Source organism: Cyphomyrmex costatus, unplaced genomic scaffold, assembly GCF_001594065.2.
Source record: "Cyphomyrmex costatus isolate MS0001 unplaced genomic scaffold, Ccosl1.0 scaffold160, whole genome shotgun sequence".
NCBI classification, from domain to species: domain Eukaryota; kingdom Metazoa; phylum Arthropoda; class Insecta; order Hymenoptera; family Formicidae; genus Cyphomyrmex; species Cyphomyrmex costatus.
Window position 1 is genome coordinate 7685 of NW_017275610.1, and position 129059 is coordinate 136743.

Genomic DNA, 129059 nt, shown 5'->3' on the forward strand with positions numbered 1-129059 from the left:
CATTTTCTTAAATTCACTTACTATTTATGTGATAATAATAATTAAAAAATACACTTAGAAAAACTGAAGATTTTTAAGCAGTAACTGTTATTAATAGCATAATTGATAATATTTGATTGGTTAAAATATATAGTTGTTTCAAAAAATGACATGGTAATTTTCCTCTTTTAGTGTAAGTTTTTTTTAAAAAAGAAAAAATCTGCTGTTCAATTTGACAGAAAGTTATTGATTATTCACAAACAACAATACTTTTTTAAAAATCCTTTTAAATTATGCAATTTTTTATTTTAAGTTATAGTTCACTTTTAATTATTGATAGAGTAATGTTTATTTAATTTATTCATGGTAAGAACTTGAAAATCACGTTGTTTGAGCTGTCATTGTTGAAATAATAGAACAATATTTGTAAAAGTTCACTTAAATTAATTTTCCAAACTACGTCAAATTAGTGTTCTATCGAAGTAATTAAATCAACTTTCTAAACAACTATCTTGTTAACTGGATTTTAAAATTCGTACTAAACTTCACAATTTGACGTTAGCCGTAGGGAATAACTAGTTGTTATTTCTTCAATTTGCGGGACGACAAGCGTTTCGCTATGAAGATCGTTAATTATAGTTTCTTTCCGTGATGATAAGCCAAAACACCTTTTCTAAAGGCTAACTACCTTTAAGGAGAGCGTTATCACATAGATGTTACGTCATCGCGTGAGTGAGCCCGTCTTTATCAAGCTGAAATTAATTATACAGACTGCCTGTGGCTCGACTGACTGTCACTGATAAGTAATACGTTTGCATGTATATTTGTATGCGTACACATACACACGAGTCCATGTTTATTATGTATGCACATGAGTCAGTTGATTTCATGATTTATTCATCAAATGAAAAGTCAAGGAGGTTAGTAAGTAGATTTAGACTTTTTTGCTTTTGACAATTATCTCGTCAGATAAACATTGTTCAATGGGAACAAATATGTGGATTCAAGGTTTTCATCCAAATAGATTTCACGTCAACAGTCGAGTAGGCATAGATTCTAATCAATATTTCTAATCAATATTCTCCTATCAGTTTCCTTATAATATCCACGCGGATATATATAAGAATTGAATCCAGTATATAGATATATGTAATATTATTGAATTGATATATTTTGTGTTATGTAATTTTAAAGAATATTAATTTCTAAATTAATTTTTATTTAGAACTAGAACCGAACAAAATTGTATTGTCATCTCATTTTGGATCCAATTTTGGAGATCCGTCATCAAGAAATCGCTTCATTAGGATATGGATAAAAAATCTTTTCAGTAAAATTAATCGACTGAAAGTAATATAACAATGTTATAATTTCACACTCAATAATGTAACTGTACATCCAACATGCGTTACATTACATTTATTGTTCAGTGTGGAAATATAATTAATGTTATGTTACTCTTTATAGTTCCTGGTTGTTTACTGGGTTATAATGTTGCGAAAATATAGAACTCCGTTGTATTGCTCACGGATGAACGACTTTAGTTCAGCAATTCTACGTGGACATCTGTTAAAATCTATATATAGAAGTATCCACGTAGAATTCACATTAAAATTTAAGGAAAATTTATTTTAATTTGACAATAAAATCGTTATATTTATATAGAAATTATGTAGATACCATGTCGATAAATTTTTGTCCACCTAGTTCACGTAAAATACGTAAATTCAACCTTGAACACCACATACTTGATCTCATCAAGCAATTGCATATGGACACTTATCTCATTTCTGCTATTTTATTTTGAGTCTTACAATATTTTTGCAATAATTTTGCAGAATGCTTTGCAACGCCTGAATTAAGTACCAGAAAAATGAGATTTTATCGTATCGCACATATTTTTATATGGATTATTAAATACTCCGAAACATTCTGTCAGAAATCTCTGCATTAGCACATGTAATTATTTTGGATCTACCAATATATTAGCTATGTTTTGACGACTCAAAAGGTTTCATGAGAAAAATTGCAAATGTGATGAAGCATGTAGTTTGTCAAATTTTTATATTTAGTATAATACAAAAAGGTATATAGACTAGGGGATGATTTTGTATTTAGTACAAAATATAAAGAAACAAAGTAAAAATAATTATACAGCAATTAATTTTTATAATTGATGTAACGATATATTAATTAATACGACAATGTGATTATATTCACATACAAAATTCATACAAAAAGTTTACGTTCTCCTTTTACTTGTACTTATATGGAATAATGTAACAATTCAATGTAAAACCGCTAAATGCTTGTCAATCTTATTTGTTATAATAAACAAATTAACTACGGATAGAAAAAATATAATTCTTTTTCAATCTGCAGTTACTTTATTTATTTGTTAGTTCGTTACGTAGTGACAAGGGGTAGCGATTCACTTCCGCTGTGAAATTAGAAATTTAAATCATCCCCTAGTGTACGATTATTTGTTCCTTTATAGTTTATACCGCTTACAGCATTTATTGATACGGACGTTCATGACTAAGGCATTCGATTTTCTACTTTGCAGCCCACGTGGCGTTTATGGGGCGAGGAAAGAGGCGACGGTGTCATATATACAGTATATCTAAAGAAGGTCCGATATCATCGGCCCACGAGAAGTCTTTCAGCATCGGTGAGCATGATCGAAATATTTTTAGTCAAGATTTTTAGCGTTTAATAATTTTTACTAGTTTAACTTAGTCTTTTCTTTTAGATTTTTAGCATTTAGTGCGGTAACTTTTACTCGTTTAATTCGTCCTTTCTTTTTTTAAATCGAAATCTTAATAATTTTTATTTATTTATATATATAAAATTTAATAAATTTAAGAGTTCAAATTATAATTTAATCTTTATTATAATTAATATTTAGGGTCTAGTAATATTTATCAACTTAATTTAACTTTTTCTTACTGCGGTTGAATAGAAATCTGCTTGTAATCAATGTCTTCCACAATTTTTTAATTCGAGAAAGATTCATGGTCTTCCTCGCTAAAAATTTAGAAATTTCAAAGAGTAAGTTTTCATATTTTATTCATGTATCTTTTTATTTAAAGATCTTTAAACAATCCTAGAATGCCATCGCATGTAAATTTCACATGTAAGTGAGATCATTGAGTGCTAAGCTGTGTCTTCAATGGTTAGCATGAGAGTCCAAATCTGCTAGGCTAAAAGCCTAATTGAGCACCATTCTGGTGCCATTCACCAGAACGGGGACAAGCTTTTAAAAAGTCCATTATGTATCAATTTGGATCTTTTGGTAGTCAGTTGGGTCTTTTGATTTATGTGTCATAATAATAATACTGTATCATCAATATCGATAAGTGTTCTTGAGTAAAAGATTATTATTTAAAGGAATCTAGCACAAAAGCATGGTAAAATTACGAAATAAATAATAATAATAATAATTGTAATTCCATCACATGACATAAAAGCGTTCATACAGCACATTCTGGCAACGTTGCAGTAACATTGCAACGTTGCTAAAATGCTCTGCGATGTATGTCGTATGTTTATTTTCAGTTAGTAGCTTCAACATTCAACTAATGTACTCGTTACGATTCTCCAGGATTCTGACGACGAGATTTCGCATTTGGAATGGGAGACGGTGCGAGTGCGTTTCTTGAAGGCCGGCACGGTGCAGCGGCTGGTCGAAAGTCTGGCGAACGACGACGGCGAGTTGGAGTCCACTTACATAAACATCTTCCTGGCGACATACCGGGCGTTCACCAGCCCGCGTGAAGTTCTCGAGCTATTGCTCGCGCGATATGACGCCCTGGACGGGACCGCCGGCTGCGAGCAGCACCGCAAGACTCTCGTCCAGGCCCTGCACGTCTGGCTGGACGCTTACTTAAGCGATTGGAAATCACCCCCGAGCCATCCCCTGCTAACCAGGTTGCTCGAATTCACGCAGCAGCGTCTCATCGGCTCTGAGCTCGAACTTAAAGCTAAGCACCGACTACACCGATTTCAGCGGGAAGATCAGATAGGTAATGTTATTTCACCGGCTCGGTGAGTCATGCAGTTTCATCCGCGTGAACTTTAAACACAATGAATCGTATAATTGATAAGGCACCGTGAGAAGCTCAAATACGAAGAATGATAATGCGGAGCGACACTTCCTATGAACTAATCGGTTATGGTTAAACTGTGAAAGAAACGGGCATTATAACGCTACTTTGTTGTAATCAAAATGATGTATTTAGTGTGAAATTCATCAATTTTTTTTATTTTCATATTTCAAAAACGTTTCTATATTTTTATGAATTAATTTTAGTACGATATACAACCATCTATTTGAAATATAATTATACAAATAATAAACGTTTATTTAATTAAATCAAAATAAATGATCCAAAATTAAATTATCTTGTGATAATTATATGTATTTTGTGACATATCTTAGATCATTTATTCTAGAATTTCCTTAAATAAAAATTATTTGATAAAATTATTATTTAAAAACCATACTTTAAATTAAATAATTTTTAACTGCATTTATATTTAATAAAATTGGTGGTATATGCTTCAAAATTGTTATAAAATAATTATTGTAAGAATTCTAGATTATGTATTCTGATTCCATTGAATAAAAGTTTAATATTTTAAAATCTGCATCAAATAAATGGTCATACAATATGTTATTAAAATAAACGTATAAAAATATAGATATGTTTTTGAAATATTAGAAAAGTTTTTAATCCGCGTTGTATTAAAATAAAGTTCAAATTTATAAAAGTATCCGGTGATTTTCAAAAAATTAATAGCATGTTTTTAATTAATAGCACTTAGCAAAAATTTTTAATTAATAGCACATTTGTGTGTATTCAGTATTCAAAAAACTATAAAAAATTACTACTCGTTTCAGTGCAAAAAAAGATATTTTTGTCAAATAGTGTAGTAATATATATAATTATCAACTAAATATCAAATATGAATATTTATCGGTTAAATATAGTTTTTTGTATTAATATGTAGCGCACACAATTACGCTGCCGATTTTAGCTCTAATCTTCTCATTTTAAGTTATTAAATATATAAGAAATCCAAATTGCTCTTAAATTGTCAATAATAATATTATACATTTTTACTTATGCATTTTGAATGTAACAAGTAACAACTCATACAGCAACCTGCTTCGTATTTACAGAGAATTCGTTGAACCGCGATAAGCGAACAAAACATCCGCTTAAATATTACGTTTCAAATGCATTGTCTAAGGAAGAAGATAAAACATTATCGTGCGTAATCTTCATAGAAATTCCAAATTACGAAACTATCTTCTCAAACTTGAATACACAAAAGAAAAATACGTATATAACAGATGAAGTAACAGGGCAGGACTTTATATATCTAAGTTTCGCACTGCGTTTCGACATATCTCGCGAGTTTCTAAAATACAGAAAAAGTTAAACGGTATATTTTACTGCAGTGCGAACAGCATTACGAAAGAATCGTTCTATCAGCAGTTTGAAACTCAGAAAGATAGTCTGATTGCTAGTGACGGTGAAAGGCCAATCAGGCTACTCGAGCTCGCACAAAGGCGTCTGCTTCCCGTGTATAAATTGAGGGTCCATAGGTTCTATTATACTGCCACGACCGGGACAGGGCTCACCTTTCACTCAAGGTTCGCCGGATGGAGAACTCGATCCGGTTGTGATATTTCCAAAATAGAAATGGTTTTATTTAAAGTAATGAACGAGAGAGAAAGAAAGAATATTTTGAAAAAAGACTTCGCAAAAGAAAAAGTTTTTGGCACGATATATGTATAATTGAGACTTATTCTGGATAGGAGTTAGAATGTACTATTCTGAACATTTTCAAAAACATTTTAATAAAATTTATTTACTTCAGAATTATTAAAATTTAATATAAATTTTTAATCTTATTATATTAGAATATAAAAGTTGAAATTAATTTAAATTATTCTTTTGTATTAATTTAATTTTATGAAATAATGTATGAAATAAAGGATTTTTACATAAAGACGTCGATTATGAAAATTAATATTTTATCCAACTTCATATTAATTTAATTAAATTTTATATTAGAATAATTTAAGCTCGCAAGCTTTTGGATGTTTTTAAAGTTCTAAAAAAAATCTAACTTATAACAGAATTAACTATTAAAACTTAATACAAATTTTTAATCTCTTTAAAATATTAAAGCCACAAAAATTGATTTAATTGATTATTCTTGTAATTTACAATAAATTATTTAAAAAATCGTATCGTATAAAATAAAAATAACTTTTATAAAAAAAACCGATTATGAAAAAGTAAACATTTCATCACATAATTCAAGATTAATTTTCTGGTTTAATAAGATTAAATCAAATTAATTATAACTCGGTTTTCTTTTTCCTTTAGATTGTATGGTGTACGATAATGGTCGACTACCTTCGCGCGATTCCCCGGATCCGATGGCGGATCATTGGGGAAACTACATCTTCCCCGAGGTGCCCCACCGTCACTTCGCCGAGCAGCTAACCCGGATGGATGCCGAAGTATTTAAAAAGCTGGTCGCCCATCAATGTCTTGGTGCCGTGTGGTCCAGGAAGGATCGTTCCAGGAGCCACGAAGCCGCCACGGTGGTGGCGACTGTGAACCAATTCAACGCCGTCTCCCTACGTGTGATCTCGACGATTCTGACGGACACGACGCTCAAGTCTCAGGAGCGCGCCAGGATCCTCGAGACGTGGATCGACGTCGCGCAGGAGTTGCGGGTACTCAAGAATTTCAGTAGCTTGAAAGCGATTGTCTCCGGCCTCCAAAGCAATCCGGTGTATCGATTGGAAAAGTGTTGGCAATGCATGCCTCGGGAGAAACACGAACTCTTTCGCGAGCTCGAGAGGATATTCTCGGAGGAAAACAATGCCTGGACGCAGAGGGAGTTGCTCATCAAGGAGGGCACTGCCAAGTTTGCTGACACTGCCGGCAGAAGCGATAGGCATCTGCAGAAGCTCTTTCAAAAACAAAATACTCACGCGGGCGTAAGTGCGATAACACATTGTTAAGATCATATAGATGCTTAATCCTACTATTCAAATTTAATATTATTAAGGTCAATATGATTAAAAAGCTAAAAAATAAAAAAATTTTCACTGTAAAAAGATCTTACATTCATAGACAAATTTATCATATACCAGAAAAAAAAGTTTTTAAATATTAGTAAAGGATGTATACCTTTGAATCAAATAAACGCGAATAAAACAGTAAGATTAAAATATTACGAAATTTTAAATTGTAAATGTTTTCCACATCAATAATATCTAAATTAAAAAATGGTTTTAATAATTAACGAGTCTAGAATTTTGATTATGAAAGTAGTAAGTACATATATAACTAAATTTTAGTTTCGATATAAAATTTATAGTTACATACATATTCTTTTTCTCTTAAACTTGCAGTATTCGTGAATTTTTCTAAAATTTGGTTTCAGAATATTAGTTACGGCACGATACCGTATCTAGGTACCTTCTTGACTGATCTCACCATGATCGACACGGCAATTCCTGACACAATAGCCGATGGTCTCATCAATTTCGATAAAAGACGGAAGGAGTTCGAGGTGCTCGCCAGGATAAGACTTCTACAAGGCGCGGCGAACGCATATAACTTTAGCATGGATCCCGTGTTCGATCGTTGGTTCCACTCGGTGGTGGTGCTGGACGATCGGGAAGCGTACAAACTCAGCTGCCAGATCGAGCCACCACCAGGGAACACTCTTAACAACCGCGGCAAGAAGAAACAGGTCATCATTTTTTGTCTGATAAGAAATACAGTCTTGGCTCAAAGTACGAAGCACCTTTAGTTTATTGTATTTTCTTGGAAAAGACGATAATAAAATCCAAAAGAAAACTAACAAAAAATATTAAAATTGGTAATATTATTTTTCAATAAAATTGTTTTTAATTCATTTTTTATTAAATATACATTTATTCGCCTATTATATACGCCTATTCTACAATGTGCTTTTTGTTTGGTATTTCTTACATCTTGTTTTTTTTCTTCTTATTCCGTTTTTCGTTTTCTATCGTCCAAGATAAAAGATAATTAACGAACTTCGGAAGAAAACAAGAAATATGTAGCAAGAAATATAATTTCAGAAAATCAATAAAACGATTGCAAAGAGGGAAGAAAGCAGAGGTAAAAAACAAGAAACAAGAAACAAAGAGCACATTGTAGAATAGACTTTACATCAATTTGTGAAAATGTTTTATACTTTTAACCAAGGCTGTCCTAAGTTTCTCTCTATACATGTATATATGTATGTATACGAATATCAGGAAATTTTCCAAAATTATCTAATCTGAGTGCCGAAATTTCTTCACTCAAAGTCACACAAAACAACTACGTGAAGCAATAGTATTAATGGTAATGATATCTTATTTCAAATATTTTTAAAATATAGTAAGCCATATATTTTGTTTAAAAAATCTGTCTTAGATTATCAATAGAGATTTAATCGTGGAATTTATCTTACAGGGTCATCAAGGTCACCGAAAAAATGATTCTATCGCTTCAACGTCCAGTTCGAGCAGTTCGCAGTTTTACTGCGATCTCGATTCTCTCCCGAGCTCGCCTCATAACTCGCTAGACCGGCGAACGTCACCGTCACAAATGTCCAGTTCGTCTTCAAGCTCATCTCTACCGTCGCTGGACGTGTCCCTGAGTTCCGGTGGAGGTGGTAGTCATCAAACTCGTCTGGCACCCCCAGCCGGTGCTGTGGCAGCCAACGGTAGCACCCCGAATCTCGCCGGACTATCTAGTCCCAGTCATTCGCACAAGAGCTCGCCAGATTTCTATATTATCAAAGTCACCATGGAAACGGATAACGTGGAGACACAGGGCGTGGTGCTGTACAAGTCGATAATGTTATCGAACAACGAGCGGACGCCGCAAGTTATCCGAAACGCCATGCTGAAACTCGGCCTTGAAGGCAGTCCCGATCAGTACACCCTGGCCCAGGTGCTACCCGATCGGGAGATGGTACTGCCTCATTCGGCTAACGTCTACTACGCCGTAAATACCGCACACAATCTCAACTTTATTCTGAGACAAAGAAGAGAGCCTAATGATGCGATTTCGGACAGTCCTAGGAGCAAAGGTAGCGGTCACAATCACAAAAGGTAGTCCTAAAACCGCCGCTGAATGCCAAGAACAAGAGGATCTCTGAAGTTTCCCGATGACGTAAACGGGAAACAGTTCTTGGACAGTTACATGAACTTTGGACGCAAAGTTTAGAGTGTTAATGGATTCTCGGTGAAGGAGAGCAAATTGAAGTCGATCAATATAATTGCGATAAAAGACAAATGCGATGTTGTCAGCGTACGTTAGTGAACAAATCTTAAGCTGTAATATCACGCAAAATTAATTAACATTTGGTATTACAATGATGTGAGTAGCATCTTTCCAGCATAAAAGCTTGTAGCAATGTTGCTGCAACGCTTGCAAGGTTACTACAATATTGCTGAGATGATTTGTGCTGCATGGATTAATTGACACCCACCAATAATACATAATTGGTAATGTTAATGTTACTAATTAACGTTATTAACAGTAATGTTAACATTGCTAATTAAATAATATAGCAACAATACATATCAGAGTATTACAGCTTAATATCCGGTTCGCCATTAAGATATTCCATTATAATTTAAAAACGATGATTTATTTAATAGTTATACAACGTGAAGAAGCGACGATCATAATACCAAGCATCACAATTACCGCAATCGATCGCGCATCCTCGTTCGTTCTCTGTCGCAAATCGAAGTTGAAAGAGAGCGAATCTCGCCGTACTCGCGTTAATTAATTTGTTTATTAAGATTTACCATGACAACCCGGCCGCTTCGCCTTTTTGAATGCGACGCAAACGATCGAGCGGCAAAGTCCGAGGTATGATTAAGCGCGGTCACTCGTACAACCGGAAGTGCGTGGACCAACGCATGTATCGCATAAACGCACGCACGAACGCACATACGAACGCACGCACGCACACACGCACGCACGTACATATATATGATACACACGATTCGTACAGTATTGAAAAGACAGAGAGCTCGGCATAGTTGCGCAACCGAGCAAGCTGTTCTAGCATTATTCTAGGCGCGCGTTTAGCGTGAGTCACACACGCGAGGTTCTTATCGACGCCGCCGTGACGCAATCCCGTATTCCTGCCACTTAGAGCATCTACAATGTTAAACGCGTACTCTCATTTGCTTAATCCGTTCTGTAAAAAGACGTAGAGATCGTTAATATGATCATACGATAATTACAAATTTACGAACGTCGCTCCCTTTTTTTGTGTAACGTGAGAAACACGGTGACTACGTTCAGCGATAAATACGGCCGGTTGAACGATATCTGTCTGACGATATTATAAGAAATAATAGTACTAATTCTACAAAATATAGCTGTAGAATTAATTAACACCATGAGTGTTAATTATGATTTTCACCGTGTTAAATACACGTAATATGTTTATATCAATACTATTAAAATCCACACTCATATTTTTAGAGTGCATTCAGAATCAAGTGGAACTAAGATTTTTACTTTTTCTTGCTTATTACGAGGGAGGAGTATATTTAGAGTGTGCTCTCTCATTCGCGATTAATATTTGTCCAGTAATGAGTTCAATGTTACGAAGTGATAATCATGTCGAAATAACACGCAGAGATTTCTCAGTTCGTTGCGAGGCAGATGTGCGGTAGTAAAATTACGGGTGCGTCTACGACGGCCATACATCCTCGCGTGTGCGTGTATGTACAATAAATAATACACGTGTTTCGTGGAACGTTAACGAGATTATAGAGAAATAGCGGAACAAGCGACTCAAGCCGTAAGGGTCGATTGTGATTTTGTAAATACTTGTAATTGCGTAGCGCGGTAACTCGACCAAACGGGAAGGGAGGGGAGCCCCCTCGCGCAAAGGGGGCAGGGTGCCCCATCGGAAACCTGTCAATTATTGTCGCCGTTCCCTCTCGCATATTCTAGAAAACGGAATCCGAGATTTAGAACTGCCCCTCATTTAATATTCTACAAAACAAACAAATTCACGAATTTGTCCAATTAATCGTTGCGAAGGTAAAGAAAAAAGTTCTGTGATATAAAAAGGAATCTCTCCCATTTTTTTCTTCTCTCGAGACTCACTATAAAGCAGAGAATGAATTTCGGTTTGCAATAATCGGACAAGCCCACTTTTTTCCGATCTCATTATATATGTACCATATAAGAGGCTAGGGGAAAATTTTTAAGAAGGTTTATTAGAAAATGTATTCGTCCAGTAAATATTAACCGAGACACTACCGTGTCTTCAGATTAACAATAACATAACTTCAATAATGTTACACACTCGACAATGCAATTGTTATGCATAACATCAATTATATTGAAATATTTTATTAAATTTATATTTTTTGGAATGTGAAATTATAACACGATGTTATATTATTGTTAATTGTTGTTTACTGGGTAATTTTATCGCGCCGGTGGGACAGAAATCGATGGCTTGACTGCTAATGATCAGACAAGTCTATACTTTTCTGTTGTTATGGAAAAATCAGGAAAATATGTGGAAGATACCACAAGATATTTCGTTTAGACTGGGCGTTCACCGAGTAGAGACGAAACTGTGAAACGGATCTGGTAGATCCAATCGTGATATTCAAGAAAATCCATTTTTCTTCGCTACTATTGCAAAATCTCAGAAACACATAACAAGGTTATATATTTTAATATTATTTAATAGAGGAATAATTAAATTATCAATTATTTTAACTTAGGAATTTGGCATAAGCGTGAAGAAATATTAATGTGTTTCTTGTATAATTGTAACATACAGAATTAGTATCGAAATTATTTTTTTTTAAATGTGTTAAAAATAATTGGCTTTCTTAGTATATATGTATATGTAAAATAAGAATGAATTATTTAAAAAAAAATTTAAGATAGAGACTCTCGATTGCTCGGTATTCTTAAAAATTAAATTTAGTTGAATGTATTTTTAATTAATTAACTATTGAACATTCGAAAAAACGTTTGAACTCTGCAAATATATATGTTTAGGAAAAGTATCACAATTATTTTAACGGAACGATTAATATTCAATTATCGAATTAAGTAACTTTATTCAATATGGCCTATTTGCTTATAGAAAATTAAATGAATAGTTAAATCTTTATCGTCTTTGTATGAATACTGAAAATAACTGTCTTATGTCTTCAATTAATCAATAATAAGTTTAACTAAACTATAATGTAAATATTACAAATATAGAAAAAGCGCCAAATTAAAAGGTCGGAAAGCTCTTGGCGTTTATATAATAATATTTCTATGCAATATTTTCAAGTACAAAACATTAAAAAATGTTTTTTTTTTTCAGGCAGAAAAAATCATGATTTTATATCAAAATGATGTTAAAATGAATTAATCTGTTCTCATAACTGATTGAAAAGTAACTTTTAGAGTCATTATTTTGAAACCATTTCGATATCATTGTTTGGTTTGAATTATTTTGAATCTAGCCATTAATTTGCACTATTCGACTAAACGAAAATTGCAATTCTTAGATAGTACATATTGAGTATAGTTATCTTAATTAAATCAGAAAACGTAAAAATCATGTATTATCCGACTTGCTCTGAGAATGAATAGTTCCGGCAACTAAATACCGGAAATTCGAAAGAAGTGGATCAAGTTTTTCACTCAGTCGCGTGCCTGGGAGGGGATTCTCGGTGTCAATCGATATTCCATTAGTGAAATGAGTGCTAAATAATAGACGGTTCATTCGTCGTGAGAAAAAATGGGTTTGCCCGGTTTTTTGTGAGCGAATCGCGATCGTCGGAATCGAAACCCGCGTTGCTAATCAACTAGCCGAGAGGCAGTCCAACCCCGCACATTCGGCCGCTCGGTTTTTTCACGTTGATACATTTTTTTAGAGAAGCTTCGCAACACTCGACAAATTCCCGCGCGGCCGAAAGGAAAGAAGGAAAAAGAGCGAAAAGAAAACCCATGGTCGAGCATCCCGACAATTATTGTTTAGATTTCGAATAAGGTTTCCCCCGAGAAAGATATTAGATCTTACACAATTTTTGTACTTACCTTCCCGTCGATTTTTTCCTTCTCCTCTCTTTCCCTTTCCCAGAAACTCTCAGAGAAAAACATAGTAATAGTAGCTATAAAAGTGACTATACAGTTTTATATGTAGAATGAATGTTGTACATAGTTGAATAAATTGATGGATATAGTTGAATAGACTATCTTATAATTGCAATAACGCTATAAAGTAGTTTATTCAGCTATAAAACTTATGAAATATCATTTTGTTTTATTGAATTAATTCATTGCCAGTAGATATTCATGTGACGTAACTACTTTTGACACAAGTGTGTTAACCATAGGTCGGCGTTTTTTTGGATTTAAAGAACAAATGTAATTTACAAAAAACAGAAAAAAGAAATATAATTGTGATTATGGAAAAGGAGAGAAGATGTGGAATACCACCAAAGTATGTAGTATATAGTATTTATATGTTACATACACAAGCATACGTTTCGTTACCAAATTCAGTTCCATTACCTATACTATTATACCATTTGAAAGACATATTCAAGGCCTCCGAGCTATAGACTGAAGTTATAAAATCAATACTAACGTACTTTTTAAAATTACAAAAAAGGTACACACCTGTAAAATAGAAATGCAATTTTAACAACAACGCAATAAATACTAATGACCTCACTAAACGAATTTTTGGTTGAAAATAAACGAACCAACATATTCTGATAATCATATAATTAACCAGAATTTTGATCGTTATAACTTGATTATCTCGATTAGAATTCTAACAGATTTAACTAGAAAATTTTGATTTATCCATTTTTCATTAGAATCCCAATTAATGCAGTCAAATTCTCTTCCCATGCGTAAACTATACAAGATATCGTATTCCACAACCCCCCACCTATTCCGTAATCACCTTCTTCCCTCTACATTAATTTTATCTATAAAATTTCCACAGCTGTTACTTTTTATTGCTACTACAATACTATGTCTTTTTCTCTGAGTGCATCTCTCCAATTCGTTTGTTTAACTAGCTGTGTATTCTCCTCACGTGTAGACGGCCTTGGAAAAATAGTGAGACCGCCGACGAGAAACGAATTGTATGTGTAGTACGACCTGACAAAAGTGAGAATAGATGGCCTACACTTTTACGCGTCGTGTAACGTTTTTATCTTCTTCTACCTCGACAATCCTTCACGGTCGTAAAGCCATCATGATTTGTCGACGCCCTGTCGATTTCTGCCCTCTCCTACTCCTTTTTTATGAATCTTTTACACAGGTAAAGCTAGAATTTCTCTCTTTATTTTTATTCGTAAAATAATACTTTTGAGATCCTTTTTAAAGATTGAGATATGCAGAAAAAAAGATGCGTTTCAAGAACCAATAAATACAGTCACACGTTTAAAGAGCTGAAGAGAGGAAGTTTAAAGATTCTTATCGCGTGAATCGTCTGTTATCTTAAATCGTGTGAATCGTTTGTTACCTTAAATCGCGATAATGACCCTAAAATAGAGAGAGAAAGGGGTGGAAAATTCGCCGTGAGTCTTATGCGAGTCTTTCATTGGGTGAAAGGTCGAACCGATCGGTATCACGCAGAACGATTTCACGTGGCTGACGAGTGGACTTCCGCCGTGTGTCGGCACATCCGGCACGCGAACCTGTTGATCTTCCTCGCAAGGAACTCGAATATTCGGTCTGCAGGTAAGTAAGACTCTATCCCAAACTAAACAGAGCTAATGGTTTCGTTTGGTGGTTCAACGAAGACCGCCGTTTCGTCCTGACAGGAAGTATTTGTACCAAGTCATCCCAATAGTTCCTGCGATATTCAAGGACGTGATTGAGTGGGAAATGAAGTGGAAGGCACATAGTCGAATTGCTGTCGTTCCAGCTTGACAAAGATTTATCGAGGTATAGCCATCAGCCGTTTCAAGAGTCTAACAATATTCCCTGAGTAAAGTAGAGCAGCGAGAGATCCCAGTAGATAATCGTGTTCTTGTTTAATGAGAAATCAAGTTGGGAAAACGAAGAATTATAAAATAAATTATAAAATAAATATCGAAATTAAATTTATATCTATTTTCGACTCTAAAAGACCCGTATTTCTATATTTACACTTTTTATATATGTATAATCAGGACGATCAATTTTATAAATTTCTTTCAATTAATTTTTTCTTTGATACCTCGAATTTTTTCAATAGTAATCATATAGACGGATAAAATGTAAACGTCTCTGATGAAAATTTTGTTCAGAATTTTTCAGAATTTCTCTATACAAATTTTATAAATTTTTCAAAAACTTCTCAAATTTTTGCACACAAATTAGAACTCTTTAGAAATGCTAAGAAAATATATATCTTTCTCTAGAAATTTTTATATATATGTAAATTTTATAATATTTTATAAGGTTTGCAAAGAATTTTTTTAATCTAAAAGAGTACAAGATAATCCTTCAAAAATTTTCATAAATTAAAGAAATAAAAAATTCTTAAAAGTATACACGACATAAGAATTATTTCACCAGAAATCTTATGAACGTATTTGCTGACCTCACTTAAATATGTTTATGTAAGATAGAAAAAAGAGAAGCATAAGGAGAAAAATTTTATTTTTTTGCTTTCTCGAAAACTCAACTCAACTACCACATTTCGTATTAAAATTCTAACAAATTTGGAAAAGTTTTGGCAACAATTCTAACAGTCTTCGAAAATACCTCTTCTAATACTTCACATATACATATATATCACGCTCAGAGAACGTAATGGTAGCAACTGTAAAAATGGCAACTATACAAATTTCTAGAATTAATTATAGTTGCAATAATTGAAAAATAATTTATTTGTATACATTAATTCTACATATAAAACCTGCATAGGTGCTACAATTGTTTTTCTCTGAGTGAACAAGCTTCAAATATTTAAGTGACTTTGGTTCAAAATACATATAAACTGAAACAACCTATCTTTAGCCACAGATAATTTAAATCCACTTCTTTCTGTCCTTCGACTAAGCGTGTCTCGACACATTGCCTTAACCGTGGAAAGAGTCACACAGATACCGAGATTGTTCCGTGCGATGCCGCGTCTCGCGATTGGTTTTGCGCGAAGTGGTTCAAGGCCGCGTCGACGACGTCAGCGGTCAGAAGTGGCGAACCGGAGGAATTTGGATAGGTATATGCATTCTGGTGGTGGGCTTAATTGATATCGAAAATGAATTCCCGTTCGCCCTGTTGTTCGGCACGTGTGCCAGATATTTGCTACTTCGCCGTAATGAATGTGCCATTACGTTTTCAATTAAATCAGCGCCCTACGGTCCTCCGTATTTCATTATCCTTACAACATCATATTCAGTAGACCAACGATATCGATCGATATTTATATAAGAAATTTTACTACTTTTTAATTGATAAAAAATATGAATGATTATTAATATTAATAATAAACACAAAGATGAAATACAGAAATAAATACGTAAAATAAAGATAAACATAAATTTCATTTTTAATGTTTGTTAATTTTATTAAGAAATAATATTGAATAATGCAATAATATTTTGTTAAAGAGTAACTTTTTATTTTTAATAATATTCCAGAATTGAAATAATATACTGTGAAACGACGATTATTTCAGAATATTATTTCAATCCTGAAACTCTACGTATTATATATTAAAAAACAATTTGAGTTGAAGAACTCAAGATATAATCTCTTAGAGTTCCAGAATTAGAAATGATAATGTACTTTCTAGGAAAAAGGGATATTGAAACTTGATAGCAAAATAAATGCGAAATATAGAACGAAGTTTGAAAAGAGTTCGAAAACACGTTGATTACGTGGTGCCGCGGTTCCCCTCTTTAAAAAGGACCATCACATAAGGAACCATCGAGTTACCAATGCCGCACCGGTATCGAAACAACATAAACCCCTCGCAACCCCTTCACTAACAGAATGGCCACCAATCAAGCGTTGCCCTGTGCGCGCTTGCTCGGGGGTGGCTTCCCGCGGACGCCGACAGGCGTCGCGGCATCCGTTGCACCCCCGATTCACCCCCAATCTCCGCTACCCTCACCTCACCTCCTCGACAAGCCGGTGAACTTCAAGCCAACCCCCGGCTGGCGCTCGCTCGCTCGCAACGAGCCAGTCGTGAGCTTCGTGCCGTGGTTGCTGGGGCGATGCGCCTGGCGCATCGACCGTCGTGCGCGACTGCAGCAGCAACAGTAACAGCAGCAGCAACGAGTAGTGCATTACGCGTCGCACTAACGTGCCTATTATCCGTCATCGTCGTCGTCGTCGTTGGCGCCGGACTCGCTGGAACGACGACGCTCGCACGTGAGCACGTCGCCGCGGCCGCGAGATGAGAGACGTGAGTCCCTTCGATCGGTCCACCTTCTTTCTCACTCATTCTCGTTCTCTTTCTCTCTCTTTCTCATGCGTTCTCTCTTTCTTTATCTCTCTCTCTCTCTCTCTCTCTCTCTCGCTCTCTCTTTTTCTATCTGTGTTTCTACCCGCTTCGAGCTTCCGTGTGTGTTGCGGCAGAGGAATACAACGCAAAGAACTGGCCATCTTTGAACTGGCTGCTCGCGAACTGCGTACTCGCGATACGCGCTCGTGGCATTACGGAGATGTCGTGCCGATCAGACGTCGAAATGGCACCCCCGCGTAGTCCGTCTCGTTTGGTTCCCATTCTCTCTCTCTCCCGCACTCACCCTCTTTCCGTCGTGGACGCTCGGCAAATCGAGCGCTAGTCGCGGCGCCTATTCTCTTCCGAAGAGCGCGAGATTATGATATCTCAATTCGGTGAAAATGAGAAACACGCGAATTGTCGCATTTTGCATTTGGTTTCGCGCTTGTTGCCGAGGACGGGGTCGCGAGCAGCAGGTGTTGCCTTGAAAAATATTGCCCCCTCCCCCTAATATAAGCCACCTTACTTCCTTCCCTCAGCTTACTAGGATAAGATTAGTCCTGACCCTGGAAAAAATATGAAAGTGAAATCGCGTAATCTGAGAGTGTTCGCGACGTTGAAGTAACCGTGGTATCGAGAGATTTGCGCAGTAATCTATAGAGGAAAATCAATGAGGCTTGACGGAGCAATTTTTTTTTAATGGCAAAGGTGAGAGACCTTTAGAAAAATTGTAGAGATTAAATTTCTTTCTGGTGTAGAGAATGAGTCCTTACTGTTGGGGTGCCCGATAATAGAAACATACTGGAGTCAGGCTTATGCAGTAATTGGCTTGAGCTAGCATCAGGTGTTACCTTGAAAAATATTGTCATTGGCAATAATCGCCTCTAGAAGCTGGGATTGTGACACTCTGTCTCTAGAAACGTATATAGAGCTAATCGGAGTAGATGTGTCGCGCTATCCTTTGACGAAAGATTTTCGTAATTGTTTCAAAGATAAGCTGCTTTTAAAGAATATGATTGTCAAATTTCAATTCTGTAAATATAGATCTGTCTAAAAAAAGTCATTAAAAATGTAAAAAAAGCGCTAAATATTTTTATCTTAATGGTATTCTACAGTAAATGTCTATGCAAAAATTATTATTATGTCTTCAATGAAATTTCTAAAAAGGATTATTGTTAAAATTCAATTTTGTAAATATAGATTCAATATCGGATTAATACAGCTTTAAAAAAAATTCTAAAGTTTGTCTACGTCAAAATCAAATTCGCTTATAGAAATCTAATTTAGTACTAGCCAATTTAATACTAACAGACGGCGATTAATTACATACTGACGTGCTTTTAATACTTAATCAAAATAAGTAATTTATTATACATATGTATGTATATATATATATATCTTCCAGTATAATTCAAAAACAGCACATTTATTCAAGAGACATTCCGAAAACATTCTTAGAATATTCAAAGAATACGAGGACGTCCTCTGAAGGTCTTTGGAAAGTCCCTCAGAGGTCTGTACCAATTTAATACTAACAAGTAGTGATTAATTACCTAATTTAAGTATTAAAAGCACTAAACAACATGATTTTAATACACAAAATGAGTAATTCATTATTATATCTTTCAATATAACTCACATATATATAACACACATAATTCAAGAAAATATCCTTAAAATATTCAAAGATGATGACGTCCTCTGGAGATCTTTAGGATCTTTAGAATTTCTTGGATGTCTATTCAATATAGAAAAATTCTATAAGACTTGCTTAATGAAATCCTTGAAGAAAAATTCTGATTATTATGCTTTAATTTATTTTCATTTATTTTAAAAGTAAGCCAGACTTACACCATTAAGAAATTATGGTTAACTCACACATAAAAATACTGTAAGGTCGCATAGCCCATTGTCACCAAACTTTTATCAATCTTAATGCCAAGATTCGAAGAGCAGATTGCCTTGAAAAACATTGCGTCAGCTCTGACGCCACTAATAACCTATTCCAAGGGGCAAGATTATTCTACTCTCTGAAGACGTAATACCAGCTCATGCAATACCCAAGCTTTAAAAGTAGTTAAAACAAACACCCACACAAACACACCCACGCAAGAATGCCCGAAAGATGACACGTAACGTCTGAGAAACAATATAAAAGCATCGGACATTTGACAGTTTTTCGGATATCTTTCCGATATATATTACTTTACTTATTTACAAAGTGTCTATTGTTCCCCTGTTTCTTCTCCTAATCGATCCCGCCATTCGGTCGATCTTCGGAAAAGCCGTCGACATGAGTCGGCGGTCCGTTAAAAATTTGATAGGGTTAAGGGCGGTTCCTCGGCTCGGCCTCGACCAAGAAGAAGAAGGTAGTGCCTGTGCACAACCCCTCTTCCCCTCTTTGCCGCCCCTGCTCTTCTCTCTCTTTCTCTCTTTCTCGTAACACTTTTCAGCCCTCGACCTCGTGGCCGAAGATCGATCCCTGGTGGTGACGTGCTGCGTGAGCACACCCTCGTGGAAAAAAGCGGTCGCTCGGTCGCGTTAATAACTAATAACGACGACGGCCGCGGCGTATGCACGTATATGCGGAGGCCGACACGCGACGGCACCTTCTTTTACTTATCCGGGGCGTCGCGACGCTTGCTTATTTGCTCGCTCGCTCGCTCGTTCTCCACAAGCGTACATATGAGCACGTGCCACGTGAACGTAAACGAGAAAACGACGTAAGATATTAGAGCGCGTCACTGAAAGTGGAATATAGAGAGATAAAGAAAAAAAGGAGAGACAAAGAAAGAGTAATCGTTGACACTGTAAAAGAATGTCGGTGTGGATTTAACATGCGGTGTTTATATAATCCTCATTGTGTTGATTAATATTAACACCAACACGACGTAAGTTAATACCGTAGATTTTAAATCCACATCATGATATTGATATAAACACCAGGGGTTATAAATCCACACTATACTGATGAACATCGATGGATTAACACCATGCAATATCTATACATATATAATTCTTACTGTATTAATATTAACACCAATATGCTGTGGATTTACAATCCTTAGTGTTTCTATCAACATCATCATAAAATTCATTATCGTTAAATCCACGTCATATTAGTGTTAATAACACCAACAGTAAGAATACAAAAGTAGTGTTAAACCGCGTAGTGTTAAACCCACACTAGTATTTTTTAGAGTGAACGAATAACAAAGTGGCGGAAGCGTTTGTCCTGGAGGTGATTTTCCTCGTTGAAGACAAAAATAGCTTTCCATTAACGAAAACGTCGCGGTGCTCAAGTAGTGCTTGACCTACGTGAACGATTAAGGGAAAAAGAGCTTCTGCTCGGCCAGTCGCACGCCCCGAGGATCGATGAGAAAAGTTTATCCCACACTTAATTAGCAAGTGGTCTTCGCTCTTGTAGAATCTTCATTCGAAGCGAGTAACTTGGATTACCAAGATATCTGATTCTCAGCTTTGAAGAAGATGACTAGCTCCGCGTAGTTTTTATATCGTTCTGTGTGTGCGTATGTGTCTATCAAACGCGCCACTGTTTCTAATCATCCTAATTACAGTGTTAAATTCGTGATGTCAAACTATACTCAATTTAAATAATTACAATAGGTATACTCATTGCTTCTATTCAATACGTCGTTAATTTGACTAAAATGATAAAGTAAAATAATTTAACTAAAATACTATATCAAATTTTTTTTTTCACTTAAATTTAGTTATTTATTTACTAGATACATATATAAAAGTAGCTTATTTTGAAAATAAGTAATTCAACCACAAAAATAGATCGATTAGTTGTAGTTGTTTTTTAATCACATGTATTGTGTTATTGTAAAATAATAAATTTTGATACGTATATAACATAAAATTAACAAAATAATGTTTAATTTAAAGAATTTATTTAAATTCGATTTTTTAATATTTAACGATGTAGAAAGAGAGCTCGAATATGCTGTAAATAGTTCAACATAAATTACAGTAAACCACATACTTACAGAACAAGATCATTTATTTGACGTTTGATTAAGATATTACGCGAATGACATGCTAAAGTTTCTTTCAAGCATTTGGTAAGAAAATGGCTGGGCTTAGCAGAGAAAACTAATCAGTTAGCGCTTAATGATTCTGTAATATGATTGATTCTTGCCTTTTAGCTCTTTGCTGGATCTAAATGTAGGGACTAATCATATTAAAGAATCACTACGCACTAACTGATTGGTTTTCTCTACTGAACTTTAAGAGCAAAAATTAATAATTTTTTATATCCTAAGATATGTAAAAAAAACGTAAACAAAAAAATTTATATTGGAAATAAAAAATTATGTAAGAAAATTATCATAAAAATAATTTTGTTAAATGTCATTATTCAATCAATTAGATGTCATTTAATAGCTCATTTTCTTCTCTTTATTATATCCCTTTTGTCGTATACCATGTGTATGAGAAAATATTTATATAAACTTTTTTATAAAAAAATTGTAATTGTGTGGGTAGCGTCATACTAGACTGTAACTTTGGATATAGCTCAGAAACTTTCCTGATGGAAGCACAAAAGACCTCACAAAACAGATTATTTGTTTGACGTATCATTATTAAGATTATAAGCGGATGATATGCTGGAACGCTCTTCAAGCATTTGATAACAGACTGAACTTTAAGAGCAAGGATCAGCGATTCTTTTTATGTGCCATGATACGTAAAAAGTGAACAAATATAAAAAAAATTATATTAAAGATATATCAGCAAAGAAAAGAGATTCTAAAATAATTTTTTTCAATTATAATCGTCATTATTAGTTCTTTCTTAATAAATAGCTTCTTTAATAAATTATTCCATCAAATTATTGATTCCAAAGATACACGATGTTACTCTTCTCTACTTCAAAAGCGTTTTAAAAAATGTGATTTTTGAGTTTATTACATTATTTATTATATTATTTTATCCATAATTTTCTGTCAAATTGAAAATCGGTTTTTTATTTTTCTTCTTTATAAGAAATTTAATTTTTTGAACTGTAACTCATTTTGAAATAAATAAAAAGAATAACATATATTTTCGAATTTAAAATAATTGAGAAATTCTCTTTATTGTACGTCACGTATATGATAAAATGTTCATACAAATTGTTCATAATTAAAAAATGTAATTCAGCGGCATGCTAAACTATATAACGCTTCGAAAATCGCTTTAAAAACTCTCCTGCAAGTGTGACAGATACTTTACATCAATCATTTAAGAGGCATGCGCTCTTAGAGTTGTATACATCTCACACATGCGACAAGTGCAACAAACTCAACGATGCCCTCGTTTTTCTCCATCACTTTATCAGTTTCTTTCTCACTCTCTCTCTTTCTTTCTCTCTCACACGGAATGCATTAAAGGGCTCACGAATACACGTTCGTTGGGCCGAATATCGGGTTTACATGGCGCACGTGGCACGTGCGTAAACGCTATAAATGTAACTTGGACAGTCCGGCCCTGTCCCGCGTTCGATCGTACAGTAAATTCTGAATACACGCGTGACAGTCACGCTAACCGTCACGGGAAATTGGATTCAATCTCCGTGTCATCCCCGCTCGATTCTCGCCCCTGCAATGAAATGACTTCGATCGTTTTCCATGTATATTTCCAATAATTAAAACAAAAATAATTTCTCTACTCAAATAGACTGTTCTTGTACATAAAAAACAAAATAACAATGAAAGAATGGAATTTAAGAACGTGTTCACTCTGTCAAATTTTGAAAAAAAAAATTTTTAAGTGATCTTGATATAATATAATTTTAAGCTCATTTTCTATTATAATTTTCTTATGTAATAGACGAAAAATATCAAAGCACACTTTATATATATATTTCTATGATATGTATTATATGATATAAAGGAATAAGTACCTTTTGTGTGTGTGAGTAATACATATGTAAGTACTTTAAAATACACATAAATTATTATCATTTATACAACATTACAAATAGGAATAAATAAATTAATAAATGCACGTTACCTACTTTGTAAATATTGTATATTAACTGAAACGTATATATGGAATAAATAAACATAAATTAAATATGCAAATATTATGTATTCGAGATTAAAACGCTAATATAATAGTAAATATATACAAAATTATCTATAATTTACAAAAGATTTTGACTTTTAGACGTGACACAAAATTTTCAAAATTAAAAATTGCACATAAAAGGCAGTATTAATCTATTATTATTGTCATTTCTACAAAATGTGTATTACGTAAGCAGTCGCAATTATAGATTTAAATCATAATTAAATCTAATTTCCCATTTTGATGGTACTGGAACATTGATAAAAAGTTTTTAATAATAATAATAATGTGTTATTTTAGTCTCACATAAAAATCCTATTTCCACACACTCTGCAACGATAATCTTACACTGAAAAAAAATATTTATTTGACTAAATTAATTTAGTCCATTTTTATTTTTGCATTGCAGAAAGTAAAGTCAAATAATACGTTTGACTTAAATATGTACATTCTCTTCATCGAAAAAAATAGACGAACAGAATTAATTTAATCAAATAAACGATTCTTTTCCTCAGTGTTATGTTCGAAGAATGAATTAGTCTACATCTGCGTAAATTCGAATATTTTCTCAAGCTGACGAATTGCCTAAATTTTTATTTATTCCTTTTTTCTACCAACGCTAACATTATCGCGCCATTTTTATCCGGTTTTCTGAAAGAGTCCCTTCGTCATCCTTCGTGAATCCGAGAGCGAAGGGTCGACAGCGCGTGACGCAAAAATAAGTCATTGTGGACGACGGCATCATTGATCGAGCACTGCTTATAAATGTCTCTCTCCGTATTATTAATAGATAGATTCGTCAGCCGTTTATACTCGCGATTATCGAATGTATGACTCGTGCGGGCCACACCGGGTGATTTCAGACAATTTCCGCCCGAATCTACCACGAGTGCGCGTATTTCTGATATATCCCGCATATCCATCAGACAATCTGTCATTTACTCGATTAAAAGATTCGAGTTTATTCTTGCACGCAATTAAATGAATTATCATCAACGTCGCCATGCCGCTTCACACTAACAATGAGAGAAAAATATTTGGTATTTGTGATTATATTTGCATAGTAAAACAATTACGATTAGGATTTCTTTGTATATAAAATTATAAATATAATTACACTGGCCGACAATGATTTTGTTAAATGAGTAATTTTGATCTTATGCATTTTTTGATGCTGTTTTGAAAATAAGATTGCAATTTTTAATCTAGTTTTTGTAACGTCTCTTTTTAAGAGATGTTATTAACTTATACATTTCGCTAATGTTTGTTACATGGGGCTTTTTTCTTAATTAAACTGGTTTATATTAAGATCAGAATAAGACCGCTTACATAAATACATTAACTAAGTGAAAGAAATGTCAATTACGATCAAAGTTATTGCATAATAGATGTTGTAAGAAGTAACTCATCGATGCATTATAAGTAATACTTATTACTTTTTTCAATAAGTAGCACTACTACATTATTTTCAATAAATAATATAATGGTGACGAATTACTTTTCAAAGTTACTTTCAAAGTGACTTTCCTAACTGCGCAACCCCAGCGTTTAGTTATTCCATGCAGGGTTGTCAGTAAGTTACAATGAAACCAGTGCTTAATCAATGCTACGATTGTCAACTGACGGCCAAGGTTCTATCAATCAGTACTGGGCCATCATCGGCAAATTTACTGGCTAAAATGATTGAATCAGTACTATCTACAAATACTACGCTCAAGTTATCATTCAGTACTAGCCAGTACTAGACCAGTGGTTTATCAGTACTATGCCAGCAGTACTGGCTCAGTATTGAATCGACTGCAAAACCTCTTATATCATGGATAGTTATTAGTCATAAAAAGTGCACTGTCATTATCAAATTGTTATTATAGAAAGTGACGGCATAGTAACTCTTCTATGAATTAACTGTGAGTTGTGGAAATGGGTCCTAAACGTGCGAACCTCCGTATTCGCGCGAGTTTAAATACGGCTAGTTCCATAATAAACACGCGCCGGCGATCGTGATCGCGATATCGTGATCGAAATAAATTACTAGATGCTTTCGGGTTAAGTGCGATTCAGGGTGGGAGGAATTACTTAACGTCGCGAACACACGTTTCGTGAATATTCAACATTGCGACGTGCGCCGCCACGCAATGCAGTAGTAATTCACGACGTTAGCGCGCTAACGAAAGAACCGGAGAGAAAGGGGGTATGAGGCGATGTAAGGGCTCGCGTGGAAAGACGCTGACTGTTTTTCCTGAGTAACCTACGGTAAGCGTCGCTTTTTACGACTGGCGTGACGCGAAATTGGAAAAGTTAACGATTGCCATGCTAATGGAGAAGATTGCATTTAGTTTAAACGTTATTGGCGTGTGTGTGTGTGTGTGTTGCTTGTCTAACAATTTTGCAGCCTCGCAGGCTCAAATTTCTTTTCCACGATCCCAATTTTAGATAAACGAAATTAATGATCAGTGTATCAACAACCGAACCAATCTGCATCAATTTGAAATGTTTTGTATAAGCATAAGAGCCATTTAATAGTGAGTTACAAAATTTACCGTGCCTTCACACACACACACACACATTATTTTAAAAAATCACGTATGTTACCTATATTTATAATATTTTAATTTTTAAATTATACTGCAGAACAAATTTTGATCAACATTTTGTTTCTCAACAAGTAGTAGACATTTTTGTAGGGCTTTGTTCTACTAAAAAAGAATATGTTTTTGAAAAAATATCTATTACTTTTCAATTTTTAGTAACACTGTTTTGAATTTCTTATGTAATAATGGAAATTCATAATGTATGAAATATACCCATGTACATATATCTATAAGAAATTTAAATGTTTTTTACAATATAAGAAAATAAACTTGATGGTATGCAATGCATCTTTTATTGTTTATGTACAATTTTAAGTAATATACATATACAAATAATAAAAATCAGTCAAATCAGAGAATTATACTGATTTACAAAGTTTCTGTTTCTAACACCTGAATAGTGATTCTTATGTATTTTACTTCGTAAAGTAAAAAAATTGTAAATTGTTTCAATTTGTAAATTTTTATAAATCATTTACCTCCCAATAGTGCTAACTGTATTTACTAAACATAAAGATATATTTATTTAGTACAAGAATCACACTAATTTGACTATCATTTCTTATTATTGAGTAAAGATTTATTTACTGTAACTAAATGCTTAGTTGACACTATTCAAACAAATATTTATTAAAGTTTAAATATTTTTTTCAATATATGAAAATCATTCAGATTGTGTCGAGAAATATTATAGAAACTTTGTGAGTGTTGTTACTATTTATGTATTGGTATTCATTTTGTTATTAATTTCATTATTAATATATTTTATTATCTTGTTAACGTCAATCCCATCCATTGATCACACCTACTCTTACACCTTTTATCTCTCAATAATGAGTCGTATTGAATAATTAACAGAGCGTAAAGGAAAAAGAATTATATTGAATTCATATCTGGTTCATGAACAGCTTTCCACGCCGTTTAAATTTTACGTTAATTTCCTTTGGACCACGATTTCGGTGTATTTGTTCTGTGGATCCGTCTGTCGAGATAGTGGCAACATGGTAGCAAATTCGATTAAGAGAACAGCGAAAAACGACGAAGCGTATCGAAACATATTCATAAGCTGGCCGACGCGATAGCCATTTATTTCCGCGGAGCAGGTGTTCCTTTTGCCCGCGCCAGATACCGATCTCGGTTCGTGACCAATTCGCTTTTCACACCTCATCGAGCTCGTTACTCGGAAATGCCGCCGAATATCGCTCGGAAAGCTAGTCGCACGGAACTATGGAAAACAACGTTGTTTTCAATAAACACGATCATACATGAAATTTTATCCGAACTGTACCATATGTACAATTTTTTTACAAAACATTTAAAAAACTGTTAAAAAATGGTAAAAATAAATATATATGATTTTAAAGTTCAATAAATTAAAAAAAAAGCAAAAAAATGAGTGAAGCTAGATTTTTGTGCTAAAAATTATATTTCAGATGTAATCATACCGAAAAAATTCCTGATTGAAACTGAATGAACCAGAAGACTGATTATATCAATAAGAATTCTGGTTCTCTCAATTAGAATATAATAGATCCAATTAAAAATTCTGATTTGTTAAGTTTTCATTAGAATTTCTCAATCAGACTTTTTCAGCGTACATTGAGAAAATTTTCTAGATGGAACTGACCCAGAAGACACTCTGTTGATTATATCAATTAGAATTCTGATTAAAGGTATACCTCAACTAGAATTATAATAGAATCAATAAAAAATTTTGATCTGTCCATTTTTAATCAGAATTCTAATTAATGCAACCAGACTCTTTTTTCGGTATAAATAAAAAACCTTCCAAAGTAAGAGCCTAAAGAAAAATGTTGAAGCTCAAATGCGATATGTACTCTCTTGTGAAAGAAACCCGCAGGCCGAGGAATCCAGCAAATCATCCCCTTCGAGTGGTGCCCTTGGCTGGTCGGCGTTCGTGACTATGTGTTAGAACGCACGTGCACGCTCTGGTTATTGCACGAAACGCGGAAGGCTGGTCTGCCGCGCCGCGACGGGTTCGTGTACATTGCACAATCGCGCAATGCCAGGGCGACCCGGGTTCGATAGGACGACCTGGTGTATTTATAGGCGACGTGTATACGTACTGGCCACCGGCCGTGCATACCCCGCGCACAATTTGCACATATTAAGCTGATCACATGTTTCGGTCGAGTGATCCGTGAATTCTGTCCCGATTGCATCACCGATGCGCTATTCAATTCCGGTGTATTCCGACTTAATCGCGAGCTGTGCTTTACAATAATATTGATCGATTGAATTAGCGTGTCGCGACTGCTTGATAATTTAACGTGATATATAAACTCGAGGCTTCAGGTGATGAAAGAGAAGAAACTTATCGTGAAAATATTTATTACTTGCGGGACTATTAATAGTTTGCCTAAAGTGATTTGTGCCTATAAAATAAAATTGTTTTAGTTCGAAGATTATGACATCTTTATCAATCTTTTTGTGAAAAATCCAATAAAGAAGAGAATCTTTGCAAAGAATAATATTCACGTCCAACGCTAAAATAACCATAAAATATTTTTATTTTTGATAACTAGCGAAACAATATTTTCATAAAGAAATGAGCTAATAATAAAATAATTAATTAATAAAAAGGCGAATGACAAAATTAGTAATAATAAATAACAACAAATAACAATAAGCACTTCTTATTAGAAATATTTAATGTCTCAATTCTTACTTCTATTAATTAATAAATTTAACATTTGTATTTAACCAACAAATTCATCAATTAATAAAATTAATAAGAATAATAAATAGATATTTATTTGACATTGGGAGTCTCAAATTCACATAAAAAAAACGTAACTTTAATTTTTAACAAATATTCGATAAATAATAAGCCTTTGAAATTACACATGCTCATATAAATTCGTATACATTCAAAATTTAAATTCTGTAATACATCGACCTATCATTATGTAAACATTCCAGAATTTGATTTATAATAATTATTAAACACACGATCGATAGCAAGGTCAGTTAACAGGGATATCGGTCAAATGTCGTTTGTTGCGGCGCTGAAACGTTCGCAGAATAATTTTACCTAAAATAACTTGTGTCTATAAAATAATAGTGCATCGGTCAAAACATCATGATATTAGTTTTTTCACGTGAGTTCGTATTTCTCTTGAAATACGAACTCACGTGCGAGAAGAATAAATTTGAAAGCACACGACGAAGCATTCAAAACGTTGGAACATTTATATTTTTAATAATTAATGAAAGAGTCTACTATTTACTAATAAATTAATCAACTAATGACAAAGTTAATAATAATAAATATTATAATAATAGACAATTTCTCCTAGAAATATTTAACGTCCGAGTAAAGAATACTATCTGAATTCTCATCTAGTGCTTTATGTATAAAGGAACAGTCTTTATAATTTAACATTGTTGTATAAATTCATACATAAAGATTTTAATACAAATTAAGTAAAGAAGGTCATATTTTATCAAAATAGATCTTGATGCTTAATATTTTTGTATAAATTTTTATAATTTTTCAAGCAAACGGCACATCGATTAATTGTCCGTTTTCAAATACAATCCTAAACTGAAAAATTGAAGTAATATTATCTCGAATATTACAAATAGAATTGACAAGCAATTTAATATTACTGATGCCAATAATAAGTATTTTTAAAACACTACATATAGAGAATTAAATTGTGAATTTAATTTGTTAAATCCTGGCAGAGGCAATATCTTTTCCAATAAATTATGTGTACAGAATTTGCAACAATAAAATTAAACATATCGATTTAATTTGTGATAAGGTAGAGCAGAGCTATTCAGTTTCAATTTTAAAGTGATATAAAAATTTACGATGGCAAACAATATCTCTTTGCAGTGACATGCTTACAACTACATTATAAAATCATGATTGCTCCTTGAAAACACTAACACAACCTTTAAATATTCAATATGTGGTATTCAACATTTTTGCGGAAAATGAACAAAAAAGTACCGTTCTATTCTATTATTCCAACTTCGGTTTAGAACTGTGTTTCAAGACTGACAAATAATTAGCGCGCTATTGTTTGAACTGGAAACTATATACAAAATATTATATTATAGACACAAAGAACCATCTTGATCGAATATGACGTTTTCCATTCATGTGTGTTAATTTAATTTAATTTGTGATATTATAATACGTACTCCAATTTCAGTTTAGGAATGTTTCAGAACCAGCAAATAATTTACTTGAACTAAAACTGATAAAAATACAAACAAAAATATTATTAAACACCAAAATTTGCTTTGATCAAATATAGTCCCCTTCACTTGTTGTGTTAAATATTTCTCAGTCAATTTTCACTTAACACATCGTTAAGATTTTAAATCCTATATCATCCTATTATTATTACAAACTCAGTTTGTAATAATTATTAAACAAACGATGACAAGTACAGTTGACAGGAATATCGGTCAAAGTGTCGTGTCCCGTTGCGACGCTGCAGCGTCTGTAGCTGCAATATTTCACAGTAGAGGACTGAAGAGAAGGACGGGTGAAAACGCCCCCGACCTAACAGTGTACTCGCGGTATTATGCACCGGCAGGAGTGCATACGTGTGACGAGGATCAGGTGTACAAGCGAACAGGCACGCATACGCGCGATCGCGTTGCGCCACGCCACTCCGGTTTCCGCGGAAACTTCCGCGGAAAATTCATGTCGTTCCACACGTCGGAACATGCAGGCCGCTCGCCGCCTCCCTATCGAATGCAATATCCGCCGAATGGCTTTCGGAATTACTCCTTCTCGACGTGCGCTCGGAGTGTTACGTTTAATATCGGCGAACACTTGCGGGAAGAATGCGCCTGCCGCGTTCAACTGCAGTTCCGGGGCGAATCGACAGTCGGATCACATATCCTCGTCGCTCACGATTGAATCCACCTTTTAATTTAGCTTCCGCAAAACGCAGTTTAACTATCTTCTGGTTTCGCTTTTTTAAAAAAATTTATGTTGTATTAACAGCAGGCTAATTGAAAATAATCTTGTTAATTCAATAACAGTTTTAACGGAACAAACACGTCATCATGTTCTTGTTTAAAAAAACGTTGATTGTTTTGTTTACTTCCCTTATTATTTGCGTGGGGTGTCTAAAACACCCCCGTCTTATATAAATTCGCTAAATGGGTAAATGCTATTTATACACATTATTATTTTTAGCATGAATTGTTTTATGATATTTAAAAAGAAATGTTCATTTATCTTCATTTAAAGGGTGTGTATAGAATATTATTAATCTTTATTTAATTGTAAAAATTATCAAAGAAAACACAATAAAAACTGTGATATAATGTTGAAATGTTAGAAATATCTCACGCTGGTAATTATGTAATTAAAAACAAACTACACACGAGTAGGATTAATACTGTTATTTACTAAACAAGATTATTTTCAATTAGACTGTTGTTGGCTAATGCTAATAGAACATCGTTTTTTTCTTTTTTTGTAGAAAGATATTATTTGTTTTAAACAGTACGTTAATGAAAATTGTGTTATTTTTTTATAAAAATAATAATAAAAATTATTTATATAAAAAATTATAATTATAATTTGAAATAGACACTAATAAAAATAAAACTAATTAAATAATAACCTAATAATCTAATTAAATAATACATAGAAAAATTCTATTTCTTCTGTTTCCGGAAAAACGGCTGAGACAATATTTAAAAATTCTCATTAACGTCAGATTATTAATTAATATTTTTATAAAGATTACTATAAAGGAATATTATAATTAATATTCTTACAAAGATTATAAGGACAATGTGACATAGTAAATTGAGAAGCTATTTAATAATTTTTCATGCTTCTTCTCAATTTACTGTATGATATTATACTACTCTGATTATAGCGTTTCAAAACCGAAAAAAATTTCGGCACGCGGTTTGTAGAATCAGCTTTGTCTATAAATTCGCATAGTAATATTTAAGCACTAAGCTTCAAAAACTAAGATTGCTGTTATTTAATTACACATTTGTATAAATTTCTTTATATAAATTTTTATGAAAATATAAATTCATCCAAATAAAAATGTATATCCAGAGAGATGTCTCAACTTGAATTATGTAGGAAGAATGCCCCCCCCCCCAGTTACAAATTTTTATGATACAAACTAAATCTTCAAAAAATTTAATTAAAATCAATTTATTGTAAAAAAAATTTATCTTTTAAATATCTTGAGAAAATTTATTAAATTTATTTAATATTAATTAATTCCTTTCGCAATCAGTCTTAGAATTGTTTTGAGTTTCTCAAAGAAGTTACGTTATGTCGCACTAAGTTTCGCAATATATCCTACCGCTTTATATATTTTAAATAAAAAATATATTTGCGTTGAATATCTCATTCGAGTCCTTCGAACTTAATCAGCAACGCCCGCGTTAATTCCGTATTCCACGTTGCAATTAAGGCTGCGCGCCTTAATGCGTGAACCTAACTGTATCCGATCAACTTCTTTATCGGAGACGGTGAGACTATGAACCGGGATTATTTTTAGAACAACCGGTATATACGGTCAATAGAGCCGATGACGGCCGTGCTCGACGTGACGTAGCGAAGTGTGGATAAAAAAATTGTTAATTAACTCAAACAAGTTACGAATTACAGCGCGAACAACAAGCTTCGTTTCTACGAGGTTCGACAGACACGGCAACAGATTTTTCCGGAAGAAAAATTCGCTAATTATCTTCAGAATTATTCAGATTATAAGAGATGAAAAATATTGAATGTGTATTTTAAGAATAAAGATTAGATAAAATACATAAGCAACGTAATTTTTTCTTGTTATTTAAAATAATTATAGATTTGCTTTTTGTTGCGGTACAAGAATTTTCCTTTTTGTGCTTTCATTAAATTGCAAATACCCATCTATATTTAAAAAGACAAGCTAAATGGCTACGAGTCAAGCAAGATCTTTAATAAATAATGATAACTCTAAAACGTACGTTACAACCTCGATCGGCTGATTCTTAAAATACATATCTATTTCACTGTTAAGTACAGGAAGAATATACTATTAGATCAACGCAAAAGTTCATGTTCGATTCCAAAAAAAATTTCATGTAAGTTCAAGACGTAATATTTTTACCCAAATTGGCAATTATATTATTCATTAACAAAGTTTCAATTTTAAGAATTTGTTTTTTTAATTACGATACGAAGACTTTTAATAGTTATAAGTAATCAAAGTGAAAATGTCCTTTTTATTTATTTTAATAACTCAGCAATAAAAAATTTTGGAAACATTTTTATAAAATGATTTTATAAGGAAAGCTTTAAACTTTCACATTAGAAAGTTAAAAATTTTCACAGATTTTTTTGGGTATGTGTGACAAGCCTACAAGTAAGAAAAAAATTTCTTATTTTGTCGAGTTTTCGCGCGTAGTTTCCTAAACATAAAAGTTACTAAACTCACAGAACTCAAAAACCATAGTGACCTTTCAACTTCAAATTTCGTTTATTTTTAACAAAGTTGCAGTTGCTCGAATTTTAAATAATAAATTACGAATTTTTGCATTCATCATTTCTATATGTAATAATTAGATATAAAAAACAGACCTAATACTATAAATATCACTATAATAGAACTCAGTAAATAAAATAGAAGTTATATATTTAAAAAGTTTGAATTATTGAGGAAGGATTTACAATATTCTCATTAAAAAAGAAAGTAACATAGATTTAATAATTTTTCTGATGTTCAAGAAGTAAAAATAAGGGAAGAGTAAAAGAAATAAAAGAAATAAGTAAAAAGGCGCCGCAGAATTTTATGGTTAAATAGCTAAGACCTGAATGAAAGAATTTAATAGGTATATAGAACCGTCACCGCAGTCCTTTTTTATTATATCTTCCTTCAATAAGAAAGAGAGATAGAGAGAGACACAAAGAGAAAGAGAGAAAATCTGCCACCGCACTCCTGCGGAATATTATCTGAGAATCAACGTTCTTATTTCGCCCGGTCGCCTCCGCGCGGTTCTGAAAAGTCGAGAATAGCGCGCTCTCCGTGAAAGGATTAGCTGCAATCACAACGCAACCGGGCGATGCGGTGACGTGACGGGAATGTAACGCAATTATACGGAAGCGAGCGCGAATTCGAGATTCCGGAGACCGTGCGGAGTATCCGACGCAGCACGCTCGCAATTCACGTCCCGTTCGTCGTGGCGCCACGGGCTTTTTCGCCGTTAACAATGCGGCCGCGATAAATAAGTCCTCGCGAACCGTGAAACGTTTAACAAGCCACCGAAAGAACAACGGGAATATTCGGGACGCGAAGCTTTCCGAATAATAGATATATACGAAACTGCAGCTATTCTTTCGGTGCGATTTTTGCTATCAAAGAACATCACGACGAATTTTAAGAGCGCTCTCTCTCTCTCTCTCTCTCTCTCTCTCTCTCTCTCTCTCTTTCTCTACCGATTATTTACAATTAAATAAAAATTGATAATATCCTTTAGATAAAGATAAATTTTAAATAAACGAATTTTTTGGATTTATCTTGCGCTAAACACATATATAATAATGTAGATAAACAGCATTCAATGAATTTGTAAGGTGAATGAATTCGCAGCGGATGCACTTTACGTGAGCAACAAAGGGTTAAACATTAATTTATATATTCTAAATAGAATAGAGATCTAATAAAGTATTAATTTATGTTCTATAAAATTAAAGGAATGGGAGAGACAGAGAGATAAATGTAGGTATAGCGCGTTACTCTCCCGTGTCGGATAGGATAATTTTATTCTGTCGCTCTAGATATATGTATAACTTCATTTTGAGGAAATTTCCATTTCTTTGGGCACGCCCGACGGATACAGCGAGATTTGCATAAAGCGCAACGCGGCCACGGAACTCTCTTTTGCGGAACATTATAAATGGTCTCCGTCACTCGGTCGGCCCGCTCGACGAAATGTAAATTTTTACGATTTATCGACGCGCCGGCCAACCGTCGTCGAATGTCTTTCGCGTCGCGGCCCCTCGTGTAATCGATACATACGATACATATCGTATATTGGCCGCGGGGATGAGGATATGTACTGAAAAATCGCCCTTTTATATCGTTCACGCGCGCGCATGGCCGCGCAACTTTAAAAGGAAATGGGACGACGACGACGCGCAAAATGTATTGCATCACCTTTCACCTTTTGTCGAGACACTTTTAGTTATTGTCCACCACCGCCGTCAAAATTATCCATTGGGAGGGGGATGGAATCTCGGAGGAGGAGGAAATCTCGATAAATTCATTTCGCGTACACGCCGACCGAATTCTAAACACGCGCGTCTAACGTTAATGCTTAAGTTTGTACATACGAACGGCGCATATGACGCTATACGGAAAGCGACGGTCCAATTTTAATACGTGTCTTAACTCTGAACGTGTTTGACATGAATTGGATTTAGGAGGTCCAATTTATCTTGAGAGATCATCACGTATATGCTTTATCTTATATTTGTCCCAGCAAATTGACATGTGTCTCTTATCTCGTAGATTTTATCAAGCAATTCCGAAAGTTGCTGTTTTAAATTTTAAATTTTACATGAGTAGAGACCCAATTCCTTTTTATTTTTATTTCTTTTTCTTGTTTCCACTTTTTCATCTTATCGTTATTTGTCATTAGAATTTTAGTACAAATTTCTAGTTTTCTATTTAATTGGTTCTTTTATAATTAATGTTGATTTATATTACATTTCAATATAAATACGCTAGTTGGCGCACATTCTTTTATTACGTACGTTGAGAGAAAAATTTTTAGTATTTGGAACTGTATGAATTGTTTGATAAAATAATAGAGTTAATAATAGATTAGGAGCTCCATTATATTATAATTATTGCTGCTATAAATACATTTATTTATTAAATCATTAATGACGTATACATATATTTACAAAAAAAACATACTCTAATGTGCTAGTTATATTATATTAAATTTCAAGAAATATATATAATTAACATTTAAAATGGCCACTTTTAGCTTTGGTAGAAGCTTCAAGGCTCTTTTGGAACGCATCAACAACGTCTCTGCATATTTTCATGGATAAATTCTCTCATGTCAATAGCGGTCTTCAAATTCATCAACTAATAAAAATCTTTTGATGCAGAGTTTTTATGGTGTTTTAGAGAGTTAAGAATGTCACTAATATTCCAGAGTTTGTTTTTATATATTATGTATATGTTACAGAGATGTAAATTGATCTTATTTATCATCATTTTAACAGTAATAACAGTCACTTTGATGTCAAAATGATGACGAATAATGTTACAAAATAATAATTTCATAAACATACGAAACTTTGTGGTTCGACTTTTTTGCCACCTTGTAATAAAAGTAATAATAATTATACTTATACTTTCTTTATTATTTATTATAAATAATATTTTTATATCTTTAAAATGATTTAATTTATATTATATTTAGTGTATTTTTAAATATAATTAATGTAAAATTTTTGATTTTTACCTAAATTTTACGTATTATTTTTATAAAAACCATATAGGTAGTATCGAAAATGATTAGATTAATTTATGGTAATTGCAACCGTTTTTCTCTCTCACAATCAGTACCTTACACGAGACATAAATCTCAAAATCTCTTTCAAAGGTAAAAAATGAGTCCACCTTGGCATCCATCGAACCAGCATAAGCTCTGCTATAATCGCATTGCTCTACTGCAGTTTCTAATCGCGGCTCTTGCGGGAGGCACGTAGGTGAATTATAATCGCTGAGTGTAGCAAAGTTCCATCGGTCCCGACAAAGAGGGATGAAACGGAGGTGTCGACTAAATGAAGTCGGCTTCAGGTGTTCAGTTGCAGTATTGATCGGCCCACCCTCGTACATGACGGAACACACGACACACAACCCTCACCGCGGAGTCCACCCCTTCACCGTGCGGTTCCTCCAGTATGACCCCCGCAGGAGCGTCCGCTAAAGGCGACTTCAATCTCCTCCCTTTTCACCACCCTCCGGCGGCAAACAAACCCTTTTCAGTGTCAAGGTTGGCTCGGGGCTTGCTTCACAATAGACGAAACTGTCTTGATTGTCAGCGCGAAGTGATGACGATATTAGGAGATATTGTTGCGATATCAAATGCTAAGCCTACTGCGCGACCTTTACGTCTCCGTAGAGGACGGCTTAATCTGTCCCTTGTATTACTGTGCGACGAAGAGAAGAATGACGGAAATTTAATTCCAAGGCAAATGCTGGGAATAACACGATCGTTATCATTCCTATTTTGCAAAAAAGTATAATACTTATGGTTATAAAATGGATCGTAATATGAAAATAATGTTTTTGGACAATTTTTGGAAATAATATGAAGATAATGTAAAATTATTTATAGGGAAATTTATTTAAATATATTTGCTTTAATTATATTATAATAAAATCGCAATAATTTATAAATAAACGCTGCTCTGCTATTTTATTATGAAATTAATGTAAAATACGGTACAAAGTTGCATGTTTCGAAATACTTTGTGTTATAATTGCATGATTAAGCAAAACGCGAGCCATATAATTTTACGAGAAAATAATTTTATTTTTTCATGAAAATTAATACCTAAATGCACTAGAATATTATAAATAAATTCAATACTTTATTTAATCCTGTTATTCATGTTTATTTGAAAACTAAAATGACCTAAAATTCATTTTATTAAAAAAATTTTCTCTTTAGTTTGACAACTTTGTTTATTAATGCAAGATTTTTTCCGAAAATCGTGTATTTCTTACTTTGTAGAACTTCTGATCATATTGATCCAAACAATGATCGTGTAGTAAATTTGACAGAAAAGCGGAAGAATTAAAGTTTTATTTTAATATTTGAAAAAGATATGCTCTTGAGGAAACTATAATACTTAGATTAAGTTTAAGATTAAAAAAATATATTTAACTTTTCTTTAAATCTTTTAAAAAATTTAACTATCTTTTCACTATCCAGAATTTTACAGTTTATCCATTCAATATATATCGTCGCCACCTATTTCAACATTAATTTGCGATAAAAAGACCTGCTAAATGCTAAATATCGACCTTTCTAAATCGATCGAAAAATTCTCGAGAAAAAAGCAGCTCGGTTGAACATTCTCGTATATAGCTGTCGGCTTATCAGCGATTATCTCTAGGACCAACCGAACTTTCTTCCAACGATAACGAAAGACTTCCTGCATGAGGCCATTAAGGGAGTTACAGCGGGTTTGTCCCAGAAAATGATGTCATTACTGTGGCCACGGCGCGGCGCGACGGCGGGCCACGTTAAAGATCCTATCTAAAATCACTAGACAGTCACGACAAGGAAGTTTCTCTTCGCGACGGATTTAATTGTCCCCTGCCTTACAGGAATCGATAACGTAATCGGTTCGCGTCACGGCAGCCCGATGATAATAATGGAAAAAACTACGATCGATCGCAGTGTAAAAATAAATCGCGAATATTTGCGGATGCGTTCGTGGAGGACGCTTCAATAAACGGCCAAGACGCGTCTGAAAAAAAAAAACGGATTTAAATTATTCGGAGGCATCTTCAGTGTAGTTTGGATATTAATCTGTAAATTCCACGTACCTACGCGCGTACGTTTTTGTGGGCACTGTACAATACATAGGTATTATACAATACCCACAAATAACAGACACGTGATTAATGGCCTAGCGACGTAAATACGTTTGATTGCCGCGATTTCACATTATGGTAATTAATTAATCATTACAACTTCAATGAGTTCGAATTAGAGCGATTGCCGTGATTTAGTCATGTTTGTATAGTAAAAAAATACTTCGCTGCTTTACAGAGGAATATTTGAGAACAAAGAGTGAGAGAGAGAGAGAGAGAGAGACATTTTTGGTAAATTTTTACATGAGCTTAGATTTTAGCACAAAAATCTATAAACAAGCGTTTTAGCGTACCTATGTAGCTTTATTCTTAGAAAATTTTATTTTACACCAGGAGAAAAGTTTTTAGTGTATGATTATATTAAAATTATACGATACCATAATTATCATTATTACTGTTATAACTATTAATAATATTAAATTTATAATAACTATAGTTATAATTGTATTTTAAAAAATATATATATATTTAACACCGAGAGAAAAGATAAATATAATAATTTCGAATTTATTTTATTACATAAAATATGGTTGGTCCAAATAAAACTATAAATTCTATTTGAATTATGTGGTAATTGCAATTTTTATAGTAATAATAACAATATTTAGTATAATCATTTTGATGCTAATTATAATATATTATAGATATATATATTTTTTATAGAATTATGAATATTATATAATTTTTTTGTTACCGTGCATTGTAGGAATAATAGCCATAATTATAATACCATGTAAATTACAGTTACAAATATTAAAAGTATTGCAGAGAGAAGACGCATCAAAGTTTGTACTCGATTGTCGCGCTTGAAATTCTTGCGTTGTTATTTCCGATGGGGACACGATTTCTGAGAAAGGCCTCCCTAATAAAATTTTCAGTTGTGTTAATGCGGCATTTGAATGTCGAGGCAGTTTCTTTGCAAACACGAAAATGTCTCCCGGGAACTCGTGGTGTCTCCTGACTTATTTACGAGAATTGCGATCGATCTGGCTGACATCCCTGAAATTCAGGCCGTGGCTTTTACGTTTAAACCGCTTCGGGTGTTCGAGTCAAGGATTGCCGTTGCTTAACCTCACATAATATATTAATATAAAAGCGTATACACAAGTTTTTCAAAAAATCGCTAAATATTCTTGAACAAAGCAGCTTGTCTTACATTTTTGATATCCCAAAGTTCCGATGTCACTAATTTTCATGTAAATTTTGCCTGGGATTTTTTTATTATTAACCTTTTGCGGATCGGTGATTCCAATTAGGTCACACCCCCATTTATTTTGTAAAATGCTCGGTTTATTTTTATAAAACTTGACCTATGAAATAGTTTTTAATAATTTTTTTCAAATTTAAGGTCGAAAATAAAAAATTCAAAATGCTGAATTCAATATAATGGATTTTTTTTAAATAATCTGATACACACACAGAATACAAAACTTAATTTTAGGGAATTCCAAATTGTGAATCAAAATAAAAAGTTTCCAATCTTGCTTTATTTAAAGTTCATTACTGCTATACAAACAGACAGTAGTAAAACTGATTTTCAAATTTTGAATATGGACCTTGTAACATTAAATTTTCCTTCAAGGAAATTATTTTTTTTTAATATGACATTTTCAGATTACGTTCAAATTTATATTCAAAAACCTCTAAAATCAAAATTTTAAATGATCAGATTTCTTAAAATTTAAATTTTAGAATTCTATTGCCAGAATCAAATTCAACCATCAAAAATGTCTAGAAAACAAGATATTTAATAAGTTACTTTGTTAGAAAACTCCGATCCTCAAAAGATTAAATGCCTGTGTTGTCTATTAATATATAAAAAGTTTATATTTTACTATTGTCTTCTTATGTTGCTATTAATTATTGCAGTATAAACATACACACAAAAAAGAAAAAAAAGGAACATTTTAGAATTTAGTTATAAAAATATACCAGTTGATTGAAATATAAAATGAACACAAACAGAAAAAAACAAAAATTCTTAAAATAAATATTATAAATAAAATAAATTGCCAAATAAAAAGTTATACATTTTACTTCAAGCAAAACCAATTAAAAAAATATAAAAAAAATGTAAGCTTTCTCGAGAGTCAAGTAATTTAATTAGATTAGATATAATTTACAGTCTCTTTTCCCTTTCTCTCCCCCTTCTTTCACTCTCTCTCTCTCTCTCTCTCTTTTCCAATTAAAATAATCTAAATTAAAATTTTCCCATTACTGAAATGCAACGTGTTGCGGTTTGCCTGCAACTCAAACCAATCAAGCTTTCCGCCAATCTGTCCGCGTGTCCTTCTGTCATGATGATCGATCCCGCGCTGACCGTAATTGCGTGCTCGTTTGTTGTCCAGCAGGTGTGACCAAGGCGGAGCCGATCGCCAGCCGAGGCATGGCCAGCAGCACGGAGGACTACGGTTCCGAGCTGCAGGAGCTGCAGTGGGGCGGGGGTACCACCGGGACGCACTTCCTGCGTGGTGCCGGCGGCGGTTCTCACTACCTGCGTAGCGGTACCGGTGGCTGCTACGAAGCTGAGGACCTCGAGCCCGTCACCACGAGTCGGCATCATGCCGGCCAGCACCGTGGCTACTATAGTCCGCCTGGCACCAGCTACACCATCGTCGAGAGGCCGCCCAGCGCGCCCCATCATCACTCCTCGCATGCAACCCCCTACAGATCGCACCGGGGTCATGGAACCACCGGCGGCACCGGTGCCATCTCCCCAGAACAGGTGCTCAGGTATGACATCCCTCCAGCAACGCCAATGAAAGATTTGAAAATATGATTGCAGCACGTTCGATATGAATCAAAATCGAATTACGCAAATCACTCCCGGAGATTTGTGTGTATCCGATACAACACCTTTTTTTCCATTGATGCGTAATTTGTTTTTAGTACTTGCGGCTTATTTCGTATAAACTCCATATCTTGCGGATCATTCGTTCTCCGTAAATACGTCTGATACGATTGATGTTGACTTTGGCTCTGCAGATTAATTTGAAGATTCATAGTATCAACAATAATCTGACGAATATAAAAGTTTGCTACGAGATTAATTATTAATGTAACAGAATTATGTAACGTAATGTAATTATTAAAATAATGTATGTATATAAAATATGATCTAGGAATATTCATTTGGAGAGTTTCTATATACTCCAGCAGCGAACGAATGATTGTTGTAACATATTATTTTGTATAACATATTTTCTTTCTTTTTTAATAACTCTTTACGAACCTTTATATTCGATTTCATCGAAAACCCATAATAAAAAAAGCGTTATATCTATTAAATAATATCTTTATTTTTTTGGAAATAAGATATGTATATTTAATGTGCTCCTATTCCGTTTTTAATATTTGTTTGGTTTTTACTCTTCTTTTTTAGGAAACTTATATTCTGTTGTATCCTTTTTGAAGTAAGCGATATAAATACGATTAGTGACAATTAAATGTTTTATTTTCTCCAGGCTGTTTGGTAACAGTGTCGCGGAACGACGGCAGGCCGATCGCAAATCGCCGGCATCGAGTCCAGCGAGCGTGACGACGGTCCGCGGCACGCCGATCGCGTCCGGTGGCTCGCAGCAACAACAGCAACAGCAGCAAACGCAACAGTCGCAGCAGCAGCAACAGCAACAGCAGCAACAGCAGGCCGGGAATACCGGGAATCCGCCCACGTCGCCGATCTCGCAGCCTCTGAGTCTTCAGGAGCTCACCGTAAGGACAATCACCATGACGAGAGATCCGCCGGACTCTCACCATGGCTTTGGCATCTGCGTGAAGGGTGGCAAGGACGCAGGTGAGATCCGAAGTACCTTCAGGCTACCCCCGTCGCCGTACTTCGTGCCTCGAGAACGAGGTACTTTCTTCCCAGGAGCGGTTTTAACATTACTTCAAGTTCTCTTAGTTCTCCGCACTCCTTAAAGTCAAATTTTCAAGCCTCACGTCCGGCGTCCGTACGCCGCACCGCGTGGCGTACGGCGCCGCTGAATGCTCTGCGAGTCGTCTGGCCGCCGCGTCGCGAGTATCTCCTTCGGGTCGTCTAACTGTAAAGAACTCGACTGGCTGCCGCCGCCACTGGGGATTTTTCTCCGGCTCAGTAGAAATTCGTTCTACCGAGAAATCACCCGAGAATATGAGCTACGATAAACTCGAAGATACATCTCTCTGGCATCGTACGGGTAAACCGCAACTTGTTGGTGGTTCAACTTGGTATCTATTGGGGTTTGAACCTTGAACTACTAAATTGGTAACGTCGCATTCGGAATTTTTATTTATGTTGCCTTTTATCTTTAACATTTTAAAGTCTAAATGATCCATGTATGTGTGCCATCTTTAAAAAATTATATATTTAGTAAATACTAAACTATTCAGTCCAATTAAAGCTTGTTTTAAAGAAAATGTTTAGATTTATTTAAATGAAAAATACAATCATAACATTATAGAAAAGTATTTACCTTTACGATAAGAAAATTCTCGGAAACTATGAAAGGTTAGACATGATGTTCAATATTATTTTCATATGGCGATTACTCAAATATAAATAACTAATAGTATAGATTTTTTATGACATTTGTACTATACATAATTTACTATGCATAATGTATATAACGTAATTTTCAAGCCTTTCGTATTTCGAATACATATGATAGGAAAAATACTTACTAATGGAGAAACGATATTGATTAATGCCATTTATTTATAGATACGAGGAAATATCTTTTAAATCTTTCATAGCTCTTATATGCTTCTATTATCAATGAATACTCGATTTTATTAATGAAACATTTATAATATTATATTTAGCAATATATTATGTATAAAACTAAATACCACATTTTTCTTATTTTATTATATATGGCATTTTACATCTGATCGTATTGAATAATATTTCTTTCAAAACCACATAATAAACAATTTCATTACAATTTAATAACATTTTATTTCTTGGATCTACCATTAAAAATTTTTATGTTTTGACTTTATTTTTATATTCAATGATAACCTTCAAAAATAACTTAAGACCATATAAATGTCTCACATCTCCAAAAAGTTAGATCTTAAAGGATTAAAAAGATAAATTATGACCATTCGTGTGTGTGATAACATAAATCTATAAGATTTAGAATATCTTGAATAAACTTTGATTACTGACTCGATACCATCTTACTGTCATAAATCACTTTTCAACTTTATGACACCATTTCTGTATAAACGCCTATCACTTCGATAGAAATCCTTAGACAAAGATTCTAGACAAGCAGAAGTTTTCTGATTTCAATAAGCTGTACTATTTAAGAAGCCATCCGTCGATACGATTAACTAAGAATAAACTCAATCAACAGTTAACATAGTTTCTCGACCTATCATTAGCCTGACTAACATGTAATCTAATCTTAAATCCTCTGTATTTGCAATTTCGTGTTTCTATGAAGCGATCGGTTTGCCAGATGACTCGCTTGTCACTTATCGTTTGCCAACTCGTTTCTTTGATTACTGTCTTTTTCTCGTGCTGCGTGCCTAAGTCACCTCGGCTGGCACTCATACCGTGGTCTCGACACCTTGCGCTTGTACGTGCTTCAGCATAAATCGGCGAATCGTCCTTGCGCATCCGTCTTGTCCTCGCGACGAAACATATTGATATTAAAAATGTTCCTTGCTACTCCAAATATCCAACGAGATACATAAAATCTATATTTCCATTTAAAATTGCCAAATATATCGTTGCTTTTCACATGCAGAAATTGTGTCATTAAACTGTTTGTATTAAGTAATTTAATTATATTGAAATTACGAAAACAAATAATTAGTTGATTTTCTAATTAATATTAAATTAATTATACAAGGTGGTATTTTAAAGGATTTTAAAGGGTCATTTCTCACATTAATTGAAGACAAAAATTTATATAAACAAAAATGATTTTTTTCAAAGGTTTTGGAAACTACTCGGGTTATTTTGATAAAACCTTGTGTATGTTTCAAAGACATCAAAATGGCACAAGGTGATCGAAACTTCTACAAGAAATGAAATTTTTTCTTTAACTGCAACACCCTGTAACTTTGAAAGCTGGTTCAAACATGTGGTTATATAAAGTTTTTTGTCTTGAATTAATATATGAGAAACCTCATTTCAAAACCTTTTAGAATACTTAAAAACTACCATGTATATTCTCTTCATAAAATCGCAGAATATTCAGAATTTTTACGCAAAATGGTTAAATTTACAAATATATTAATTAAATTCGAAAAATAAACTGCATAATTTTGATCCTAAAATAATTACTCTCTCTTTTTTCTCTTTCTCTCTGTTTTGCAATTAAATTACTTCAAATGTGCTCGTTTATATTCATAATACGTGCGGATTCTAATCGATTTTGACAACCACAGTGGAAAATGAATTCTCTCATCGCGAGGACGATACTCGAAAGCGGGGGGAGACATTTTCACGATCGTTAAGCATCGTTTTCCGCTGCAGTGACGATTGTTTGCACGCGAATTCGGTAGAGAAGGAACGAGCGCGTTTTGCACAGACTCTCCCCGTTCCTCTCACCCTTTTTTTTCTCCCCTTCCCCTTCATGAGGGTGAAACTCCGGTCGGTTTGCCGTTCGATGGTCGACGCGATAACGAGGTATCGATCCATCGAAATGCGATTGCGCCGGAAATCCAGCGACCGGGGTTCGTCGTTTCGCTTAATCTTTCTGGAGAATTCGTTTGTCGAAAAAAATCAAAGCCTCACGCGTTAATTGACAAACATTACTTTAGTTCGTCGATTAATTGTTAGCTCTTCTTTATATAAAATCTATTTCTTTTTTAATCTGGCATAATTGATAATTTATTTGTAACATTAAGTTGATTCTTTATGTTGCAATAAATAGAATTAATTGTTACAAACAGCAAAATGCTTTAAACTTTTACAATGGAATACAAAAAAGAATTAACTGTCTATAAAAATCGTTATTTAAAAAAAAAATTACATTTTGTTCTCTTTTTCTGACACTTTCGCAAAGATTTTAATATTTTTTAAAATATATTCAAAACACGTTCTCCGTTTCATGCGTTTTCCAGAGAGATTCTGCGACTGATACACAAGAAAAATCTCGGATCCGCGTGACGAGGCAAGAATGCACGAGAGAGCCGCCTTAAAGTCGTTAAAGTGACAAAAGCGACAAGATCCGGTTTCACGGTCTCCAGTCTCTTAATCCTCGCAGTCTCAAAAATAGATCAAGACTGTCTTGCGAGATGTAGTAATATTATAGATACTGATTTAAGAATATTAAATTGGCTCGCATATAACAAATTCCCTTTGATGCAAATTTGAAAAGGAATTCTCCTGATTTTCTCGTAGAAATAATTTACGTTCATCTCACACAATTGATTTCTTTCAAAACTATTATATGTATAAAGTTATGTATAGTAAGATTTAGAATACAATTAACATTGTGAGATTTAAAGAAGTTTAGTAATTGAAAAAATACAGTCTTTATAGAAGAAAGCAAAATCAAATGCGATGATTCGGCGACTCCGTCCATTATAATGATGTTCCTGGCGAGACTGCGGGCGTTAAATCTCACGCTTAATCACGCACGCGAAGCTGCACACACGCGCGCTGATACCATCGCTTGACGAGCTTTATCATCGCCGAGAATTCGAGCGTGAAACCTCAAATCCGAAAAGGCGGCCCTCTTGAGAGACTCCGACTCGCCTTGCCGCGTGGATCGCGCCATTGAAAATCCGTTTCATACGATGCTGAAACTCCCAGGGAAGTCAGAGAAAAATGCGCTCGCTCGTGTCACCAATTTCTCTTTCGTGTCGCACTATCGGCTCTTTATACCTCAAGTGCAAAAGGTTTCTATCATCGATATTTTTCAATCCTGCTCCGAAATATCTAATAAATATTTTTCGTGCAAAATGTATGAGAATTTTGAGAGAACTTCTTCATGACGTAAAAGCTGCTAAAATTTGTTTAGAATGTTATCGGATTATATATACACACTTAGAGTTTTTGGTATTTATGATTATAATTACATGCCATATGATGGTTATTACTACTATATGTTGTATATTATTGTTAATAATAACTATGTGTACCATGCAATCAAATTTGACTCGGAAAATATAACTAAATTATAATTATTATCATAAAAATAATTTTAATTATTATAAATTAACTATAATTAACATAAATAATTATAATTTATAGCCATTTTTGGGACAATCATAAAAAATATAATATATAGCATTAATAAAACTGTGGAGGAGAAGATAGTATCACGCGCGTGGCATATTATACATATTTAAAATTTATAATCAATATTTAAAATGAAAGCTGAACTGTTACATTTGTCAGTATATTACTCAATCAATTCCAAGCTTAAAATTACGAAACATTTCTTATTTAGAACACTATAAATGTATCAAAATGTAAAAAATGAACTGTATAAAAATGTGGTGACAATGGTGCGAAGAGAAACAGGATTGGTAATATAGTTTTGCCTAAAAATAGATTTAAAAAATTGGTTTTGTGTAAAAAACAGTATTTGATTACAAAATTAATAAAAAAAAAAAAACAGGATACTCAAATAAACAAATATTCGTGTGATAATACACAAGTTTAAGAAGAATGGGGTGGTATATGTAATTAAATACTGAAATAAACCTTAAAACGTTAGAAAACGCTTGAAGGTGAAATACGATATAATGAGGGTCAGTTATAGTATAATTTATAATACGATGTGAGCATTATGATGTAACGACGAGCTAACAAATAATTCTATAGGCTTGAATTCATCAATTAATAGCGAAAATATTAAAAGGGGCCATTATATCTACAGTTGTCATAATACCATATTCTTCTCTATGTATACCTACTTGAAATTCACTACGTGTATAGTGAAAAATGACTATAAATCACAATTATTATTACAACATTTTATATATAACTGCTTAAAGAAATAACTATAAATTGTAGTTAAATTATAATTATTGCAAGCATTTTTATAATAACAACTAAGAATAATTTATAATCAATGCTAAATATATATAATATTTGTTGACAGAACTACACATATAGTTATTATTACTATCAATGTATAATAGTTATGATAAATAATTATAGTCACAAATACCAAAAACTTTTCCTCAATGCATTTATTTTTATTAATTTATATGTATTTATTGATATGTCGGCTTGTGCGACTATTGTCGTGAAATACAGTCCACAAGATAGTGCAGGCTTCATTTCGAGTCTTTAGTAAAATGTTTTTATACCGTTATATCGTATTATCTCGTGTTGAAAAGGAAGCTTGTTGAACTCGACGCGAGCTTCCTGGGGATTTCGTCATCGTTCGCGATCGACTGGCTGAGATCGAGAATAAGCCAACTTGCGTTGTGTCATTCTTATTTTCTGTTTCGCTGTACCAGAAGTGCAGTCAGGTAACTCAACGAGAGAAAGGAGGGTTTATAACGTCATCGCACCACGAGTATCTGTCAGAAAGCTACTTCCTCTCTAGACTTGGCACGCCGACAGCTCGTTGCATGAGTGTACAATTGCATATGCGTGTAGAGAACGTATGAGTGCGTAGAGGAAAGTTCAGTCGTACACTATATCACCAATCACAAAAGCTTCGTGTAAAGCGGAACGTTCAGGATAATGAAAAAGCGTTTAAATCTTATTAAATGTCATTAAATTAACTGCGAATATTTTCCTGTAATTCGGGCCACCGTACAATTTTCTCCTAAAAATAACCGCTGTATACACAAAGTGCTTTCCCAATGTTCTATTCAGTGCGAAAAATTTAAATTTAAATCGAGATTTAATTACGGTGCTTCTCGAAGCGCTGAAGAAAACAAGCTCTTGATTAAAAATGAAAGATTAATATGAACGGTTAATTGGATTGTGATTAATTATGATTGCAAAAATGGATAATTGAACTTCCCTGTTCTTTTGGTAACTTGAGGTAAGCTCCTATTCAACTCAGCTTCAATTCCGCGTTGTGATTATTGAGACGTCTGCCGTTCAAACATTATCTTTTATCCAATCAAATTTTTATTGTGCAAATATAACTTCAAGTCAAAATTATAACCAAAATTAAACTTGAAAATTTGATTGAAAAAAATAATTGTAAAAAGAGAATACACAAAAAATCTCGGAAAATTCAATTATATAAAACATCTTGTACATTATAACGACTAGCAGATAATGTTGGAGTTTAATAGCAAATAAACAAAGTTCTTAATTGATTCTCCACAAATGTCACCTCGATGACACGAAAATAATTACGAGTCAGCTAGTTTTGTTTTGACATTAAATTTGTTCTTTCGTGTCACCTGAGAAATTATGTCAACCCCGGATCTAACGATAATTTGGTTCAGGCATAAACATGCAATAAATGACGCCGCATGAGCTGTATAAATGCAGTTTGAGCGTGCTATTCGATGTATCATCACGTTTCCTCTTGCTTAGCCACAAAAGTCACACACACACGCACACACACACACACACGCGCACGGACACAAACACATTGGCATTACTGGATGTTTTAGTATATAATTTAGCAAGAAACACACCTCCAAAAAGTAATTTAAACGTTCGCACGAAAGACGAAAAACTTAATCAAATTTTTAATTTTAGCACAAATATTTGTAATTTATATATAATATAATAATTTTATAATATAATAATTTTATATTTAATAAGTTATACTTTTTTTCGTGTTAAGATTTACAATGAATATTGTGCTTCATTTATATGATAGTTTATATCTAACTTTTTATTCATAATAATTAATTATCTAATAAAATATAATTGATTCTCTTATAGATATTATATATCTTCTTTCAAATATATAAATATATTTAAAAGAAGATATTATCGTATTAAATTTTTTTCCAGCGTGATATATGAAAAAAGCAAGAATCACGCGCAATTAAATGGTATTTATTATTATAAAGGATGTTACGAAGCATTAATATCTTGAACTGAAAATCAATCCGACTCGATAAATCTCGTTTTCCGCATAAAACATTCATTTTATGCTTTTTTTTTTTTATTTAACCTTATGAAATTTATTGTCTCCGCGCGCGAATGCCGTTCAAAAATTCATGGATAATCTGTGGTCCCGGCTTAAAGTTTCTATCCGGCTGCTATCGATTATCGTTTTTTCAGAGGGGTGAAATACTCTTCAAAGTACATATATACGCTAAATGCATATATATACGCACGTATGCGCACAATGTGCAATATCTCATAATTGCATACGCGAGCACATCATGCGATGCGATCGCACTTCCTCTCGATTATTCAAAAAAATCTGTGCATGCCTTTCTTTCTCTGTCACAAATACACTTACTCATACGTGCATCGTGTTACATGGAAATACACATTCACCATTTTACCGATATTCTACTTTGAAATGCATCCGAATACTTCGTTTTTTTTTTTTCATTTTCCTCTCGTATTTCCACGATATTTCTGCCCATGGCGTTTATTACATCCCGTTCAACAAGTATACCGAGGAAGATTGCCAAAATTTCAACTTGTTTGTCACATGCCAGCCAACAGGTCCCTCATCTCTCTATATATTAAATTATATTTATGTTGAATATTTTATAACGTTAGTTTGAAAGAGAGCAATTACGTGCGAAAATATCGCATTAACCTTTGTTAAACAATGCATTATTAAAATATCACCTATATCTGTTTTAAAACGTTTTATATTATGTTTATATTATTTTTAAACGAATAAGAAATCGATAATATTAATTTAAATATTAATTTTATAATCAGTATAAATACCATATCCTAATTCTTTACTGCATTTGCTATAGAAATTTCTTAATATTAAAGAACCATCATGTTGAAATATTATTTACTCGTCACTGATTGTGAGACACCTTTTTTTTTATTAAAGATAAAATTTATTACTAACTAAATCGTGCCAGAAAGGGTGTGACGGAGATTGCTTCGTGAAATTTGTTCAAACAGCTTGTCGCGTCATGGGCAGAAGGTCTTAGCTGGCACCGATTGTGGATCGGCGGTGGAGGGACTCACCAGTCTGATGGAAAGTCTGTGCGAACTGTTTTCAGGGGTGGGTGTCTACATTTCGAGGGTGGAGGAAGGCTCGGTGGCCGAACGTGCTGGACTCAGGCCAGGAGACACGATCCTGGAGGTGAACGGCACGCCTTTTCGCGCGGTCACCCACGAGGAGGCCCTCAAAGTAAGTCGCAACTTTTCTCACTTACTGCTGCTCTCCTTGGACCTCCTTAATATCGTCTGTAATATCTTCTATCCTGACGGTTCCATTAGCACTTACTGCCTCTGAAGGCTCAATGTCGTTAACCCGAAGATACGAGCGAAAAGATAGTGCCGTTAATTCTTAAGACGTGAGAGATCACGATGTATTAAATAGTTCATTACTTATTTTATTGATTTTCTTATCAATTCCATTTTAAAACTTGAAATATATACTTAGAAAAAGGATAATTGTAACAACTATAAAAGTGGCAACTATTCAAGTTTTATTATAGAATTAATGTACATAGTTAAATAAACTATATTTTATAGAATATAGATATTGCAACTATTATACATTAGTTTATTCAACTATGTACATTAATCCTATATATAAAACTTGTACAATTATCACTTTTATAATTGTCTACCACTATGTTTTTCTGTGAGTGCATACTCGTAATTGCAGAATAAATTTTATTTTAATATACGTATGTGTCTGTGTTGTATTGAATCTCTTGTTAAAATATTTGGAAAAATTAAACTTTATTTATTAAAGAAAGAATAAATGTGTAAACTAAACCTGTATTTTCCAACCAACGCTGATCTTAATTCAATTAATATTAATTCATTTTATCCCGCCAGAGAAACAAAATTATAAAATTTAATTAATATCAAGATTGCTTCGTGTTGAAGCTTAAAGGTGTACGATAAATGCGATCATGCGCTATAAAGTAGCTGTTGAAAAAATGGATCAAAATTTTATGACAGAATTTATGATTGAAAATATACGAGTAATTGGCAATTTAAGATTTTACACACCTTAAGAATAAAGTTTATAATTTCTGATTGACAATAATTTATATTATATCGGCCCATATATAAGTTCAAAGTGTCTTAACTCTCAAAATGTATAATTCACAGTTTGATCTGCGAATTAATAATTCCACTCCAAACACAAATTTAAATTAGCTCGAAGGACAGAATAACTTATGGAACTTCATTTCTCTGTCGTCGTTTAGATTCACGAACGCCTCAACGCTAGTTTTATGCATGGCAATTAGATACTTTTTACTGAGAAGGGCGAGAACGAGAGCAAAAACGAGCAATTATAGGACCGTTCCAATTAAGAATTTCCTCGAAATTCCGAGTCCCATCGAGTAATCGTGCGAGTGCATCTGATATTTACGACTGACCTTAGAAATCGCTTCAATCGGAATACTAGCCCCAACTCTCAACCAGATTAAAGAAAGTAAAGTGAAACGTGAAACATCCCTAAATCTGCGTGCAAATACCCGGAAAACGAACTTTTCGAGATCAGATGTTCTCTCCCCTATTCTTATCCGTTTCGTTACTAGCGGTTTTTGTTCATTTATCAGCATTTCATCTTTCATCGTTCAAACTTTTACCAAGATTTATTCACTTTCATAACTCCCACAATTCCTTATAAACTCTTACAATCATCGTTAATTAGCGAAAAAAGGTATTTTATATGGTACAGTTTTACTATAATAATTTATTTTTAATATATGTACAGCTATGTTGCATGTGAGACATACTTCAAAAGTTTCTATTTTATAGAATGCTTTTGTAATCGTTGAAATGATACAATCTTTTATGAAAGTTTAGTTTAGACGATTTATAATTTTAAGATAAAATGTTTAGAATAAACAGACGAAAGAGAGGAAAATTTTACATTAAATATCTATTATACGACATATACTTAAAATTAATGTTATATTTTGTACATTTTTAGAAAGTAAAATATAAGTTTTCAACTTTCTCAGAATTTGCATCACAATGAACTAACGCTTAGTTAATCATAGTATTTATTTGATACTTTAGTTTTTATAGACTGATTGTTTTTCCTTCTCTTTCTTACATAACCGATAGTTGTAGAATAGAATATGTTACTTGCTTACAATTTTTAACTTTAACTAATATTTGCTCACTAATATCTGTTTTGATTTTTTTTATTTCTTCCTTGTTTATTTAGATATAAACTAAATTGACATATAAAACGTCAATATTTTTTTATTCATATATAAAGAAACCAACATCCACAATAAATAGATATTATATATTTAGTAAGTAATTAACTCACTCGTTTTGCAAAAAAAAATAGCGATTGAAATCTTTAAGTGGGATACTGTACGTATGTATTTTTTATATTCTTCAAATGTTTGTATTTTTCACATATTATGCGATGCATAAAATTATAAATATGTAATTATATGTATTTTACATTCTCTTTTTTTCTCTCTTTCCCTTTTCTAATGAATTATAAATTATCCAGAACAGACTTAAAGATTGATGCCGCAATTCTTGTGAAGTATTTGCGACTGTTCATATTTCCATATTTACTAAAAAAAATTCTTAAACATTTATTTGTGAGATATAATATTTATTTCACTTAAATAAATCCTTGCTTAAATATTGTGAAATAAAATTTTATTCTTGGCAAATAAATTATCTATTGTTTATTGTTTTACAATTAAATATATTTCACAGAAATGTATACTTCGTCATCACAGTTGAATTTTTTTTATAACCAATAAATATCGATAAAATGTCACATGTAACATTTGCTTTCAAATATTTTGACTTTTTTTCTCAATGTATCATGCGTGGCGTACATTGCATGCCGTCAAGTTAAAGTACCGCCGAGGGACACCCTTTGATCCACAGGGTAAACGATTCAAGGGAGGGAATATTATTGCTCGGTTAGCATGTTTGACATTCGCTTGGAATAGCAAACACTAAGCGGATAATATTCACGCATGTAAAATTAAGTGTTTCTCTCTCCATATATATCCTCGTCTTTCTATTTCCCAAGTGACGTGTAAGATGACGCAAAGGAGCAAGAAGATTAAAACAGCTCGAATATACCGCATCGTTTTAAATCAGAATTCAAAATTGAACGATATATAAACCGGGAATAAACTTCATAGCGTTGAATTTTAAAGTAAAATCGATAATCGTTTACGGTTTAAATTAACGATGTTCGCGAGAACGTGGGAGTCAATTTCGAGATAAATTCTTAGAGCGACAGACTGCAACGTGCGGTTTCAAACTGTCCACAAATAGAATATCGAAGAAACGCGAGAATCAATTTAAGGGCAAAATTGAAAGTTGGTTGAACGCAAAGATCTATTTTGATTCGCAGAGTAAGAATTTGTAGTCTAAAAATTTTTAACGACATCAAGTTCAACGCTTCGAGATCTCGTAAGGTTTTCAACAAGCTTCACTTCAACTGTCGAGTTGTCTTCAGCTAACTCGACAGTGCTCATTCTCGGCGGTCTTTTGTTTCGAATCTTTAAGAAAGAATCCTACTACACAAGAGTACCGGCACACAGTTAGATGCAGAAGATAGTCGGAATCATTTGCACCATAAGATATTACTCGCGGCTATTCCTCATTAAAAACTCATCTCGCGTGTAACGGTTCTCTTCTATTCTTTATGTAACCAGTCAGTCTGATTGCTGCGCGTTCATACTTGCAATCGATCGTCAAAGATCTACGTCTTCTTGATTTTTATAATAACTTAAGCTCGTTTAGTTAATGAACTCATAGTAATATTCTTTTTCTTTATTCATCAATTTTATTTATTCAACTAATTACGTTACCAATGTCAATTTTCAGAAATTCACAAGATAATGAAATTTTTTGTGCAACCTGCCATAACTGCACGTTTGTACTCACTATTAATCAAAGATACGCGTCCTCTCGAATTTTAATTTAAACTCGTTTAGTTTCATTTTATATTTCTATTTTTTATCTTTTACTAATTTTATTTATTAAATCAATTATGCAGATTGATAATTTTCAGGAAATTCATACAACAATGAAATTTTTCATGCAACCTGCTAACCTGATTGCTACGCGTTCATACTCACTATCGAGAGTTTTGATCTTTAAAGATTTTCGCCCTCTCGATTTTTAATTATAAATTCAAGAGATTCTATTTTATATTTATATTATTCTTTGATCAACTTTATTTATTAACTCAATTACGTTTGATTGTCAATTTTTAAATTTACAAAACATTCTTCGCACATCCGATTGCTGTTTATTTTTATTCAAGAGATACATTATTAGGATACTTACTTTATTTAGTCATTTATTTCATTTAATGTTTAATAAGATAAATTATTATTATTTAATGTAATTTTATTTAAATATGATATTATTTAATCTGTTAAAAAATATGACTATCGATTCTGAAGAAATGTAGGTACTAATTCGAAATTTTAGAAACGCAAAAATCTTTAATTCATGATTGTAAACATTTTTAGAAGAAAAAAAATTACGATATTTGGAATTTTGAACGTCGAAATGTTCGTGAAAATTTCGGTGCAGAATATATCTCTGCCTCTACTCTCTCTGTTTATTTTATATATGTATATATTGCGTTATTCACATTTTTATTTAACTGCGATTGCAAGCTCGCGATGTACTCTCATGTACTTTATTTATATTGCTGTTTGCGCGTAGCTCGTCGCGATTTTCCACATACGTGAAGAAACGCTAAGGAATTGCGCGAATCGATCGTAGAATGAAAGCAAGGATATAGGTCGAGTTCTAGAGACTTAGGCCGATGATATTCCGGAAAAATTGCTGTCACGGGAGGGTGAGCGAATGGGTCGTGGCAATCTATATCCATCCTGATTACCCTTCTTCGCATCTCCTACGATACGTGCCTTCTTACTGAGTCCTATCGATCGACTGTATACCCTCGGTTGTGTTGTAAGCTTGATTTGCGATTTAAAAATATTTAGTAAATCCGCTAATTAAAATATTTTCAAATTTTTTCTTCTCTCTCTACTTTTCTTCTACCTCTTTATCTCACATGTATGTTATTTCTCTGAATTCCCACAGTCCTTATTATAATAATGATGCAATAATGAACAAATAAAAACAATTACAATGAATAAAAATAAATATAAAAATATCAATATAATATCTGCAATGATAAATATTAATACACACACATAACGTATTATATATATTTATAATACAATAATTATAAAACCGTGTCAATTTTGAAAAAATGTTAACGCAAATTTTATGAACCATTTCGATCTATTGTAGTAAATTCGTTTCGCGATATTTCGCGAAAAAGAGCTGTCCGTTTCATTAATTATTATTCAAAATTCGCATGTATTATTCTTGAAATAAATCTCAAGGCTGTCGCACTATTCCACGATCTTTATAATAGTATTTGGCGCATCGAATTAATATGAAATAGTGCGACTGAATGGAATAATACTCTAACAGAATGTTTCTTTCATTCTGTCAATGTCATATCCTTCACCGATATCTCATTTCAATTCAACTTTGATCACAGCGGTCTCGTGAAATTCGATGAATTTTCCAAGACGTCGGTGTCATCTTTTATTCAGTAAAATCTCACACTCTTGCGACAGCTGAATAAGATAACTAATATTCACGTGACGTATGTGAAAATGATCTACATTCCTCGCGAAAATTGACATAAGATCTCGTATTTGTGGCGCGTACGATATTGGATGGCTTCAACTTGTGACGCATAAAGTCAAATCCGATTTTAATTAAAGGTACGAGTAAATATAATATTAATATCAACATTTTTAGGTAAACATTAATTTCTAAACCGATTCGGAATGCTCCGTGTAATGACTTTTTAATAACTCTATGGAATATACAAATGGCTAATTTATTTAATGAAAACATTAACCTGGAAGTAGTCATATAATATTTTACATAAATGATTACTTGAGATGTTTTTATACTTCAATGAAAATCACTGTGATTAATCATATTAATATTTTTAATTGAGCTCCGATTTATTAATATTTGAAAATATCACGGATAATGGATTTATTTACAATTTTCTAAAAAAAAAAGCAAGTAGAAAAACCAAATATTTAACAAAGTAAGTACGTTAAGTAGCTTATGTAAAAAAAAATAAAGATGAATTAATTCTCTAAATAAGCGTTTGAGACCCTTTTTATTTTGTAACCTGCTCGCTTTTATTTTTATAAGAAAAATTATATAAATTTATTTATAAACCTTGATCGATTTCTATGAAGTTATTCAGAAACTTTATTTGAATCTGAAAGTTAAAAAAATTCAAAATGATAGCTCTAATAATACGATAGACACAGAATGTTAAAAAAGTAATCTAATTATCATAAAACTAGATTTTAAAGAATGTTTAATTACGAAATAATATCAAGTTTCCGGTTTCGCTTTATTTAAAACACATCAGCGCCATACAAACAGCTCGTATTGATTTTTAAATATGAGCACTGTGACATTTAATCCTCCTTTACTGGAGATTACTATCTTTTGAAATTCGACCTTTTCAGGTTACATTCAACAAAGCGATACCCAGAACCTCTCTAAAACCTAATTTTACAATGTAATTAGATTTTTCTTAATTTGAATTTTAGAAACGAATAATATTATTAGGCACGAAAAACCGCTTTAACCGAATATGGCATTTTTCACTCATGTGTGTTTAATCTCATCGATCAATTTTCATTTAATATTAAATTTTTAAATTCTAATATCAGAATCAAATTCAATAAAAATCTTCATGAAAGGACTTCTTTAAGAGCTTCTTTGTTAGAAAGCTCCCTCAAAGGATTAACAAAACGCTTTCTTTGCTGCGGATTTTTAATGGAATTGCATATTTAAAGGGCATGTCATAAAGAATAATTATTAAAAAGGAAGAAAATATGTTTAACAATATCCATTTTACAGGTAATTTACATTTTCTTGCCGTTGCAATGTAAAAGCACTTCAGGTGACTAATTCCGGGTTAATAAAAAATATTTATATACCGCCAGAACGTGAAATATTAAAACGACTTGAAGCGGTTATTGTTTCAAAATCCCTTCCTGCTAAACACAAAATAATGTGGTAACATCATACAATAAATTTTATAATTTCCTACTTCACAATTAATACTTAATAACATATAACCATCATATTATATTATCAAATCCAAAAAATCAATCTTCTTCTTGACTCCCAAATTCCAAACGAATCCGATAAATATTTTCCCTATATAGGAGGCTAATGAGAGTGCCACGTTGCTGTTGGTACGTCAAACAATTTCCTTGGATATATTAAATCCTTTATTCAAAATCACATATAGTACGTTTCGACTCTTTTTTGAGTCATCTTCAGCTACATAATAACACCCAAATTGGATAACCGAATAAGTCACATTGAATTGGTAGATTTGATGTTCTTAATCTCAAACGATATCCAACCAGGAAAATACAAAACTTAAAATTAAAATATCATGGATTGTCATCATCTTACGCTGTTACAACAAAATTTTTTTCGTCAAAAACTAAACAATTATATATATAATTCCCCAGTCTAGATTTTACAGCATAATGACTACATGTAATATTTTATTGTGCACTCGGACAAATTGTTTAGTTTTTGACGAAAAAAATTTTGTTGTAACAGCGTAAGATGATGACAATCCATGATATTTTAATTTTAAGTTTTGTATTTTCCTGGTTGGATATCGTTTGGTGAGTCACATGAATTTTTATTATAAATAAGAACATATTAAAATATCAGCTTGTATTTCACAGAGATTAAGAACATCAAATCTACCAATTCGATGTGACTTATTCGGTTATCCAATTTGGGTGTTATTATGTAGCTGAAGATGACTCAAAAAAGAGTCGAAACGTACTATATGTGATTTTGAATAAAGGATTTAATATATCCAAGGAAATTGTTTGACGTACCAACAGCAACGTGGCACTCTCATTAGCCTCCTATATAGGGAAAATATTTATCGGATCATATTATATTATATTTATACAGGGTGACAAAAAAGTTGAACCCTAAATTAAACCATTCTGTGTTTATCAAATTATTATTAACGTATCTTTATAAAAATATGAATTTTGGAATATTAGTTATATGTATATTGTTAAATAAAAATAATAATTAATAATTAAAATGACTATTTTCTTTGCTCTGATACAAGCTTTAAGAGGTCTTCAAAATTTGTTTTTTTATATATAGATTCTACCATAAACAGACATTAAAGACCTCATTTTGATATCAAAATGACGACAAATAATGTCAGTTTGCCACCTGGATAATCTGATAAATACACAAAAGTTTTATGGCCAAACTTTCTTGTCATTCTGCATTATTCAGTAGGAAATTATAATATTGACGTATATATATATAGTGTTACTATGTATAAAGCCTGCTGCATACGATGCTTGTTTTCTTGCTGGATTGTTTGCGTTTCAGTAAATTATTAGAACTGCATCACACAGAACGCAGAATTCCCAGTAATTTATCAAAACGTAAGCAATGAAGGAGGAAAACAAACATCCATGTACCGCAGGCTTTGCTTTATGCTCAGTTCCGATTTTGCTTGTGGAATTCGGGAACGCCGGCTGGCGAAAGACTTGGTCTCTATCTGGCATCGATCACCATAAACAGGATTAAATTGCCCGGTCGTAAGGGGCCGTATAGGATAACGGTGGCAGCGGGACTCGTTATTTCGTAACGGCTCGTCAACGAGATACTCGCAAGAAGCGTGATCACCAGGACGCGTGCTACGCAAACAACACATTCAAGCGAATGGCATTACGCCGCTTTATTTCCGCCCCCCTCCTTTGCAACTATTCTCGAACGATGACGCTGACGACGATGTCGACGAGGATGAGGGTGAGAACGACGTGGCGGCGCCAAGCGTCCCGGCGCCCTCCGAATCCATCTTGTCATTTATTTTCTTTACATAATACACGAAGCTTCCATGGATGCGGCTGCCTTACCTCGAAAGGGAAAAGAACGGCAGATAACTGAATGCCATTCACGCGCAGTGAAAAAGTCTCTTTGGAAAATCGTCAATTATGTAGAACGTCCCTCTCCATTATATGCGACAATACGACTCTGATATCCTCCGGTCATTAATAATTTCACGAAAAAAAAGTTTACGACTTCATTATTATTAATATTTAAACTTCACTCGAAATTTGAATTAATTGAAAAGCTTGCATGCACGCGCGCTGCAATATGAGTTAACTAACATTTTGTAAAACTAGAAAAAAATGAACTGTGAAGTTAAAGTGAAGAGAAAAATGTATATATTTGTATATACACATTGCTACAAAAACTCTCATATTTTAGCACACATGTCCGAAAAGTTTATTACAGGTTTACCTACAGATCGTAAATAAAAAATATTACGGAGTAATTTTCCATGGAAAGCTGTTAAAACTAATCAGTTGTTTTAAATTTTTAAACACACATAGAAAATAGGAAAATATTTTTTAATAAAATATTTCTAATCGTCTTTACTTTAAAAAATCTACTAAATGGTCTCTATTAAAAAATATTTTATTTTTCGTATTTACTGTGGTTCGTTAAAAAATGACAGCTAATTAGTTTCAGCAACTTCCCAAGAGACATCCTGTGTGTGTATGAGAAGAATAAAGTTTTTCTGCATTAGGTGGTGATCTGCATTGCTGAGTGATAAAAAAAATACGATTGCAAAAAACAAAACATCGATATAAAAAATAGATTAGCCCGACCTTTAAAAATACAGCTGAATATGTGATATTGGAATGGGAACGGATGAGTGATAGATTCCTACAAATAGAGGAGAATCTATTATTCATCCATTTTTACCAATATTCAGCTACGTTGTAGCTTAGCAAGCCCTTCAATTTTAAGTAACGCATGTATCAATCTAATATACAGCACCGCCCAAGTGTTTTAGTAAATAGCAAAAATATTTTAGAATAAACATATAAGAGATAGAAAAATTGTTTTCATATTTTACATTAAATATTTCTTAACTTAACATTTTTTTCTGTATATTAAAAAAATATATATATACCCTTTAAGCTCTCAGAATTTGCATCATAATGAACTAACGCTGGCATGTTAATTTGAGTGTTTATTTGATCACTAGCACATTAATATTTGTTTTTATAAACTGTGATTGCTTCTTTCAGTCTTCTATAACCGACGATGATGATTGTAGAGTAGAATACGTTATTTGCTCACAATTTTTAAGCTTGACTAAATATTTGTTTACTAAATTCAGTTTTTACGCAAAAAAAAAACTGAAGAAATTCAAAACAGACAGTAGTGAGCAAATATTTAGTCAAACTTAAAACAAAAAATGTAGTGCTTTAACAATTCTTCGGGTCAAATATACATAAAAGATCAACATTTAATTAATAAATACAAGTGACAAACAATCAAATTGTGTTTTCTGTGAAAATTGCATTGATTGAAAATTTTAAATAATACTATCTATATAATAAATTATGCAAGTATATTTATTTAGCGAATCCTAAAAATATGTATTCGACAATTTAAATACTTTAAATGTTGTAATAAGAATCTTGACAAGGAAATTCCACAAATTCTTGGAAAAAATATATCACGAATCTTTCCTAAAAATTCGTACAATTTTCTTGTCAAAATTCCTCTATATAATATCTAAAACATTTGAATATATATGTATAATATTACAATAATTTAATTTATTTAAAAAATTTGGTCATATAGTTATATTCTTCATGTAATAATATATATTATTACGTATTTTTATATATTACAAGATTTTATTGAAAACCTTTTTATAGTCAAAATATCGTTCTCAAACAAATTACTGCTGAATTAACACAAAAATCTAAATCCATATTTTTTTTATTATAAGTTTTAAAATATTTTATTTAGTAATAATTGATCTCCCCAGTTAGTTACGTGAGAAGAACCAACTTTCGCGGTGTCTGTCTACACAAGTTGACTCTCCAAGATGTCGTAGGCTACAATTCTTACAATTTCATCATCGATAGCAAGGAGACACGCGATCAGGGTCGATCTGGCTGACCCAGAAAACGATTTCGTCGGCGAAAGCGATCAGAGCGATATCCGCCGGATAGCATCGTAACTCGCGGACCACTCGTAGATATATAACTGCTTCCGGATGGCCAAAAATATGATGGCACGCAAGCCTTTTGCAGATGACGCGGATCTTAGACGCGATAACGCTAGTTTTAGGGCTCGTCTTGGCCGGTTCGAGTCGGCCAAACGGCTTCAGTGTTTCATGGCATGAATTATTTATTTAATCGGTCGAATGAAAAGCTAGACGCCGATCACGGAATCGACTGACGTCCAACTATCCTAGAGCTTTTCATGTGTTCTCGACAGCTAATCAGATGTTAATTTTCTTTGTATGTGACACGACATGATGCAACATGTCGTGAGTTAGATGGATATGGAACTTCCAAGATGAGAGATAACTAAGATTGATCGGGCAATATTAAGTCACCATAGATGAAAATTTGAAAAATGATATTCCTGGCATGACAGAATTGATTGAGAAGTCAAAAATTTAGCATTAATCATACATATATTAGTGAAAGATAAAATTATAATTAATAATTACTTTAATGTTTATAGGAATCATTATTTATTATTATTATTATTATTATTATTATCTATTAAGATAGTCAAATAAAAGATACTTTTTAAATTCTTTAGAGTGGATTCTAAAAATTGAGACAGTGTTGGAAAGGAATGTAAATTTAACGATAATAAATATGTTAAACTTCAGCTGTATATATACTTAATTTTAAATATATTGAATTGTTACTAAATATATTTTTTTGAATGCATTAAACATTTATTGCATACTATATAATTATTGCTGAATAATTGCATTGATAATGTATATTTTTCACAAATAATTTTTGAATAAGTTTTTATAGAAAACATCGAGAGAGAACAGAGTTTAGAAAAACTAATAAAGTTCACAATTGCTGAAGCGCATGCGAAATTTTCGAAATTCCATTTGCGAATTGTCTGTCACACGTAAAACAGCATGTCCAATTTGTGTGCGACGCGATTCGGAAGGTGGAAAGTTAGGTAGGGAAATGGATAGACACGCGGTTTACGATACGTCCCGAAAGGCGCATCTCCGGGATCGGGTCGCGGCAAAATGCATTTACCAAATGCGATTCCGCCATCGTCGCAGAGATGAGACAGCATTTTTACGTTTCCTCGTTCTAAAGGCGTTTCCGGCGTTACGAGTGCAAGGAGGAAAAGCGTCATTTCCTGTATGCCGCTCGTCGTCGTCCGGTCGCGTTATGAAAAAGCCGTCAGGACGAGGTTGCCCCAGGAGAAGAGCTCGTATCTTATTATTTTCCGCGGGATCCTAGGGACGTCGCGATCCGGGCTGGGTCAAGGATAGGGTAGGATGTGACGTCACAGGCTCTGCCAGGAGGATCGATATCCTGCTGGTTGCCGAGTGGCGTCACATCGCCGCGAAACACGTCTCCGTTGGTTTCTCTTCGTTAACTTCATCTATTTTACCTATAAACAGTCACTTTGAATGCTTTGCTGTTCTTCATTAACTATCCCCCTGCCGCGTGTTTGCGCAAGAAATTTATCTCAAAATGTTAAGCCTTTGTTTATTATTTTCTCAATTTCCTTCTGTTATTGAAAATAATTTTGTTATAATTTTTATAAAAATTAATTTGTACTAATGCATGCATATTTTTAATTTGTACAGAGATCTCAATTATAAGGAAATTATATAATTCATGTGTAAATTTTTTAAAAATAATTTTTTTAAAATTATACAGCTGACAAATGTAGAAAGTGTCATGCAACATGTAAAATTATATAGGGTCTACAAGTTTGCTCCCGCCGTTTTTACAGGTATAAAACTATCTATATGAAAACGGCGGGAGCAAACTTGTAGACCCTATATAAAAGTTTGAAAATAATAAGATACTTCAATCATTATTTTTTATGCCTTTTTAAGAAATGGATGCTGTATTAGATGTATTTTTTTGATAAAATTAATAATTACTAAAAATTTGGAAACATTTTAAAACATAATACCTAAAATCTCCAGCCTATTTTTAAAAAATGTAATTTAAAGAATATTATTAATACCTATTTCTTATGCTCTTTGATTATCAAACTATTCAACCGTAAACATTAATTTATATGCAATGACGATAAAAGATATCGATCGATTACACTGAGAAAAAAAAATGATTGCAATAACTATTTTACCAACTTAGTTTACAATCATTTTTGGTCAACTTATATATTTTTTAGTAGATTTATAAATATTATCACTAACATTATAGCAATAAAAACTACAAAAATGGAGCTTCTGACCATAATTATTTATGCAATTATAATTACAAATACTCTAAGCACTTTCCTTTCACAATCAGTAAATTCCGCCACCGAGAATTCATATCCCAAACCTGCTCAAAGGACTCGTACAGACTTTCCATCCCTTCAATCATCCCTTAATAAAAATTCATCCTACACACTCCTTTATGTCCCGCGATATTGTACAACATTCTCCACGTTCCAACAGATGCTGAAGTCCTGCAGGACTCTGAGCATGACGGTGCGAGGACCCGCCTTGGACCCCCGCTGCCGAGGTGGTCACCCCGTATGGTCGTCGTCGGGTCGTCCACAGTCCTGCAGTTGGATGGACCGCCAAGGTCGTCCGGCGTCTCCACCGCCCCCTCATCCACCCCGTGATTCCCGCTACGGACCGAGGACGCGAAAAGTCGAGCTGTGCATCGAACCCGGCCAATCTCTAGGCCTGATGATCCGTGGCGGCCTCGAATACGGCCTCGGAATCTACGTGACGGGCGTCGACAAGGACAGCGTCGCCGATCGCGCCGGGCTCCTCGTGAGAATCACGCTTTTCTGTTAGATCTCAAGTCTTTACGACAGATTTCCGAGGAAAGCAAGCGACCAACTCAGCAAGCGCAATTTTTAGCGAAAGTGTATTTTATTGAATGTACTACACTCTTAGATATCAAAAAAGCAATGGTAACCCAATCTTTGAATTAAATAACATTTTGTTATTTTCAATTTTCATTGATGTCAAAATGTAATCCATTTCTGTAGTTGAATTGTTTAGTTTCAAAGTAAACAATGTCCACATTAACGTATGCATTTCATATAATGAATCATAAACTAAATTTGAATTGATAAAATTTGAATACACATTTCTTGAATTAAATTATTTAAATTCCATTGTTTTAGTGAAATTAATAATATATTATGTAGGAGCAGTGACGACCTGTAGAAATGATTAAAAATAACTCAAATAATGATTATTTGTTAATGTGCATATTATTTAGTTTATTCATTTATTTATAGTTTATGGCAGTAAGAAATATGAAACTTTGAATTAAATCATAAGAATATTATTAGAAACAAAATTATGTGATTAATTTATTTGCGATGAGGTTTAATTGACAACTTAATAAAATCTAAAGTTTCTCTGACAACTACTTTGTGCGTTGGGGTGAGTCACAAGGTTTGTCTTATGATTTTTTATATTAATTAATCATAAGTTAGTTTTAACAGATTTTGCTACTATCAAATCTGTCAATTTACTGTTTCCATCCTTTGCATACAAAGGATAAACATATATAATAGCTGAAGAGGACTCCAAAGTGAGTCGAAACGTACAATGTGATTTTGTCATCAACCATGGAATAAAGAATATTAAGTAAAAAAAAATTTTATTTGCGTACTATTATCAACGCTGCACTCTTATTCGCCCGGTCTAATCGCCATTATTGTTTATAATGAATATTTACTTTATTTCTCGACACTGCTCCATTTTATTTACATCCTTCAATTCTCTCATTCATGAATCGAGTTCTAATATGAGATGCAATGTCTCGAATGATCGCAGGTGGGCGATCAGATTATTGAGGTGAATGGGCAGAACTTCGAGGAGGCGACGCACGACGAGGCTGTTCAGATACTGAAGACCAACAAAAGGATGAGTCTGCTGATACGTGATGTCGGCAAAGTGCCCCATTCGTGTACCACCAGTCAACCTATAGTAATCCCGACCGCCCGATATCCCGAGCACGATCCTTCACTTTTGGAAAGTCCCGGGAATCATCGTCCACCCAGTCCCGCGTAAGTCGCAAATGTGTTTTTATAAAAAAGTTTAAATAATAAATTTTAAATATAATCTCTATTATATGTACCTATATATCTAAAATATATATTTTTTAGAAATATAATCTCATCTATACTGTTTCTTATTAATTTTATGTCTAAAATTTACTTTATATTTATACCGATTAAAGACAGAAAAAGCGGAAAGAAACAGAAATAAATTTTGAGTATTTACAAAGTATAGAATTAAAAATTTTGCAAAATATATTTGGCACGAGATATGCAAAGTTTCTTGATGATTTTTAAATTCTCGCAAAAATTCTATTTCAAGTATCAATATTAATTCGTTATATAAAAATTGTTATCTGAATTAATAACATTAATAAAATCAATAATTAAACTTGCATAATAATATAAAAATAATATTTGCTGTTAATCATATGATTTATTAAATCGTGAATATTGAACGAAGCCAGCTTAAAAGTCAACACATCGTCACGTGTATTCCGGATAAAATTCATGTAAATTATATTTTCAACTTAAATGTTAATACAATGTACAAACAATGTTCAGTAACTACTAAAAAATTAATTAGCCTACTACAAATACATTTTCAAGTAAAACGAAAATGTTGACGTTTTAAGTTTATCCGAGTATGTGTGAGTCTACTTGTAGTTTACTTCTTACTAATTATTTAATGCCGTTCAATTTTGATTTTTGATGGATTTTTTGAAAATCAAGAAGCAGCACGAATGAGTGGAGGCATCGGAGTGGCGTTCACACCGTTTCGGCAGCCACCGCCGCCATGGTGGAAGAGAAGGCGCGGGTCGTCCTCGCTAGGAGCGAACGAGCCGCGCTCTCTCAGCTGTTGGCGGATTACAGGACGAGAAGGCTGACGATAGAGGATTTGATCGTCAGCCTGAGCGATCTGTTAAACACTCACGAGAAACTGACGCTGCTGACGGAGCTCAGGGAGTTGGTTGACAACAAGGACAGAGCGGCCTTCGACGATCTCGTTTACCGACCCCGAATAGCAATGGCCAGGGTAAGTGATCCTTAACCAAAACAATTTTAATCCCGGAGTTGAGAATATTCAGAGAATATATATAGATTATGTACGGAAACTTAAATTATATGAAATATTCAAATCATGTAGAATATTCAACGAGAATTGTTAAGTTAGAGCACGTGTCCAGAATTGTCAACAAAGTATTTCTAATTCTAGCAAAATTCTAACACTGATACACAAAATTGAATTAATAATAATAATGACGAGATATATAAAACTTATGGAAAACGTATTTAGGAAATGTACGCAATAAGGTTTCGTTTATTAAGGAACGACAAGAGAATCGTATGATTAAAGACAGAAGTTTGCGAATTTAGTTTCAGAGAAAGGAATAACAATAAATAAATAAGTTCTCATTTTAATATTATTTACTGCTACATAAGATATATAAAAAATGAATCTGTAATACAAAATTTATTAAAAATATTAGGATTTTTTTCTATCGTCAAAAACACCCAAAAATTTCGAGCTTTGCGATAATTTCGTGATTTCTAAGAAAATAAATAATGTAATTGTTTTGAGGACATTTTGCTCTACAGAATGTGAATTGTCTAAAATGGACATTAAAAAATACTATTATGAAATAATAACAATATAATATAAATAACGTTAAGTTCGATACGAAATTAGAGTTTTATGTTATCATCATATTTTGTAATAATATTTTTTTAATAGTTTATTTTAGGTTTAATTTGTACAGTAAAATATCCTGAGAAAAATTAGATTAAAAAATAATAGATTGATTCTTTAAAAATCGTGATAAAACACGAAACACTCAAAACAGACCTATAATCTCCGATAACACAAAAAATTTCTATATTTTTAATAGTATTATAAATTAATTTTTTGTATCTCAAATATAATAGTAAATAATATTTAAACGGAAAATTGTTCATTTATTCCTTTACCTAAAATAAATTCGCAAGAGAGTTTCGTGTTCAATTTGAAAAGCTCGTATCCTGACCCGTTTAATGTTAACGTATGCAAACATTTGGAATTGTAATGATTAGTTTCAGAATAATCAATTCACATCTCGAAATAATGTATTTCTATATCATCGAACGCATTTCCATTATTATTATATCGTGACAATTATAGAAAAAATTAAATTCGAAATGAAGATCAAAATGTATTTTTGATAAATTTTTAAGATAATTTTAAATACTGGAACACATATTTTTTCTTGCTGCTACAGGTAAATAATCACAAAAATTATAAGAAATTATAAGAAAGAAGTATACTAACAAGTTCTTTTGCTATTTTGATACGAATATTTCTTTAAAGAAGACTAACACTTACGACAAAGTAAAGTAAAAATTGTGAGATAAAGAGTCGAGGGAGCTGCAGCGGTTTACGACCGTCGCGTCGTGCCATTTCATCGGGACGTGAATCGCGCGATTAGGAGACAGGTGAAAGAAAGCCGAAAGTCCGGCAAGACGACCTTTAAAATGGTGCTTCATGTTTTTGTTTCCAGAGAAAAGGCGACCGCGCACACTCGGACCTGATAGTGACACCCTCGCTCCACGATCTTCCGGTGAGTCACACTTATCTTCTACATTCTATTCATATCCCTCGAGCTTACATAGAACGCAAAGTCGTACACGTACATACACATACGTACATAATTACATACACATCACACGCATAAATTCTCGGATACACCGCGCGTTGTGCGCATTGTTATACTCACGTACAGGCACACGTACACGTTTTCTATCAACTCTTGTCTCTACGACGATAATGTATGGAACCGAGTACTTTTTTTCCTCTCTCTCTCTTTTTCCTCACTTGCTGTGTTCTGTGAATCTCTTGCTCACCCTAATTGCCGAGACACTCGAAATCGCTTTTGCGTGCTCGCCCTTTGTCGATGGACTCCGCGGGGAAAGCAACAGGGAAATATTCCCCGAAAGTTCCTCGTCGCACGCGCGCGTTCCTAATCGACAAATTGCGGCCGTTGGGAAAATTATTGTCTATCCGAGAACGAGCGAAATTATTCGGACAAAGGGAACCAATCCTAGGAGAAATGTCCTACAGCAATTAATAATTCGTAACAAAAGCGCCAAAATTTATAACAATCAACGGAAATAGCTCGAAATATAATTACTGTGCGACAGGAAGTAAAACTTGTCTGATTATTGCATCAAAATTTCAGAAGTAACGCTTTATAGTTAACTAGACTTGCGTTACCATAAGCGAATTGATGTAAATTGATGATTGGAATAATATAGATTCATGTTTTTTTTCGTAAGAGATCTCAAAAGATTATAATTACGATATAACACAAATAAATCTTTATTTTTATAAAGTTTAGGTATAATACCGATGACACTTGCTACCGATGAATATTTTAGTACTTTTGTAGACTAAATATTTAGTATTTTAAAAAACATTTAATATGTTTAGCATATAAACATTAAATATAATTTAATATACCTGAGTATCATTATTGCTATACTAAATACTAAATTAGTATAAATAGATTAAACACACAAAATATACTAAATATATAATACTTTATTACATTTATATAGTAATATATATCAAATTAGTATATAATATTAAAGTTCGTAAAATTAGTATAAATAATAAATATAACTTAGTATTTAAGTATATTCATCGTGTTATACCTAAACTATATTTAAATACTATATACGCGACAAAAATAATATAGGCGCAAAAGCGAAAAAGACTTGAAAATAAGTGAAGCAACGTGAAAATAAGAACCACTAGGGAAATCGATACAAGCAATAAATATGGGAACGGACATTCGGTGATCAAGTTATCGCTCGTTATCGGTGACCGGCACAAATGCAACCGACGACGGTCGAAACAGGATGGAAATCCACGAGTATCAATCAAGTATTGATTGGAGAGGTGCGAGGGAATGGAGAACGCCACGCAAACAAGAAGGATGCTCTTAGGAAGAATGAAGGATCCCTCAGCGGAGAATCCGCGATCCTTCCGGAGGCCGTTTCGCGAAAGAATCCTTTGCGCCGCTCTCTCAATCGAGAGAGAAAGAGAGAGAGAAAGAAAGGGAGGTGCGCAATATCGATCGCCATCACGATCGATTCCGTTCCGTTTGATCATTCCGGTCTGTCGTTATCTTCTCCTCGAACAAAGCATGACTTGTCTTTTAGGAAAATGACTTGCAGCCCCTTCGTCTCTTTCTCTCTATACATCTCTCTCTCTCTCTCTCTCTCTCTCCTTCCGCGCTGAGAACAACAGCTGCCTGATGATGAACAAAACTCGCTCTCTAATATAAGGAAATATCGAGGTCCGTTGAGCAAATGACGTGTTCCAAGCACGGCGAACAATTTCTGCCATATTTCTGCCGCGTTGTTAACGTTTAATGATCTCTTCTAACGTTACGCCATATACGCGAATACGTACGGAGCCTGTACGGTTTGAAAGCCACGCTTTTGAATTTCTTCCATCAATTGAAAAAAAGCACGTACGCTAGTAGCGCTAAATTTAATATAATATGAAAAATTAAGAGAAAAATCATGTGATTTTTAAGTCAACATACATCTGTCGACTTTTCGTCTTTCTCTTTTCATTCAAGCGCCCTGTTTGGTTTCTTAGAAGCAAACGCTTTATATCCATTTATATATTTCTAGCGCCATAATTGCTTACGTCAATATATATAATAGGATTAGTTGTAGTAAATTAATTAGTAATTCGTTATTATTAATTACGCTGTTTGTTTAAACGACATGAGATTCATTCGAACGAATTTTGTTCGTCCAAGCGCAGCTTTTTCCTCGGCGTGTCTTTTTCTTTCTTTTACTTTCTCTAGAATTACGCCATAAACATTCTCTTCTTCTACTTGTCACCTTCTTCTTCTTCCTCCTCTTCTTCTTCTTATTCTTATATTGACTCTTAGTCACCGCTACTGCTATTACTATTATTTACAATCTTGCTTATATGCTGCAGCGCTACTTTTGCTCCCTGTAATTAATCCGTGTTTGCCGGCAATTCGGAAAATCGATTCTTTCATATTGAATTCTTTTGAGACATGCCTATTTTCATCTGTCATTTATTCTCCTTTTCTATTACATAATCGTAAAAAGCAAAGAAAATATTTAATTAATTACATTTAATTCGAAGGAATCGATAGCGAGTAATTGAGGGTAAAGTATCGGATGTCACTTTATAATTATACGTTGCATAATTATAATTAGACAGAATGTAATTTATATTATAACACGTAAATTATAATATAAATTACGTAAATATAGAATGCAACTTACAAATAATGCTGTATGTATCGTGTAATTTATAGATACAAAAGTATCAAATATTCTAGAGACGTATTCCCATCGACCAAACATTTAAAAGTGTTCATGTAAATATGCGTTTAGAAACGCTTAGTTTTGGGAACAAATGGAACATTATTGTTTAACAATTTCAAACGATAAATAGAACAAGTAATGAACGTTTAAGCATTTTTGAATATTCTTTTTCGATGAACACTCTTTATTACATATTATTATTTATTATATAAATTCTTCACAACGATCTCCTTTAAATAGTTTACCATATAGCTTTCAATCTTACGCATTTATACAATTTATACGTTATACAAATTATTATAAAAAGATTAGAAAATCATTAATAATCCTAAAACTGAACGTTTCTAGTGTTTAGTATCTAAAAATGTTTAAATGTTAATTATTTGTTTCATTAACTGCTTAATATTATCAAACAATAAAATTCTTTCCTTAAAAATTAAGCGTTTCCAAACTCATGTTCGTATAAACTTTCTTTAAAGTTTGGAAATGTGTGTCTGTAGAGTATTTGACACATACTATTAATTTACATTGTATTTGTGACAAACATCTCGTCTAATTTCTATAATATAATTATAATTATGCTATAAATAACAAAACTGTATTTCTATGAACGCCGCTCTCTTTACCGCAATTAAAATGATATATAATTAAGATTTCTCATTGCGAGAAAATGTTGCGCTCTTGCACATACATTCTCTCCCTTCTTATCGTTAGTTGGATACAATTTGTTAGATGCCTGCCGCTAACAGACAAGTAGAAAGCTGCTGTGCTCGCCAGACACCATCTTCCTTCCACCTTCTCTCTCACTAAAAACATTATGATACCCGAGACGCTCGTTCCGTTTCGCGGTTTCCGCGCGAGCTAAGCAAAAGTCGAGCAAACTGCAAAGCGTTTCGTTCTCCGCGGGAAAATCGCAGAAAACAATTGCCTCGTGCAAGTACAACCAAGGACTTCGATTCTTTCCCTCGGAAATTTTTGCAAACTGAGAAGTGATCATTTTTTTACATTAATACTCACAGTGTACGATTAACGACACGATTAAACCTTAATCGCGCACAGACTATGAGCATTAATGTGAGAAGATGGTCACTTCTCAGTTTGCGAAAATTTCCGAGAGAAAGAATTGAAGTCCTTATATGTACCAAATCAAAACGAATTTTTTGCCCGCAAGTGTCCGTTCGACTGGAAAAATCGAACCGATGAACCGACCCTCGATTCACGACGCTATTGATCGGCGGAGGCACGTAAATGAGCTGTAGATCATTCCGGCCTCTTGGCTGATGATCTTGAAGAGGCGATGCATCCGGGATGCCTCGGTAGAGCGTCGTAAATCAAGTGTCAGCTGCACGCGCGGAGACAAATGTTGCAGACAGAACGATGCGCGACACGTCGATCGATGATGAATTGTACAATTGCTAATTTCGCTGGTGCTTGAACTGCCAATTGCTGCCAGATCAGATAGGTCCGAGTTAATCGATACTCACTGAGGTTAACAAACCGCGTGAAACTTAAGTGCGCCTATTAAATACGCGATTTAATTATATATCGAGAGAAAAGTGTTTGATATTTGTGACGATAATTGTAAGGTAAAATAATTATTATTAAGAGTTCTATTTTTATAATTATTACTGCTGTAATGTTAGTAATATTAATTATATTTATATAGTTCTGTGTACGCATAAAAAATAATTGGCCCCGGAAACTATATATATAATATTATAGTCGTTTTTTAGATCAACTATATATTTTTTACGTATATAGAGCTATAAATATAATTATTATTATTATAGTAATCATTACAAAAATACTCCGTTTTTAGTGATCTATAAAAACGGCTTCTAATCATGATTGCTTTATCATATAATTATTGTAGTCACGCAAACACTTTTCTTTCTTTTAGTACATTTACCTTGTCGACAAAACAAAAAATCGAAACAAAATGAAATTTATTATATATTGTTATCAGTCATTTTTATCATATGTTATTTAATTAAATATATATATCGCGGCATTCTGAAATAGAAAAGTGACATCTCAAAATTAGCAATTTTTAAATACAGCATTTTTTAATTCTGATTAGAACAATATTTTAATTAGGACAGTCAATAAATTCATGCTTTCCATGTTATATTGCTAAATATAATGTATTTTTTTAAATTTTTATCAAAATAATTTTCAAAAATTTTTTAAATATACAGAACAATATTATAAATATAATGAAAATATATTTTTGATAAATGTGCCGAATAAGGAAAACAGCCCCCATGACATATGTTGTCGAGGTCACAATTTTGAGTAACCTTCAACAGATTTTAGTCGTTCGTTATTCGTTAAAAACTTATTAATAAAAAGTTTAAAAAAATAATGTATCATTTCTTTTACAACGAAAGTTATAAACCTATGTAGAATCCAGTTTATATGTTGTAAAATGTATGTGTGGATGCAGTGGGTTCCGTCTCTCCCTCACTACGGGAGGCTATACTATCAAAAAAATTCGGCATATTTACCATATTTTTTTTATAAATAAAATAATTACAATATTATATAATACATTTTCAAAAAAATAATATAAGTCGAAATATGATATTTTTCTATGACTTTTTTAATACCACCAACATTACTGTACAGTAACTAAAAAAATGTCTTTTTTTATAAGTAATCATTATAAATTTGATAGGTAAGCGATATATATATATATATATATATATATATATACTTCTGTTCTATACTAGTAAATTGGAAGAGCTACGAATGTATCGTTTTTTTTTTCAAAAAAATAGTCTTCAAAGTTATTTTTTTTATTACACAGTTATACAAAAATACAACTTTTATGGGACCTGAATAAACGAGGCGTTTTCGCATTATTCAACGCTTCGTTTATTCAGATCCCAAAATAATGTTAAACTGTGTTATCGAAAAAGTATTGCTCATTTTTCACTCGTGTCACTTTTTTATTAACGCGATAAATATATTAAGCATTATTTTTTTGTAGTCGAGACATTATTTTATTTAGAATTGTACGTAAATTTTAAAACCATTTTATTCTTACTATTTTCACTTCTCGTAATTTTTAATTTTCATTAAAATTAATTAAAATTTTATTATTATTCCAATATGAACAAAAATATGCCACTTACTATTCGCAATTCTATTTTAATTATTAAAACTATACCTTAATTTATTTTAATTAAGCTAGTAGAAATGTCTTGATCTCTTATCTCTTATACTTTAAACAAACTTATTCAGTTTTGACCAATTTTTTTTTATTTGCAATTGTTATACGGAAAGAATGATTTTACTAAAATGTCTAAAAAGTTAGCTGGACACAAATCTGAAAATAATTTTGTTAAATCATCAAAATAATTACGTAGGAATCTCAAGCAATGCTGCAAAAAGTTTTGATATTCTAGTAATTAGTTTGAGCGTCCTACATAACTATTTTAACAGTCCAAACAAAATTTATCAAATCTATCTAGCTAACTTTTCATATACTTCAACAAAAGCATTCTCTCCATGTAATTTATCATATCATTGTGGAAGTTATGAGAAGATATCTACACACGAGAATAGAGATGACTCAAATAACATTCGTCAATGTCGTTACAATAAATATTTGCGAACACGTGCACGATAAAGAACAATCCGCAAGAATACTTTTAATATCATCTCGCCGCGGCACGCCGATGAAATCATCGATCGGCCGATCGCCCCTCGTTCAAAAAAAAAAAAAGTGAGAAAGCACTCTTTTTCTACGCGCGGTAACGGAAAGGGCGCACGGCATGACACAGGACATCTGATTTCTCGCAGAGGGGTGTGCCCGGTGGTTGTTGCCGTCCGGGACGACTGGTGGACGTCGAGGGAGACCCTCTAGGAGTGACGGGCCCTCTTCTACCGCGGGATAGCCAGGAGTATAGGTCGCCGAGCGAGGACAGCGGTCTCGGGGCCGACATGCCCAGGACCAGGTCGACCGCATGAATCTCTCCAGCGCAAAAGGATCACGAGTCGCCATTGTTAACGGCATAATTTTCACGCGTCGGGAAAAATCGTTACCCAGTAAACAGCAACCAAAAGTATTGTAACGTCGTGTTACAATTTCACACTCAACAATGTAAATAAAACGTAACACGTGTATGTTACATAATACTTACATTATTAAAGAGCTTATTCTAATTCTTAATGGCTGTAACGCTACAGTCGTTAAGAGTTACAGAATAGGCCCCTTAGTGTAAAATTATAATATTGATTGTGTTCAACAGAAAAAGCAGCCTTGCAACTATTTAAGACTATTTAATATGATTGGTTCATAAATTTAGATTCTGTGAGAGGAGCTGAAGGCAAGACTAATCATATTAAAAAATGTTTCAAAGTAGAGTTCTAGAAAATTACAGATTCGTCATAGAAAAATACAGCTTGATTGGCTGTTTACCAGAAACTAAAAAATATTGCTTAATAAATAAGGAAAAAATTATCGCGCTGCGATCATATAATTTAAACAGCTAATAGATATATAATATTAGGAAAAGTGACTCAATATAATAACATTTCTGGCTTTTTAGGGCTCTACTATGAAGCTGTTTTCTCTATGACTCTATTGAACGCAGCCATTAATGTTACGTTACTTTAGCTAATGTTTGCTGGGTATGAAAGAATGCTTGGTAAAAGGAATCGTTAAAGTGACTTCGATCAATACTAAAGAAATGACGAAATGTTGAGAAATGCTGGCTTAGAATGGCGACAGCGATCCTTTCGGTGTTGACTTTTACCATTCTCCCTTCGATACAGCTATTATTGCGATAAGTTCACCCCTCAGCTCCCTTTTGCCTTAGCCGCTTGAGTTTGTTGTGTAGATACACGAAGAACTAGTTAGCGAGGAACATACTGGCGATCGCTTTCATCTTTAAGTAGCAAGTTTGTATAGCGCGACTGCTTATATATAGGATGTCTATCAACCGCGTTGTCTTTCAAACTATAATAGATATTACAGAAAAAAATAAAAATTGAAATTTTAATATTATTGTTGCATCAAGTTATTCTTTCACAAACATTAAAAAATCAAACTTTCATAAATATATATATATATATTTTTTTTTCTTTTAATATTTAAAATATCTAAAGTAACTTTAAAACTGTAATTGTTATATTAACTTTATCTTGTAATTTATTACTATAGAAATTGTAATTTATTACTTATAGAAAGGATAAATGACGCGTTTACTATAAATTTACTGTTAATTAATTAAACAATAAATTCATATCGTAATTAACAGGAACTCGTAGTTACATTATACAGGACACGCTGTACAGCGAGCGATAATTTACTTTCGAGGTACGAGAAGGTCACGCGGCATTTCTGCGTGACGATCGAACGATTGACAAATAGCTAATTATATCCTTTTGCTGCGCAACAAAATAGAATTCGCAAAGATCGCAGGTTGGCCTCCCTGATTTCTTTTAAGTAGAGAAATAATAGTCTTTCTCTGTATAGGATACACGTAGTACACCGATATTTCATTTACTGCTACGTTTGCCTCCCCCTCCCCCTTCTCTCATTCCTCCTAGAACCTTGATATCCAGACCTTCTCTTCAGCATCCTCAAACTAGTAACCGAGAACCCAGGTATGTAAACAGACAGAGCTAGACGTGTACAGGGCGCTTCGGTTGCAACAGTTCAATGCACCTACCTTCACCGCTGCAACCTGGCCGACGAGATGGCTCTTACCTTCGCCGTTCTAACAAAGTCAGAAGCGATAACACGTTGCTATTCATCGTTGCATCTATCGATTGACTTTTACATTCTTGGAAATCGAGAAAGATTGTAACTATGAACTCTAATTTTACTGAACTGGATTAGTTTGATTATCAGTTCGTTTCGATTTATGCCTTATTATAACAATATCGGAAAAATTTTATCATGTCAATGCTATGTCAAAACTTGATTAATGATTTCACATGCACACATCATGGTATATATTTTTTAAACCTGTAATCAATACACGGAAAAAAAAATATTGTATTAACAGCATTAACCTTTAAACTGTCGGGAAAGCCACTTTGTGACTTTGCAAAAATTTCGAAATTTTGCGTTATGTGGATGTTACTTTTTTTATACAGAAAAATTTTTGAGAAAAAAGAACTACTATTTTAATGCAAAAATGCCGGCAGTCTAAAGATTAAGCAGTCTAGTTGAAAGTAAATCTTAAATTGTTAATTCAATGACAGTAAAAAATGTACAAAAAATACATTAAAATTTAATAAATATTTGTTTAAATAATACTAACTTAACATTTATTTACGGTAAATAAATATTTCCTAAATTAAAGATGATAGTTAAAATAAAATTAATAGTTCTTACGCAAAAAACAAATGCATAATTTACATTTAATAAATATTCAGCTAAAATTATTCAAATATATATTTATTTAAATTTATTACATTTTTTCTCAATATATTAATAAAACAGATAACATTTTATTTAAACAAACCGTATTTGTTTCATTAATACTGTTATTAAATTAACAAGGTTATTTTCAATACTGCTGTCGCTCATGCTGTAATAATACAATGCCATTTTTCTCCGCGTTATATTTTAAATATCGTTAGTGCCTCGCTAAGCTCAAAGGGTTTAATAAGTTAGATGTCATGAGACGAACCTTTTTGTTTCTTTTCTCTGAGTTCATTTAGTTCACTCATATAATTATCACGATTAAATTTATAAAGTGCATATAATTCAGTTTTAGACCTTTAATTACCCGTGTGACATTATCGAGGTAACAAATATTCTATGAGCTCGGAGAAAACTCTATATAATCAGCATTTTGAAGGCGTCGGCTCGTGCCGGCGATGGAGTGAAATTTGCTTTACCGAGCATTGCTGAAATCTGTGGGACGAGCGCGAAGGGCGAATCGCCGCAAAAGGTGATGTTTTCCACGTGGCGACGCGTAGGAGGGGAATCGATAATCGAGGTGGATTTAGTCGGCAGAACGAGTACACGACAGTTTTCCCTATTCTACATTTCCATTCGCGCGACACGCTCGGCACGCCCGCGATCGGCGACAAACGCTTTCGATTTCACGGTAGGAAATGATTGTTGCGCCCACGAGCATGGAAATATGTATTTCGTTCCACGATTAATTGTTAGATGACGAAAGAGTTTCAATAATTTTACCGTTCACTTTTAATACAAACGCAACTCTGTGAAATATTAATTTAAAAAACCTTAATGCAAGTTCTTTGCGTTATTACTAAAGAGAGCTAATATTTAATGTTATTATTAAAATGCAAGCGGGATTAAAATAATAGGCAACGATGAAAAAATCTTAATTGCGCTAATAAAATATTATTTAATAATATTTAAACTATAATACCATGTAGATTATGTATATATAATGAAATCTTGAATTTTTGTTTAATCACATTATTTTAGAAGATTAAATATTAATGCAGTACCGTGAAATATATTAATAATTTTAATTTATCAGTGGATTTTTGTTTAATAATTAATATTAAAAAAGGCTAATATTTGTTAGCAATATCATTATTAAAAAATTCAAACGGAATTAAAATCGTTCGTAAGGATAAAAAAAATCTTAATTGCAATAATAAAATATTTAAACTTCTATATTAATAATAATAAAACTTTGAAATTTTCATTTAATCACAACGTTGTTTCAAATATTAATACAATTCTGTGAAATATTAATTAAGAAACTTTCTGTAGATATTTTTTTATGTTCAATAATATTATTAGAAGACATCGAGTTTTTTTTATGAGCAGCGTTGTTATCCAAAATGCAAGTGGGATTAAAATTATTCACAAAGGTGAAAAAATCTTAATTAATCTTGCGCTAATAAAATTTTAAACTTCTATATTAGTAATATATACAATAAAATTTATTATTATAGGAGGTCAAATATTCAATAATGCAATTCTGTGAAATATTAATTTTCTGAAGATTTTTTACATTCAACAATTATTATCAGAAGAAAATTAATATTTATTAGCACTATTATTAATGCAAGCGAGATTAAAATAATTCGCAAGAGTAAAAAAAGATCCTAATTTCGCTAATAAAGTATTCAATGACATTATTATTATAGAATAGTTGAATATTTATTAGCGTAATCATGATTAATATTAGCTCAATTGAAATTTAGTAGAACGCTGCTCATCTGTCCGTTCCCATCCATGCATCTGTCCATCAGCAAGCAAATCATAAAAACAAAATTCATTAGAATAGTTGAAAGAATGTTGATGAAAGCTTTTTCAAATTTAATTAATATACATATAACAAAAAATAAAGTAATCATTAATGTAATTATTAGTAACACAAACAGAGGATTAAAAAAATTTATTATAGATATTTTACTTAAAAATGTTTTTTTGTTCATATAGAAAATTATTCTAAAATAATATTATTTGTATCGGATATGAAAAAAAATCATTTGAATAATAAATCCAATAAAAAGTGTTAAAGAATATCTCAGATTTTCAGGAAATGTAAAGAATATACAATATTTCTTGTAAAAATAAAAATCTTTTTGAATTCTTTGGAGTGAAATCACTTCAAAAAATTAAAATTAAGTCAGTTTTGAAAAAGTGTAATTTAATTTTCAATTTTTAAGGATAAAATTCACTCTTAAAAGTTTTAGAGAGATCTTTTCTTCTTCAATATAATGTGTAATTACAAATACTGTTATTCAGTCTAAAACCATTGTTTCACATTCAGTAAAAAATCACAGGTTTAAAAACATTGTATATTTTCTTGTCGATCGTTATCATATAAATGAGGAAAAAATTATTCGAGAAATAAAACAGACGCTTCGATAGTGATTTTCTGTCACATTGTGCTGAATTCACGATAACTTTCTCCGCGAACGTATATCATATACATACGGAAGGCACGTTGAGTCGCAAATATGAAAGTAAATTTTGCGGGATCGATAGCGAGCGCGAATACAGCAGTCAGCGAGATATGGAGGAACTCAATGCGCTTTGCTTTGATAGCTTTCACGTCGCTCGTCCCTAGCGGGAACGGGATGGACGGACAAATGGACGAGCGAAAACGTTCTGCTTTTGATCCTCCCCAAGTACTCGTGATTTCAATATACCTTTGCGCCTTTGTCCGCCGATCTAATCTCCACCTCGAATTCTCTATCTTTTGTCGTGCGCGGGACCAGCCGACATTGAACTTTCTTTCCTAAACCTAGACAAAAAACGTTTTCCCGATACAGAAAAGAGATTTTGCATTTCAATCGCGGTACATCAAAAGAGATTTGCATTTTCTCTCATATATTTTACATGAAATTGAGAATTCTTTATTAATCAAAAAATATTTTTTTAGATTATACATTGAAATTTTTTGAAGCAACAATGAAAGTTTTAATCAAGTCCAAAACTTATTATTTATATTACAATACTTTTAAAGCTTTAATTTGATATTTACATATGTACATCTCTAGGCACATTAGCTAGAATTTTATAGATACACGATTTATTTTTGAGATTAGCTATTTGTTCAAATAATATCATCTCATCTTTATATAAAAGCTTTTGCGCTCCAATTATAGAATTGTTAAAAAATTCATAAATACAGCTTTGGCCGTAAGTATAAAACACACCTACAAATGGGCGTATCATTTGATATCTAATAAAAAATAAATTAGAAACCATAAATTAAGATACTTATTAACATTACATTTTCAATATTCTTAGAAGACGCTTATTAGCATTGATATTATTAAATTACTTATCAATTTATTATGTGATATTGCTATTCTAGTTCTAGTCATGACTGTGTTTCAAAACTGATAAAGATTTCAGCGCGCAATTTGCAAATTGGATATAAATTCACATCATAGTACATAAAATATTTAAACATTATGATCTGCATTGACTGAAAATTGGATTTCTCTTACTTTTAATCAGATAGCAAATTTATTCTCATTAGTCCAATGTGGAATTTTAATTAAAAAAAAACAATTTTATTAAAAATAATATTTATTTTGATAACAACTCTAATATTTTATTATTAGTCCTCTTTTGGCCTTTATTATCGTCTTTTCCCACGAAAATGCAATAAATTAAGAATATTTTGGATTTATAACAAAGGCTATAGAAGATTTATTTGTAAAAATATTGATACTTTAAATAATTTAAATTTTAAGAATTGTGGGAATATCTTTCATATAAATACGTACACGTTTGCAGAATTAAGTAATTAAATGTTAATATTCTTACCATATACAAGGTGAGGCATCAAAAACAAGCGAGTTATTACGTGACCTGTTTTAGATGCTTCATCCTGTATACTGTAGTGTACAAATTAACTTATTCAATTTTTCGCATGGTTTTAACATTTTACAAAAATAAATAAATATTTTAACAAATCAAGAAAATTAAATAAACTCAACAGAGAAACAATTCATTTTTTCACTCTAATTTTGAAATCATATAACTTTATTTCTCTCCCTCGTATAATCCATTCCATAAAAATTTAGAAATCAAAATAAAAATAATAAATTTTAATTTTTCCGTATTAGTTTAAAAATTATTTATTAAAGTATTGCATACACACTCCACGTAGCACACTAGAATCTGTAAAACGCTCAGAAAGCGCTTGTGCAAGTAAAGTGGTGTCTACAGTGAAACTTTAAGGCATGAAACTTAAGCTTTAAGAAATTGACCAATCATATTCAATTATTCTCCTTACATTTGACTGTAGTCAATTTCTTATAGCTTAAAGTTTAAAGCTTAAGTTTTACAACTTAAAATCTCATTGTAGAGCTGCTTAACATATTGTAATAGCGCTTATTGAGCGCTTTGTAGATGCTGCTATGCTACGTAGGAGCTAATATTAGCACAATTAAATAACACTGATTTAAATCATACTATAATTGCGCTGGTATTATTTTCAACCTCAAGCTTATTGAGCGGCGCGTTCTTACAATTAGTGCCGAGTAGAAACGATTTCCGTGGCGTAGTTTTAAACAAGCCGAGGGCAGCGACGAGGAGAGCCCTTGAAATTTTCACACCGCCGTGCTTTCTTACATCCTAGGTCGTATCCCAGGTAACAGAATGAAACAAATGAGCTTCGGCAGTCGCCAGTACCGTAATCGCTTCGGTAACGAAATGTTCGTCACGAAACGCGAGCTCTCACGAGAATCACCTGCCGACGTGCTTTCGCGATCCCATCCGCGAGAATAAATAAAATCCGCGGACATATTTCGTCGCTAATCCCGGCTCTAAAAATAAGTGACCTGTTTTATGATTTTACGCTCTTCTCTCATCGCGGGAATTAGAGAATTTAGATTAATCTTCTGATTAAATGTGCTCGTGAATTTAGTTAATGCGCAATTTGGCAAACCGTTTTCTGCTTTAGAATGATTGACGTAAAAGTTAATTAGTTTCGAAAAAGAAATCATAATTACATTGAAATTACATCGATTAATTTGTAATATAAGGGAATGCGTCAATTTCTTGCTTTTTTTCCCCGTCGAGGAAGAAAATTGCGCACTGTAAAAACAGAAAACTAATGGCGTGAAAATGAAAATTGGCTGCGTCTGTGAAGATAATGATAGTGATTAAGGGAAAATTGATTGCGAATGGGGAGAAATTCTTCCTGTCGATGCCACCTGCGATCTAAAATTGCTCGTTTTGAAATATCCGCAGTGAGGATATGTCCATAACGACGACGACGCGATCTAGAAGCGATCTATGTTAATCGCAGCTGTAGAAACCATTCATGTGATCGGTGCCTTATAACCTTATGTGCTCCATACTGCTTTCCAACTTTTCCGGGTGAGAATTCGTTCGTACAATTTCTCGCCTCGAGCAGTCATCTCGAAAGTGAATAAACGCTCGTCGTCAGCGGGTCATCGAATGATCCCGATCACCCGTCAAAAGCTCTCTCATTTCTCAAACCGTCTGTTCGTGTAGTTCTATTCCCGGGTATGATTGCACGAAATCTATTTGAATTTATTTAAATATATATGGAGATATATATATCTCCACATTTTTCTCAAGCACTGTGCAATATTTTAAGAGTTAAACAAAAACATTGAAAAGAAAAGAGTATGAGTTAATCAACGCAGATGTTAATATGCAAGTATATTCGAAGTAAAATATATTTTCTTGTGTGATGACAATTTTAAACAAAACATATTTATAACAAATTTTAGAAAACTGCGTTATCATATAATTCAAATAAAAATTCATTTCTCTTAAAGAATATATTATAAAATTTATTTTTAGCTTACACTAGAAATTGAATGTACTTTAAATAAATTTGATGAGTGTGATAAGCTTATGATAGATTTGCGAATACATGAACTTTTTAAATACTTGAAACAAGTAATTACTTGAATACAGAGTATAACAAGAAAGTAAAAATTCTCGATTTTTCTTAAGAAAACATTTTAGTTTAAAGTTAATGGTCAAAATTAATTACTTTTAATTTTTATTATTTCATTATAATATACTTTCGTTAAAGATTCTCTAAAAGACTTAAGCTCTGTGTGTGTGTGTGTGTTCATTTAAATTTAATTATTTTCATAAGCTTTGTTTTCTTTCAGAGTTATTAATATAAAATGACAATTTTATATAGAATTTTAAAAATATTCCAGATCTTTGAAACGATATCTTTGAGATACATATGTTCATATAGTTTTTCTTTAAAAAATAATTTAAAATAATTTTAAGTTAACTCTTAAAATATTTGATAATAAGAAATATTGTGAATTTTGGTACGCAATATATTAATAATCTTAAAATTAAAAAGATAATAAAAAGTAAATTGGATTAAAAATCTAAATTGGATGAAAAGTGAAACAAAAACAATAATAGGTTATGAGTCAGATTTTCATGTTAAAATTTTTAAACAAATGTTCTAAATATATAAAATAAACGTTTCAAGCTCCATCAGATCATCCTCAGTGCTAATTATGAAAACAATGTCAAATGTCAGTTGAAGATACAATATAGATTGGTAGATCGTATTAATATTATAAGAAGCATTTGTAACACTGATTTCTAATATTAATAGGACCTACCGATTTAAGTTTTCAACTGACATTTAACATTGATTTTATTATAAACACTAAAGATAACCTGATAAAAGTCGAAACATTTATTTCGTACAAGTGTATTTAAAATACTTGTTACATAAATTTTAAAACCTAAAAGCTCGGCTCGTAACCAATTATTGTTTTCATTTCATTAAAATTACTCAGATCGTATTGTACCTAATGTTCCAAACATACGAAATTCTAAAGTCTTTGAACGATCAATCTGCTCGTTGCTAACAGTAAATTTATATTTAGTATTATACTTCAAAAATAGAACTACGCGATTCCCGGAGCTGAGCCTATTAAATTTAAGCGATATCGCCTGCTATAGTATTTGCTTTCATTAAAATACACTAGAGATTATATTAGAGACGAAGGGTAGGTTGGTATGTGATAGAATCACTTCGGATTATCATTTGATATCTTCTCGAATCAAAGGCGCAAAGCGCCCTACGAAATTAGCTGTTAATCTTCGACACTCACAATTATCAAATCGGCTCCGAAATTCGCAAAATCTCGCGAATCTCATTCACTTCCGCTCGATCACCTCCCCTTTGTTTCCGATCGGGACGATTGATCTCCATCTGACGACGAATCGTCCCGACGACGCCGATAGGGCTAATAAAGACGAGACGCGCGATTTGATAAGAGCGGCCGCGGAGCGGGGTGGGTGGTTCTGAAATGGAAATTTTGCCAATTGCAGAGTGGGCTGCAGGAGGGCGCAGCAGCACCAAGTGACGACCTCCGACCTCGCCCTCTCCAATGATGACGAGTGCGACAATCAGGTACTGCGGGCGTATCCTTTTCGAACCGTCGCGCCGCGGTGATCCTTCGCCACTCAACGAGTCTTACAATCAATTGAAGTCAGAAGCTGCGTTCCACTTAACGTTCGCAACGCTCACGAGCATCGTTTTTTCTTGTTTAACATTTGATAAACAACGAAGATGAAATGATTCCACGAGCGTTGTGAGCGTTAAATGGGACGCAGCCAGAGTCGGATAAAATGAAAGTTGAAAACGGATGTTTAAAAATAACACTGAATAAATTTTGATAACATTTAACAAGTAATAGGTGTTTCTTGCAGGGCCTTTCACACTAGAAAAGAATTTTCTTTTCAAAAATTCTGTCACCCATCAATTTTTAGAATTTTTGCTTTGAACTTTTGTATAACACAAATGCGTGATGTTATATGTAAAACATTTAAATATTTTTTACAATACATAAAAATAAATGTCATATAAATTGTTTAGGTACAATTTTAAGTGACATATATGTATACATAAATATATAAATAATAAAATTATTGGAAAATTTAATCTAAAAATTGTAATGATTTATAGGGATTTACAAAGAAAAACAAAGTCCTTGGTTTTTGGAAATTTGTGCAATTTTTAAAATCTTTTTTTAGCAGCTATAAAAATGTATAAGAATTATCAGGTGTTGAGAAACAGAAACCATGTAATTAGGAGGACTAAAGTACTGTGAATGTTTTAGAAATTACCGTAACACAAGTGTCACGAAATTCTTACACAATTTTAACTTAAATTTTAATTCCCAACGACATTAATCACGTTTAATCTTAATTTGGCTTTTATTCATACGAATTATGAAGCGTAGAACAAAGAACCGCTGTCTCGTCCGAGAAAAATTATGATGGGAACACCGTACGGGTGAAAGAGTTCGAAGGGATACACCTAGAAAGCCGCTAAAGCCGGATATCGTGATTCTTTATCCCCGATGAAAATTTGTGTCACCAATATCGTCGTAAAAAAAAAAAGAAAAAGATATTGAAAGCTTTCTCGCGATCAATCAGGATGAAACACGGTCGTGTCCTTTTTTCCAGGATTATGATGACGAGATCGAGAATGGACGAGGTCGCAGACACAGTTCCCCAGGCGGCTCGCGGGGTAACCCCAGGGATTATGGCCATCACTTGCACCCGGACAATTTGGTGAGTCGACCAGCACAAATTCGATCATCGGACACGGCACTTTGAGACATCTTCTATATTCTCTCCAATGCTATTGAAATACTCTGATCGCGTCCGAAAGTGAGAAAATTTACTGACGCGCAACTCAATTTCTTCAATGTGGTTGATTTAAATTAATTGATTTTTATTTTAAAGAGTGAAACCCGAGAAAGTCTCGAGAAAGAAAATTCGAAAAGAAACGCAAATTCGATGAAAGAGATTTCGATTCAAATTCGAGTGATCAATTCAATGGAGTATCTAAGTCTCGATTTATTATATCATATATTAAAATTGTATTTAGATTTAGAAAGTTGTGTGTGTGTTAGAAAATATCAAAGCATACTAATTTTTGAAAATATAATTACATTTTTTAATATTATGTTATGTAATTATATTTTCAATACTATATTATTAATAATATAATCAAATTGTTTTATTCTCTCTCTCTCTCTCTCTCTCTCTCTCTCTCTCTCTCTCTCTCTATCTCTCTTTAAACGTAAACCTATATTTAGTGTTTGATATTTTAACTAAAAAGGTATTTAATTATTATTTGCCTTATAAAGTGATCGGATCATTTTTAGTGGCTAAGGATTATTGTTTCGAGATAGATTTATTGTAATAGCTTTATACCGTAGAACAACGAAACAGAGAAATTAGATACCCTTTAAAACACATAATAACATTCTAGAATAGGCGATCCTTTCATATTATAGACAAGCGATCGTGTGACTGTCTCTCAGGGAGAAGAGAAAAGTTATAGAAATTCAAATTTCGTCTGTAGTTTGCATCCGACGTATTTAATACACGTAGCGAGTTGTGATCCCGTTACAGGAATAATTACACAAACATAGATTGCTGTTTACAGTATAGACTTAAGTATCGCGTGCTGCAGGCAACAGGTAAATCTTAAACACTTGCTTACTTTATGCAAATTACACTTTAAAATGATACATCGCAAGGAGCGTGCAACAAAAATAAAAAAATTTAATTAAACTTTAGACACAAAATATCCTAATTAATTATGCATATATATATTTCTTTAAAAGAATATTTAAATACGCGCGTAAAATGTTAACGTGTGTATAAAAAAGTGATATCTATTAATAATTTGTATCAGTCTCTTCCCTTTCACATTTTTAATTCATGAACTCTCATTATTAAAATTATTATTATTAAATAATATTATTTTAATTAAATCATATATAATGTTTTACGTTATATTAATATCAGATCCGCGGTATTACTTATTATTTTTCTTATATGATTTAAAATGTAAGCTTATTTAATTTCTCTCTAATATCTTCGTAAACGAGTAGAGTTAAACGAAAGTACGTGCGAAATCGGGTTTTGCCAGACGGCCTCATTTAAATTCGTATATAACGCTCGAGCAACGTTGCGCGATAATTTCTCCGTTTAATTTGTGCACGCCTGTTACTCACGTACAGTTATTTACGCGCAATACGTACACGCTGCATCACTCTAGAACGAATTTTTGGAGCAAAGATAAAAAATGGACTGCGTTAAATCAATTTTTTTCTATAAAAAAGAGATTTAGAAAAATAGACTCTATACAATATTTAAATAATAAGTATAAAATGTACTTGTATGCATACAAATTTATGTTTACTTATAAATTAGAGAACCCAAACGTCTAATTATACTTTTATTGATAAAATAACTTGTTATTAATTTATTACTGCGTTCTTATCAGAATATGAAACGCGGTTATCACCGCGTTTCATATTTTGTATATTATTTCTGTGTCAATATCACTAGTCTTGTTGTATAATTTATGTATTAATTATTATATATTAATTACATATATTAATTATATATTAATTATATATATTATGTATTAACTAACACTTTATATTAAGAGTCCTCGTATTCAAAATTTTATTTTTAATTAACACTGGAAAAAAATTGTTTATTTGCAAATTAATTTAGTTCATCTTTATTTCTTTTGTTGAAAAATGTATATATTTAAGTCAAATATAATATACGTAACATGTCTGACATTCTTTATCACAAGAAATAAAAATGGATTTTAATGTGGTCAAATGAACAACTTTTTCTCGAGTGTATCAATTATGACAATGTATAATTGTGTATATCATTCCACATTTATTACGTTTTAAATTCCAATTTTTAATTAAAAGTTGATAGAGGACGCGATACGGCTTGTATGTGCGCCTTTCGTTATCTTGCAACGTACAATCATCGATCGGAATTGCAAACGCGTAATAAGCCTATCTTTTATGCCGTTTTTGCACTCGACGCCAACGCGTTTTATGTGATTCGCGTAATCATAATCGTAATCGCGATACCAACCTGATAATAGTATGTCATTGGCGCAAATGTAAATTTACAACGAGATCAATGACGCCGGGTTATCAACAGTAATTCGTGTCGCTGGTAAATATAGGACGCGTGCCCGACAGGTATTTACCGATGTTTATAAACGCGTTGTTGTTCGACAAAGTTGTAAAAATTAAATATTTATTATAGTCGCGGCAGAGGAAGAGAGTGATGCATCAAATAACAGTAATAACCGATATCGATGATAAATGCTCTCACATATTCATTTCCTCCCCATCAATTTATTTTTATTTATAGAGCAGTTTTTCATTGTTTACATTTCTCACGCTCTATTTTTATTCCAACGATCTATTTAGGTGGAGATTATAAAGGTCAATATAATTCGTGCACGCGCACTTGTTTTGCGTCAACTGATGCAGCTACAAACTTTCCGTGATGAACCCCCTGATAAATAGTCGCATGATCGCACCCCGATATCGACGTAATGTTATTATAGGCGTAGATTCAAAGTGGTAGATCACCAGTCCATTTAACAATGTCTAATGGTCGTTATATAATAGATGATTGTAGTAATCCATACGAAAAGGGGATGACAAACTCATCGCGCGAAATGTCTCGCGTCTTATTTCGGCGATCTATAGGATTCTATAACGATGATCATCTCGAACGGGGCAGGAATGAATAAACGATCACAGTTTTTTAACGCGGAATAAATGTCAGATAAGACATCCGATATTCGTTAGCGACATTTTGTCCCGGATATTTTATATAAGATCAAACCGAGAAAAGTATATTATCTAAAATAAAACCATATGAATCATCTTTCGGAAATTCAACACGGAAAAAGCGATTGCTGAATCATCTAAAGTTTAGCTACAGTGAGTACAAAAAATATTTGTATAGGAAAAATATCTTGCTCATTATCAGTTTCAGAAAGTAAACATTAATTAGTAATTTATTAATAAAACATAAAATGTGGATTGTATACTTCTCAAAACTATTTTACCTAAAAAGATGTAATAATTAAAATATATTATCTTAATATAATATCCAAGCGAAAATAAAAAAATTATTATTTGGAGGCACAGAAAATATTCGTAGAAATTTAAAATCGAGAAAAAAGATCATGATCAGGTTATTTTCGCGAAGCTCTTTTATTCAGGATAGAATATATTCTTTGTTAAAAAATTTACTAATTAATGCTTTATTTCTTTTTACTAGAAATAGACTTTTTTTAAAAAGTCTCATTTGTATGAATACTTTTTGTATTCACTATATAAATAGAATACGAATCTAAAAATAACTTTGCTGGACCATTAAAATAATAATGTACGACACTCAAATTATTAGAACGTCAAATCTTTTTGCAGTTTTATTATCATGCTTAAACGACCTGGATAATTACTTTAATAATCTAATAAAATGAGTTTCAAATTTTTATTTAGCTAAATTTTTGGGTGCTACAGCAAAATTGTTTTTTCCACATATAAAAAAAAGAAAAATTTAGTAAAGTTCAGCGTTTAAACGTTACATTTTGAATGTTACACTTTAAAAGTGAACAACAAACATCTCGAGATTCAGTGAATTATGCTTTTCTCTCTTTACCTGACATTTTCGAATAACTTTGAAGTCTTAAGAAGGTCATTGCTTAAATGTTCTTCAAGAAACGCGGGATGTCACAAAAGAGTTCTAGCAAGGGCTGCGAGATCTCTCTCTCTTTCTGTCAGATCTTGATATTTTATATTCTTAACAACCACATATAATCGGGAAAAGAGGAAATATATCAAATAATTATAGCAAATTCGCGATGTACTGGAAACGTTCAATGAGATCGCTCAGGTAGAAGAGCACGAAATCGAGATACGCGAACAGGTGCCGATACGAAACGAACAGAAGAACCAATGAAGTAGCAGCTCGGGCAGTCACAGTGTTATCGACGTCACTGGCACTGACGTGATGTAGTTTCTAAAAAGTGCTTTACGATCGTTCGTTCTCCCCAAGAATAACGACTTCTACCGACTATTACGACGTCTAACGTCTGGATGAAAAAAAAAGACGTCCGGATTGCCTTCTGCCAGGCAGGTGCGTAGAACAGAGATAATGAAGAAACCGCGATTTTATGGACGACATCGTAACTATACATTTGCTCTGCTTGAAGTACTCGAACGAAGCGATAGGAGAGAAATACGAATTATCGGAATTCCCTTCTCGAGAAGTTCGAGGAACTTCACGATCTAACAACTCTTGTAGATTTAAACGATTTAATATCAACATTAGTTTTAAACAATGTACACGAAAGAATGATTTTGCTGAAGTATCTAAAAATTTAGTTAGCTAAGATTTGAAAATAATTTTATTTAAGCCATCGAAATAATTATGTAGAACGTTCAAACTAATTCCTAGAGTATTGAAACTTTTTGTAATTTTATTATCAAAACATCTTGCATAATTATTTTAATAATTCAACAAAATCATTTTCAAATGTATATTTAACTAAATTTTTAGACTTTAGCAAAGTCGTTGTTTCATATACCGATAATTTTAATCTCATTATGTATTCTATTTAATCAAAATATTTTTAATATATATCCAAATTTTTATTTCATCCTACAACCATCAAATTATTTCATTATACTAATAATATGTATAAACAAATTTTATTTTTATTTTAAACACATTGGGTAACAAGTAGTAATTGAATATTTCTTTTGAAGACTGACTCGCGCAATTTATCTCAGTTTCAAGCACATGAAGAAAAATACATCTTCAAAAATTTATCTCCTTATTAGCCTCCGCGATTCTCAGCCTCCTACCGTCCTGCAGAGAGGAAGAAAAAGTGCGATCGCCCTACACGCGAGAGCAGAAGCGATGTGCAATTGAGATAATCGAGAGAATACGTTGCAGTGCGTTGCAGTATGGGATCGCGATCGCGTTTGAGAAGAATCGGGAGCCAATGCCAAGGTCGACCCGATATAATTAAGATAATAGCGACGAGCCGATGCGTTACACGAGATCGTTATTCCAATTGCACGCGGAGACGCCATCTCCTCGCGAGAATTCATGTCTGTCGATATCTATATTTATCTGAGCGTAATCCGAAAACTACCGCAACATATAATTTTAGTAAATTGTATAATAGCCCCATTAAAATCCCAATAAGTCGATATTAATGGCTCGTTTGAAATGTTTATGCAATTAACCGCAAATCCAATAATTGACAAAAATTTTAAAAACCTATATATATTCACATTTATATACATATGTACAATTTCATACATGACTGAAATTGCGTTAGAAGTCGTAATATTGAAACAGTATTCGATGAAATGCGGCTTTCGAGGACTTAAAGGCTTCAAGATAGAACGAGCAAAAACGGCCTCAAAGGGTTAATCAACGTACTGGGGGGGAATTATAAATCGTTATCGGAACTTCGTCGAAAAATCGCATCACGGAGTTAATTATGGTGCAGTTTAATATACAAGGTGTTCTTATCACAGCAAACCACAATTAATCTATGAATTATTAGATCACAAGAATGAAATTAGAACAAATCGTTTCTTAGCACAAATGATAAGAAAAAAAACTGTTTTCACTATAAGGTACTCTCCGGTTAAAAAATTTGCAAGTTTTCCAATTTCTAATTTATCAGAGGAAATCAAACGAAATTAAATTTACTATTAAAGTTACGAGTTAATCCTCTTTTGTATTATTTATACAAGTTACTTCCATTCCCTGTATATATATATATACTAATAACTCTAATATAAAGTAAATTATTATTAATAATTTATATAAGTTAATAATTCTCATCATTTACAACGAACTGCTAACTTAAAACAAAAATATCAATTCAGAATTCGAAAATCTATAAGAAATGAAGACAGGACACCCCATATATTCTGCAGCCGATCTCGACGCAGTTTGATTGTCGCTTTCCGTCTTTCTTTTCCTTCATAATGCACCCGTGCTCGTCTTACTGTGAGAAGAAAGAGAAGAGCTCAATGAGGGATTCTCGATAAGCGAACGGAGGAGCAAACAGTAAAAGGATCGTAGGAGCCGCGTTTCACGGTCTTGCCGTTTATCTTCCTCGCTGTTCACCCCTCTCGTCGATCGATATCGTGATAGTCGTTCTACTTGAAAATTCCTCGCAAATTGTTCCCGTAATAACGGAGGATTAAAACGAGCCTATCCGCCCGCTCGCGCATAAGCGCGATTTCATTCGCGCAGTAGATCTAGAATTTTGTCATGTCAATGAAAAAATTCTGATTTTAGGATATAGGGAGATCCCAAAACACACTAAAAGCGACATGACTCTTTGCCAAGAAAACCATATTTTACGTATTTTACGCCGATATGATTACTCGATATTTTAAATTACAAATATGCAATATCTCGATTGAAGTACATATATATATATATATATATATATAGTAATTTTAGGATAGAAATATTCAGAACTAATACCAATGTAACCTTTTGCAACGGAAAAATACATTTTTCACTGTATTTTACGCTAGTACGGCTACATATGATATTTTAAATTTTAACTTTGCAATATCATGATTGGATTATTATAGTGATTTTAGAATAGAAATATTTAAAATTGCAAGCGATACGAGCTTTTGCAGCAAAAAAATGTCTTTTATCGTATTTTACAGCGATACAACTTTGCTATATTAAAACTATTTTTAAATATCTAACTTCTAGATATATAGTATCTCAACTAGATTATTATATTATTATTATCATCATTTAACCTTTGGAGGACCGAGGACTACTTTAGGAACTCGACATTGGTGCTACCTTTTTTGCCATTCAACCCCATGACATTGTGTGACCAAAAAGTTCTAGTCCTAAAAATAAAAAATTTGATCAAAAACATGCCGGTCCTTAGAAGATTAAAGATTAAAATAGCCAAAACTCTAAAAGCTTTTATCTTTTATCTTGTAAAAAAGCACAAATTTCACCGATACTCTTACTCAATTCTAAATTGTAATTATGCAATAACTTAATTTATTACTGTGATTTTTAGATAGATATATCCAAATTTAGAAGTGACCTTTTCTATTATCGTGAAAGAACGTATTTTCATGATATTTTATGTTACGTCGATGCAGTTATTCGAAATTCTAAATTCTAAGTATACAATATCACAATTATTATTGTGATTTAACGTAGAGATATCTAAAACTGAAAAAACAATGTAATCTTTCACAAAAAAAAAACATTTTTCATCAAATTTTACACGGATACACAGTACTTCAAAAGTTTCAATAAATATTATTTTTAGAAAAAAAAAGAAAAAAACATAAATTGTTTGTCAAATGCATTTAACTGTAGATGATGGATTTTTTCATATTTAAAAAGAAATATTGATTTTGTATTTTAATTTAATTTTCTATTCTTACAGAAATAAAAATTAAGAAAATTTAAAACATACTAGTGAGCAAATATTCAGTCAAAAATTGTGAACAAGAAACGTATTCTATTTTAAACCATCGTTATGTAAGGAGGAGTGGGAGAAGCAATCAGAATCTACAAAAACAAGTGATAGTGTGCTAGTGGACAAATAAACACTCCGACATGCTACAACGTTAGTTCATTCTGATGCAGATTCCTTTAGAATAATTTAAACATAAAATATCTTAAAAATATACAGAAAATAATAATTTGAATTAATAAATATTTAATGTAAAATATGATAAAAATAAATTTTCTATACTTTTCATCTATTTATTAGAAAAACTTTTCATTTATTTAAACTTTTGAGCGTCAACTCGATATCCTAAATTCTAATTATGCAACGTCTGAATTAAATTACTATTGTATGTTTAAGATAGAAATATACAAAATTGAAACATTTTTGACACGAAAAAATATATCTTTTACTCTTAATATTTACCGTCAATATGATTACACTACATAAGTTGTAATTACACAATATCTCAATTAGATTATTATTCCGCATAATATGCGGATGTTATGGTAATCACATTAACGCTAAATGCGTGGTCGGAAATGTAAACATTGAAGTTGTTCAACCATGATTAGAATATATAGCGGGCAACTCCGCTTTCACTGTATTAAATTTTACTCCCGTATTAAATTAAATTTTACATTAAATTATAAGTGAATTAATATAAAAGTGAATAAATTAATAAGTCTGACTTGGAATCTATAATTAACCCGTAATGTGCAATTAACATAATAATTCGATGTAATAAACCCGTCATATAAATTTATGTTTTGAGAAGTTTTCGTTGCGCTATCAAACGCACACCTCACTAATACAATTTTCATTGCCAAAAACTTTACCTGAAAACTCGGTCCTTACTCTAATACAACTGCGCATTACGTGATTTACGTAGAAATCGCGGCTGTTCTCCCGAAATGAAACGAGAGGTGTGATGAAAAGGAGGGAGAACAGAAACGCCGCCGTCTCATTAGAATCGACTAATTAAGGCCGCTCGTTTCCATTAATGAGGTTCCGCTATTAGTCACTCACCTAAGGTGGCCTAAAAGTAGTTTACATATCGATTACACGGTTTATATATCAATTATACATTTTTTTTTCCTCGCAGCGCAGAAATTTCGTTATATTGGATCAAAACTTTTGTTTTACGGACTTCCGTAGCGCTACTTTATTTATATCATGTTTATATGTTTTAAACAAAAGAATTTGGCAATTATACCATTCAACAGAACAAAGTTTCAACTTGAAGAATTTTTAACGAAGTTATGAGCAATCAAAATACTTCTTTTTCATTATTTAACATGATAACTTAGTAACAAAGAAAACTTAAGAATATTTTTCAAAAATAATTTCGTCGGGAAAACTTTGAGTTTTTACGTTAGAAAGTCGAAAACTTCTGTAAATTTTTTTAGTACGTTAGAGGCTTATAAAGTATAAAAAGAAATTTTTCCATCTGTTCAGTTCGTAGTTTCCTATATAAAAAAATTACTAAACTTACAAAAAAAATATTTTAAGCTTTAAAACTCTTTTACAAAATTAAAATTTCGTTCATTTTGAACGAAAATACAGTTGCTTGAATTTTAAAGTTCGCAGCGTTATAAGAGAACTTCTGTTTTTAACGTCAAAATATAAACAGAAACGTTATTTTTAGACCTTTTAATTTGCTTAAAATTCTGATATACTATGTAAATTTGACCAATGTATCAACGAGTTCGATACGAAGAAAATTTTTCGGCTATGCATTATAACACTTCGGTGACAAAAGAATAATTACACTTTCTATCGTAATTATTACGTAATTAGCAACACAAAAATGTGAGAGTGAAAGATACTTAAACAAATCCATTTAGTTTGATTACGTATTAATGAAGGTCATTGATTAACACTATTGCTTTCTTTCGAGACTCATCTTTATTTTAAGCTTCTGATAAAGAATTAGATGATAACTTCTTATAAACGTTACATGTCACGCGGATATCGAGATGATACAGGCTGGAAATAATGAATAAAATAATTTACTATAAATAAGACAACACGGTGCCTGGTTAAACAATACGAAACTAAGTAAGCAAGAATCTCGTTTTAACTTATGTTTAATGACAGAACTTAATACTTAAGATTATGTTTTCTTAATAGGAATACTTTGCATCATTGCGTACAAGGTTGCTTATATTAATTACAAGCTAATTAAAAGTGACCGAAATTGGCCTCGCTCTTCAGTGACGCGTGCCGCCGCGATTTACGGATTACGCGATTTCTCAGCGTTTTTGAGGGCAGTCGAAAGCCACGCGATAATTGCTTCGTCCTTAACGCCACCAAGCTGTTTGAGGCCTCTCGCAAATCCCATTCGTGAACACTCCTTCCTAGATCCTCGTCATAAGTCACGCCGCGAGGACGCCGTGCCAAATCGCCTCTCTCGACTAATTGCACTCGACAATTGCGATCGATCGAAAGCGCAGGGAGAAACGAAGGGAACGATTCTGATTCTCCGAGCCGCATGTTGCCGACGTTATATCCTCGTTCCGATCTTCGCAGTCAACGACTGCCGCCCGTTTCGAACTCACTCTTCCGCATGACCGACCAACTTCGCTGGAGATATGCCAAGTGATAGTACCTTCGTGGCAGATCCTCCTGTAGATCCTTGCTCGATGAAACAACGATCGAATCGCCAAATCGATTTCCGCCGCTCCACCGAACGTTTTCTTCAATTTATATTGGACTTTTATTGTTTCTTTGTTTGACAAAATTTCAATTGTATTATTATTAATTATTACAATTATTAAATATTAAATTAAGATATTATTAAACTAATTATTAAAAAATTAAAGAATTTCATAAAAAAGTAAATAAAAATATTATGCTTTAATCTAAGCGTTGTATTAATCATTATAAATGATTTAAGTCTCAAATTTAAATCAAAGCAAAAATTTAGCTTTGAAAGAATTTAAATTTACAAACTATCCTAAATAAAAAAAAAAAAAAAAAAATTTTTATAAAAGATGAGTAAACGAATTTCAATTCTTATTTAATAGTTTTACCTCAATAAATTACTAAAAATTCTTTTACAGAGAATTAAAGAATTTTGTAAGTAAAAATATTTTAATCCAAATGTAGTCCTATTTCAATCGATTTGATTTTTAAATTTAGCTCGAATAAAAAATTTATCTTTTCTCTAAATTTCCAAACTTATAGAGCCCCCTATTTTTGTCATAATTTTCAGTATAATCCAAAAAATCGCTGTTAAACAATTTAACACTTATATATTTTTAGATGCATAAATATTATACAAAAATCTAAGTTAAAGAATTATCTTAAAACTGCGGGAAACTTAAAAAAAAAAAAAAACGCTCGATACAGCGATAGGAAATTCAACAACGATTCAAGATCGTTCAGCAATTCGCTCTTCATGGTAGGCAGGTACGAGGATGGCGAGGAAGGTACATGAAGTAAATTCTCGCGCCCGCGCCGGAACCCTACGATGGCCGTGAGGTCGGTCAGAGCTTATCCTGAAGCGCCTGGCGCAGCTCCTCTGTGGCCTTGGCCACATCCTGACCCTGCCGATGGGAGTGCATCTCCGAGCGCGCCGAATGCTGCACCGCCGAGTTCGACCGCCGCACGGAATTTCCGCTGCCGAACTTAGGCCGCGGGATCCGCACGCGTTGAACGTCGCTCAGCCACGACTCCATGACTCCCTCCCCTGGGAAGAAAGCAACGACGCCCGTTTATAGACGATTAGATTCTAAACTTTGTTAGAGCTGAAACGAAGCATCAAAGCGAGGAAAAGCTGAGAATTATGCGGGATTTGAGGACTCGCGCGGTTTACGAGCGAAATTTTATAGGATCTTTGTTGGCAGAACTCGTGAATTATGAAAATGGATTTTAGGATCGCACGGTTCTTTTCTCGGACAGTGAGGAAAGCGGTGACATGCGCGTTTGTACTGATCACCGTCATTAGACGCAGGTCGATTAAACGAGAGAGTCTGAGTTTGTTGGAGGTTGACCTAAAGAAATGAAAAGAGGACACCCTCATTCTTTCTAGGAAGAAAGCAGTGACGGATTTATGAAACTAGTGTATTTAATATCGTGTGGACATGCACTTTAACAAATTGAAAGCAGATTAGAAGAGAGAGCCCCAGTTTCTTACGAATGAACTAAAAAAATTAAAACGAGGAAGGGAAGGGTAGTTCTTCGTTCTGAAAAAAAGCGATGACTGCGTTCATGTTCATAGTAATGATCCAATATCATCAATGAATTCTGAATAAGCGAAAGCTATAACGAGACATTTTTATTTGTTAAAATTGGTTCTTGTTATTATTTCTTAAAGTATTTGTGTTAAATTTTTAATGTGTCTGAGTGTTACATTAACACAATGTAAATATGTCATTTAAATATTTTAAAAAATTTAATAAATTAATGATATAATTGAATTACAGACTCTTATATGTTTTCAAAACAATTACAAAAAATTAAGTAAAAACATAAAGGCTATTAAGAGTCAACGCTGTTAACAGTGCGCAAAATTTTAAAATCTAAAACATAGATATTATGTCGATTCCAAATTTAAATATTTTATTTAAGGTTCAACATATTTTAGTATTAAAATAAGACAATTTAGGTGAACAAATAACATAAAAATAATAATTAAAATATAAATTCTGAAATAAATAACTAAAATATGGTAATATAAAATATAAATTATAAATGTTATAATTTATGTTAATATGTTAATCTTACTGAAGAAATATAGTTTCACAATTTGCTTACAAATTGTGCTAATATTACATTTTTGATGTTAACTTTCACTTAATATTTGTATTGCTTCCTAATGTTTTCATCTTGTAATTAAAGTAACACTAAAATTTGGATGTGTGAAATGGATTAAATTTAACACAAATTTTCCAACTATGTAAATTTATTAAAATTGAACTGAGAAGGTTTGAAATAAAAGGAAAGAGCTAAAAAATTCAAAGTCGATAGCAAAGTTCTGAAATCTGTGGTTTGAAAATTTCAAAGTAAATGAAAGTAGAATTTATGAATGCTAAATTTTTTTTAATTTATGGATTTCAAGATTGATAGGGATATTCTTTGAATTTTATAATGTGGAGTTTGACATTTGTAAATTTAAAAAAATATACATTTCTCACGATTTCTAAATTTAAATATACGAAGAATACTAATGAATATTAAAAGCCGTATGTCTCAATATTTATGTAACGTTTAAAGGTTCCATCAAAATAGATAAAAGGTAACTGATAAAATTCCAACACAAAGGAGGATAAAAGATACGATGAGGAGGCATATTTTCTTTATCCTTCTCGTAAATTTACGTGTCAATCTGTCATGATCTTGTGGAAAATAAATAACAGTACATATATAGACATTCGAAATCGAAAATTTTACATCAACTGTCTAGTGTCTACTGGGAATGAGAAGGCGCGCGCGAGTCTTAAAGTAAGGAGAATAACGCGATCTACTGGGATTTTACGATCTTGTTTACGCCCGGTCGGATCGGGAATGAACCGAGGGTGAGAAAAACACATCGTGATTCTGCTAGAAAATCGAGGACGAAGCGAATAAGCCTGTAGCGTATGCTTTTCAGATGTACATATATCGTATTCCGATATTTATTTCCGATTATTTTACTTTTCGTCAATTGACAAATAAAGTTTACGTTTCTTTTCTTCATAAATCCCAATGTCGTGTATTGAAGATAAAGTTCGAAAAATGTAATTTTAAAAATCACTTCTTTATTTTAAAAATGACGTAACTAAAAAAAGTATAATTTTCAAGTTATTATCACAAATGAGTTAAATAAATATTACTCTATCAATCTTTAAAAATGAATTAACTCGACTTTATGTTTCAATCATTTAAATTTTTCTATCAAGTCCAAGTTTTTTTACTGTTCTAGACGTTGAAAAAGTGTAGAAAAATGTATGATTACTTTTTCCATCCTTATTGTAACATTAATGCCAGTTCATCAACATAGTTTAATTTTAATTTTGGTTCACACACAGCTAACTTTTCATATATATAATATCTTTTTCTAGTTCTAAAATTAGAAAAAAATGAACAAGAAATTGAACCGAAATTAAAGTTTATCTACATTGGTAGAAATAGACGTAAATAATGTTTCAACAAGATATTTTAGGAGAAAAACTCGGATCCTCTTTTATTTCATAAAAATTGATCCTTTAGAGGGATGTACGAGTATAAGTTTTTATGAGAGAGTCTCCTTTCAAAAAATCATCTTCTAAAATCTTTTACACTTATTTAGAAACACACTGTATATTTTTGCCAATGTTTTTCTAATTAGTCAATAATTTCCTGTTGAAAAGTAGTTTTTTCGCTTTTCTGGAAAACTTAATTTCTTGAGTTGTATTACATTTAAAGAAAACGATGTCTTGACATTTCAAAATCCTTGAGCGCACTAGTTTTTTTAGAATTTCCAGGATTTTTATTCTAGACTTACGATCAGAATATATACATACGAAATCGGAAATACATGTATATTTTTCACACGGCTATGTACGGAATCCAACAAGTTTCATGTGGCGATTTTCTTATCGATCACCATATATACATACGCATCCGCGCTGCACTCGTGGTGTTTCGCGCGCAGGATTATTATCGGTACGTCTTCTCGCAGCTTAATGATCTCGCCACAGTTAGATTTCATCAAGCGTGACGCAGTTTCCTAATCGAGGCGGCGTAATCACGCGAAACGCGAACCGCGAGCGCATTCGGTATTGCGTGAAATTTCTAATTCCGTGTAATTACCGTGACTACAACGAGAGCTGAGGAAGTCCCAATATTCTAAATTAATATCAGTAGCGCGGACAAAAGTAACAATTTTAAAAGACACATCCTAATACTCCTGATAATTTTAACGCATTATCGTATTATTGAAATTTCAGAGGACTTATTTGCTAATCGGTGAAAATAATAATAAACGGAGGTAAATATCGAATTATCGGACATACAAAAATAATAATTCGAAAAATAAAAATTGTAACGTAATAAAATTTTTAAATACAATAACTGCAGGTGGAATAAAGTTGAACAACTTTTCCGTTAACCAACTACTGAGAAATTATGGAATAATCTAATTTTCTTGATATAGGTCAGGAATGCATTAATTTTACGGAGATCACATGCATTTCCAAGAAATCAGATTTCGTCTCTCATCGTCAAGCTTTGTTTTCAAGATTAAAACTGACAAATTCACGTCGTTTCTCTTATTTTACAAGTTACATGAATGTGCCAGATACTATCTTGTTTCTGTCGACGCTGAGTACACTGAGTACTAACAATAAGCAGTAAATCAACCAATCTGCCGAAAAAAGACTCGACTTGCCCGAAAAGACTTGTTCTTGCAGCTTGACAATTATCACCATGTAAACGTGTTGGTCCTACTTCTCGAAATATATTACTCAAACACGCATTTTACCGCAGGCAGCCACGTTTTGCTCCGAAAAAAATCGCTACGCGATGACAGAGATCATTCGCGATTTCGAAGGCCAAGTAAACTCAACGACAATGACGGAACTGTGTTTTACATTATGGCGAATTATGTAAACGTCAAGCGCGGAATGACAATCGACGTTTAGCCTACACACTTCCCTATACGTGGAATATTTTACAGGTCACGTTTTACGCACATGTTACGATCTTGTTATGTATCGTTCATTTGCTACTGACGTAATTAAAACCTGTTATTCTGTTAGTTACATGCAGAAAGAAAACATATTTTTATTTTTCTACAACCAGTTATTATACTAAAATTACATTTCAAAATTATTATTATTTGATAATATTCAATAAATTAATTTTTTATTACGTCTTTAATTACGTACAGAAAAAGAAGAAAAGTAAATATAAAGAAATACAGAAAGAACACACTTAAGTTTAAGTGTGTTCACATATTGTTATTATTCTACAATTTGTTGTTTTAACTGTGTCGTTAATAATAATTAAATTAGTAAATGAACAGTATGATGATAAAATCTTGTTGTATCAAAATATTTGTAAAATATAAAATACAAAATTTGTCAACAAAAGTATCGTCCAACAGAGGGGAAATTAGTAAATGAAAAATTTAAAACATCGAAGAACATGTTGACACAAGAAAAAAATATTTGATTAGAAAAGCGTTTAGCATATTTAAAGTATTGAAGAATATTTAGATATTGTTTAAATATTGAAATATTTTCACATGATAAAAGAGCAAATTTTCCAAAGTTCAATTCTGATAAATACCTGCCAAATGTCTGATGAATCGCTATGAACGATTAAAATCCAGTCGTGGTCCGCGTAATTTCTGAACTACGTACTGAAGGATCAATGATGGATCGTGACAATCGTGGGGCCCAATAGAGAGAACAACGCGAGGAGCGCTCGACTCGCTGGTGCCTGTGCGACTGATTCAGGAATCGGACATGAAGTAGCAGCCAGCGCAGGTTTACGTTTACCTGATCGAGAGAGTGAGTCAGCCCACGAAGAAAGAGAAAGAAGGAGGGAGAGAGAACGTGGCCGATGGAACCGATGGAGGAAGAAAGAGTGAGAGGGAGAATGGGAACAACAAATAAAGGTAGGGAACCAAAGAGCAGGAGAAACTACGGCGCAAAACGAGCGGATAAAAGAGGACCAAATGGAGGGCGAGAGACAGAGAGAAGGTGGGAAGGGGGAGAGGACAAGTAACAGGTGAGAGAAAATCAGGAACGTAGACAACAGGACACGACGACTGAAAGCAACACTTTCCGGTCCGGAAGGCCCCGATTCCGTTAAAGTTACTGCGCGTGAAGATGTCTCAAGCGTCACGACATTTTCTTCCTACGAGGATGCAACGAAGGACAGATGATCCCTGAGGTAGGGCTTCATCTCTGCCGAGAGACTTCGCTTTCGGGCCCGAAAATCGCAGCTACGCCCGTAAGACCGGCTCCTACACAACGTTGCCAGATTAGCAGGCTGCAGCTACATAGCGGATGCAGGGTTACATGGTGCAGTCCTCCCAGGTGCAGCGTGCTCCTCTTCGGAACTCTGCCGTGCTATCGAGAGTCTGATAACAGGACCGTATTCGTGCGACCCGGGCAGCATCGGACCGTATCGTCGCTTAATCGCGATTACGCGTGACTTAAAAAAAGAAAGGGCACAAAGAGAAAAAATTCCAAATCTATTGTGAGGCAACGAGAAGGGAAGATACAGCGATACCATGGAGAAGAATATGATATGCATGAGCGTTGTGGCTGATGATATAACGAGGTTGGATCGCGTGACACAATGTTTTCTAATGTTTGGATGCACCGGGTGTGCCGGGATGTGAACAGCAATAATTACGAATAAGCACAGCAGGAACTACATTCTCCGGTATTCTGTGTGATACGCTTCGGTCTTTGCAATTCAGCGCGAAAGTATTATCTATTAATAGTACAAGGCTAAAAACATGATGTAGTGTGACACGTTGATACAAGATTCTAACTTTTTACAGGAGAATGTAAAATTTTTCCGATCATGTGTATCCTGCATGGAAAGAACGATTTTGCTGTGTTTAAAATGTAGTTATATACTGAGAACATGTACACTTTATTCAAAAGATATCTCAGGTACGTCTTTAAGATGTTCAGAGGACATGAATGTCGTTTAAATGTCTTTAGGATGTTGCTTGGAAATTTGTACATTCTGTGAACGTCTTAAAGGCGTTTCCAGGATATCTCTCGGATAAAGTATGCTATATGGGTAATTTCATTGGATTATTAAAATAATTATGTAGAATACTCAAAAGAGCTGGCTGCTGGAATATCAAACCTTTTGTAATGTATTGATACGTATACACACTAAGAAAGATATCTGGTTAAAAATAAACAACCAGAAAATTCTGATTATATTATTCAGAACTCCGGTTATTTCAACTAGAATTCCAATTGATTTAACAAAAAAATTCTCATTCATTCAATTTCTACCAGAATTCAAATTAAACTAAACAGACAAATTTTATCGGTACAAAATTCTAACTTTTTGTAAGGATATAAAAATTTTCTGATCATGTATATCCTGCGGAAAGAACGATTTTGAAATAAAGTATCTAAAAGTTTAGCTAACAGATCTAAAAATACCCTACAGCATAATTATCTGAGAATGTTCTAGTAACGTTCAAAGAATATAAATATTAAACAAACAAGAATAACAGTCTATAATATAAACATTATCTGAACATCCCTTGGAGGTCTGTACGGATAATTTTGTTGGATTATCAAAATAATTATGTAGAACGCTCAAGCTAGTTGTTAGAACGTCAAAACTTTGCTTGAGTTTAGCATGCTTGAGTTTCCTGCATAATTATATGGATGTTCCAACAAAATTATTTTCAATATACTCTGAAAAAAATATCTAGTTGATTTAATGCAAATTCTAGTTAAAATACATGAATCAGCATTTTCTGGTTAAATTTATTAGAATTCTAATTATTCTGATATAATTAAAATCTTTTGGTGTGTCCATTTTCAACCAGACATTTTTCTCAGTACTATGTATCTAAATTTTAGATGCTTCGACAAAATCGTCCTTTCTGTATGCATTTGGAAGCAATGTGAGCGGACATCACGTGTTAGTGACATGAAGACAGGATTTAAATGCGATGCGATTAATATGAAAAATTGTAACGCGTACAAGAATATAATACGAGCGTTAAGAGTTCATCGAACCCGCACGCGTATTGCGCCACTCTTCAAACCAGTTCGTGAGTGACACCTACGCATGGAGATCGACGTGATCCATGAGTTCGCTTCCCAGTCGGAACGATCCACAGACGGATGAGTTAAGCGCGACCAATGCGTTATTCAAAAATTATAATCTGTATTTAAATGGACGTTCTGATGATTCCCAACTATTTTTATGTTTTACGTTTTATTTGTATCAAAAGGCTCCAGTTTTTTTTTTTTTCGTCACATTACAAAATTTGAAAAAGTATTATCCGTCAAATCAAGGAATTGAAACTAGTCTACTAAAAGAATTAATTTAATTCTAATATACGATTATTTTAGAAAGAAAGATTATGCCACCCCTGCGAAAATTTTCCACGCTTTATTTATACCAGAAAATCTCAAATCTTATCTGTCAAATCAAGATCAGTAGAAATTTAAAAAAGTTAAATAAAATAAAATTAATGAACTTATTTTTAATGCAATTATCTTGAAAGCAAAAAATTATCGCCACTTCTATGAAAATCTTCGATTCCAAGATAATTGCATTAAACGCGTAAAGATTTTATGTTTTATAGTTTATTTTTTTTTAAATTTTTATATTTTATTTATATCAGAAAATCCTAAGTCTTGTCCGTCCATTATAATTAAGAACAGCAAGAAACGAAATAAAAGAAAGAAATTAATTTATTTCTAATGCAATTTATCTTGAAAAATTATCATTATCCACGCAATAAACTTCGCCTGCGAGATAATTGCATTAAACGCATAAAGTGTTACTTTAAAAGATTCTGTGATTTTTTTTTTCTTATAACTCTATTTATAGCTCGATTTATATCTCTTCCATGGAGATTAACAAAAATAAAAAAATTAATTATTTATTGCTTCGATATTATCAGCCGCTCTAATAAAATTGCATAACTAATACGAATACGAAGCCTACTATATAACAGTCTAGCTTGGATCTTAGTTACTTATATATAATTATATATAAAATACTTATGTATAATTTCGCGTGAATTTATATACTGGTATGTGTATAGTCTTTCCAAACTGCGCGCCGAACAATAGTCTGTTTTGAAACACAACTCTAGTAATCTACCGTAGTGCTATCACGAATTAAATTGATTAACAATTTAATAGTTAATTGATGCTCTTTTTGACATCTTATTGCGAAAAATTGCATAAGCTGATAAAATTGATACATATTTCTTATTAATTACTATTTGTGAATTAAGACACGGCAAGCAACAAAGCTTTTTGCTACGACCGTGTCGTTTTGCTTGCCCGATAAACGTCACGTCCACTAACAGAGAAATATCGTGTTCCGCCAATTCCTGGATGAAAAGAACAGGAATGACCGGTTGTTCAGCTAACTCCCGACTTTTCCAAGAACGAAACCTCCGATCAACTCCGACTGACCGCGGAATCATTGAACGCCGCGACAATTGACCTACATCGTAAAATCGTAAAACACCGGTCTTCCTCCTCGGGACTCCGGTTCGGGGACCACCCGAGGCTCCGCGTTTGTTCTACGTGATCCTCGTTCCGCGTACATAACGGAACGTCGTCGTCCCGAAACTTTCTCCAGTACGGCGCGACGCGCCGGCAACGATGGCGGTCCCATTAATAACCGGCAATGATTATTATTTCCTGCTGCCGACTAAGGTTACTAGGTGACCACGAAAATACGTGATTTGGATTTAGAATAACAAAATTGCCGGCTGAAGTTGGCAATTGAAATATTAATTCTCAAAATATAAATTGAACTGTTCGACGACTCAAAATTAGTTTCAGTTAAGTTTCTCAGCAGAAAAATAACTGATAAAATATGGGCCCAAGTTATTTATGCACGTTAGCTGATGAGTTCGTGTCTATCGCTTTAAATAAAATAAAAATGATCTGACATGAGAGCAAGAAACAGTTATTAGGAGGCCTAATATCTCTAATGATAAATTGTGTGTATCATTTTTTTTACACACATTTCTCTTAATTTTAAATATATAATTGATTTTTCACTGATCATCTACTACCTGATATTTGTTTTAATATGTTTTTTATATGTAAAAGGATTGACAAAAAGAGAAAATGATATGCGATACAAAAGATGCAATATTCATATAAAATTATTTATACAATACACACAAAAAATAAAACATTAAAATAATAGATAGCAGAGAGCTCTCGAAATTCAAATATACAGTTTATATTGATATGTATATAATTACAATAATTCTTTTATTAAATTTAAAATATTATATCACATATTTGTACGTTTTAAGTTGTGGAGAGTTGATTACTCGTAAATTGTATTGTACAAACTCAGATAGTTTGCATCATATCGTTGTAGTAATTATAATAATATAATACAATATATGTAATAGTATTAATATTAATAGTATTATTAACAGCATACTAATTACGCGAATTTATTATTTTCATTGCCCTCATTTAATTATTTTATTATCATAAAAAATAAAATTATGAAAAATTAAATAATAACAAATTAAACTAGATTTTAATGCTGAACATTGTATGACAAATATTGTAAATATATACGAACGTTTCTCAGACGACTTTATCAAACCATCTTCAGTATCGAAATTATTAAAATAATTAATTATTAATATTATGAAAAATAATTTTTGTACAATACAAAATTCTTAATTCTGCAACGAATAAAATTTTGTCGAGGTACGATCGGGTAGATCTTAAAAGGTTTCTACTTTCTTTTCCAGTGTTAATCGTTTCGCCACAGAAATGTGGTTTTTTGAGCAAATTACAGTCTGGTGTGAAACACTATGAAACGATCCTTAAACAATTTATATAACTGGTTTCATGCGATCCTTCGTAGCTAGGGGGACGTGCTCCAGTTAAGACGGCAACAATCAGGCCCACCTGCGCGCCGTTACGCGTCCCCGCACAAAACGATCATAAACGCGAGCGTGTCGATCATGTAGGTCCCACGATCGCTTTACAAAGAGACCGTCCGATTACTGTACCGCACTTTCTAAGTATCGTTCTTCTTGCATGATCGCGATTCTATAGAGAGACTGGTATATTGAACGTCAGAAACTTGTTTAATCCATTAAAGTTTCAACCAATATAGATTAACTTTAATCTCGGCTCAACTTACTCTTTACCCTTTCTTAGCTTTCAACCAATGTAGATTAACTTTAATCTCGATTTAATTTACTTTTCATCCTTTTCTAGTTCTAAGAATTGAAATTATTAAAAATTTTTGTAAAGATAAAAGTTAAATTACATGGATGAAAATGGATATAAATCCCAAGAGACTCATACGATCTTTTTTGTTTTAAACTCTTATACTCAATCCTAATAAAAAATTTTATACCGCAATTAGTATTTAAAAAGAGTTGATCTTTCCAAAAATCTAATCGGCAATGTCATGGGATGTCTAAAAAAAATTAAAGGTAAACAAAATTAGAGGTAAATAGATTAAATGACTCCTTTTTTTACTGGCTATATAAATTATTCAAATAATAATGACATCAATTTATTTCTTTTAAAGAGAGATATAATCATTTATTAGCTGAATATTCATCACACAGTATATATATATATATATAAAGACAAGAGTCACTCTTTTTATCTCTACTTCCAACTCTTATATCTTTTTTTTAAATATCCTATTCTATTGCCAATTAGATTTTCAAAAAAGTAGCTCTTTTTATTCCTAAATAACAAATTATAATCTAAAAATTTGTATTAGAATCTGAATTATAAAAATTTAAAACAGAAAAAAAACGCGTCAGTTTTCTGAATCTTGGATTAACGCAACAAGGTAAACGTCGTTAATTGAAAAAAGTTGCTCCAAATATCATTTTATATGACATACAAATGAGAAGAATAAAATGCACAAATATAATAGAGATGTTAAGGAACCTCGTGCAGAATTGTTGTGAGAAATTGCACATTTGCGAAAAATTACTGTGGCTGCCCAAGGAAAGTAAAAGAAACGAGATAAGAAAACTAGAGATTGGTTTTTAGACAGGAAATTAGCTCAACAGTCAGGCACAACTAAGAATAAAACGAATAAGGCTAACTACGTATACAAGGCAAAAGTGTACAGTCCCTTTGTACTTTCTCGATGAGTTTGATTGAGTTTGTTACTTATAATTTTGGAGAGCGAGGAGAATATGATACGATTAATCTCATTAAAAAACTACAAAGATACCCTACAGTATCCACAGTATCCTACAGATCCAATGCAATTTTTGAATTATGCTGCATTGAGAGAAATGCAGTGACTATGATTTCATGATAAAATAATTATGATTACAGACTCCATTTTTATAGTTATTACTGCTATAATATTAATAATAATAGTTATGTATAATTCCATAAAAAAATATATAGTTGCCACCAAAAATAACTATAAATTATAGTTAATTTGTGGTAATTGCAGTCATCTTTTTCTCTCAGTGTAGCGAATAAAAAAAATCAAGTAATAGAATAACGTCAAAAAATAATACAGTGATCAAGTTTCTATTAAACGTCAGTATTGGCGATTTTCATAGTCCGTTCTTACTTTAAGATCGTCTTAAGTAATGTCTTAAGTTAATACGGCTCTTTGATTGGTTCATGACATCTTAAGACTGTAATTAAGACGGTCTTAAACACAAGATCCAACTATAAATACCGGCTTATATCGGTTAACGTTATTCTACCACTTGAGAAAAAAAAAAGACAAAAAGAGACGAAAAGATAGAGCATAATTTATTAGATTTAATTAATAATAATTATTATTATTTACCCTAGAAATCTCTCTAAGGAAAATTATGCTGATATTAAGGCACACTGAGAAAAAAATGTTTGATGTTTATGATTGTAATTGCATGATTAAATAATTATTAGCTCTAAGTTTTATAGTTATTACTGCAGTAATGTTAGTAATAATAATTATATTTATAATTCTATTATATATAAAAAATGTAATGTAGTTGGCCACAAAAACAATTATAAATTATAGTCATTTTCATAGCCAACTCTATAGGTACTTAATTTTAACAAATATTAAAATCTTTTTAGGACAATGATAAACAACAACAAGAAGAAGGAAGCCAATGACGGTCAAAGCTGGATCACAATGCTTATTATAATTATGTGTGAATTTTACATACTGCGTATGTAGTCCTCCCATATAAATCGATACTTAATTTTCTTATATTATATATTGAACTTAATTATTATTATTAACAATATAGCAGTAAGAACTAAAAGGAGCTCTCTTAATTACTATTAACCATAATTATTTTACTGTGTAGTTATAGTCACAAATACCAAACATTTTTCTCTCAGTGCACAGATTTTTATCTGCTATAGATTTCTTCTGTGGTTAATTCGACCTCTGAGTATTCATCATGTAATTTTTTTGTTTGGAGCGGAAATATAAAAAGTGAAAATTGGTATTTATGTATGTCGTACATACATACATATATATACACATACATATAAAAATTTTCATTTTTAGCCCTAAGAAAAACGTTACATGATTTGGCCTCCTGAATCATATCTTTCTCACACACTTATCTATATTTTAAGTATCGTACAACAAACTTTTCACGCATTTTGATTGGCTGTAGGACAGAAAGATTCAAGAACCTCCCTGTCCTGCAACCAATCGCAGCTGGGAAAGCCTTGTTGTCGTACAATACATGAAGTATCGGCTTTACGATCACTTATCTCAATTCAACGTAATTACCAATCACACTGGAATTCACACCGTCCACAATATTCGCGTAAACTAGTAGTATAAGGGACGGAACGGGCGCTAACATGAGGCATTTCCGGTTGTGTTATACGCGGACGTCGCGACGCAGGAGAGCGATGGGGGTTGCGAGGGTAGCGACGCCGAGATGATCGGTAACGGGAGACGGGGCGCTGGCGACAGGAATCGCGATTTGGAGGAGGATGACGAGCTCGAGAGCAGGGAGGAGAGGGGCTCGGAGAGTGGAGGAGGTGGTGGAGGTTTCGGTGGTTGGAGGTCCCACCTGCTCGGTGGACTAACGCAACGTGTCAAATCCTGGTACTGGGGCGCCAGGCCCCTCGTAAGTTTTCCCATCCAGCGAGAATCGCAATCTCTTACTCTCTTTTTCTCTCGATAAGCACGGTTTCTTTTTATCTCTCCTTTCTCTTTTCACTTTCCCTTTCCTTCTTTCATTTTATCCCTCTCGATTCCAATTTCTCTCCGCCGCCACATGGCACTTCGCACAGACTCGCGAAAGGGTGAGAGGGCAAGGGCATCCGTGAAAGGAGAGAAAAATGGATCGGAAAGAACATCTGAGAAGTTTTTATCGAAAATTAAGTTTGATACTTTTAGAAGATACGTCAGTCTCGTTTATATATACACTCCAGTAAAAAATACATTTTACATATCAAATATTAGAATATATGTATAATATATAATATTAATATTGTTCCGTTTTATCAATATGCGGTGTTACAGTTTAATTGCCTAATTTCTATATTTTTTTAAATTTTGATTTATTCAATATTTAAAATAATAGAAATGTATGCTGGATTTTTCTGGATAAAGACTTTTTTGTAATTATAATCATTTTTTAAATCCAAATTAAGATTCTATCTACTTCGATCCTTCTTTTTCGTTTTAATATTATAATTCTTAATTTGATTTCTTTTACTTTTAACTTCCGTTTTTACTTTCTAGCTTTAGTTTTTTTTTTTATTTTTAATCTCAATATTTAGTCCTTTGCTTAAAAGAATTGTTTGGAAAACAGTTTATACGCTCCGTCTTTTATGGGCGCCCTTGTGAAGATTAGGACGTGAATTTAATGATCGACTATGCCTCCATCGAAAGGGAGTAGGTGCAATCAGCGACGAGCAGCAATTTTCGTGTCGGAGCGAGGAAACATGGAAAACCCCATTTGAATCTCGCCGGAAATCTCGATAACATCTCCGCGAAAAAATTACAATACAACGCGAAATCGTAATCGAGTTGGTAATCTGAGTTGCTAAACGTATTCAACATCGTGTGACATCACAACGGATAGTGATAATTACCATCGCGAATTATTTCTAAATAATTTACTTTTTTGTAAAAAAATATCATGATCATATTTTTTTGCTAAATAAAAGACAATCTGTTTTTTACTCGCAAATTTTAATTTATATACTCTTTTTTTATATTTATCCAATAATTTATCTCAATTTCCTTTAATATTTCTAAAAATTTATTTTTACAGTATAATTCATAGAATTTTCTCTAATATTTAAAAAAATTTATACATTTAAATTCATACATTTACTTTTAATAATTCATAAATTCTTTTATTTCAGAATTTTCCTTTACCGTTACTCATTATTACGTCACTTGCTGTTACGTTATGTAAAAGGAACACGAAATTTACTTCATATAAAATTATCAGTTTCCAACAAAGTTACAAGTTTCTTTTTCCGCATGAATAGCCGTACTAGAATCAAATTGTAAGTTATAGCAAAATATAATTGGCAAGAGAAAATAACTGAGGGAAGAGGACTGCACTGCTAATAAAGCCTCGTAATAAAAATCATATTATCCTGAAACAACGAGACATCGTAAACTTCCGGCGAGGTTCGCAGTAACGTCGATTGCGTTTGAAATATCCGGGTCACGTTTACGTGGAAATGACACAGTAAAAAATCATGATAAATTATCAAAAATTTAACGGAAAAAATACAATTAATTGATAGATCGTTTCAATTGTGCGATAAAACTGTCAGAAAATTGCCGGAACAGTTTATTTAATTATCGTGATAATTTATTTAACTTTTCTTGTAAATAACTATCATGTTAAAATGCGAAGCGACAACAATGGTTCGCGATAAACAGCACGGTAAAAATTAATGGTATAAACAGCACAGGTAAACGACGCGGCGGAAATTGCGCGACGGTGCGATTCGAGAGCTACCGGAAACGTCTGCTCCCTTCGGCATGAGTTCTGTTCCTAATTAGATTTCTCTCTCTCTCTCTCTCTCTCTCTCTCACATACAACCATACGATCAAGTATCCTTGTGCTCCTAGAGCTAGTGAGTTTAGTCGACATAGCGTTAGGTGTTGTACGTGTTTTTTATCTTAGATGTCTTGCACATGCTACTTTTTTACGATTTGTCCTTACATTCTAGCACGATCACTATTTTACAATTATACGTATATACACAGAGCGTCTCATCTTCCTCGTGTCGGATTGCAGGCTTGATGAAATCCCAGGTCAGTTTTACGCTCGTGAGAATTTCACGGAAAATTAAAAAAAAAAACGGAGATGATGGAAACAAATATTTAAAAAAAGAAATAAATTGCGAAACAAGATGTTATCACGATATTTACTGCACTTCAAGAGAGTGAAAAGTAATAGAATATTTTCTCTTTTGTGAAGTAGATTTACGTCTTTGTTTCTCTAACTTCTGTTTCCTTTTAATCAAAGTTTTGCGAAACACAATGATTAATTGCGAAACAGCTGCTGGAAATAGCTGCGATGCGAAATAATCTCCTCTCATTGCGAAATCTTCGTTGAACGAGTTGTCTTTAACTTCGTCGCCGAGTTAATCTCTAATTGAAACTTGATTGGGTGAGACATTCTATATATACACGTATTTACGGGCACGGGGATGTATATGCGCTAACATATTCACATAGATGTCTTGGCATGCACCATCATTTTACTCACATAAGAACCAGAATTGATTTAGCAAAACAGAAACCTCACGAGATATGGTTTCAGTATAATTACATATTTTAATTACTTAAATGATCGAGCTATAAAATGATATTAAATTCCCAGTCGATTTGTTAATAAACACGGTTTTTACGAAATACATCCATAAAAGAAATTAATTATATTCGAGAAAAGGAAGATATTGTCAAAGTGCGGGAGAAAGTGATCGTTTTTGTTCAAATACAGGCGAGAAATCTTGTCTGATTCAAGACTAATCTATTTTTACGCGTGTCAATTTGGATGACAACGTAAAATAAGAAATATAAAATTTTACGAAAAACAAGGAAATCTAGGTCAAAAGTTTGGAAACACTTCTTAGAACTTGACATTTTTAGGATTACTTACTCAAATAATAATATGTTCTCAAAACAATCATTTTTCAAATCGAATAACAGTTATCGAATCTAAAAAATTATTGTTAAAAAATACGTTACTATAAATATTTGAATAAGTAATTAAAAAAATGTCAATTATCTTTTATTCAGCCTTTTGGTCTGGAATGTAAATTTTCCTGTGCAAGTTCGAAAATCGTGAGTGGCTGTATTAAGTAGAAAGAGAAACTTTCTTTCGCGGGCAGAAAAAATCGAGTAAGACGCCATGTGGGAAGAGCAAAACTTATTGTACCGACATGCGTGCAGGCGTGGGCACGTGCGTGTATCCGCGTATCTCGCTGCACATCGAATGGACGCACTTTCACTGTTCTCGCTTTACATTTCTCTCGAGAAAACAAGCTGATCTAATTAACTCGATCTTTGCGCCTTCCGGCCGTGAACTCGGTAATTTAAGTGACTGATAAAAAAATGTTAAAAATTAATTACTTTCGCTAGAATAGTAGCATTAATATATATTTCGATCTAGTAAATTTGTACATGAGATCCAGTTAAACTTTCATCCCCCCAATAAAAACTACGATATTAGTCTACCTAATTTAGCATAATTGATTTAATTAATTACAGTTCAATAAATGAGCTTCCTATAGCGTTGATTCAAGTTTAATTTAGTAGAAAAATAGTGTACCTTCTATTGTACTTATCATGTAATTTGTTGAGAACCTCACCTAAAAGTTATCGAAATTTATTTTATAATTGTTATATCGAAGTATACAGACTAGAAAAATTCATACAAATAAAATTCATAGCGATTATGCATATTGCATAGTAATTTTTGAAACGAGTATCTCGATCATTGTCGCCCCAACTGCATGATTGTCAAGTGTTAGTTCAAACAAGTCTCATGAATAGCTAAAAAAAATAACTAGGGTCTTTTCTATTACCTAGCATGTTGTAAATACTTTTCTATCAATTCAGTAATACCTAGATTGACAAGCACAAAAATATTTGGTATTCGTGACAATAATTTCATGGTAAAAAGTGATAATTAAAAACTCCATTTATAGTTATTACTGCTATATAAAATGTTAATAAAAATATTTATAGTTTTATATTAAAAATATATATAATTCACTCTGAAAATAATTATAAACTATATAGTGATTCTCGATGGCCAGCTATGTTTTATTTTATATACATATACATATATAAAATTCAGTAAGAATAATAATTATTATTTAATTTTTTACATAAATGTAAAATTAAAGTTGACCACGAAAAATTATTTATAATAATCATTTTCAGTGTCAAGTATATATTATTTTACATATATATCACGATAAATATCATCACTAACATTATAAAGTAATACTAACTAAAAAAATGGATATCCTAACTGTAACTGCTTTACCATGCAATTACAGTCATAAATATCAAATACTTTTCTCTGGGTGTACAGATTTGACGTACTTTACGCTCTATATCCTTCACACTTTGATGACAATATGTGTGTGTTTCCTATTATTACGTACTTTTTTCTCCAATCAGTTTGATCTCTCTTATTTTCAACGGAACAATTTTTTAATCGATATAGAAAAGACCCAATAATTGCTCTTATTTTGTTAGCGGCATCGTTAGAATTGTCAGAATTAGCCGTACAAATAAACTGCACAATTTGTTAGCTGGCCATTCGCTATGACGACAATGTCGCGATTGGAAACGTCTCTGTTATCGATGTGCTGTTTTTTGCTGCGCATTCGACTACGGTAAGCCGGTCATAAGCGAAACCAGCGCTGACGGTCACAAATATAGCGGCAATTAGTTGTGATAACAACACTACCGCCACCACCACACCACAACTACCACTCTCTTTTTCTCTTTCTCTCTCTCTCTCTCTCTCTCCGAGCACCAACACTCGACTGCTACCAGCCTGCCATCAGCAAGCATGTGACTCAATTTTTCGATATATATTCCTGTGATCTATACGTATATATATTAATACATATCAACATATATAGCCGTGTACTTTCACGTATGTGTACATTATATGCTTGCGTCTTTCAGCACATATAATTCACATACATGCACACAGGTGACGTAATGTTGCACGCAAGGAAAAGCGGAATGGAAACAATAGAACCGTATCGAATGCAAGGAAAACGGGAAAGCTGCAGAATTTTATTATTGTATGTTATTCACCGAAATGCCTCTTTATTTCTCTACGATTAAATCTGTTTAAATTTGTTGATGAAATTAAAAGTGAGACGAGTCTAAATTGCCTAATTACTGTTAACATGTCTCCCTGCATTGGAATACCACCTTTTTACTAAAGATTTGCAATCCGTGTTGAAATGACAAAGAATAGATATATTTAATTAAAGTATATTTTTCCATTTCATCGCTGTTATTCCCATTTCATTTTTAGCACGCTAGATAAGGCATGTGAAATGAGAAAGCATCGAGAGGATAGATAAAATGTATTTCGAAAAGAAAAGATACATATTTATATATATCCTATTGTTCTTAAGTTTAGGAACACTTGTAATTTTCTCACATCTCACGGAAAGTTGAGTATCTTGGTGAAAAAAAAGAAAAAGTGTAGAGAAGTTTTTAATTTGTTTGTATGATGTTTTGTTCCTAAATTATATTTAAAAAATCAAAGATTGATTTTTTAAATATTTTATCTTACTTTGGAGTGCTATAGCTTAATGAAACATTCACAGAAAAAAATTAATAACAAAATATTTAAGTAGACTTTCTAAGTTTTAAATGATTTTTTAAAAGAATTAGTACACGATGATTTTTTGTAATAAATTTCTTGTATAAAAACTCATTTTTACTTTCTAACTTTAAAATTAGTTTTTTTTTAATGGAAAAAAGAAACATGAAAAATCTTTTTGTTATAATTTTTTCGATTCGTATAAATTTTTTCAAAATTTTAAAAAGATTTTTTAAATTTAATTTTTCATGAGATGCAAGAAAATTGCAGATGTTCCCGAATTTGTGAACGGTAGTCTATATATGCATCCGTTTCAAATACCCTTTACTCTATTAGCTTCCGATCAGTACTTTTGCATTTACTTCGAATTAATGCTCGGAATATCTCTTGCGGAGAGATGTGTTTTAATATATTACGAGAACTTGTAAATTATTTGCACACAGATATCTTACGATACTTGTATCTCGGAAGCTGCGTGAAGACTACCAGAACGCTCTTCCACTGCAGCGTGCACGCGAATATGCTAGCATAAGCCTTTTTAGCTCTTATGTGCTGTGTCGTCGTGCGTGTGTGTGTGTGTGTGTGTGTGTGTGTGTGTACATTGAGATGATATTTTGGGTACGCGACAGCAACTACGTTTAATTTATGAAATTCATAAAAGAATGGAAAGAATCTCAATGCGTCCTTTTCTGTGTACGTAAAATAGTAATTTTATTATATCGCAAAAACAGTAAAAAAATAATTAACGTAAATCTCAAATATCGTAATATTATTATTTAAAACAATTCAAAAAATTTCATTATTTAAATAAAACTTGGGAGTTTATTATATCTTATTAAAATTGCAATGTTTTTATTTTTAATGAAATGTGCAATTAAAAAGGAAATTAAGAACTTGGAAATTTCATAATTTCAAGATTTTAATACCTACTTGATATATTTATTAAATTTACTTTGAAACATGATAATGCAATATATGATGTTTCAAAGTTTCACGATATGATGAAAACACAATTAAAGAGTTTTTGGTAATTGCTGACGCGTATCCGGCGAAATGGCTGGAGATGAGGCCTGATGTTCGATTACCGCCGTTCGAATGCAAGTTGTGCCCGTTCCAGGAGCTCGCACACAAGCTCTCGCGGAGCTTCGACATGCAGGAAGCGCAACTGCTGGAGGAGGGTGGCTCCGGCAGCGGGTCCGTCGTGGGTGGGACCGCGGGAGGCCCGCCGCGGCGGCATCACAGCGTGCAGCGATTGACTCGCAGCGAGATGTCGGAACGACGGGAGGAGGACGGCGCCCTGGTGGTGCCCGATCATCAGGGCAATCTGCGGATCACCGTGAAAAAGACCAAGTCGATTCTAGGCATTGCCATCGAGGGCGGCGCCAATACCAAGCACCCACTGCCCCGGATCATTAATATACACGTGAGTTTGACAGTGTATATAGAAAAATACATACTGTACGCAAAGAACAATTACTTTCAAGTATTTCAAAGGTTCACATATCTGCAAATAAGTTTATAACAAGCATCAAGAATTTATTCAAAATCTTGAGTCCTATCTCCAATTAAAATTATTAAATTAAAACAATTTGTTTACTATATAAAGTTGTTTCTTCGATTAATTTTATAACATTCTTCAAAAGAAAATAAATTCTTTTTGAGTATATGGTATATACCAATAAATATTTCTGAAATCTGTAATAAATAAATTTTAAGATTATTATCAAAAAAATTCTTTGTTAAAAATAATCGTTACTTAAAAGAAAGAAAGTAAATTGAATAATCATTTTTCTTAGCAATAAAATGATATCTTTCTATGTGTCTTTCCTTGATTGCATCAACTTTCACACTTTAAATTGGATATAAATAATTTCTCGTATTTAAAAATGTATATACAATCGGTTATAACCAAAAACATAGACATGTTATGCATAAAGAGATCTTCAGAACTTTTGGAATGCAAAGATTTTTAATGTTCGCCCCACCAATAAATCGTAGCATAAGTTGTCAGATGAAAAAGGTGATTGTGTATGTGTGTGGGTTGGTTGATAGTTTTGAAGCTATCTCTGGCAGGTTATCCAACATAGAAGTTAGGATGTAACGTAGGATAAATTAGGGCAAAGCTGGCAAATATTGGATCAAAGGAAAAATTGAAGCAAAGCCATGGGATATTGAATTAAAAGTAAAAGTAGAATTAACAAAGAAAATTGGAACAGAGGGAAGCCAGAACGAAGTTGGAAAACGTTAATTTAGAACAAGAATAAAAGAAGGGGTATATCAGAGAGAATGTATATATATAGGAAATTTAGCGTAAAATTACAGATTGCTGAGTTAGAGTGAAAGTGAGGCTAAGAAAAGTCGAGTCAGAAAAAAGTTAGATTAAAATAGTTTTAGGACGAAATTAGAAAAATATTAGAAAGGAATTAGAGTCAAATGAAGTATAGAGTTAATAATTTATAGGGCATAATTATCTATACTTTAGAAAAAATTCTATTAGTGTAATTATGTTTACCTATTTAAAAATTACAAAGCTAATATTTCAAAGGATGAAACATAATTACAGTAAAAAATAAGAATACATTCTTATTTTGTAGTTTATTTTAAGCATTTAATAATTAAAGATGTAACATTATCGGGATATACTTGGTCATAAAAATTAAAAAGAATATTTTTTTTTATATTAGATGTGCAAATCTCTTTCTCACATATCTAGCTTACTCTACATAAATAATTATGCGCAAAAATAGGGTATGCTAATGATGTCAATTAACATTTTCTTAATCTTCTTAATGAAATACATTATGACAAAATATATGTTTTATGTTACTTATGATGCCAAGCGCTTAATTTAAATGAAGCTTGGCTTGAGCGAAACGCGCGATTAATATGCGTCGCGGGCGAATTTATCGTCGACGCCATTTACGGTGGCATAAACAATATTACGCTATAAACATGACTAACGCATACGGTAATTCGTTGCAGGACAACGGAGCAGCTTACGAAGCTGGTGGCCTCGAAGTCGGACAGCTCATTCTCGAGGTCGATGGTCAAAAAGTTGAAGGTAACACTAGCAAGATCAAAACGTGATAGATCTCTATGCGGAATATCTTATATATCTATAATTTTCCCTCATCACAGTAATTTTATTACTGTAATTATGTTTATTGGTTTAAAGAAGGCTACGATTTTAGAGAAAAAAGTATCAACTTTGTTTTGATTAATAATGCTAAGGTATTTCACCTTAAGCCAATTTAATTTTGTAATGGAACAATTTAAATAATAATATGATACGATCCAAGTAATAATAATACGCTTTAACTCTCCACCGGTCAAGTTGGATTTTAACTGATTGTGAGATATATGATTATTTTGATAGTCCGACAATATTATTTCTAGATCTGTTTTTGATACTTTAACAGAACGTCTTTCTCATGTAAAAACAATAGTGATGATAAAAACTCGTTGATAAAGCTTCGACAAATATATGCAAGAACTTCAGATTTTTATACGGTTCAAAACAATATAAAAATATGTATTGAAGCTCAACGACCCAGATTGCTGACGAAAGGTACAAAATTCCACATGGCCGACACAGAGAATTTAAAAAATTAGTTTAAATCAATAATAATATCGTATCCTTACTTCAAAAATAATATACCTAAAACAATTTGTGATTTTCAAGTTTCGTAAAGAATAAGTTAAAAAAAAATGTTACTCTATCAATTATTATAAAATTTATTGATTTACAATATAATTTAATATGTATAAAATAATTAAATAGAAATATATATATTAGTTTTAAATTGATACCAATTTTTTAACAACCAGTCTTTACATCACATCAACATAATCGATTGAATTAATTCTTTACTAAATTTAATTTTCTGAGCAATTATTAATTCTACGTTATTTGTAGGACTTCACCATCAAGAGGTCGCGCGGCTGATCGCGGAGTCATTTGCACGCCGCGACCGAAACGAGATCGAGTTCCTGGTGGTGGAGGCGAAGAAGAGCAACCTCGAGCCGAAGCCGACGGCGCTCATTTTCCTGGAGGCGTAGCAGGAATCTCCCACCTCCGAGCCGGAACCACCATAGCCCAACCTGACCAAAGCTCGGTCGGCGGCGATCCCGCTTGAACGTCACCGCCGTTAATCCGGTCGAGATTGGACGGATCGTCAATCAAATCTCCCAAAGATCCGACTTTGAAAAACAACCTTCCTCGAAGAGAGTAACGATCTCCCTCGAGTTTCTCGATTCGGACGACCGAGCTGTCGGTCAGCTGCTAATTGATTAACCTGGCCCTGGTGGTGGGAACTTCACTTCACCCCGCTGACGAAACAACACCTCGAAGACAACACTTCGAAAAGAGAAGAAGCGAGGACGCCCGGAGAGATTTCAGGCCGGCGTTGCCAGATCCTGATTTAGAAGGGCCCTTCGGAAGGCCGCGTTATATAATAATACGTGCGAAAATCACGTGATTAATGGGACAAAGGATCCTGGAAAGTTCCTGGACTCTCGTGCTAAATTAGCTGGAGTCGCAACCCGCTCTCTCGAACTTTTCTCTTCAAGCGCGCGAAATCCACAAATCGGCACGAGACTGCCGCGAGAAAGTCACATTACTGTATATATACAATACATTACCGCTGTACATACCTCTTGTAACAAAACGCAGTTCGATAGGAAGCAAATAGCCGATATACTTCGAGAGCACCGGGACAGTACATTCGGATGGTCTCTGGCAACGTCGTTCTCGGATTTCCAGTCACAGAACTGTTTATCAATTAATTGCGCGACCATCGTCCATTTAACCACGTAAACGCGGCTCGATATGATGAAATGCAACGCGAGAGCTGTTATCCCCTGAAAATAAAGCGCAGAGAAAAAAAAGCGGAATAATATATTTTATTTTTCAACGATCGCATCGTTACGTCGGTGATTACTTCAAGGCTACTTAAGGGAAAATGGACGGAAGAATCGCGCAATGTGCCAAACTAACTAAAGTAAATCGTTTACATGTAATAAAGCTTACTATTCGATAAGGGATCGAAGAAAGGGGAGATAAATTCAGCGAAATGCGCGAGAAAGTGCAACGAGAGAAGGGCGGACCTACATGCTCACATGGTGTAGTTGCGTGAACGATTACCTCACAGACACATTCACATTACACCCACGTTTCAACACAAATATTATATATTCGCGTGAAATCCGTATTACGATGGCGCGAAGTCGCGCCGACTCGATCAGTCAGGATTAATTGCGCCGTTGATTAATTATGAGAGTTACTGGTGGTATTTCTATCCGAAAGGTAGAAGGATGTAAGCTCGGAAGCTCATTATATCGGGAGAAATTGAGCGAGCTGTAAAAAGTTGCGAATATGCACAACTTTTAGTGGTGGATAAATAAAATAATACAGGGCGAAATGCAGAGGAAATTAAATTCCATCAAATGTGGATCAAATGGATACGAAGTTCACTTTTAAAATGAAACAAATGTAAAATTTGTATTGTAAAACAGCGTCAAATTTTATTCTCTGTTTAAGGAACTATTTTAAAATTTGTTTTTAACTTGTTGATTATTATTATTTAGGAAAACAGGCGTTCTAAAATTTGTTTTCGATTTGTTAATTGTTTTTTGAAAAAACAGACGTTGTAAAAATCTAATAATTTGTTATTATAATGCGAATCCTTTCGTTATGTTTTTTTAATTTGGGAATTTTTAATAGACACGTATTTAATAATTACGAGAAATTGAGATAATTTCAAATAACTTCCTTCTACTTCTCGAATATAATCCTGTTGATCAAGATTCTCGTTAATTCGAGTGATTAGGTGTCGTTCGGCTGGTCCTCGAAATCGCGCCTAATATTGCTTAATAGTCTGTTAAATGTTATACTGTATAGATTAACGTTGACGTAGTTAGTAGACGTTGATCAGACGTCACTAGGACGTTACGCGTTGTTCGTTTGTTGCGTTGTCAGTTATATGTTAGAAGATTTTAACCCCTCGGGCATGCGATATATTTACAAACAAATACTCGACTCCAATTTAATCGTAACGTAACTAAACGTAATTTCACAACGAGAAAAAATAAATCAATTAAAAAATAAATAACATTCCGTTATCTCTTTTTATAGATCAATCTGCCAAAGATGTGGTCAGTTTTTCTATCAATATTTAGAAATTACTAATATTTGTTTCGTTTATCCTGTAATGTCTGTAATGAAAATTAGGTTAGAATCTAAACAAAAATGAATCGATATTTAATATTTAAAATATTAAATAAAGATAAAAGTGGATCAAATATTTGATATTAAAAATATCAAATAAAAAAGGATGTAATTTTTAAAACTCCTCGTACGTACGACATATATATATCGTGACCCGAGATAAGGTTAATAATAATATTTTTTTGACTGTCGAGTATAGCCGAAGTGCGTCGATGATCGTCATCGAGGCGGAATTAACGACGATCTTGACCGAGATCGAGACCGATGGTGTCGACTTGTTAACATTGCAAACCGTTGTTGAGGCTTAAGAAGTATATTACTCACGTACACATTATGGTACACATATTTATACATGTACATATAGTATTATGGTATGAAAATTACCGTAGTGGAATTGCAAATCGTACCTAATTACTAGGCGTCAAGCGTCTCGCCGAAAGGGAAATAATTTAAAGATAAAAAAGAGAAAATATTTAAAAAAATAATAAAAGGGCGATATTTTCGAAGAAAACCTATAAGCTTAGAGAGTGCATAGTAAGGGCCTGATCGAGTACGAGCGACGGGAAATCGCGGAGGATCCTACACAATCGGGGATCTTGCACTGAGAAAAATTTCTGATTGAAAATGAACAAACCAGAAGATTCTTATCGTGCGTATCAATTCGAATTCCGATTATATCTCAATTATAATTATTATAATAGATTCAACTAGAAAATTCTGATTTGTCCATTTTCAACTAAAATTCCAATTAATGCAAGCCTTTTTTTCCAGTGCAAGAAGAATTTTCGATAAATCTCTGACTCGAGGAAAAAGGCAACCGTGTTGAACAAGATAAGCTTTTATACAATATTTTCTCTCTCTAATTCAAACCGCGTGTTATATAAAGGATAGTCAAAATATAATGTAAATACTATAAATAATAGGAAATGTAACATTATTATTATATAATATCTCATTAATAAGAAATTGGCACGTCACTTGTTTTTAATATATGTTCTATCCTTGTTGGAATAAAGTCACATAATGCTTAAAACAATTACTAGTGGAATGTTATTTTAATAGAATTTTGAGTTGTTTATAAAATGATATTGGAAGAGAAAAATCTACTTTTCACTCTATTTTCTAAAATTATACTCTCTGTTCAAAACTTCAATATATTTCCTGGCCAATAAAATCGCTTGATTTAAATATCAACGAAACATTTGTAATTTTGAAGTGCAGACTAAGAAACAGATATTCTTTTTCGATATTTTTTAAGGAATTGAAAGATGTTTTACTAGAAAAAATTATATAACACTGCACTGTAGCAGTTGCTACTATTCAAGCGTGTATGACTTTACTCCAATAAAAATGGAGTCTGTGTTAAACATTGCAAATGGTAGGCCAACATCTTATTAATAAAACATATAATATATTTCTTGATGTTCACGTTTTTATTATTATTATATTATTTATCCCCTATATTTTCTTCATATTTTCATATTTTTACATAAATTTAATTTAATTGTACCCATAAAAGAAATAGTGACTGACAGCTAGTATTTTTGCAGCATTTAAATTATACGTATATTTATACATATTTATAAACTAAAACGCAGAAAGAAATCGATATGTTCTTTTTCCTCGAGTCAGCAAAGTTTACTGGAATTCATTTTGAGAATTATAGTAAGACACTAATTGATAAGTCGCGTCCCATTCTTGCGTATATGCATGATCTCGACATGCATGATCGACGAATAGATGCGTCTCGCGCGAGCATGCTATAGAACAAGACATAGAAATTATTAAGTATTATCTTTATGTAGGTAAGCGATAAATAGAGCAGGAATTGAGTAGTGCGTGACAAGCATACCGCGGAGTATTTTAATACGCTAATCACGCATCTGCCGAGAGGAGAAACGACTCGATCGTCCGCGATTTTGCCGATTACAAGATAAAAGGAAAAAAAAACTGTTGGAACTGAATATACGCGTTAGAATATACGCGTGCCAGCAATTATGCAGTTGTATGAATGCCAAATCGAGCCACAAGCGAGCGAAGAAAGACACTTAACCACATTGTTCCAGACGATTGATTCCTGAACGATATGATACGTAAATATCGTTGGTAAATGCATAGAAAGTTTCATCTTTATCCCATCAAACGATTGACATTTCGGCGTTTTCGAATTTCTTTGGTAGACTTATGTAAAAACTAATCGTTGCAACTTTTTAATATTCTAAAATTTGTAATACAAATCAGATACTCGAAAATATTTACGGTTTCGGTGTGTAAATTTAGATTATTCTTATTAACATATACATAGTGTTAATTGTTTTTATATTCGAGTTATACTATTTTGATTGAAATTAATTATAGTTTTTATTTTCAGTCAAAATAGTATGATTCAAATAAAAAAATTAACACTAAATGTATCTTAATAAAAATAATCTGAAATTACAGACTAAAAAAATACTAAATTTTAATAAATATTTGTTTGAATAGTTCAAGTAAATATTTACTAAATGTAAACTATATACTATGTGTGATTTAACTATTATTTTTTAATACTCATTTATTACTATTTTTATTGAGCAAATATTTGCTTACTGTAAGTAAACGGTTGCTTAGCACTATTTAAAGAAATTTGTATTAAGATTCAGTAAATATTTTTCAATGCAAATTTAACATAAAAAAAATTAAATTGTTTGACATTTTTCACAAAGAGATTTATCATAGAGTTAAGTTCAATAGATTCACTATCAGCTCTAGATGATTAAAATCAAATAAAGTTACTTGTAATATTATTTTTAAAAAACCAAAGATTTTCTAATTACGTTAGAGAAAGTAATAAACTTTCTTTTAGAAATATTATTTTAAAAAAAATTATTTAAACAGCTATCATATCGTGAGGGTTCAACTGCCTGTAATTTCAGCAAATGTGCCAAAAAGTTTGCGCTTAATCATATCACCATCAACGACAACGGCGGCTTCAATCGACATTGTCACATCGGCGAAGAAGAAGAACGAGAAGGAGGGAGACAAAAGAAACTGAAAAGGATTTCCCGGAGCACATTTGAATCTTTTCTTCGCTATTCTTTTGTAGCACGCACGGGAGCATGCAGACAAGTCGCTTTAATCGCTATGTCGCAGTGAGAGAAAAAGCGGGATAGTATTAAGAAAGAAACTAAGAGTGAGATAAGCTTTGACGGGAAAAATAGAGAAATCACGCTTCTCGTTTCCCTTTGAATGGAAGGAAGAGAGAAAATTCGTGTCGACAAATTGTCAGAAGAATTGGAGCGCCAGACTCGAAAAACGAGAAAGGACGAGGGGGTGGCTCGAGAATTTCGTAAAGCGACGGGGATAATATAACTACAAGAGGAACTCGACAGATAAAAATAAGATGAGATATTTTTGTAAAGCTTTCGATGTTTATCGCAATCCCAGAAACGTTTCGAAGATCTCAGCTGACATATCCGACAATGCCTTATCGCTTTTAAAAATCGAAAACTATCGGGGAACGTTATGCGAGAGGGACGAAGAACCGAGAACGTGAGACACCTGATCTAACACACACACAACCCCAATCCATTCCCGCCTTCCGAGAGAGACAACTCGCGAAACACTCAGTTAAGCGCTTAAAAATAATCGCAATAATGCATTTTAATGATATCATGCGGATTTATTTATCTTCTTTTTATCCGAAAATTACAAAACACAATGACGTTAATAGACTTATCTCTAAAAAAAAGATATCGATAATAAAGCAGCGTGATAAAAACAGAAAGGTCGAATTCTTCAAATACACTGAAAAAAGTCTGATAATAGTAATCAAACCTAGATATAATAGTTACTAAAGCTTTGATGGAACAATTTCAATCAAATATTTGGTTAATTCGGTTATACTATAACTAAAATCAACTAAATTAATTTTTTTTAATATTATTTTACTTTTCTAATTATTATTAAACGATTGATTACTGCACTGTTAATATCAAAAGAATAATGACAATCCAATCTCTAAGTTACAAATAATACATATTTTGTTATTTCTAATTACTAAATTATAAATCAATCCATTTCTGTGATTAGTTTCAAAATAAGCAATGCATTAATGCCATGCGCTTAAATAATAATACTAAATTGAGGTATTGTACATTTAAAATATATTTTCCTGAGTTAAATTGTTTAACTCTATTACTTTAATTCTATTAATAACATGTTAAATAAGAGCAGTAAGTAAAGCCTAAAAGAGATCTAGAAATTATTAAAAATAACTCAAATTAGATATAATTAGACATTATAAATTTAACAGGGTATTATCGTATTTGAAAATATCACTAAATGTTTTACCATAATATACTAAACAAAATACTTTCGTAGCTATCAGACTTCCTCTCAGTGTATTAACATTGAATCGAATCTTGATTAATTAATCAATGGGTGCCGTAGCTTTTCACTTGATTGATGTCAGTTATTTTCGCACGCGTGCACGCACAATATTTTCAATCCATAACAACGTACGATTTCAATGGTCAAACTGTATTCCAAATCGAGTCTCGAATAAATCCTGGTCTTTCTTAATTGGTAGTTTTCTTCGATGAGAATAAATGATCTAATTTTCCGCAATTTTTTTCGACCTCATTTTAAATGAAGAAGTATAATTACGTTTAAATTAAAAATCGTGGGAACTAGTTCCGTAAAAGAAAAGAAGATTCAGTTATATAATAAATTTTATAATCTTATTAGTTTCCTCTCTCTTTTACGAAATAATCCTTTTCTATCCGGAACAAATTCTGATCCCGGCTTTAACACATAATCTCATATCCCTCGTATAAAGAATATATAATAAAAAGTTCAAGGTATCTCACGTGGTACGATGACGTTGCATCGCTCGAAGAGTAAAAAAAATTTAATTAAGCAACAACAGAGGACAGCTAACGCAAAGTCTCGCGTAACTCCTAATTCCTGTTTACTTATCAATTGAAAGAGAGGGAGAAAAAGTAAGCGGAAGAAAAACAAAAATAGGAACACGCTATTATCACGTCATGCAAACTCGGTTTTCTTTCTTTTATCATATTTTATTATAATAAATAGACATACATCCATTGCACTGGTTTTTTGCAATTAACGTACAAAAGAGAGTCAATTGATCGAATATGTCTGTAATTATAATATAAAAAGAACCATTTTGCTAAAAAAAAATCTAAAATTTTACAGATACAGATCTGAAAATAATTTTGTTGAACTATCAAAATATTTAATTTTGTTGGAAATTTAAACTGGTTGCTGAAACATCAAAATTTTTTACAGCATTGCTCATATCGTCATCTTTTAGTTTCAACATAATTTGATGTTCAACATAATATGATTATTATTTTGATGGTCTAAAATTATCTTCAGATATCTTTAATTGCAATATTTAAAATTAAAAAGAATTTAGTCTCATTTCTTCACTATGACTTCGTACAAAGAATCGGTTGTAAAAATTCCTTTTAAATCACAATTCTTGTATCTTTACAGACACTCTGGGGTGTGTTCAGATTCCTTACTCAGAGTAGAAATATTTACCCGACCCCGTTCAGATAGTATCTGAGTAATTATTTTTTGACTCGGTAGACTGCGTTCAGATTGCTAAGTTAGAGTAATTGCGTTAACTCTAGAGTCGACTTTTCAACCCATCATTTTTCATCGGTTAAAGAGTTACTCGGCGTATTTTAGCGGCAAGTTTGAAATTGAGAATACCAAAAAGAGTTCCGAAGAACCATTATTAATAGGGTCCCCTGCCAAAATAGGATGAAGACGATTTTCTAACAGTTCGAACGTACTAGGCAACATTCTATAATGTTCACGGAATTGTTTTGTATTAAATCTTGGGACTGTCTCTTCTACATAACCTTCAATTCGTATAGCTTTTCTCAATGGGCCACGTAGCCTTAGATGGGCTTCCAATAAAAATGCCTCGACCAACTCTTCCTCTTCATCACTATTTTCCAATGTTTCACTGAATATTGATCTGAACAGTTGTTCAGTCACATTAATGGCCATAAGCACAATGATATTTTTTTCGTAATCCATCTTTTTCCTTTCTTTTTATTCCTTGCCACCATATTTTAACCCAAATGACAACCCGAACCGTTCAGAGCCACCTGTTACTCGGAGTGAATCAGCCGAGTTAGAATCGAAACTCTAGATAACTCAACCCTGGGTCGTCAGGTTGGGAATCTGAACAC

At 32.8% G+C, this 129059-nt stretch overlaps 3 protein-coding genes across 3 annotated transcripts in view; 2 read left to right on the top strand and 1 right to left on the bottom strand.

Annotated features, from left to right (window-relative positions):
• The window catches only part of Rgl (Ral guanine nucleotide dissociation stimulator-like), a 15164-nt gene extending 5644 nt beyond the window's left edge, over positions 1–9520 (top strand). The window contains exons 2-6 of the mRNA XM_018536874.1: positions 2546–2650; positions 3584–4004; positions 6384–7006; positions 7456–7767; positions 8502–9520. Coding sequence (XP_018392376.1) covers positions 2546–2650; positions 3584–4004; positions 6384–7006; positions 7456–7767; positions 8502–9149 — 2109 coding nt within the window. The 3' untranslated portion in view covers positions 9150–9520. The remainder of the gene's footprint in view (positions 1–2545; positions 2651–3583; positions 4005–6383; positions 7007–7455; positions 7768–8501) is intronic.
• Positions 9521–41171: 31651 nt separating this feature from the next.
• On the top strand, positions 41172–120680 carry dysc (whirlin protein dyschronic). The gene is made up of 14 exons (XM_018536862.1): positions 41172–41518; positions 42250–42638; positions 50864–50994; positions 64399–64722; positions 65743–65975; positions 66702–66996; positions 68501–68560; positions 75126–75280; positions 85084–85165; positions 86224–86331; positions 110682–110909; positions 117739–118044; positions 119604–119682; positions 120538–120680. The coding sequence occupies exons 1-14, from the start codon at positions 41172–41174 to the stop codon at positions 120678–120680; spliced, it is 2880 nt and encodes a 959-aa protein (XP_018392364.1).
• Positions 97452–102715, bottom strand: LOC108771547 (uncharacterized). Its single transcript, XM_018536863.1, has 2 exons — positions 102401–102715; positions 97452–97838 (listed from the first exon to the last, which is right to left on the bottom strand). Exon 2 carries the CDS (start codon positions 97825–97827, stop codon positions 97636–97638), a length of 192 nt encoding a protein of 63 aa, XP_018392365.1. The 5' UTR covers positions 97828–97838; positions 102401–102715; the 3' UTR covers positions 97452–97635.
• Positions 120681–129059: the final 8379 nt, after the last annotated feature.

Coding starts and splice junctions, on each gene's coding strand:
- dysc (XM_018536862.1), top strand. CDS start 41,172: ATGGCCAGCAGCACGGAGGACTACGGTTCCGAGCTGCAGGAGCTGCAG. Junction 64,723..65,742: donor CCGATCGCGCCGGGCTCCTC/GTGAGAATCACG, acceptor GAATGATCGCAG/GTGGGCGATCAGATTATTGA. Junction 119,683..120,537: donor CGATGGTCAAAAAGTTGAAG/GTAACACTAGCA, acceptor CGTTATTTGTAG/GACTTCACCATCAAGAGGTC.
- LOC108771547 (XM_018536863.1), bottom strand. CDS start 97,827: ATGGAGTCGTGGCTGAGCGACGTTCAACGCGTGCGGATCCCGCGGCCT.